This window comes from Ylistrum balloti, unplaced genomic scaffold (genome assembly GCF_031769215.1).
Source record: "Ylistrum balloti isolate Yb309-2 unplaced genomic scaffold, AGI_CSIRO_Ybal_v1 Utg370104, whole genome shotgun sequence".
NCBI classification, from domain to species: Eukaryota; Metazoa; Mollusca; class Bivalvia; order Pectinida; family Pectinidae; genus Ylistrum; species Ylistrum balloti.
This window is the reverse complement of record NW_026782129.1, coordinates 2,093,760-2,237,938: the sequence shown is the minus strand read 5'-3', so window position 1 is coordinate 2,237,938 and position 144,179 is coordinate 2,093,760. Positions and strand designations below refer to the sequence as shown.

Sequence of the window (144,179 nt, the reverse complement as noted above, 5' to 3'; positions counted from 1 at the left end):
TGGGCATGTTAACAGACACTTGGCATGTTAACAGGCAATGGTCATGTTACAGACACTAGGCATGTTAACAGACATTAGGCATGTTAACAAACAATGGGCATGTTAACAGACAATGGGCATGTTAACAAACAATGGGCATGTTAACAGACACTGGGCATGTTCCGGACACTGGGTATGTTAACAGACACTAGGCATGTTAACAGACACTAGTTATGTTAATAGACACTGGACATGTTAACAGACACTAGGCATGTAAACAGACACTAGTTATGTTAACAGACACTGGACATGTTAACAAATAATGGGCATGTTAACAGACAATGGGCATGTTAACAAACAATGGGCATGTTAACAGACACTTGGCATGTTAACAAACAATGGGCATGTTAACAGACACTGGGCATGTTAACAAATAATGGGCATGTTAACAGACAATGGGCATGTTAACAAACAATGGGCATGTTAACAGACACTTGGCATGTTAACAAACAATGGGCATGTTAACAGACACTGGGCATGTTAACAAACAATGGGCATGTTAACAGACAATGGGCATGTTAAAAAACAATGGGCATGTTAACAGACACTGGGCATGTTAACAGACAATAGGCATGTTACCAGACACTGGGCATGTTAACAGACACTAGGCATGTTAACAGACACTAGGCATGTTAACAGACAATAGGCATGTTAATAGACAATGGGCATATTAATAAACACTAGGCATGTAAACAGACACTAGGCATGTCAACAGACACTACCTATATTACAGACACTAGGCATGTTAACAGACAATAGGCATGTTACCAGACACTGGGCATGTTAACAGACACTAGGCATGTTAACAGACACTAGGCATGTTAACAGACAATAGGCATGTTAATAGACAATGGACATATTAACAGACACTAGGCATGTTACAGACACTAGGCATGTAAACAGACACTACCTATATTACAGACACTAGGCATGTTAACAGACAATAGGCATGTTACCAGACACTGGGCATGTTAACAGACACTAGGCATGTTAACAGACACTAGGCATGTTAACAGACAATAGGCATGTTAATAGACAATGGACATATTAACAGACACTAGGCATGTTACAGACACTAGGCATGTAAACAGACACTACCTATATTACAGACACCAGGCATGTTAACAGACACTTGGCATGTTAACAGACAATGGGCATGTTAACAGACAATGTGCATCTTACAGACGCATGACAAATTAATAAACGAACGGCAGGTAAGAGACTCCGGACATGTTACAGACACAGGGCATATTAACAGAAACATGAAATGTTGACATACACTGGACATGTTACACTGGTCATGTTACACTGGTCATATTACAGACACTGAACATGTTACACTTGACATGTTACAGACACTAGACATGTTACACTGGACATGTTACACTGGACATGTTACACTGGACATGTTACAGATTTGACATGTTACAGACACTGGACGTGTTACAGACACTGGACATGTTACACTGGACATGTTACTGACACTGAACATGTTATATACACTGGACATGTTACACTGGACATATAACACTGGACATGTTACAGACACTGGACATGTTACACTGGACATGTTACAGACACTGGACCTGTTACACTAGACATGTTACAGACTTGACATGTTACAGACACTGGACGTGTTACAGACACTGGACATGTTACACTGGACATGTTACAGACACTGGACATGTTACACTGGACATGTTACAGACACTGGACATGTTACACTGGACATGTTACAGACACTGGACATGTTACACTGGACATTACATTGGACATGTTACAGACACTGGACATGTTACAGACACTGGACATGTTACAGACACTGGACATGTTACACTGGAAATGTTACACTGGACATGTTACAGACACTGGACATGTTACAGACACTGGACCTGTTACACTAGTGCTTGACATGTTACAGACACTGGACGTGTTACAGACACTGGACATGTTACACTGGACATGTTACAGACACTGAACATGTTACACTGGACATGTTACACTGGACATATAACACTGGACATGTTACAGACTTGACATGTTACAGACACTGGACATGTTACAGACACTGGACATGTTACACTGGACATGTTACAGACACTGGACATGTTACACTGGACATGTTACACTGGACATGTTACAGACACTGGACATGTTACACTGGACATGTTACAGATTTGACATGTTACAGACACTGGACGTGTTACAGACACTGGACATGTTACACTGGACATGTTACACTGGACATGTTACAGACACTGGACATGTTACAGACACTGGACATGTTACACTGGACATGTTACAGACACTGAACATGTTACATACACTGGACATGTTACACTGGACATGTTACAGACACTGGACATGTTACACTAGACATGTTACAGACACTGGACATGTTACACTGGACTTGTTACAGACACTGGACATGTTACACTAGACATGTTACAGACACAGACACTGGATAAGACACTGGACCTGTTACACTAGACATGTTACAGACTTGACATGTTACAGACACTGGACGTGTTACAGACACTGGATATGTTACACTGGACATGTTACAGACACTGAACATGTTACATACACTGGACATGTTACACTGGACATGTTACAGACACTGGACATGTTACACTGGACATGTCACAGACACTGGACATGTTACACTGGTCCTGTTACAACTGTCATTTTATTGACCCTGTTCTTTTTACAGTTGTCATGTTACAGACACTGGACATGTTACAGACTGGACAGACACTGGACATGTTACACTGGACATGTTACAGACACTGGACATGTTACACTGGACATGTTACAGACACTGGACATGTTACACTGGACATGTTACAGACTTGACATGTTACAGACACTGGACATGTTACACTGGACATGTTACAGACACTGGACATGTTACACTGGACATGTTACAGACTTGAAATGTTACAGACACTGGACATGTTATGCTGGACCTGTTACAGACACTGGACATGTTACACTGGACATGTTACAGACACTGAACATGTTACACTGGACATGTTACACTGGATATGTTACGCTGGACATGTTACAGACACTGGACCTGTTACACTAGATATGTTACAGACTTGACATGTTACAGACACTGGACGTGTTACAGACACTGGACATGTTACACTGGACATGTTACAGACATTGGACATGTTACAGACACTGGACATGTTACACTGGACATGTCGCAGACACTGGACATGTTACACTAGACATGTTACAGATTTGACATGTTACAGACACTGGACGTGTTACAGACACTGGACATGTTACACTGGACATGTTACACTGGACATGTTACAGACACTGGACATGTTACACTGGACATGTTCCATTGGACATGTTACAGACGCTGGACATGTTACAGACACTTGACATGTTACACTGGACATGTTACACTGGACATGTTACAGACACTGGACATGTTACACTGGACATGTTACAGACACTGAACATGTTATATACACTGGACATGTTACACTGGACATATAACACTGGACATGTTACAGACTTGACATGTTACAGACACTGGACATGTTACACTCTGGACATGTTACAGACACTGGACATGTTACACTCTGGACATGTTACAGACACTGGACCTGTTACACTGGACATGTTACACTGGACATGTTACACTGGACATGTTACAGACTGGACATGTTACAGACACTGGACATGTTACACTGGACATGTTACACTGGACATGTTACAGACACTGGACATGTTACACTGGACATGTTACAGACACTGGACATGTTACACTGGACATGTTACAGCCACTGAACATGTTATATACACTGGATATGTTACACTGGACATGTTACAGACACTGAACATGTTATATACATGTTACAGACTGGACATGGACATGTTACACTGTGTTACACACTGGACATGTTACAGACTGGTTACATGTTACAGACGCTGGACATGTTACAGACACTGGACCTGTTACACTAGACATGTTACAGACTGGACATGTTACAGACACTGGACATGTTACACTGGACATGTCACAGACACTGGACCTGTTACACTAGACATGTTACGCTGGACATGTTACAGACACTGGACATGTTACACTGGACATTACATTGGACATGTTACAGACACTGGACATGTTACACTCTGGACATGTTACAGACACTGGACATGTTACACTGGATATGTTACGCTGGACATGTTACAGACACTGGACCTGTTACAGACTTGACACTGGACATGTTACAGACACTGGACATGTTACAGACACTGGACATGTTACACTGGACATGTTACACTGGACATGTTACAGACACTGGACATGTTACACTGGACATGTCACAGACACTGGACCTGTTACACTAGACATGTTACGCTGGACATGTTACAGACACTGGACCTGTTACACTGGACATGTTACAGACTTGACATGTTACAGACACTGGACGTGTTACAGACACTGGACATGTTACACTGGATATGTTACACTGGACATGTTACAGACACTGGACATGTTACACTAGGACATGTTACACTAGACATGTTACACTGGACATGTTACAGACACTGGACATGTTACACTGGACATGTTACAGACACTGGACATGTTACAGACACTGGACATGTTACAGACACTGGACATGTTACACTGGACATGTTACACTGGACATGTTACAGACACTGGACATGTTACACTGGACATGTTACACTGGATATACACAGACTGGACATGTTACAGTTACACTGGACATGTTACACTGGACTTGTTACAGACACTGGACATGTTACACTAGACATGTTACAGACACTGGATATGTTACACTGGACATGTTACACTGGACATGTTACAGACACTGGACATGTTACACTAGACATGTTACAGACACTGGATATGTTACACTGGACATGTTACACTGGACATATAACACTGGACATGTTACAGACATGTTACACTGGACATGTTACAGACACTGGACCTGTTACACTGGACATGTTACATTGGACATGTTACAGACACTGGACATGTTACAGACACTGGACGTGTTACAGACACTGGACATGTTACACTGGACATGTTACACTGGACATGTTACAGTGGACACAGACACTGGACATGTTACAGACACTGTTACAGACATGTTACATGTGTTACAGACACTGAACATGTTACATACACTGGACATGTTACACTGGATATGTTACACTGGACATGTTACAGACACTGAACATGTTACATACACTGGACATGTTACACTGGACATATAACACTGGACATGTTACACTGGATATGTTACAGACACTGGACATGTTACACTGGACATGTTCCATTGGACATGTTACAGACACTGGACATGTTACACTGGACATGTTACACTGGACATGTTACAGACACTGGACATGTTACAGACACTGGACCTGTTACACTAGACATGTTATGCTGGACATGTTACAGACACTGGACCTGTTGCACTAGACATGTTACAGACTTGACATGTTACAGACACTGGATATGTTACACTGGACATGTTACAGACACTGAACATGTTACATACATGTTAATTGGACATATAACACTGGACATGTTACAGACTGGACATGTTACACTGGACATGGACATGTTACAGACACTGGACATGTTACACTGGACATGTTACACTGGACATGTTACAGACACAGGACTTGTTACACAGGAGATGTTACACTGGACATGTTACACTGACATGGACATGTTACACTGACAGACACTGGACATGTTACACTGGACATGTTACAGACACTGGACATGTTACACTGGACATGTTACACTGGACATGTTACAGACACTGGACATGTTACACTGGACATGTTACAGACACTGGACATGTTACACTTGACATGTTACAGTCACTGGACATGTTACACTGGACATGTTACAGACACTGGACATGTTACACTAGACATGTTACAGACACTGGACATGTTACAGACATTGGACATGTTACACTAGACATGTTACACTAGACATGTTACACTGGACATGTTACACTGGACATGTTACACTGGACATGTTACACTGGACATGTTACAGACACTGGACATGTTACACTGGACATGTTACACTGGACATGTTACACTGGACATGTTACACTGGACATGTTACAGACACTGGACATGTTACACTGGACATTACATTGGACATGTTACAGACACTGGACATGTTACAGACACTGGACATGTTACAGACACTGGACATGTTACACTGGACATGTTACAGACACTGGACATGTTACAGACACTGGACGTGTTACAGACACTGGACATGTTACACTGGACATGTTACACTGGACATGTTACAGACACTGGACATGTTACAGACACTGGACATGTTACACTGGACATGTTACATTGGACATGTTACAGACACTGGACATGTTACACTGGACCTGTTACTGGACATGTTACCTGTTACACTGGACATGTTACACTGGACATGTTACAGACACTGGACATGTTACAGACACTGGACATGTTACACTGGACATGTCACAGACACTGGACCTGTTACACTAGACATGTCACGCTGGACATGTTACAGACACTGGACCTGTTACACTGGACATGTTACATTGGACATGTTACAGACACTGGACATGTTACAGACACTGGACGTGTTACAGACACTGGACATGTTACAGACACTGGACATGTTACAGACACTGGACCTGTTACACTGACATGTTACAGACTGGACATGTTACACTGGTTACATGGTTACAGTCACTGGACATGTTACACTTGACATGTTACAGACACTGGACATGTTACACTGGACATGTTACAGACACTGGACATGTTACGCTGGACATGTCACAGACACTGGACATGTTACACTTGACATGTTACATTGGACATGTTACAGACACTGGACATGTTACAGACACTGGACATGTTACACTGGACATGTTACACTGGACATGTTACACTGGACATGTTACACTGGACATGTTACACTGGACATGTTACGCTGGACATGTTACAGACACTGGACATGTTACAGACACTGGACATGTTACACTGGACATGTTACACTGGACATGTTACAGACACTGGACATGTTACACTGGACATGTTACAGACACTGGACATGTTACACTGGACATGTTACACTGGACATGTTACAGACACTGGACATGTTACACTGGACATGTTACACTGGACATGTTACAGACACTGGACATGTTACACTGGACATGTTCCATTGGACATGTTACAGACACTGGACCTGTTACACTAGACATGTTACAGACTGGATATGTTACACTCTGGACATGTTACACTGGACATGTTACGCTGGACAAGTTACGCTGGACATGTTACAGACACTGGACCTGTTACACTGGACATGTTACAGACACTGGATGTGTTACAGACACTGGACATGTTACACTGGACATGTTACAGACACTGGACATGTTACACTGGACATGTTACAGACACTGGACATGTTACACTGGACATGTCACAGACACTGGACATGTTACACTGGACATGTTACACTGGACATGTTACAGACACTGGACATGTTACACTAGACATGTTACACTGGACATGTTACGCTGGACATGTTACAGACACTGGACATGTTACACTGGACATGTTACACTCGACATGTTACAGCCACTGGACATGTTACACTGGATATGTTACACTGGACATGTTACAGACACTGAACATGTTATATACACTGGACATGTTACACTGGACATGTTACAGACACTGAACATGTTATATACACTGGACATGTTACATTGGACATATAACACTGGACATGTTACACTAGACATGTTACAGACACTGGACATGTTACACTGGACATGTTCCATTGGACATGTTACAGACACTGGACATGTTACAGACACTGGACGTGTTACAGACACTGGACATGTTACACTGGACATGTTACACACTGGACATGTTACACTGGACATGTTACAGACACTGAACATGTTATATACACTGGATATGTTACACTGGACATGTTACAGACACTGAACATGTTATATACACTGGACATGTTACACTGGACATGTTACACTGGACATGTTACGCTGGACATGTTACAGACACTGGACATGTTACGCTGGACATGTTACAGACACTGGACATGTTACACTGGACATGTTACAGACACTGGACATGTTACACTGGACATGTTACACTGGACATGTTACAGACATTGAACATGTTATATGCACTGGACATGTTACACTGGACATATAACACTGGACATGTTACAGACTTGACATGTTACAGACACTGGACATGTTACACTGGACATGTTACAGACACTGGACATGTTACACTGGACATGTTACAGACACTGGACATGTTACACTGGACATGTTACACTGGATATGTTACAGACACTGGACATGTTACACTGGACATGTTCCATTGGACATGTTACAGACGCTGGACATGTTACAGACACTTGACATGTTACAGACACTGGACATGTTACACTGGACATGTTACAGACACTGGACATGTTACGCTGGACATGTCACAGACACTGGACATGTTACACTGGACATGTTACACTGGACATGTTATAGACACTGGACATGTTACAGACTTGACATGTTACAGACACTGGACATGTTACACTGGCATGTTACATATAATGACATGACATACCAGACATACACAATATTTCCTTCTACGACATGGAACGCTAAAGAACTACTGACAAATTATGAATCACAACGTCATACATAGAACAATGCATCATTAGGAAGAACGATGTAGTTAGAAAGTATAAAGGACATCGGACATGATACGTTTATATAAAATGACATTTTTGTTCACACCGTAGTATAAATCATTGAGTCATATTTTGCTGTGTGATTTCAGTGTCCGGAAAAGTGTATGACGCCTGTTTACCAACTCATACGGCTTTAACTAAACGTAAGCTCTTCGAAGTTGAGGGCTTGTCATAAATGATTTCTCTGTAAGTTTATTACAGCCTATTTTTTCTGGGAAATTGTCTATTTTGAAAATCGTAAAAAGATTTTGGCATAATAACTATGCGTAAAAGGTTGTCTATGTGGATCTTAACCTTTTTTTATAACATGTGTTTGTTCTTTTCATTTTTTTTTTTTTTTTTTCAAAATACGAATATTTTTTTGCGAATAAAGAACAACAATTTGTCTTACGTCATCATGACGTCACTTCACTTAATATATCTAAAATATTTATCAAGTAAACACAAATAGAGTTTATATACTTAAATGATACTATGCTATATTAAAAAAACAGGAGGTTCTAAAATGTTTATTAAGCACTTAAAATGTTCTTATTTTTGTTTTAGAAAACTACGGCCCAAATCTTATCAAGGCAGTGCATGGTATTGTTCTATTTACCATTTTGTTGACGCCTAACATCATATTTGTCACCACATTTCGACTGAGTTGAAACTTTATCGATAGCAACATCTAACTGTTTATTATAAAACTGTTGTCACGCGACCACACATCATGATAAAACATTCGTCGAGAGATGTTTACAAATCAGATGGTTCGAGGCATTTAGAACAGGTGGTCTGGTAACACGACTGATAAATATTACACGTTTCACCAAGTCTGTCACAGATTGATCAGATGTGAAGTTTGATTTCCCTATTTTTAGCGTCTTCAGTTTTCTGTCGCATGGAGACCTCAATGTATTACCATTCATGGAAACATGAACGGTTATGTATGCTTATTGATTTACAAATGAAGTTAATTGAAATATGAATAATGCTGTGTTTTCAACGTCATGTTGCCTTGTGAAACAGGAAATGTATGTTTGTTGGAAAAGTTAATTGCGCGTGAACTGTATACTATGAAAGCAAATAGTATGGCGTAAAAATGAGATCATTTTTACCTGAAATATCAGAACAAACTTTTTAAAATTTTTATCATTACTCTATGTTGTAACACTCAGAAATGAATTCGAATGATAGAGAATTGGAAATTCGGAATTCAAATGATTTCTTTGTTTTAGTGAAATGTATACATATATAACTAATACCGATAGTATATGTAGATAACCGTCCAAAGGTTTTCCAGAGTTTTTTGCTTTCGAAGTTTTTCTCTCTGGTTTTTAATCCTGGTCGAGTTATGATGTGTGTAAATCATTACAAAATACAAGTACATGTCCGCTGAGGTGGTGCGTGAGGGAAAACACATTTTTATGAATTAATATGTAATATATATATAAGATAATTTATCAATTAAATACTGGTCCGTCATGTCTATCCGTCGGATCGATAAAAGCATCTGTGTGTTGAATTTCTATATTGGATTAAGGGACTTGTTTTCTGTTTATGGTATAGACTAGACGCTACCTTAATTTTTACGTCCAATATTTCCATACTATTGAGCAGAATCTAATTGCCGTACGTCTTTAGAATTTGAAAAGGATATGTCACCCACTAATCTAAACTCATTGAATTAAAGAGATATTACATCAACGATACAAAATTTCTTACTGTTCTGTACCTTTTAAGAATACATTCTCATGACTTTTAAAACTTTGGTCAGATTGGACCGGCGAAATAGGTGGGAATAACCCCAGCCAAACCGTCTAAATATAGCGCACCGGGAAATCCGGCAGTGAAGGGTCGCTGGTGTTTAGATTTTATGCAGAGTATTGGGTAAATACACAAGTCTGCATGCTGTTCACTAACATTTCTACCATTATTTATTTATTAGGCTCATTTTCTGTTAATTTTAAAATCTACACAGTTATTTCATTCTGTTTGTCTTATAACAACGGAAACATGTGATGACGCCATCAGGGCCGCGCGAACGTTTGTTAATTGATGTAGCTAGGTCTGTAATGATTTCTGCAAATAAAATATTATGTGTTTATCTAAATGGTAAATTGAGGTGTACGATTTCCGTAAAAACATAAGTTGATTTTATTGTACATTTTCTTCAAAAATCCTAATTATGCGGAATTTCCGTTTAAATAACTGATTCTATCGTCCTTTACCCCTAGCATACCTATGTACTCTCCTGCTACACCCGTCAAAGACACTTGGTTGTATACGAAGTGATAAAATCCATGATATGTTTAGATTTGTTTCGGTTCTTTTAGTCGGGCCTTCCAAGCAAAGACTAGCAATGCATAGATGTTACTTCACTATACTTTCTTTCTCCAGTCAAGACAATGTATACACGTTACAGAGTTTTTACTGACTAAACAATCACACCGAAAGTGGGGATTATTTGAAGTTATGATTCTAGATAGTGTGAACAAGGAAACTTATGGTTAATATGTCTTCAACGTACAACAACCATCAGCAAAAACTCAAATTCGTCAAACATTTTAGATTTAACAGCATGGAACAAGAATATGTTTGTGGTCAATAACAAGGGCGAGGAGATGTGGTAACAGTAAAACAGAATTTCATCATCTTTATTATCGATACATTTGAACATCTTCATATATCAGGTGTTTCACTTCAATTTTCTATCCGATGGGTGGTGGCGCTAGTGTGGTTCCTCGTGTTGATGGTGGTGAAGGTCCTTTAGTACTTTTGGGATCTGGTGGCGCCCTGGTAGTGAAAGGGGGTGGGGACTTGGTGCTGTGCTTTACAGTGGTGGAGGGGGGAGCGGGAGTCGGAAATCCCTGGCGGCGAGACCTGTTACCAAATGCACAACTACCTAAGTGTATTTCACCGGTAGATGGCGTCAGGAGACAGACGCACGTGACACGTGAGGAGATGTGCACTTCATCCCCAACCAAATATTCACGTCCATTGTTTGTACATTTACGTGTATCTGAAAAATAAAAAAATATTAAATGTTATAAAGCTACAGTTTCATAAATGACAAATATGTTTACTGATGAGGACTACAATATTGAAGCTGTACTGTTAAAGCAGTTTTTAATCACTTTATTGATCATCACAAAGTAAAATGTAGTGTCAGAATTACATATCTATATATAATCAATTACGCCAGAGACTAAAATATCATCATTATAATCATAATTTTGAGCCCCAAACGAAGCTGCAATGCAAATGTCTTTTGTTCTTATTTTCTCTTTCAGTTGTGACCTATCAAATTAGATGAAAGATACAAAATTCATAAAATTATATGAATAATTAAAGCTGTGTTCATCATGTGGAATCTGTATTTGAGAGACGTCATGACAATTTGTAAGAAAACGACATTATTTTCTCATTTAAACTACTGGTGTAATAATCGATACTTGCTAATAAGATCAGATAAATGTACGTAACGAAAAGACGAGATACATGATGTGATATTAATTTGCCCCTAAATGACATAAAGCGGAAGGAAAGATACGTAAATACAATGAACTCATCACACGAAGACAAATAAGCAAAAATCTCGAATAAGCAAGGGATACCTGGTCGGGATAATATATTGAAATTAAAATTGTTTTCAAAAGAACCCAATCACGACTAGTATTGATCTAAGTTAAATTTTAAATACGGGTCTATCTATTTGACGAGTTGACCATAGAAATTTTAATGATGTATTCTTAGGACGCTTGACCGGCAACGACATTCAAAATAAGATGAATTCTAACATAATATCTTCGACTTTTGTTATCTTAAACACTTTATCTGAAGTTGTATTTATCGTTATCAAAGTGAACTTTTGGGGCTATTTATTGGGAGGGAGGGTAATACTTTAATTAACTTTGTGAAAGAGGGTCATTCTTTATTTAATGTTGTGAAGGAATGTAATTCTTTATTTAATGTTGTGAAGGAAGGTAATTCTTTATCTAATGTTGTGAAGGAATGTAATTCTTTATCTAACTTTGTGAAGGAATGTAATTCTTTATTTAATGTTGTGAAGGAAGGTAATTCTTTATCTAATGTTGTGAAGGAAGGTAATTCTTTATCTAGCTTTTTGAAGGAATGTAATTCTTTATCTAACTTTGTGAAGGAATGTAATTCTTTATCTAACTTTGTGAAGGAAGGTAATTCTTTATCTAATATTGTGAAGGAATGTAATTCTTTATCTAGCTTTTTGAAGGAATGTAATTCTTTATCTAACTTTGTGGAGGAATGTAATTCTTTATCTAATATTGTGAAGGAATGTAATTCTTTATCTAACTTTGTGAAGGAATGTAATTCTTTATCTAACTTTGGAAGAATGTAATACTTAATCTAACTTTGAAGGAAGGTAATTCTTTATCTAACTTTGGGAATGAAGGAAATTCTGTATCGAACTTTGTGAAGGAAGGTAATTCTTTATCTAATATTGTGAAGGAATGTAATTCTTTATCTAGCTTTGTGAAGGAATGTTATTCTTTATCTAACTTTGTGGAGGAATGTAATTCTTTATCTAATATTGTGAAGGAATGTAATTCTTTATCTAATGTTGTGAAGGAATGTAATTCTTTATCTAACTTTGTGAAGGAATGTAATTCTTTATCTAACTTTGTGAAGGAATGTAATTCTTTATCTAACTTTGTGAAGGAAGGTAATTCTTTATCTAATGTTGTGAAGGAAGGTAAATCTTTATCTAATGTTGTGAATGAAGGTAATTCTTTATCTAGCTTTTTGAAGGAATGTAATTCTTTATCTAACTTTGTGAAGAAATGTAATTCTTTATCTAGCTTTTTGAAGGAATGTAATTCTTTATCTAACTTTGGGAAGGAAGGTAATTCTTTATCGAACTTTGTGAGAGAAGGCTATTCTTTATCTAACTTTGTGAAGGAATGTTATTCTTTATCTAACTTTGTGGAGGAATGTAATTCTTTATCTAATATTGTGAAGGAATGTAATTCTTTATCTAACTTTGTGAAGGAATGTAATTCTTTATCTAACTTTGTGAAGGAATGTAATTCTTTATCTAGCTTTTTGAAGGAATGTAATTCTTTATCTAATATTGTGAAGGAATGTAATTCTTTATCTAACTTTGTGAAGGAATGTAATTCTTTATCTAACTTTGTGAAGGAATGTAATTCTTTATCTAATGTTGTGAAGGAAGGTAATTCTTTATCTAACTTTGTGAAGAAATGTAATTGTATATCACACTTATAAAATCAAGTAAAATATTTATCTCACGTTTGGAAGGAAGGTAATTCTTTATCTAATATTGTGAAGGAATGTAATTCTTTATCTAGCTTTTTGAAGGAATGTAATTCTTTATCTAACTTTGTGGAGGAATGTAATTCTTTATCTAATATTGTGAAGGAATGTAATTCTTTATCTAATGTTGTGAAGGAATGTAATTCTTTATCTAACTTTGTGAAGGAATGTAATTCTTTATCTAACTTTGTGAAGGAATGTAATTCTTTATCTAAATTTGTGAAGGAAGGTAATTCTTTATCTAACTTTGTGAAGAAATGTAATTCTTTATCTAGCTTTTTGAAGGAATGTAATTCTTTATCTAACTTCGTGAAGAAATGTAATTCTTTATCTAGCTTTTTGAAGGAATGTAATTCTTTATCTAACTTTGGGAAGGAAGGTAATTCTTTATCGAACTTTGTGAGAGAAGGCTATTCTTTATCTAACTTTGTGAAGGAATGTAATTCTTTATCTAACTTTGTGAAGGAATGTTATTCTTTATCTAACTTTGGGAGGGAAGGTAATTCTTTATCTAATGTTGTGAAGGAATGTAATTCTTTATCGAACTTTGTGAGAGAAGGCTATTCTTTATCTAACTTTGTGAAGGAATGTTATTCTTTATCTAACTTTGTGAAGGAATGTTATTCTTTATCTAACTTTGTGGAGGAATGTAATTCTTTATCTAATGTTGTGAAGGAATGTAATTCTTTATCTAACTTTGTGAAGGAATGTAATTCTTTATCTAACTTTGTGAAGGAATGTAATTCTTTATCTCTTTATCTAACTTTGTGAAGGAATGTAATTCTTTATCTAACTTTGTGAAGGAATGTAATTCTTTATCTAATGTTGTGAGGGAAGATTACGGAGGGTAATGATTTTAAGCATTTAATAACTTGTGTGAGGGAAGGGAAGACTTAACGAAATCTAACCATTCCGTCCCTTTCAAAACATTCAATACTAAAAGATGGTCGAACAAAGGAATTAAGTCATTTTTGTACATTATCGTTTTTGGTTGCTATGTAGCTTAAAACCTCTTAGATAAAATTCAAACTTAAAATTTTTCACATTATCTTATCTTAATATCAAAGTACCATACCCGTTACCTGTTAATCAAAGACGAAAAAAATATCTCAAATAGGGTTCTTGGAAATAACAAAAAAAAATGTTTTTCAGAAAAAATAATAAGATCGATATGTGAAAATGATATTTCATCTTATATATATCCTGACGCCTGTACTGGAAAAAAATAGTACGGAAACATTGAAATTTTGCTTTTAAAAACTTTCTAAAATCAACCAGTCATTATCACCAAACAAAAGTTCAATTCTCCTTGAATTTTGCATTTTGATGTGAAACAGAATCACTGTCCTTTGTGTTTACTTCTATAAATACAACTTTTTACAGAAAATAAAAATAGTCATGATTCATACAACGGATGGCAACTCAGCGTTGTATATATGTATATATTACAGTTAGTATACAGCTCAAAGACATTTTGAAAACAACAAATCAAATGCCGACATTATTGAATTTTCTTATCTCAAAAAGCAACTGTATATACGCTTAGTTTTCACAAAAACAAAACAAAAACAAGAAAATACCAATATGTTGACAAAATCTCAATGCAAATGCAATTTCGACGAAACAAAGTTCAAATATTTACTAAAGAAAGTTTTACACAGAATTTCCTGAGAAAGTACTAGAAGAAAAAGACCAGGTGTTTCAGGTAAGCGTCTTCGAGTTCACCGAGGACATCCAACGTGTTTACCTTGATCACTCCGGGTAAGTGATCTCACTATGACAACAAGGTAAACAACAACAGAGGTATCAGGTATGAAGCTGGTCTCGTTAATAAGCTATCTGTGACTTTGTTTCTAGATTTATTGTTCCTTCTACCTAATTGTCATCAAAGATTACTAAAACACCTAACAACATTTACACCTTTCCAGACAAATATGTCGTCGTCCCAATACGCTAGAATTATGTATATCATGATTTTGTTATTTGGGATAGAATAGTGAAATATTGTCAATAGAACAAAGGAACAGTACATGAGACATAGATAAAGTATAAGGTCGATGTAATGGACAAAATATGTTGTACCTAATTTAAACCTTGGAGGCGATAGAGGACAACCCAAAGTGGTTGAAAGAAATGTAAAAAAAATACATATGAATGCGTACTAGAATATGTATATTTTTGTATTATGGTTGATAAAGGGGTCACGTTCAGATAGTAACAAAATATATCGTTCTGAAAGTAGAAGAGCGTTTTGAATACTGTAACATTATCATACTGGCGGTAAAAACATACTTAATGATATTCAAATATGTTCGGTCGCCTCCTACATCTCAACAATTTCAGTTCTGACGAGTCCCACAACAATAAAACCGTTGTATGATACAGTTTAAATCATCATTTGCTTCTAACGTATCTTTTTTCTAACTATGTTTTGACAATTACTTATTACACCACTAGCGACTTAAGGTACAAACTATTGAAGCCTTTACCTGGTAATATGTATGCGAACCCGACCAAGATCAGCTCCAAACACACCAGCGTCGTCAAAAACTCTCGCATTTTGTTCTGGCTGTGGTGTCGTGACAACAGTCTTAAGGCTTGCCACAATCCCATCAGAGGGAGCGGAGAATTGGTCACATACTTCCTTATCAGAATACTGTTTGGCCACACGGGGACCAAAGAAGGATATCTAAAAGTATCTGTCCGGTGGGGCCTCGCCAAAGGTTGTTCCAAATAAGAATTCGCTCATGACAAAATAGGTCATAGGAAAAATACCTTGGCTAACCCCACATCTAAATTTTCGATTTTTGCCTGGTTGAATGAAAAATATTTAACATTTAAAATCTAGTGCTTAATTAGAACGTTAAAATGCTGTATAAATTGCATATGGTATTTTAAACTAAGTAGCAGATCCATACAATACGGATTTTCTCCTTAGAGGGCAAAATATTCGATAGAATTTATCTAAACACCACAAAACTTAAACAGCATCATAATGCTGGTTCTAATCACAAGAGGACAGCAATTTATAAATAAAGGAAAGTAGCACACCGAGATCCTAGAAAACGTACCGGAAGGAACAGAATAGATAAACAATGAAAACTGGTCTTCGTGAACAAACTGTGGGGCGATGTTCGATTCGTTCTCAAACGGGTACTAGATGCGAGGGAGTTCGCGTACACTGTAGAATACCGACAACAAATAAATAAATGAAAGATAAGGGCTCATTGAGCATCTCAAATTTTTTAATATATTATTTGCCTACCGTCTGTCTCTCCTGTGTATTCGAGTTATCTTTCTTAGTGCTGATGCTGTCGTCACATTGATTGAAAACTTGATTTCTATATTAATTATTTACTTTAAATGAACTTTGTTTTTCTTCTTTTTCTTTACAAAATAAAGCTTTGTTCCGCGTTCTTAACGTTGTCATTATCATACACTTAGAACGAATAATTAGATCAAGTCAGGAAAATGTTGACCTCAATGACACCAGATTCAAGTTGCTGAAAGTCTGGTTAGAGTTAAACAATATAAAGTAAAATAAAATTATTTCCATTGAAAAAACAACGACTTCTCAATCAAAAATAGTATTCTGATCTGTTTCAACAAATCTACAGCTGTTAGAAGAGAAAGATTGTTTCCAGTTTTGTTCAAATATTTTTTGTATGTTTTTACTTTTATCTCTTACCAAGCTTTAAACAACTGAGGTCAGTTGTCTAACAGTTGCCGATAAGTCATTGACCATGAACCCAATTGAAAACCACACAAGAGGATATTATGGGATTTTCACTTATCGTTATATTAACTTCCTGGTGTCCTATAATTAAAAAATTCCCGGTGGGGAGAGGGGGTGGTTGAGGGGAGGAGGGAGGAGGTATCGCACGTTATATTACCAAGGACACAGAATACATGTACATTACAATCAACAAACTAGTATCATGTTGTAACTATCTGGTAGAATACAGAATCCTTTACAGTCAAACAATAAACCGGGGAGGATATGTTTCGCGGTACATTAACGTGGTCGCGAAATTATAATCCGTGACACGTGCGTCTAAGATGTCCTCCAGATTGCGAAATCATTATTCGTTAAAATATTATCCGATTGTTTGCAAAAACAAAACAAAAAAACAAAACAAAAATCGCGAAAATTTTGACTCGTACAGGTTAGCAGCTATATGGTATATCATTAGGACTACTCGCAAATTAATAAACACATATAAATATTTACTGTCAACATATTGATACTACGTAAAGAGCAAATTGATATAGGTTCAATGATTTTTTCTGAATCTTTTTATCAGTATATATTCTGATCAGTACATTGTATATTGAAACAATATGAAATAATATACAGATAAACTATTTTTAGTATCATTATACAAACTAAAAGAGAACGACATTAATTAATTAAATCTCAATAAAAGTTCAAAATCAATAAAACGTTGGTATAGCATGAAACAATGAGACCCTTCCAATTGTCAAATGAGCTTTATCAACGAAACCCACCATGTAAATCCAGAATGTTTGCTTTCGCTATGTTTAATTCGCATTAAAAGCTGAAATTAGCGATTGTTAAATTGAGTCGAAAGTTTCCTGGTGTACAATATCTAAAATTATATACCACAAGGAAATATTTTACCCAAGTGAGGCAATTTTTACATATTCACAGCCTTCATCACCATCCATTTCTAGAGTCGCTGTGTTGTAGGTCTATCTGTCAAACTACTGGCAAACAGCAAAACTGCATAAAACGTGTAGTTTATATTGAATTAATAAATGTCAAACAAGGTATAAATTGCATTATCTACTGCTCTTAATTAAAGTAAAGTATTATCACGTGGTTTAATAACGCAGAAAACCATGAATACGATTCACCTAAAAAAGGACATTTTTACGACGCCTACAGAAGCGAAAGGTGGCGCTATTTTCCACAGTGCTGGTGTTGTGTCTCTGAAACAGACAGTACCTTATGTCCGTTCTCACACCGGCACAATAGTGACAGATCATTTCGTGGGCTTAATCTCCGTGAATATAGGAAATCAGTTTTTAAAAGCTGCAATTATGAACTTTATACATTTAGTCACCAAGTACAGAAAGGTCAGGCGTGCGATAAGGTGACTGTGAAATATAAACAGCAGATGCTCAATACTGTCATTCGTATGCTACAATACACTTAAAAGTGTTGTTAGTCGCAATCTGTTGCCACACATGCAGATACAAATGCTCTGAATATGTATTTGTACTTTAAGGAATTAATTTTCACATATTTGTCAGGATACGATCTTGGAGCTCTGCTCTGTAATAAACATTTAAGATTTTAGATTAACTTTACAATTACATCAATCAGTCATAAATGCGTTTTTTTCGATTTTTGTTCATTTTTCTCATATAGACAGTATAATTATGTTTCTTATATAAATCCTCAGATAAAGAAATAAGATGCAACTAAGAAAAAACTCGTTATTTAATTTGCATGTAAATTCTTATCGTCCGATTTATTAGCACGTGTGTATATAGATTACCATTTTTTGAACGGACTATTTTTTGTCGCGTACTACAAATTTATGATGAGTGAGTAGTGTCCGCGAAAAGCATAGTCATCTTCGTCCTTTTATTTCTGTTCAATACAAGCCAATATTTGACTAGTTTGTCCATGAAAATGTAATAAAAAGAATATTTAACAATGTCCTCAGTAATAAAAATCATCAAGAAGATACCAAATGGAAACATAATCATAAACTCAAATTCCTTTAAAGTTTGGCAAAATATGAACAAACCAAAAAGATTTACTCGGAAACACCTGAAAAGCACAAGGAGACTAAGGTCTGACTGCGCAGTCGTGAAACATTAGACACGCTTGTGAAATATGTTTGTTATTACTGAAGATACTATTAAGTATAATTTATTTCAAAACTTTATACAATGTTACATTCATTATTATAGCCTATCATTTCAATTGTACCTGGTTGTTTGTATCTATTTAGGTATACTATAGGAATTATCTATTTATATCTATTTTCATCTAGTTTATGCAAGAAGTGTGTCTGCCATATGTTAAAATACTTAAGTAACTTGTAATGAAGTTATTTCGCACCAGCTATAGACAAGATTTTCTATATCTCTGTCACTAAGACTATTCCTGCTGTGAAAAGCCCCGAGAACCAGTACAACTGAATTCTAGTACATATGTATATACACAGTTTTAATATTTACCGTACATTCTATAAACGACCTCAGGTGGCACACCCTATTTCTGATTAGAGAGATTTACTGAAAAATATTTTGTAAACGAAACTTGACATGAGTGTAACCTTCTATCGAGTTTAGAAAGTTGTTTGTCTCATTAACATTTTTATAGGGGGTGGCGGTAGGCAGGAGGAGGAGGAGGAGGAGGAGGAGGTCGGGGAATTTCTAGTTGTTAATGTGTAAATGCTCCTTACATTAAAATATATTAATTCGCGTAAAGAAGATTTCAGATTTCAATAAAAAAATGTTTAAAATTTCAGATGTATGATTTGTAAAGCATTTGTTTGTTCATTGTAGACAAATGTTTTCATTACTGGGAGTTCACACGGTGCGTAATATGTTAGTACAAAAAAAAAGTAAAAAGATATTTTATTTAGTAGGGGATATGTATATGTAAACATAAAAGGCCAACAAGGCAAATAAACTTGATTATCGCTAACGTTTTCAAGCCGTGTATTGGCTATCTTCAGGCGATTACTTCAATGTCTTGGTAACAACATTTTGACGTAACACAATCAATAATATATAAGGGGAGATAATAACGTTATTATCTCCCCTTATATATTATTGATTGCGACACGGCTTGAAAATTTAGCGATAATCAAGTTTATTTGCCTTGTTTGCCTTGCATGTTTACATGTTTAAACGATACACAATGTTCTCATCTTATTGAACTATATATCATGGTATATCTAACTATTTCCTACACCGAAGAGGATGTGTTAGAAATGATACAAGGTGAACGATATATAGCTGTATTAATAATGCATGGTCAGTTCCTTAAAACAGAGCGACAAATGTGACTAGCCTTCGATTCTATCTATCTTCTGATTAGTAGTTCAGTCGTTGATAGTTTGTATGAAAATTGTGTTAACCTGACGTTAACGTTACGCTAGTTCAGATCAAATGACGAACACCTAGCAAATTGCTCCGCAAGGAAATGTAATTCCAAATTTATGGTATAAATTAGCAGTTTGTATGACCTTTCCTAAGTCATCTTATTCAGAACAGAATTCAAACTTCAACAGTTATTCATATCTTAAGTATGATAAAAGATAGTTACTTAATTAAGAAAGTAATTGCTGTGAAGTAAGGCACTTACTAAAATACAGCTGTATTCCATCACTACCATATGCGGCAAAATTTATATGGTAAGTATGTAATTATGGCTGCGCCAGTGGCAGGATATAATTTGGTATAAAGAGTTCCACCAAGATTGTGAAAACGACACATTAAGAAAGGACGCTTTTCAATTAAAATTTAGACTTACACTTAAAAGAGCCAGGAGGTACACTAGCCAACTAGTTCAATATATTTTTAAATATTTATACATCCTATTGTTTCAAAAGGACGTTAAATACAGAAATACATTCTGAACCGTGTCACTATTCCGTTGAATTAAAACGTAATATGCATTTTGCGGCAAACCTCGGGGACTATTAGTCCACCAGGAGTGTCTTTCACCAGCAATCTCGAAGATTGTACACAAGACAGACAACAAGGCATGGAAAATAACATTTCGGAATATTTTCTTCGGTTTGGTAATGTCCGTAGAATAGAAGTCCTTTTAACACAACTAGTAGAAGATTAGAGTGTGACGTTTCGATGGCTTCACGGTCACCTTCATCAGACAAATGACCAGTGTGGAACGTACTAGTACCGTAGTACGTAACATACGAGATGGTAAGGTATCGACTTACTTTTTCAGCTGTATTATAATCCTATGTACACTAAGGTCGAAAATAGTGTGACGAGATGGTAGGGAATCGACCAACTTTTTCGGCTGTTTTATAATCCTAAGTACACTAAGGTCGAAAATAGTGTGACGAGAGAGCAGGGACTCGACCAACTTTTTCGGCTGTGTTATAATCCTACGTACACTAAGGTCGAAAATAGTGTGACGAGATGGTAGGGAATCGACCAACTTTTTCGGCTGTGTTATAATCCTACGTACACTAAGGTCGAAAAAGTGTGACGAGATGGTTAACAGATTAAAAATATGCAAGATGTAAACGTCATTATTAAAGGCAGGGGAACTGTCAACGTCAAAATGGCTGTTCTACTTGACGAGTTACATTGTCAATGATGTACTGTTTATCTTAGTTAATCCAGGTTATTAGAGAGTTACAGGACAACAACATGCGTGGATATAAATAAACATTGAGATGACTCGTGATGGCATTTATGGTCGTTATATATGCCACATCTCTAAATGCTTATAAAATACAGCGAGTGGTATACTTTAGAATAGAACGTTTACTAAAGGGGGAATACATAGTATGACAGGATAGATAGAATAGACCGAAGGTTAGCATGTCGTATTCTGAAGCGTATAAAAATATAGCGATTTGATAATGGGTTTTCACAAAAAGCTGCAGGATATGACTTGATAAACCAAACTGCTATCAAGGTTACCAGTAAAGGTTAAAATGCAACAATCCGAACTCAATCTTACCGGGCACTAATTGCTATTTTATCATTTTAGCACGTTATTAAGGCGATTTAATAGATTGTGCGAGGACAACCGTTATCCATTCATTTGGTACAATTCTGTCAGGAATACACAACACAGTTAATGATAAGACCATTTTTATATTGTATCCCATAAGTCATCATAAAATGTCATTTCGTCCCCTTATCTCTGTCACGTGGTTACTGGAAGTGCGACAACTAATGGTCTCCACAGACAGGAAGTGATAAAAACCTCTACACTGTAACAGAGAATGTGTTAATGTAACATAGCGCGATAAGTAGTAACACGCACTTCTCCAATTCCGTTGACACATACGTGGCATTAATTAATAATTCAACAAAAAAACTCGTGGTGATTTCATTTTTTTTATGTTACAAATAAAATGAAACAAGCGAATTCGTTAATAAAATGAACACGAATCCCAAAATTAACACTTTATTTTTATAAGTATATCCAAAATTGCGCGGATGGCGCAGTGGTAACGCGTCAAGGCCAAGGTGTCCGTGATTCGATTCCCAGAACGGAAGTGAAAATGCATAGGTGATCGACCACGTTGGTTTTCTCTGGGAACTTCCGTTTCCTCCAGCAGTAAGACCTCCGTCCGGGTCAACAAGAGTGACTAGTATAAGTTGGAAAAACTTGTGTCGCAATTCAATTATCAAAAAACATGTATATACAATGTATATAAATTTCATATTTTCAAAAAAAATAAACACGTCTTTGACTTTTGTACAAGAAGTACTCTTTGATCAACAAAGTACAAACCAGATATAAGTCTGCAGAAGTACATGCCCATCGCAATACACTGAATACGTTTGCTTTCTAGTTCTCAGCCCGATTCCTCCATTTCAAGTATTGACGATTTCGCTTGTCCCATGGCATGACGAATCGGATGGCTGATTCTGGCATCGAAATAAACTTCTCTTCTTTGAAATATTTCTTCCTGACGTCTCCTTTGTCCCTGCCTTATTTTTGTCATCAGTTACTCACATGTTTAGTACATCCGTTATCTGTGACGTCATTACTAAAATGAATATAAATAGAACGGAAATGATAACTGATCATGACCGGACACTTCCGGTTTCAGTTAAACGAGTCGGAAGAGATATAATGCTAAATTTTCTGTGATATATAATTATCCTTATATATTCACATGACATTAGCAAGTTAGCTAGATGTAGTGGTTGTAATCAACGTTACTTCTTCAAATAAAAAATAACACATAGACAGTATTTATATTGTTGGTGGATCATGATATCAAGTTTCATTGATATAACGTTACACTTAGTTAAAAATATATATATACACAATATGAACACGTAATGTATCTAGGTATACAATTACTTATGTATTCAAATAACGTTGTATGCATTAAAATCAAGGTCACCTTGACTGTTAGTATGTAACATAGAAATTAAGTAGGTAAATATATACATATATGGAAAAGTCTATGTAATCTATGGAAATGACGAGGGGTAACATGTCCTTCTGTTTTACTGTATCGTAGTATACCAAAGCTATCCTACTACAGCGACACACGGCGCTGTGCTTAATTAGGAACATATTTCGGCTTAAATTACAAACTTCAAAATTGTTTGATTGTATCGTCCTTAGAATCAGTTGTAAGGTCCCTGGTGATTTAAATTAATAGCATCCAAGCATCCCTTATCCAAGCGCTAAGGGTATATGTAGTCGGCCATGTTTGTTTGAGTCACGGCCTTTCGCGGAATGCACATAGAAACAGGAAACTTGTCTAGTGTTAGGCTCAGGCCTGTCCGGTGCAGACGTTTGTTCCTGCCTCCCGTGTGCTTGGTTAGAGTGTGTATCATTCAACCTAGAGCACTCTTGATAAAATTATAACGAAATTCGGTCGTAATCGTTTTGAAGAAATGTGTTATTTGCATATTTAAATCTGCTTTAATTAGGAATTTTACCAACGGAACGACGTATCAAAACAAAGAGATAATTACAACGTGAAACATCTAAGTGTGTGTTACGTTAATGGAATGCTTATCACATTAAACGCTACAGGCCTGAGCTGGAATATAATTGAAATTCCAGAATCTGTGAACAAGATTATCCTCACATAACAGACAAAATGGATATTTTACCAATTTTCCGGAATGACTGGGAACGTGGACGAAAAATACACGGAGAGAATTATACTGGAGAGGATATTTTCTACTGGAAACCGTTGAAGGAAGAGCCGATAATAACTATAGTGTTTTTAGTGTTTATAGTTTTGTCTCTACTGGTGGGTTTCGTCGGAAATATACTGGTAAGTACAATAAGAGATTCTACTTCCTTCTGTGTGGCTGATATATAACAATAATATTAGATGATAATTTCCATTTGAATGAATGTTCAGGATCTATTTTGCCAGAATACGTGAAATTAATCAACCAATGTCTTCCTTTACATTTTCTCTGTTTTGACTTTATCACAGCTATGGATAACGTTATACACAAAAATGTTTTAACTTCGTGTGTACTTTCACCATCAAACCTTCACATCTTTGCTCACGAACGTGTCGATATTTGAGTAGAGATTGGTGAGTATTTCGTTCGAGGACCCAGATGTAAGGTTACTGTGATGTACATAATGCACAATAATTAGGTAAGCTTCTGTAAAATCATTTAATTAAGATCTTCCAAAACGTTACCGTCATACACATGTGAACTAAATTGGGCTGACATGTTTTGTTTTGTTTCTTGAATTTTTTTGGGGGGTGAGGGTGGGAGGGGGGTGGTTTTTGTTTTTGTTTTTTTTTCATATATACGAGGCTGAATTTATTGAAGAGCTTGTCAAAACAGGTCACAAAGATCGTGTTAAGTCGTTTAATTTCATCTTCATATATATTGATGACGTCTTTAAATACAGAAATTTATTGACCACGTACATGTATCCACTAGAAATGGAAATCGGAAGGACTCTTTTTACCTCAGCTTTCCAATATGCTGTATGATAAGCGTTATGAGTTCAATTTCCCTTTTTGAAATTTCTATTTCTGGGTAGCAACAATCCTGAAACTCCAACCTCATGTATTTGCATGTCGCATTTGATTCGATATTCAAAGACCTGTTCCCATTATCACGATTTCCGAACGTGAATTAGTCAACTGATGGACAAACTCGTAACACGGGATTCCAAAAGATGCAGGTTGATAAAAATTAGGAAGAAGATTTACGGTCGTCATAGTGATCTCATTTAGTACAATTATATTTCTTCTTGCGAATTGGACGTTAGTTTGCCTGTTTGTTTCATTGTTTTTTATATGTTGTGCTCATTTGAGAACGTAATTACTTATTTGACATGTGTCGTCGATGAAGAAGAAGACGCTTACTCTTCCTGAACACATGGTCTTATTCTCCTTGTACTTTACAGGATTCTCTGTTGAAGTCTTTCTTTTATTCATTTATTTTGCTCTGATTTTATTGAATTTTTGTTTGGGTTATGATTATTTTCATAAAAAATTATTTATTTTTAAACCTAGGAATACTTAAAACGTATTGGTGTGACTAGGTATAGATTTGGATGAATGAAAGTGGCCCAGATGACAGTGATAATTACGTGAATGATTCTGTTTCCGAAATATCTCTAATGACAAAGGTCTTCTTATATATATCGGAGTCACGTTATGAATCTGCGACTGTAAAACACATCAAATTAAGACACGCACTCGTTGACCTATGACACATCAATCGTAAGTTGTTAGTGACTAGTCAGCAACTACAGCTAAGTACTCCTCCACAGCATTGAACACACTAGGATGTCCGTGATGGCAAAGTAGTTTTCAGAAATCTTACGTTTACACTGAAATAATCTTGAGATAGCAGACATTTCGAACAATGGTTCTTTTTTTCTTTTTTTTTTAACCACAATCATCAAAATCAATCATTTAAAGTCATTGAGCAAGACATTTTCCTAAAAATTGTTTTATCAAAGTTATCGGATTGTTGTGGTTTTAATCACTCACGTGATACGATATTCAAGGTATTGTTGCCAGTATCATGAATATAGTGCAGGAAGTCGTCAACTGACGGACTAACTCGTTACACAGGGTTTCAAACGATACAGGTTCGTGAAAAATTATAGTAATTTTTTACGGTCGGCATAGTGATCTCATTGAGAGATATTCTATGTGAAGCTGGACGTGTTTGTGATTGTCATTTTGCCTGCTGGTCCCGTTGTTGCATACACTGTTCTCATTTGAGAACATGACATTGCTAATTTATTTTGACTAAAATTTCCATGTCTGAGGTCGTCAATGAAGTAGAAGCCGCTTAGTCTTTCGGAACACCTTATTCTCCTTGTAATCTTTCATGAGACTCTGTTTAGATCTTTGTTTTGTTGATAGTTTGCCCTGGTTTTGCTAAATTTGAGTTTGGATTCTGTTGACATGCTGGTATTTTTGTTGTTCATAGTAAAAATTATTGATTCTTAAACCTAGGAATACCTCTGTATTAAAATGACTCGGTAGGAAGAGGCACTGATTTGGGTGGATAAAAGAGGTCGAGATGACAGTGTTAATTGTGTGCATGATTTTTAATACTGTTTTCAAACCGACCCTTTTCTTTGCATATTAATGGTGTTCAAGATAATTTGAACAACTTTTTTCTCGAGATATGATAAACCGAATCTGGAGTTACAATAAACCATATGTGATACATGCAATAATAAAACAATTAGATACAGCGATTTGATATGAAATCTCACTTGCTGAATCACCTACAATTACATCCTTCTAGAGTTGCCCTTGGCACCTTCTCATTCGTAGTGCTAACGAAGTCCGGTAGGTGTGTCCGCATTGACGTTATTTTCTAGTGTTTGTACGGAAGTGTCGGAAGTATATGCTAAGTAGCATTATTTATCTTTCGGCTACTGGGATAATAGAAAACATCAGCTTTGTTATATATTACACTCACATAACTGACATTCTTAATTTAATATACAACATACCAAAGGTACCACAATATCGATATAGATTTAGTGTTCTAGCACCCCTGAAACAAAAAATAACATTAATAAACAAAAACAAGGCATAACTGGTATTGTCATATTCACTGCGTTGCTTATTTGGGGGTTTATATACAGGCAGTAGCCAGAATCACATGAAATCCGTATCCACGAATGATTCGGCCACTGACGGTCAGTTTTATAGTGCCGTCACATTGAAATATCACAGCACTGGATTTTTTTTTTTTTTTTTTACATTTATTTTGACAGCGTTGTATGTAATCAGTACCACAATTGGCCATAAGGTCTAAGTTTAGATATGTTTTTAAAATTACTTGCCACTTCGAAGTTGATTGAAAAGGTCTTCTAACCCACCCCAGCTTCAGAGAATCTATAAAGACTCTAACATTAACCATTTTTAAACCACCATCAATGTAATCCTGGGTAACAACATCTCTTCTTACTTTATCTGTTTTACTGTTCCAAAGAAATTCATATAGCAATGAGTTTAATTTAGAGAGAAACTTGTCATCGGGGTTTGGCAGTGAGATAAATAGATGGTTAAATTGTGAAACTAAAAGTGATTTAATTACATTTATTTTACCAATTGGGGTTAATAATCGTCTTTTCCAGGAATTAATTAGTGATTTAAGTTTTATAAGTTTTTTGTCAATGTTAAGTTTAGGTATCCGATGTAAGTTAGCATGAAATTCAATTCCAAGAAGAGTGAAGTGATCCCTACCCCATTGTAAATTAAGTTCAGGAAGGATTTGGTTTGTGCCGAATTTTTTGCTGCCAACCCACACCACTTGAGTTTTCGAGATATTAATTTTCAATCCTGATATATTTGCATAAAAGTTAAGCTCTGTAATTGATTCCCTCAGTGACCTTTCTGACCCAACAAGTGCCAGTGAAGTGTCATCTGCATACTGTGACAGAAGTATAGGACAACCATCAACATCAATACCCTTAATTTTCTCATTATTTCTTAGTTTAATTGCCAATATTTCGGCACACAAAATAAAGATATAAGGGGCGATTGGGTCCCCTTGTCGACACCCCTTTTTATTTAAAAATAAAAGAAGACAGATTCCTTTTTACCCTGATTAATTGTAGCACTAGCTTTGTTATGTAATGTTTTGACCCAAGAGATTAAACCATTTACAAAACCAAAAAAATTGAAACCTTTTCAATAAATTTCCATGACAAAGAATCGAATGCTTTTTTCAAAATCAATCATTAAAAACATACCTGGGATATCATATAAACAAGTCTGGTGTTTTCCCCTATATAACGTCCTGCTAAGAAGCCTGTTTGATCATTGTCAATTATTTCGTTTAAAACATTTTTTATTCTGTGTGCAACGGTGCCAGAAGCAATTTTATATACAACGTTAAGTAATGAAATGGGTCTACATTTTTTTATAAAATGTCTGGGTTTGTCTCCCTTTTGTATACATGAAATAATGCCACGCCTTTGAGAAATAGATAGACAACCATTTTTATATCCTAGATTAATACACCTGAGAACGAAGCATGGGATATGTTAGATTTATACCCGTCCCGATCATGTCATATTGACGACGTGTGAACTAGCACGTGTTCGTTACATTCAATACATACAGGGAGCACGACGAACACTTCAATGATTTCAGTATGTCACGAGGGACAGAACACATATTCTACCTCACCGGACAGAAATATTCTCATTCCAGGAAAGATCCTATTAACCTTCTTCGCCTGGGCGAACACTTAGCGCAAGGGCTAAAAAGGATACAACAAAGGTGGCATACAAATAGAGCATCTTTTTGAACCTTTACATCTACTGTTATAAACTTTACAGCAGAAATAATTGTATAGCACATCATTTATAATTCATCTATTTTTATTTTTTTTCCCTATTGTTTTGCTTAGTTCCTTCACAACAATGCAAATATCGAACAAAAACCATCATTGTTCCCATCCAACATATATCCTTAACGTCCACCAACGTAACAGTGATAAAGTATAACAATCTTTTCTCAGTATCGTAGGATATTTCATCACTTCCCGTTAGATGCCACAAACAATTCCACAGAGCAGAATAGCACAACAGTCGTCAAAACAACAAATACTTTGATAAAAAGAAACAGCAAGTTTTTAGTGACGATGAAATACATAATTAAACAAATGTCTTTATGAACATGGTTTGGTCTCGGTTTTTATAAAATATCATAAACAAATGTTTATTGTGTTGTTTCTTTCGAGTGGGTGGCGCATGCATTGGTTTAAATAAAATATCAAAGACAAACATTTATTTGCGTTTGTGTCTTTCGAGTGGATACCGGATTTTGTAACCTACAGAGATGGCACAAGCCCAAGGAAACTTGTTAGGGCAAGATAGTTATAACTGGTTGTTATCAGGAAACTATCGGGGCGACAAATTGATAACATTACATTACCGAAACTTTAAAGAGTACAAATTACCTATAAAGTGTTTCATTTATCCCGTATGATCCTAATACCCTTCATAATATCCTAATGTTAATGAGAGGTTGAGACATTTGGGAAAACCAATTCTCACTTCCAATTATATAGAAATTGAAAACCAACGAAATTGACAAATGATGCAAAATGACCTTTAAACGCGTGAAATCCGTGTGTGCCGAGGTTACATTTTTGTTGTAGTGTATATTACGATATCATTTACATCTTTTGACACTGAAATCGCTCGTTTATAAGATTTAAAATGTGTGGTTATTCTCTCCCAACAATAACAGATGATATCATTGACAATAATAGATAAAAGTATCTTTCATTATATTCATTTTTATATAAAACACTCTGATATCCAGAGTACAACTTGTATTCCAATCCCACGAGTACAACTTGTATTCCAATCCCATGAGTACAACTTGTATTACAATCCCACGAGTACAACTTGTATTACAATACCACGAGTACAACTTGTATTCCAATCCCACGAGTACAACTTGTATTACAATCCCACGAGTACAACTTGTATTACAATCCCACGAGTACAACTTGTATTACAATACCACGAGTTTGTATTACAATACCACGAGTACAACTTGTATTCCAATCCCACGAGTACAACTTGTATTCCAATCCCACCAGTACAACTTGTATTACAATCCCACGAGTACAACTTGTATTACAATACCACGGGTACAACTTGTATTCCAATCCCACGAGTACAACTTGTATTACAATACCACGAGTACAACTTGTATTCCAATCCCACGAGTACAACTTGTATTCCAATCCCACGAGTACAACTTGTATTACAATACCACGAGTACAACTTGTATTCCAATCCCACGAGTACAACTTGTATTCCAATCCCACGAGTACAACTTGTATTACAATACCACGAGTACAACTTGTATTCCAATCCCACGAGTACAACTTATATTTCAATCCCACGAGTACAACTTATATTCCAATCCGTTGCGTGCATTTTGTATTCCAATCCTACGAGTACAAATACTTTAATATAAGTGTCACGATGACAAAATACACGCTGATACAGTAAACCTCTTTATCACGTGTGTTGTTATGTAAAGGATTTTGTCAATGGATGGGAAAACGCTTTATCTGTTGGATAGTTTCAGGTTACTACATGCTATGAACATAGGCTTAAATCTAGCGCTCTCTACACTACTTCTGGCAAGTATTTCAGCAATCAGATCTACTTTGTGCAGTTTATTTATCAGGCGAAAGATAGTGCCTTCAAAATTTATCAGTTTTGATATCATGGAGTGTTTTCTTGCATTCCAATGATAGAAATTGAAGTGTGTATGTTGTTTTACTGAAAACTTGTTTTCAAAGTTTTGGATCGTAATTTAAAAGGAATTACCACAATAATTTTTTTTTAATACTTTCATTTTTTTTATTTTTCTCTATCGCCTCCTAGGTTTCAAAATTTAGGCCCTTAGTATCACTGACGAGTCCTAGAAGGACAAAACCACTGTATGATGTAGCATCACTGACAAAAACAGCCGCTGTATCACTGATGCAAAACCGCATCACAAAACCGCCGTGACGAGTCCTAGAAGGACAAAACCGCCGTATGATGTAGCATCACTGACGAGTCCTAGAAGGACAAAACCGCCGTATGATGTAGCATCATTGACGAGTCCTAAAAGGACAAAACCGCCGTATGATGCAGCATCACTGACGAGTCCTAGAAGGACAAAACCGCCGTATGATGTAGCATCACTGACGAGTCCTAGAAGGACAAAATCGCCATATGATGCAGCATCACTAACGAGTCCTAGAAGGACAAAACCGCCGTATGATGCAGCATCACTGACGAGTCCTAGAAGGAGAAAACCGCTGTATGATGCAGCTTACCTCATTGTTCGGTTATACTGTAGTATACATTAGTATTGAAAGGTGCTTACATGCAAAAAAGAAAAAAAACACTATCATAAAAGACTGAATACAAATATTGCATCATGTTTTTTTAAATTCTGGATACAATCGATTTTATTTGCATTAGTTTTATTCCATAAAGAATTGTTTTCTTTGAAATGAAATTCAATGGTTCCTCTGTATCTGTGGTGTTATCAATACTTTCGTCTCATACTTCGCGTGCGTGCACATCATGTGTATTTATAGAGTTAAACATTAATTAACTTGAGAACAGATATTTACTCAGCATAGATGTGACCTGACCGGACACTAGAGTGACCATAAAAGAGGGATACATCTAACGGTCACTCAATTATCTGGCCTTCCCGCGTGATACCTTACCGCCTTGTTTCCGGTTTTAGTTTCAGTACGTTTAACATCTCGTGTGTACTTAGTATCTATAAGTCTTTCTAAAGATAGAAATAATGACAGTATAAATTGCAGTACATGAGGTTAACATTTTTACTCATTCTGACACATGGAAATTTTCTTGATTCAGTTAAATATCAAGACGGATGCGTTAACCGTGTGTACGTCCGCTTGTATCATATCTCAATGAATTACAAAACACGTCTGTGTTTTTCGGGGAATTTAGAATTAAGGACTGGTAATGAACGGATGACTTACAAGGAGACATTTGAGAGTATACAAGGACCATAAGATGAAGGAAAGATGAAACCACTTAACATATCAACATCACCTTTCAGGCTCTGTCGGTATATTTGATATGGAAAAGAAAACATTTTAGTATTTCATTATTTTGGTGAGTTCCTTGAGAGAAAATTGAGGAAGGTTGATCACTAGAAGGGAGGTCGCTTAATTCTATACGAAGGCTATTACTCAAACATCAGACGAAGTGTCTGTTACAAGATAGGGAAAACACTCGCTTCATGCACCACGTAGAAGATGATATCACCGCACGAGCGAGGGAAACATTTTATGGGGTAAACAAAAAAGACTGAAATGATAGCCCACCATGTAGCATATCGTATTTGATTAAAGAAAGGAGGTGAATAAAGAAAAGACCAGATTCCGGCCTCTCTTGTTTTTCTTGTTATTTTTTCTATAACACATGGTGCACTGCTTATACTGAAAGCTGTACAAGTGGCATGTAAATAATTTCCTATAAACAACATCACATGACGTCTGGAACGAGTAAGGGTGGATGTGAAGTAAGCTGATTATTTCATGGTATACCTCATTAACATGCCCATGTGTTAGGGTTAAGGTTGTATGCTATCTTATTAATCGTAAATAGCATCTAATGTAAAGTCTTGTGTCATATGTTATTTGTGTATGTATATATATGTGTGTGTGTATGTTATCGTAACCTTACTTATAATGTGATTGTGTTATAACTAAGATTACGTGCTACTATATGCGATAGAATTAAGATTATATGCTATCTTACTTACTATTTATGGCACTGTTAGAGTTAGGGTTGTATGTTACTTACTACAGTATTTGACTGTTAGAGTTAGGGCTGTATTAGGGTTGTATGCTATCTTACCTACACTATTTGACTGTTAGAGTTAGGGTTGTATGTTACCTACACTATTTGACTGTTAGAGTTAGGGTTGTATGCTATCTTACCAACACTATTTGACTGTTAGAGTTAGGGTTGTATGTTACCTACACTATTTGACTGTTAGAGTTAGGGCTGTAGAGTTAGGGCTGTACCACCTACACTATTTGACTGTTAGAGTTAGGGTTGTATGTTACCTACACTATTTGACTGTTAGAGTTAGGGCTGTATGCTATCTTACCAACACTATTTGACTGTTAGAGTTAGGGTTGTATGCTATCTTACCAACACTATTTGACTGTTAGAGTAAGGGTTGTATGCTATCTTACCAACACTATTTGACTGTTAGAGTTAGGGTTGTATGTTACCTACACTATTTGACTGTTAGAGTTAGGGCTGTATGCTATCTTACCAACACTATTTGACTGTTAGAGTTAGGGCTGTATGCTATCTTACCTACACTATTTGACTGTTAGAGTTAGGGTTGTATGTTACCTACACTATTTGACTGTTAGAGTTAGGGTTGTATGCTATCTTACCTACACTATTTGACTGTTAGAGTTAAGGTTGTATGTTACCTACAGTATTTGACTGTTAGAGTTAGGGCTGTATGCTATCTTACCTACACTATTTGACTGTTAGAGTTAGGGTTGTATGTTACCTACAGTATTTGACTGTTAGAGTTAGGGCTGTATGCTATCTTACCTACACTATTTGACTGTTAGAGTTAGGGTTGTATGTTACCTACAGTATTTGACTGTTAGAGTTAGGGCTGTATGCTATCTTACCTACACTATTTGACTGTTAGAGTTAGGGTTGTATGTTACCTACACTATTTGACTGTTAGAGTTAGGGTTGTATGCTATTTTACCTACACTATTTGACTGTTAGAGTTAGGGTTGTATGTTACCTACACTATTTGACTGTTAGAGTTAGGGCTGTATGCTATCTTACCTACACTATTTGACTGTGAGAGTTAGGGCTGTATGCTATCTTACCTACACTATTTGACTGTTAGAGTTAGGGTTGTATGTTACCTACACTATTTGACTGTTAGAGTTAGGGCTGTATGCTATCTTACCTACACTATTTGACTGTGAGAGTTAGGGCTCTATGCTATCTTACCTACACTATTTGACTGTTAGAGTTAGGGTTGTATGTTACCTACACTATTTGACTGTTAGAGTTAGGGTTGTATGCTATCTTACCAACACTATTTGACTGTTAGAGTTAGGGTTGTATGCTACCTTACAAATCATTAACGTTATTCGTGTTGAAATTAAGTTGTTTGTTACGATAACTGTTGTTTACATCAAAACCTAGTTTACATGATATTTGTTTACATATCATATGTTCGTTTTGTGAATCAATCATAATTCATTATTTACAATCGTACGGAAATGGCTGTATCTGAACTAAACAGGAATATGTGTATTTCAAGATTAAATAAATTCGTTATAATTGAGAACATACAAAAGATACCGGACTTTCCCATTGATTCATAACACAATAAGCTTACATAACCACCATGGATACTACACGATCGCTCCAACGCTGAATACAGAACGTTTGTCTATATATTGTGTCGCCGTTACTCACATTCATGTAAAGAATTATGTCAGGTCTGACAGGTTTCTTGTGCACGTAATTTCATCAGAATAATATCTTAGTGTGTAGTAATGTTTATTTTCTTCACGACGTGCACATACATCACTGCGCCAAATATCAAACGATTGTTAGCCTTCATCACGAATCCTTTTGTTGTCTTTCCATTCGTGTATATATCACGTTATTATAACATCTGTGTTGCAGTCTTGTGTACTGATAACTGTCTTGTAGGCCATTATCCAAGTGTTACATGCTCTCGTCATTTCCATTTCTAAGATGTATGCGTTAATTCCTGGATGGTTAGTAGCTTTTGAGTTAATATGATTCATTCATTTTATTTTTCCGTGAGCCATCCAACTCATAGGTTAAATAACAAACACACAATTACATAATGTGGTACAAATATGAAAGAATGTTATACAAATTAGGTTAAATGGAGAGTAAGCTTGCAATGATACTGTAGTGTACAATTAGTTCTATCAATCACTAAATTCTATGCGTTTCCTTGAGGCACAATATAAATATTTCCCTAAATTACATAATTCTTCTACATTATTGGTGCCCAGTAATATCGTTAAATTAAAAACATTTGGATTTCTGTGATAGAATTGTTTGATATATTTACGTCTCAGACTTTGGTAAAAAGGACATTTTAGGATAAAATGAAATTCGTCCTCTATATCACCAGAGGTACAACAAGTACATTATCTATTTTGACGACAAACATTCCGTCTACCGACTTCAATATTTAAATTATGTGACGACAATCTGAAACAAATAATAAGACGTTTGTACTTTGTTTCTATAGATTTACATAAATAAAATTGGAAACAAAATTATCAAAAAGGATGCTGCAGTACATTTCCATATCACCTGTCCTAACACCGAGACTGTCGTGTTTTTTCATCGATTTGTCACTAGTTTGCCTCCGTCGCACCATTTTCAATATGGGATATGTTTCTATTGCATGAAGGCTCTTTGTCTGAGGACGTGATTTTTAAGTCAAAGTAATATTTTGATGTATACTTCAATATGACTAAAAGCTGACTTAATTCAACAACAGTGCAATAGGACTCCTTGCTATTATGTGCATTATTTTTTTTATTAATATTCATTTTTATATAAATTCTACAGGAAAGTTCGCCTAGGTTGAGATTTTCCTTTACAAAGCCGAAATGAATTTAAATTTTGAATTTCAGTCTAAAGGGTTTAGATGTTTCCATCTTTTTAAGTATAGTCTATGAACAACCAAACTATATCGTAAGATTAAACAAATCTTGGTAAATTTCCATCTTGATAAAAAAAGGTATCGCTTTCCTCATCCTTTAAAAAACTTGAGTCCACACCCAACTCGAAATACTCACATGACATCATGCGATCTTTCCGGTCACCTGAAATGAGGTCAATGATCCGAAAATAGACTTGATTCTAAACGTCATTAGATGTTTTTCTTAAGGGAGGGTTATATAGGATAGGATATGTTTTCCAGTTCCTGGTAACTAATATCCCGCAGTTAGGGTCTTGGTGCTATCGTTTGCATGCCAAAGTTAAGAGGTATGTCAAGTAGCCTGTGTATGTAGAGTGAACGGGCACCTGTTCGTTATCTCACAGCCGAATTGTGCCATAAGGTGTTTTGAGATGAGTTTTGGAGATCACTGATGATGATGTGTTTAAAATTCTGAAGCAGGCGTATAACGTCTCGACTTTGGTGCCGTAATTATACTGGTCAATGGTCTGTTAGAATGTTCGCCGGGTACTTACCACACTCAAAGAACACACTCTGGTAACCCATGTCCTGACTTTATTACATAGGTCAGAAGTAATTAAAACCATGAAAGTCTTCCACAAAACGAATCTATTTCCAGGAGTGATTGTGAACGTATTTGACATTTTTTTAATGATTTCGTGTTCATTGGATGTTACAATAAGATATACAGGTGTTAGTAATAGTGATTGGCCGTTGGTTAAAACTACATTCATATCCTTTATAGTACTGATAAGTGCTGCTTTAACTATCAGAAACTTAAGACGTTAGTAAAAAATGTTTAACAGACAAGATGGTCACATTGACGACTAGAGTATCTAACTTTCCGACTGATATATGATGTCCTAACACGTACGTTCTTGGCAGTAAATGATAACAACACTTGATCGTTATTGGCAACATGTTCTAAAATGATGTCAAGCTCGACTGCTACAACTGAACCTTGGATTTATAAATAGAACGAGTATCACTCTACAGTCAGTCGCCTTTAGAGAAATCAGTAGCATTTTTGATGGGTGTTGATAGCCGTCAACGATTAACAGCTCATACGCTAATTAGAGTCTTTCGTCTATGAGTTTATTATCTTGTTAACTTAGTTCCGTATCAGTAAGTATTTGGCTTCATTAATAGGGTAAATACCTGTGTCATTGAACGCCATTTATAACTAATTTCAGATACTTTTACAGATTGTTCTGTTACGTTTACATTTTCAGTATCACTGAATAGACACACAAGGTAAAACTGCTGAATAATGTTGCTTAATTCACTTTTTTTGGAAATACTGTCTCATGTTCAAGTATTGTATCAATAGATACTATTATCTTGTTATGCTGTCAGCTATTTAAGGCGTAATACATGATGCCACACAGTAAGAACAAGACAGCAAAGCATTACACATATTACAGTTCTCTTCCAAATGGTTCATCATCTCACCTCAATATTTCAGTTACAAAGTTCTGTGGTAAACATCTGAAAATCATTACAGACAACAAACAAGACACCGATCATTAAATAAGACACAAAATCGCTGAAACAATAAAATAACATATAACTAACGTATCTGTCAACAGTTTTATTATTGTTGTACGTTTTCAATTTTTTTCTAGAGTTATAGTTCCTTACTGTCAATATACACGTACACATGTGTTAAACATATTCCATATTCACTTATGTTTTAAGTTTGCCATGCATTAAACATAATTGTTTTCATCATAATATTTCACCTCACTTTGAGATTTTGATTTGAATCTATCTAACAGGTTATAGAAAACTGATATAATACCACCAGAAAGTAGAAAATGGACGTTTTATGTTTGTAAAGTAGCAGTGAGGATTTGTTCATTGTCCCTAATTTGTTTGTTATTTTCTTATTCATATCAATGTAGCTAAAAATTGCGAATATCTCTTCTACGTTGACAAATCGATAACGCCATGCTAATGCTGTGTTTTAACTTCAAAATAACCTCCCAAAATGATGACGAACACGCTAAATAGGATTTATATAAAACATGAAATTTTACTTAGGAATATGACCATTTAAATGGAATTGGTATCAATTTTCCTAATGAAAGTTATTACTGTGAGTTAATGTGGATTATTAATGCTTAACATGGGGAATCCCACAGATCGATCAAATGACTTTCATGGCCCTTTGCCATTCATCATTCGGGCCAGCTTCACTAGTTTTAGTGAGTTTGGCGGTTATAAGATATTTGCCACGTGATTCTGTAAAATTATGACCATATTTTTACAAACAATATGCAAAAACGTAGAAGTTTGTGATTCTAAACTAGAGGTATAGAAAGACATACATACACATCAACACAGAAAACTTGTAACTGGCAGCGGTTAGTTGGAGTCACATTTCGAACTCTACATTCTTAATGATCTGATATTAATTTTAAAAAAGCAATAATTTCGTTTACAGTTCTCAGAGCATTTTCCTTAACACAATATCTAGGACAATGAAAATTCTGTAGCTGCAATAAAATGTTCCTAAACACTCAATGAAAACCAATATAGTAAACACGAAAATAGTTTTCATGGTAGGAACTTCCATTAAAAATATCAGAGACGAAATGGTAGCCTATGGTGTAAGTGGAAGATATGGTCATTGTTTGCTACCCTCTGTTTGGTTTAACAAACCATCGTCAAAACATGCCAAATTTTAACATCTGTACCAGTTGGTGTAGTCTCAAATGGATGGCAAGGTCACACTACCTTAACAACACAGCAGTCTAGTAGCTTACTTAAAGTGTAGACATAAAACGACTATTAACATACTTTACAATACTACTAACCGTTTACTGAAATGCCTCTCTCTCTTCAGCAGACCTAGAACTTCTATCTCTGACGTCATAACCTCTCCTACACAAACAGTCTACAACAGGATACACAATCTCACTCATTATTCAAACACAAATACATTCTGTTACATCGTTTTGTTGGGCGATGAGGGGATTTGGGTAGAATGGTTATATGTACTTTTCAAATTCTGTTAAAAACTATTGTATTGTTTTAACGTGTAAAAAACTGACAATTATGCGTACGCTTAACGCTGTACTCATTATAACTATCTTTCCTTTCTCATAAAATAGATGTTGTTCCTACACGCTTTTAAAGGAGGACGTTAAAGCGATTCTTTATCTTTTATTGATAAACAAAAGGATACGTTGAGACTATCATCACTCAAGAATTTACAGAATTACATCCGCAGGTTTGAGATTCATTTATATTTCTGTAACGTTTAGACCAAACGTCGTATACATTACAAATTCAGGAACCTCCTGGTTTTTATCAAGAACGGTAATCTACACAATACCAAGAGGAGGTTGTTTCTATCTTAAACCAAACGTCATGAGGACTTGTCTGTAATACCCAAAGTGATATATTGAACCAGATGAAAACAATTTATCAAAAGTTCATAATAAAAGTAAGGACTGTACAAAATACACACAAATGGATAGTGTGAGGGTCGGCGTTTCGATAATTCATATTCTTTATTTGAAGCAAAAATGAATTTTCAGACATGTCATGAAAATAAATTGGTTTTGTGTATTAGTTCAATTTTCGATATATCTATATCAACATCCCTGCATTCCCAACTTATGGCGTTTACATGTCGATGTGGATTCGACTTTCAAGGGATGTGCCCAATATTATGGTTTCTATGTTGGCCACTGAGAGACAAACACACAACACAGAATTTTGATAGATGCATGCTGATGAGGATTATTTGGAAGTTTTGAGGTTGTTAAAGTAATCTCATTGGGAAATATCTTCTTTCGATATGAAGTTGGGCGGGTTTAATGCGCGTCATTGTACCAGATGGTTCCGTTGTTATTTACCGTCTTATCCACTGGAGATGTAACATTCTCAAGGCAGGTGTCGTCGATTAAACTTCCCTCGCGGAAAACCTGGTCTTATTATCCTTTAAATTGGTCTGATTCTGTGGACATGTCGGCATTTTAATTTCGCACCCAAAGAAAGCAAAAATGAATCACCAGCACCTTCCAGTAAAGGAAATAGAACTGAAAGAAATAGTTATTTTATAAAAACCAAAAAGAAAATGTGTGACTATAACAAACGTTTTAGCATTGACGTATACATTGTCCGAGATGGTATTGTCGACAAGACGTTTCAGTTGCACTATAATCCTATGTAAACTGAAATGGAAAATATAGCGATCACATGTCGAATTTGTGATCCACAATAGGCATTCCAGAGTTATAACAATGTACAATACCAGGATAAGTAGCTTCGGCTACTCTTTGTTCAAAACCTTGTGAGAGTTGTTCAAGAGTCTATTTCCTCTCACACAATGCTGTAAATGTTAATACGCGGTATAATTAGAAACATACTTAATTATAATATTTATAGAAATAAAACGGCAGGAAAAAGAAAGAGCACTGCCTTCATTGATAATGTCTGTTCTTATGCAATAGCAATGAGAGTGAACTTGCCGAACTTGGCGCCAGGTCGGTTCCCAAGTATGATGGCGTTAAGTATGATGGCGTTAAGTAAAGTATATATTTAGAAGATTTAGGAGCAAAATTTTAACCTGTGCTACTTATGACTTTTAGATACAAATATTACTTATATTTTTGAAGATGGTATGCAGTTCGGCATCAGGAGAAAAGTCTGATAGGTGCAAAATGATAGTGATAAGTGTGATAAAAGAGGCAGAGTTATTTCCTGTCTGTGCGTGTATGATTCAATCCGATAGCATCTGTATGATATTCAAAACTGAATATAGTATGATGATGTCAAGATGTTATAATCGTGTATCTGCTCAGTCGTCCATGTTCCATATCTACATGCGTGCTTTAAGTTCGTTTAAGGGCCGCGATCTAAGCTCTAAGGTAGTTCTGCATCGTCTAGTTTACGAAGTCAGCAGATTTCATAACATGTGCATGAACTTACGAGGAGACTAAAGTGGGTACACCTTATTTATATGATCATGGTAATACCGATATCGTGTACGGTCCTTGTTCTTAAAGCAACTTATGTGTCCATGTAATGGGTTTCACGGGACAACTAGGATACTGCACAATATTCATTTTTGAGTTCTAATATTTGCGTTTTTAGGGAACGGAGATTAAAATCGCAAAAATGAAAACTAAATCAATAAAGAGAGGCTGAGTCCGACTCATGACTTCAATGGTATATACATCTTTTAGGTACAAAAGTTTGGTTTAATCGTAAAACGAAAAATTCCACGAATACGGACACTGTGCTGAATAATTGAATGTAAATGTTTCGTTTGAGGATTTTGAGGACAAATACAAAGGTGTAGGATATGATCTAATTTGACTTTCTTTGAACTAGTGCAAGAAAAACCAAAACGTTTCCAGACTTTCTGACATAGTAGTTTTGTCTGTATGTCTGTCTGTCTGTCTGTCACGACTTTAGAAGAGGAATTGGTTCCACATATCAAAGAAATAAAAAATTTAATGTGAAACTGATACAAGTTCTATCGAATCGTACAAAAGACACATGACAATAGTTCATTTAATACAAGTTTAGAATTAGGTACAGTATAGCCAAAGAAGGAACAAAACTGCAGCACATAGATTTTTCGTCTGTCTAGGACTTGCCAGTGATAATAAAGGGCCATGAAAAAAGCTAATATAGATGAAACAAACATCTAACGTATATGTATTGGTACGAGATTGTTTACCTGGTCATATTCTATCATATCAGGGGTCCCAGTGTAAATCTTCATTTTGTTGAATTTTTACTAATTCAGATTGTTTAACATGTTGGTTTTTTAACACAAGCTCCTAACCTCAGCATCATTATTTCCGTATATGTGAACAGAAAAGATAAAGGCTTGTATCTTTGACAGGTCAATCTATCTTATAGTATTTATAGACGCTGACCCTAAACATAACTGATAACATAACAAGAAAATCATCCAATGACAAAGCATGTATACATATATCTAATAATACTTAAAGTATATCGAGGCTGATCATGAAAATATAGGTTACAACGACACAAATCTTCCTTCAAATAAAAAGTCTCAGTTATTTATAGAGTTTTCACTCTGTAAGATGATTTTGACTCACAAGTAAGTCTCTATATCTATCATGTGTCATGCTCTGATTGGCACCACCCCTATTTATCACTCCTGTCGCGAATTCTTGAAGTTTTGTCAATGTCAGGGTACCGATGACATATTTAAGAGTGCAATGATTGTTATCAAGTCAATCGGTATACCTACGGGTATACATATTACAATATATCTCTGGTCTCGACGATTTATGGCCGAAAACAAATCTAGAAGACACTTTAATATCACAAGTTCTATGAGATGCCTATTAGGATCAATGTGAAGTTTATAAATATATAAATGTGTTAAAGAGACACCATGGTATAAACATTCAGTTTGTTATTGATTGTATGTGTTGTATGTCCAGCTTGACCATTTCTTTTGTTCGGGAAACCTCTCTAAAACTTACCACTGTTAACGTCACGCGAGAGTTTTGAAAACGCGGCAGTTAATTTTGTAAACACGAACACATGAGTAGCATTAATCGCCTACCGATTCAGGCGGGCAGCCATTTTTGTTTACAAGCGACGGTGTTTTATGCATGCATTATCATATATGACGCAAAGAATAACATATCCAGACTGTTGCTCAACAGATAAGGGTTCCCTTTTTATAAAGTATCAATTAATGTCTTTATGTGCATATTTCAGCAAAAACCAGACGTCTTTGTTGATATATATATATATATGTCATAATAAGACAATTGTTTTACCGTGATATATATATATATGTCACTTTAACTATTCTTAACATATAACTTATATCAAAACAATGTTAATGTTGTGATGAGCGACAAGAATTTGTATACTGAATCGGGTATAATTTTCATTTTTACAGGTCATAGGAGCCGTCTGTGTGCATCGGAGACTCCGAACTACCGGAAATGTCTTCATTGTCAACCTAGCAATCGCAGATCTTATTGTCGTGTCAATTGTGCTGCCCTATAATATAGTTGGTGAGTATCACGGGATCGAATAATGGAAAAAAAGCCCACAAATTAATTATATTTCAATTTACTTTCTAAAGTTCTAAGGAAACCTTACGATTCCGTCCGTCTTTTGTCCACGTCGAGAGGGGGGAGGCTTTATTATATGTTACTAAAAATACAGTGGCTGCATCAGCATTGGCTCTGGTTTGCCGACCAATTCAACCTTTGACAAAATACTTTTAACCAACAGTGCGAACTTTGATTTCCATTTCAATTGGCGATTTTAGACACACCCTTCCCTCCCATCCAATTTATCTCTGATAACGTTTTCCAAATGTACTCGCTGCGTGACCCTGTTCTAATTTAATAATCTAATATAAGTACCCCTGTTGCTATTTGACCTTAATCTATCATATCATAACAAGTTATTTATCTTCGTTAGATGATGTGCTATTCCTAAAAAATAATTTAGAACACATCACATCACGGAGGAAAATAGATTTCATCATTGCCTGTATATTACAAACATTTCCTTTCTTATTGAAATTTTTCTCTTTCCTTTATTTTTACGAGGCATTTTTAGAAAAGGTATTTTGACGTATGAATTGGTTTTCCTTTCCTCCTAAAGGCAATAAACATGACACATGAGAGAGGGTGTGTTTACATCATTAAATCGTTACGCTCTTATTTCTCAGTAAACATAGGACCAGACAAAGAATCGCATCGTTTGTTCTGAACAAAGAATGTCACTGATAACTTCAATATGTAGTCTGCAATTCCTTGTATCCAGTATAACCGACAAATTATCGAAATATCGAATATTAAAAATCATATTTTCTTTCAATCATTATTGAAGTTAAAATGAAATTTCAAAATGTCGTTGACTTCTAGTTCACTCTTATGATTTCACTGTACCTTCTCAGCAAACAATTTTGGAGTTGAAAAAAAAGAATTAAAAAATATATTAATAAAACGATAAAGAATCTTTATGAAAAAGCAGCTGGATTCGAAAAAAACAGTATGAAATTACACGCATTGTATATTTATTTCTTGTAATGTGAGTTTCCACCCGATTTACTTCGAAAGGGTTTCCGGCATCTCATTCTGAGAATACTTGCACAGCCATTAGATTCATGATTTAAATCTTTTACATGAATGTTAGAGATCAGAATAATTGCATATAACAGTTGTGTTATTAAGTAGGCGACTGGAACACTGTGTTAAATCTCCATTATATCCTACATTGATATGGGTTTTAATTAATTATATTAACATGAACCATATTGTGATTGGGACTCGTGGCGTATAATTTGATACCCAGTTAATATTGGTTTCCCAGAAGTTCACGAATAAAACAGAGCACAGAAGAGCGGGTTTTCAGTAACAGCAATACTAAATACACACACATTCACAAGTACAGCACTCAAACTAGACCGTATTATCACGTTGTTAACAAATAAAGAATTATATTGGCTAAACACAATATATTGTTGTAATCACACTGTCAGCATGATCTAGTAAAATTACGATATTCATGAGTTCATCGTTAAATAACCTCTACCTCGTTTCTACATGTTTTTGTTCTCGTTTCAAAAAATGGTTCATATTACTTCGGTTACAGCAGGTCACATCAACATTTTATCTTATAGGTGAAATTTAAAAGTCACACTGAACATTTGAAGTTTCTCAAAAGTTGTCATATTGTCAAGAGAGCTGTAGCTTTTGTGAAGAATTTTTGCATGAGTACTATTGAAGCTCATGTTTCGACCGCATTGAAACATCTTCACTTGGTACCTAGTGAAAAAGAAACATTCTTCCATGGTTGTAAACAAATAGTTTTCCGTTATCATTGAATCTAGATCTTAAGTTCTCATATCAAACGACGTCTTTTTAATGTTACCCTGACGTTGTAATTTCGATTGTGCAGAGCGTCATTGTGTATAATTGAGATATACAAATATCACATCTTATCAAAACTATTGAAATAGACAAATGTAATCTCAAAATGGGAATTTACAGTAACAAACACTGACGCATATTGGAGGAGAGAGGTTTGATATTGAAACTGCACCATTATGAAAACTCGGTTGAAAACGTTTGACTGGAAAACACGTTTCATCTTTCAAGTTAGAAAACATTACTGTACTGCGGAACTGAGCCAAGTAGCGGTAATTTGTCAGAGCCTTGATCATGTTGTTTAACAGACTGGAAGTTGGTGGAGTATATTTTCAACTTCGAACAAAGTAAAAAAAAATTGGCAGCTAACGGGACGTACCTGGTAAATAGGCGCCTGTAGAAATATGAACAGTTTTAATGTAACGATGATATGAACATGTACATACCGTTAGCATGTATTGAATTCTTACACGATTTCACAACAGCACATATCACCTATATAAAGGTTATTTCATCTATACAAGCAGTCATCTTACAACCTTAACTACCTTGATGTGGGTGTGATGGAGAATATTCTCAGCATAGCATAAAGAGGTTAATACTCTCTAACGAGTTCCTGACGCAGCAGCTGTTAATTTCATTAATTTTAAAAGGCACATGAATCTTTTATTGCACCTGTTGACATTTTATTCAACTGCGCGAGAAATTTATCAGTCGTTAAAAGGCGAACAAACATATTAACATATTCTAAATTTTAAAAACTTATTAACTTGAAAGTTTTCCCGAAATTGTTTAAATGAATATTGAAGATTTTAAAGTCTTATGTTATAAAATAGTTTTAACATAATAGGTGACGTTAAAAAAGGCCAAGCAAGTGTAAATTGATAAAAATAACGTTATACACAGCCAGAGAGAACTATGTTCACGATAAAAATATCATACTCTAGAAATACGATAGACAACATATGTTATATCTCTGTGTAAAACATAAATTATCTCTGTCAACATTCTCTCACAACATATATCATTGTAGTCGAAGCCGAAACTCAAATAAATCGATATCGAAGATACATGAGCAATGAATTTTCATTCTCGGACATTTTTTTAAACAAAGCATTTTCATAACTAGTTTTATTTTAAAGTAATTCTAATCAATCGGATTATCTCCTTTCTGGATTATTCATCTTGCTTCCACAATATAATATTGCTGGTATTGTTTCTTTTTTTCTCTCTCTCTTTCTCTAACGAAATAATTATGAAGACATAAAACATGTTTATACTTGTATAATCGGACTTAATAGTGCTGGACACGAACATGTCTGATTTGTTCATGCCTTGTGGGAGTACGGTATCGCAATGCAGTAATTTGGATCAAAATCAAAGCTCAGTAGTCAATAAAAGATAAGACACACTTAGTAATAACATCTCGTGTCTACTGTGTGTCCACTATAGTGCACATCATTACAAGGATCGCCTCGTGAGTTTATCAGAGCACAATCAATCCACAATAATCAAAAAGCCATTAATACGAGATATACCTAGTATTGTTAACAGTACCACAGGAACATATTTACAATATCAACTTAAATAAACTCAACGTAATAATCTCGTACATTAGAAAATTACAACACGTTGCGATATTTGGTGTGTCAACGTTTCGACTCAACAAAATAGGTTTTGTATCAAGCTGTTAGGCAGGTGCTGTGAATACAATGAATAGAGACACAAAGGTGTAAAGTTCAGAAAGAGGATTGATAAAACCAATAATCCATACAGCGTCACCTTGGTACTCTTTATTAATAGATTAGCATTAAAAGTGAAATGAAGGAAATCTATATAGACCCATTTTTTAAAATGAATCACTGCACTGTAATTGTATGAAAATTATACACAATCTGAAAATTTAAATGACATGTTTAGTAAACAAAACTTCTACGACTACAGAACATTCTCAAAAACCATTTCAAAAATACACAAAACTCTTAAACATTATAGATACAGTTTGTGGCTAACATGGATGGCACCTTCTCGTACAGTTCTGTGTTCTGTTAAGGATTACCATTGTAAATAAAATGCCATCTTATCTGTATCAAGAGTATGTGGTCGATTCAATGTTGTTAGCATTATATCCAATCATTACGTCATCATGATCATGTGATGAAGCTAAGGTTTATAATGACATGTTGTTGTAAGTCAAAGACACGAAGATAAGTGGATTTAACCATTTAGTGAATCGATAGCGTTTAACTTCATCTATATTGACTGGAATTTATTCCGAGCAAAAAACACTGAAATATGTAAAACCATAATATACATATTTTTGCTTTGTACCTTTGCAAAAACTAAATAAGTATGCTGCTTTCTTGTCTTAGTTGGTACTAACTTAGTTTACAGTTGCTTGTTTGCTTGGATTTGTTTTTGGCGGGGAGGGGGAAGTATGTGGGTGTGTGGGTGTGTGTGTGTGGGGGGGGGGGGGTTGTCGGTTGATAATAAACATAGCTGTTGTTTTCTCGTTAGTGACATCATTCTAGATATTATACATAAAATAGGAATCTCGTTATAAAATAAATGAACTGGCATTGTTAATTAATTACCATGCACTGTCGGGAATTGACAGAAATGCCGGGTATCCCTTGGAGAGATAAGTTTTGCAGCTGTGATGAAATGACGCTTGCGCACTTTAACGATTTAGTACAGTGTAATATCATTATTACTCTGCGGGACCACACATCATTTCCGACATAACTACTTTTTTGCACATCCGTCATTCTCGATAACGGATTAATATCCGACCGATGTCGCCCCCTAGAGAGAAGAACACATTTTAGATGTGTCTGTGTGTGTAGATGAGACAGGAAACAGCCTGGATGGATGTGATAGAGGCTTGGTTTGGAATAACAGTGTCTAGTAACTAAATCGCCAGTTTACAGAAAATTTCGATAGAAACGAGACATAGAAGACAAACCTGTGTTTAATTACTTGAAGCGTAGGTGTGGGTCTCACTTAAGCTTGGTATAGGAATTTGCAACGTGTTGTCATAGAGACATGTATCTATTTAAGCCTTGTATATTTTTTATTTTGTTCATTCTCTCTGTATCGTCTTCACACTGTGTTTTCATTTAATTAATAATATTGCTTAAAATATTTTTTAGAACATTTTGGTTCAAGACATTAAAAAGCACGAAAGGCATGGTAGTTTTCTACACACAACATAAACGGATGCGTTTGTTGTTGCAGATAACCTTTTTTGTGGAAACTTTTCATTCTGATGTGAAATATTTGTGTCGTTTCTTCTTGGCATACAATGATGATATTTAAAACCAAATTGATGATTTTTGTACAGAAATAAAGAAAATTATAAGTCTTACCTATTTTCCATGTATTTCTCTTTAATTCTATCTTTCCTTCTTTTGTTTTCTTTCTTTTGTCGTTTTCTTTTCTCTTAATCTGTTGTGTTTATCTTTTATATGTATTTATTCATATATAATGTTTGGAAAGATTTTAGCAACGGTGATTAAACAGAAAATTTCGGTTAAATTACGATATCACATATTAAACAATGCAAGATCAATGTTATGGTATATTTTTGTCCTGCTAAAGTATAAAAGAAATGATCCATACCTCGAGCTCTGTTTGCTCTTAATGTCATGAAAAGAATACCGAACAATCAAATTGGCTGTAAAATCTTGGCATACTCTTTGTTAGAATAGAGAAGCCGTTTATTTTCAACCTAGTTTAATAAACATGTACATATACAAATTTCATAATAACATATTTAGAGCAAAGGTGAGCGAAACTACACCTACACAAAAATGTGTGCACAATCCTGGTAAAGCATTTGTGTGAAGTACTGCTGAACTAAATTAAATAGCACAAGCATAGAAAATATAATACCCTAAGTAACACTTTAACAGCAAGACCCACATGCAACTCTCCCTTAAGAGACCCCCGCATTTAAAAGGAGAGGTACATGTACCGGTGTCCTGGACACCAGCCTGTTTAGTGGAACCTAACAACCCTATCACCAGATAACTCCATGCAACTCTCCATGATGTGACCTCCGCTACAAAACAGAGAGGTACAAGTAGTAGGAGGTGTTCTAATTCTAATTAATGCTTAGTCTTCAGTTAGATAAGCAGGTGTACGAATGTACATTTTAAAGGCATTAGAATGCCACCTGCATAACATACGAATTGGTGAATCTGACATTCCCCTATATGCAGCTAAGGTCGCCCCTCCTATCCTGAAGCTATGCCCCTTGTAGCGTGAACTATCAAGCCCAGCCACATGCAGACTGTTCTTAGTGACATCATCAAAATATTTCCGTTGTAACGGTATACCAAGGCTATTCATGAATAAGACCCCTGATTTGGGACCTCGTAATTTGAGGTAGCCTAACATAGCCTCGACGGGACACAAATCTTTATTGCTGCTGATCGCAACAAGGACTGTATGAGGCTTTCCACTTTTAATATGCTTGAAAGTATGGATACATACACATAGTTGGAGGTGGTTTTCCTTTGTGTGAATTCTATATCACCGATTTGTAACACATATTAAACAATGCCAGATCAATGTTATGGTATATTTTTGAATGGTTGCCCAATACATCCAGTTTTATTGAATGGCAAGCGATATGCTTTTAAAAACATGTTTTAACTTTCTAAATAAAATATTTACCAAAACTTTTCATAGTCAAACGTTTGGGTTTGTCCGAAATAACTTAGTTTTCCGAGTTCAGTTCAAGGACGCAAAATATTGTACCTTCATGTCGGTAATAGATTTGTAATATCTTAAATTCAAATGCTCCACTCTCGGGTTCTGGTGCTTAATGAACTTAAAATGATAAGTAGGTGAAGAGAAATTGAAGTTTGAATTAATCGATTGATAAACTTACATTACTTAATAATGTTCCCTTCGGGATTCCAGAGATGTTATTGTCCAACGGCGTTGAACTAGAAGAAATACTGAAGATATTTATTTTTATGTTTTTGAAAATTCCATCATGATCATTCAATCATTTCACGTTCTAATGTTAATTAAACTAGTTTCATGCCTACTGTAAAACGTTTCTGGCATAGATCGAAGCAGCGTCAAGATATCTTAGTTTTCCTTTTTAATTTTCAGGAATTGTAATTGGTCCGGAACATTTCCTAAACTTTGAATCAATGTGTCACGCGGTCGCAACAATCTGTGTCTCTAGTTGCGCGTGCTCCATGATGACCCTAGCGGCCATTGCACTGAACAGGTGAGTGGAATTATTATGAATTATTGTTTAATTACACAGATATTTACTGTTTGTTTCCTTGCAATTGTAAATGATACATTGTATATAAAGCATTTTAATTTAAATAAAAACAAGTTTTTGTAAAATATAGAATTTTAATAACTTAGCGACATTACCGTCATCGGATTTGACCGTTCTGATGACACGCCAGTCATCTTCCTAAAACTATGATAGTATTGAACTTGGTGTGATGATAGAACTCAAATGATAAACACATATCGAAGAATTCAGACAAGCAAATATCTTCAAGTCAACTTTGTTTGGCTTTATTATGATGATCAGTGACCTCGGCAGTATCACCTTGATACAATGTAATTAGGTGTTTCTACAAACTGTACTTATTCTGTTTATGTATGAATCCAGGTACATCTTCGTGTGTCGTAACAAGTACTATCACCGGATATACAACAAATGGACCACGCCCATTATGTGTCTGTTTCTATGGATCCTGGTCCTTTTGATTGATATGCCAAGTTATCTGGGCTGGGGCGGACACGCCTACGACTTTCAAACTATGGGATGTTCATTCGACCGAAAAGGTCACTTATCATACGTTCTATTTCTCAGTGGCGCCATCTACTGGGTTCCTTTCATACAAGTCTTCGTCTGCTATTTACTCATCTACAAATACGTTCAGAAAAACCGCAAACAGCTCCGAAAGGCATTTTCTCGGATTTCATGTAACAATGAAGCAGTGCTTAATACGAGGAGGGAAGAGGATATGCGAATGGTGCGGACATTTTTTATTGTTGTTGTAGTGTTTTTAATTTGCTGGACACCGTATGATCTTCTGGTGTTATTTGACAGGTTGGATGAGGCGCCTCGTCTTCTTTACGTCATTTTGCTTGTAATTGGTCATTCTAATAGTGCCCTGAACAGTGTTTTGTACGCCAGCACGAACCGTCGATTCCGACGCGGATACATAGAGTTTATCTGCTGTATATTTAATACACGGTGTTTCAAAAAGAGTGGCATTAGCTCGCATGTTTTTAATTCAACAAAGAGTGGCTTGCCTGCATACCTTAAAAACAGTTCGGACGACAATAGTGGTGTCTCCCTAGGGACTCAACAGTCCAAGTATCAATCGTCACCAAGACTCGTCAAACGCTGAACATTGCTATACTGACCTACTCATCATGGAAGGGAGCATTTACACAAGCTGTAATGGCACATAGGGACGTATAACCATGATTATCCATGTTCTGTGTGATAAGGTTCATTTCGATGTGAAAAGCTTCCATATTAGTTATTTCTTTACAATGTGTAGAAATACCCCGTGTGTGTATTCACACAGGAACCTATACGATGGCTCCCAGCTCCCAGCCAACAAATGGTACAGTGATACTACTCACATCTGGTAAACTGTGCAGTTCGATGATCAAGATTCAAGAGAGAGCTGTCGGATGAATTCGCGCCAAACTGTCGCAGAAGCTCCACGAGATCTCCATGTGGCAACGTCACCTTGCGTCAGTGGTGATAACCAGGGGAGATAATTCCCCCCGGTTTTCACTACAAATGTGATAACTCTGTGATACCTCTGATTTTTACTAAATGTTGTTTCATCCTTCATTATACAACTCGATGCTATTATGAAACATGTATTTCAACATAACGGGTTTACCAAATGATGTTATATAAGGATTACACGTGTTAAATTGTAAGTACTATATATAACCTCAATGATGAGCTCCGGTGATCCTAGAACAAAATTACGGTAACAAATGCCTCAAACTCTACGAACTTCTTCAGCATTTTTCTATGTTTCATACTGAAAGCACCCTGTATTGTCACAAATTTTCAGAAGTTTTGCGTTCTGGGCGATTTCTAAGAAAAACAATTTTAGTTTTACAATTATAACATGTTGTCTTACCCAGTAGAGAAGACCAGTACTATAACATGACATTCAACACCACAATTCTGACTAAATGTTAAACAAAAGTACGTCGTCATGTAAGTCCGTCCTAGGCAAAGTGTAGTCCCGCAGAAACTCGTATATTATAAATATAAAGTCAGAAAATAGATACAGAATATAAAAAGTCACTCAGAAACTAAATATCGATTATAAATGGTCAGTCGGAAACTGAATAAAAATAAAACACAGGAAATAAGAAAATAGATAAATGCTATAAAACTAAATATGCACAATAAAGTATGAGTTAGAAACGGACTAAAAACTGTCAACTAGAAAATAACAACAGTGAGAAACTATATACAGACTAGAAACAGTGAGAAAGTAAATACAGACTATAAACAGTGAGTAACTAAATACAGGCTATAAACAGTGGGAAACTAAATACAGGCTATAAACAATGGGAAACTAAATACAGACTATAAACAGTGGGAAACTAAATACAGACTATAAACAGTGGGAAACTAAATACAGACTATAAACAGTGGGAAACTAAATACAGGCTATAAACAGTGGGAAACTAAATACAGGCTATAAACAGTGGGAAACTAAATACAGACTATAAACAGTGGGAAACTAAATACAGACTATAAACAGTGGGAAACTAAATACAGACTATAAACAGTGAGAAACTAAATACAGACTATAAACAGTGAGAAACTAAATACAGACTATAAACAGTGGGAAACTATATACAGGCTATAAACAGTGACAAACTAAATACAGACTATAAACAGTGGGAAAGTAAATACAGACTATAAACAGTGAGAAACTAAATACAGACTATAAACAGTGGGAAACTAAATACAGACTATAAACAGTGGGAAACTAAATACAGACTCTAAACAGTGAGAAAGTAAATACAGACTATAAACAGTGAGAAACTAAATACAGGCTATAAACAGTGAGAAACTAAAAATACAGGCTATAAACAGTGAGAAACTAAATACAGGCTATAAACAGTGAGAAACTAAATACAGGCTATAAACAGTGAGAAACTAAATACAGACTATAAACAGTGAGAAACTAAATACAGACTATAAACAGTGGGAAAGTAAATACAGACTATAAACAGTGAGAAACTAAATACAGACCATAAACAGTGAGAAACTAAATACAGACTATAAACAGTGGCAACTAAATACAGACTATAAACAGTGAGAAACTAAATACAGACTATAAACAGTGAGAAACTAAATACAGACTATAAACAGTGAGAAACTAAATACAGACTATAAACAGTGAGAAACTAAATACAGACCATAAACAGTGAGAAACTAAATACAGACTATAAACAGTGAGAAACTAAATACAGACTGTAAACAGTGGGAAACTAAATACAGACTATAAACAGTGAGAAACTAAATATAGGCTATAAACAGTGAGAAACTAGATACAGACAATAAACAGTGAGAAACTAAATACAGGCTATAAACAGTGAGAAACTATAAATACAGTCTATAAACAGTGAGAAACTAAATACAGGCTATAAACAGTGAGAAACTAAATACAGGCTATAAACAGTGAGAAACTAAATACAGACTATAAACAGTGAGAAACTAAATACAGACTATAAACAGTGAGAAACTAAATACAGACTATAAACAGTGAGAAACTAAATACAGACTATAAACAGTGAGAAACTAAATACAGACCATAAACAGTGAGAAACTAAATACAGACCATAAACAGTGAGAAACTAAATACAGACCATAAACAGTAAGAAACTAAATACAGACTATAAACAGTGAGAAACTAAATACAGACCATAAACAGTAAGAAACTAAATACAGACTATAAACAGTGAGAAAGTAAATACAGACTATAAACAGTGAGAAACTAAATACAGACTATAAACCGTGAGAAACTAAATACAGACTATAAACAGTGGGAAACTAAATACAGACTATAAACAGTGAGAAACTAAATACAGACTATAAACAGTGAGAAATTAAATACAGACTATAAACAGTGAGAAACTTTAGACAGACTTTTAACAGTGAGAAACTTTAAACAGGCTTTAAACAGCGATAAACTTAAAACAGACTTTGAACAGTGAGAAGCTTAAAACAGACTATAAACAGCGAGAAACTTAAAACATACTATAAACAGTGGGAAACTAAATACAAATTGTAAACAGTGAGAATTTAAATACAAATGATGAATATAAAACAGAAATTAGAGGCATATGAAACAGAGGTCGATAAGAATCATCTACAGGAGTATCGTATAAGACTTTACAAATACTGTATGTGGTTGCCTTTCACAAATCATCAATAGTAATTACAAACAGAAGAAGAAGCGTGAACATTATGTCACGTCATACAGATATATGAAACCTGTCTTTACGATAATCAATTCCACCAATCAAAATGATTCCAGCTAGCTTTCCGTCCTGTATCCTTATGGGATTCCTGTAGTTTCAGTTTTGATAAAGCCGTTGTACTAATGTCATATTCAAAGTATATACATGCATGTTACAGCATTTAGATAGTTTCAATTACAATATAAATATCACACATCGGTTCGCAATGCCATTGTCATATTTCGATTTTCATATATTGACATTTACCATTTGTCCATGAATAATAACCGAACTTAAATCAAATACAATCTGGAAATGAATTAGTCCCTAAACATATTTTTTTAATTATTGTGATATCTTAAGCCATAGATACTTAACCAACTTCCCATTAAACGCTTACACGTCAGTTCACTGACATATCTGCCACAGTTCTGTGATTAACAGTGAATCGTTTATTTACGTAATCAATGAGTTGTCATTATATAAACAGTAGAACACTTGCATCATAAATCTGCTGTTATCATTTTGTGATAATGTAGGTATGAATCTGACAGACTTTTTTATCATCTTATTTATATTTGGTTGTTGGGAAACATTTAGCATAATACGAACTCGATCAGTGTTATGTGACAATTTTTGATATCATTTAAAACTTTTAAGTTAAGAATTCGCTGTCACAGTAATACATGTATAAAACGAGATGTTTAGGGTCATGCGATACACATTTGTCACGAGTACGAGTCTGGAGTGAAAAGCCGAGGCATTGCACAAAATGATTAAGTAAATCGATATGTTGTTTACCAGTTAGATATGTAAACCAATACAGTATGTTGTTAACGAGTTGGAGACGTAAACCAACGCAATATGTTGTTAACGAGTTGGAGACGTAAACCAACGCAATATGTTGTTTACGAGTTAGATACGTAAACCAAGACAGTATGTTGTTTACTAGTTGGGGACGCAAACCAATACAGTATGTTGTTTACGAGTTAGATACGTAAACCAATGCAGTATGTTGTTTACGAGTTGGAGACCAAAAACAACACAGTATATTGTTTACGAGATAGGTACGTAAAAACCAAAACAGTATGTTGTTTACGAGTTAGATACGTGAAAACCAATACAGTATGTTGTTTACGAGTTAGATACGTAAAAACCAATACAGTATGTTGTTTACGAGTTGGAGACGTAAACCAATACAGTAATTTGTTTACGGGTCAGATACGCAAACCAGGAGAGGAGTAAACGAAGCATATTGTTTTGGTGATGAAAGTATTTTTTCTGATGAAAAGTTACGTCTATATAGAATTATCACTAGAGAAGTTATGTTTCTTATCTATTATGCTACCATTTTTCAAGTTGAAGCATTTCTAATATTTTAATAGCACCGGTTGTAACACGTCTGTTGTTTAGGTGGTGAATACTTTGATCGTAAGACCAGTAATGAAGAAGGATCAAATGCCTGTTCTGTTTATGTTTATCACCCACTCCTTACTAGTATTGCTATGTGTGTACAATCCATCATATGTTATTTCTAATCTTGTGATAATTTATTATCTGTCTTTTGTTTAGTATGTCTCATTCGTTATAATTATACAATAAAGTATTGACTTTACAGATGAAATGTTCCGGTGTTTTATGTAAACAATAGTCATTTTATCACTTATAACGTTTATATCGTATATACTGTCCTCTATTTGTCATGGCAACAAAATGGTTGCAGTGTCAAGTAAGGAAAAAACAAAATAAAAAAACAAAAAAGGCAAAACATGAAAGGGGGTGGTTCAGAAAAGAGGTTCTTTCACAAGTATGCATATACATATTAGCGGAGCAATGGTAAGCTGAACTGCTATACTACATAGAAATGTTTATATCCACTCTCTCAAAAACCGTTACTTGCTAACAAACCAGTTATTGCATTGCTTCTGCCTGGTCTTTGATTTTACGGAAACTTGCACCAACACAACGTATCGTGTAAAATAAACAATACTGTGAGAAGTATTTAAATAACAGTACTCAAGGAAATAGGTTCCAATAACATGGTATATATAAACATGGATATAAAAGACGGCGTCTCATTGGCTAGTTAACATCACAACTAATGGATATAAAAGACGGCGTCTCATTGGCTAGTTAACATCACAACTAATGGATATAAAAGACAGCATCTCATTAGCTAGTTTACATCACAATTAATGGATTTGAAAGACGGCGTCTCATTGGCTAGTTAACATTACAACTAATGGATATAAAAGAAGGCGTCCAATAGGCTAGTCAACATCACAATAAATGGATATAAAATACAGCATCCGATAGGCTAGTCAACATCACAATTTATGGATATAAAAGACAGCGTCCAATAGGTTAGTTAACATTACAATCACCTATTATATTATCCTATAATAGACATGTCTATCTGCCACTGTTACTGTTATAATGCTATATAAAGAACAGTGATATATTTATATAGACTAGACGAGAAATTCCTGTGGTAACGCAACACAAAAGCTGGTTTGATTTGTAGAGGGTTGGATGCTCGGTACATTGTCACGAGGGAGGACGTTTTCAGCTAAGAAACCACTTATCTTAATGTTTTTCATTATACAAGTATTTTACGATAACATACGGTAGTACTAATATCATGTACCAGACATCCTCAATTGCACATTCACACTTTTGACCTCAAATTGTAGATGTGGTGTGAAAGCTTCAAATGAAAGCTTTGTTTTTGATATAGTTTATTTGTCAGTATTTTACCGACTTCTTTGTATTTCTTATCAAAAAGGCGTTTAAGTTTACAACTGGTGACAAGAATGATACATCAATCCACATGTCATGCTATTGTTAATGACTTAGGGTCGCGTTGGTCTAGTGGTTAAGGCGTATGACCGTCTGACATCTGGCCGTCACTTGCTCTTAAACTCTGGGCAGTCGCCAGGTACTGGCCGCAGATCGTTGTTCCTTTATAGAGAACACGGGCTTCCATCCACCACCCAAGCCTAATATGTCTTTAAATGACCCTGGCTGTTGATAGGAAGTAAAACAATAATAAACCAATGTCAATTGCCTAAAGTAAGTGATTCAATCCCCAAAATTACGTGATCTTATATTATTTTATCATAAGTGTTTCACTGTTTAATCAACTTTATGTCAGATCAGATCCAAGACGTGCAAAAAGACTGTTATATACAGAAAACAGAGCTTTGGCAGTTTATCTTTTTTATTAGGTTTACATATGAAGATAGGTGATATGAAGCTGGGCGTGTTTTATGCACGTTAGTTTGCCTGTTGGTTCCGTTGTTGTATACCTTGGTCTCATTTGAGAACGTGACATTACATACTGGCACTGACTAAAATTTACAAAGCGGGTGTCGTCGAAGAAGTAAAGACGCTTACTCTTCCTGAACACTTATTCTCCTTGTACTTTTTCAGGATCTCCATATTTTAATATTTCTTTTGTTCGTTTGATGAATATTTGGTGTGCATAGAATAACTATTCGGAATCTGGATAACGAATGTGTTTTATTTCTCAGGAAAGATAGATAAGTTATCGATATATACCATCTATACTGAGATTATGTATCGGCTGTGTTCGTCTTATATTTACATTAACAAATAACATCTTGAATTACAGGTAATAAAAAATAAGGTATAGAAAGCTGTAGAAATGACACACAAATGAATGTAGAATAAGACACAGTAGAGCTAGATAATGAATTAAACTTCAACCTGCAACTATAATTTTAAATGTATTCGATTTAACAATGTTAGAATCATCCATGTTTTATTAACTAAGATAAAGAAGAGAAAAATTCGGGACCGAACAAAACATTCGACTTATTTGATGTATTCGATTCAAGCGTGTTCGACACAACATAATTTTACTGTATCTGGTCAGGGTCTAATTTTGGAAACATTTAATGCGTTTGAGCCAAATCAAAAATGTTCGAAAGCGATGTGTAATAACCCACAAATTTAATATTGTTTTCAATGTTCATACATATGATAATATCAGACGTACACAGCCTTAAACCAGTTGAACCTACATTTCAAAGACTGACAAACGTGGATTTACAATTTGTTTATTTCCGATGTTTCCTGATTGTCGTATTCAGTGTCTGGATATTGTAATAAGCGTTTTGATATGAAGCTATTTCGATACAAAATTCACAAACAACAATTGAACTCTCAATACATTTTCTATCAACTTCGTACATCTATCATACTTGTAAAATGAAAATAAAAATTCAGAATCCAACTATTGTATTCAATGATTCAATCACATTTGTAAATTAGAAAATAGATTTATGCTTAGCCATCTGGTACAGCTCAATAACATTGGGTTGAGACGGGCAAATCTCTCCTACGGCCACGATCTTACCTACCGGGTTGAAAAAATATGACAAGGCAAGTTTAATCATTTCTACCACTAAAACAGCAAAATTTTTTATTCATTTAAAACAAATGTTTGCTTGTTTGGTTATCTAATTATTTATTTATCTATTAATTCATTTGTTTAATTCTATTATTTGTTTTTGACGTGCATTTGTATACTCGTTTAAACACACAATTTAAATTAAGTTCACGCCAAAAACAATCAATACAAGCTGATGAACCGATATTTTATCATCAGAAACTCAGTTAATTTAGGAAAAACTATCAAATAATTGCTGGTGTGAAAACATTATTTACCGCTCTACAGATACAATTGATATACACTGATCACTAAGTCTGTGGTACAAGGAAATGATCTGACGATCTCGCTCTTAAATTATCTAAACAGATCCAATAATAATTACGATAATAATAAAAGACTTTCTTTTAGGTCAATGACACTTTGATTTTACAATTCTCTTCTTACAAGTGGTCGACATCAGAAATGTACTATATTTACAATCATTAAAATTGAAACATCACAGACAAATATAAATGTTACAGTTAGATACATTAACGAAAACGTTTAAATGAAATAAGTTATAATAAAAGATGTGTTATGAATGTATATAAAATATGACACATATAGTAGGGATTGAAAGTAACATAAGACACAATAATGAGATACAGTCACGAAGGTAAGATCTTCTAAAACTTCCATACAGTGGAATTTTAGGTTTAAAAGTTGGACATATATTTTTACATTTAAATTTAAAACTTTTCATGTTTTATCACTGCCCAACCTTGTCTAGTAAACCATTCCAAAGTGTTGGTCCATTAAATAAAAATGAATTTCTAAACTGTTCTGTTTTGTGTTTAGGGATGACATATTTCCCTGACCTGGTCTGTCTATCGTGAACAATAAATATTAATACTTCACAGTCCAGATAATTTGTACATAATTTGTTAATAACTTTGTACATCAAAATACATTCATTATATTTAACTCTCTTACTAAATGGTAACCACTTGCGTTTAGTAAAAAAATCTTCACTTGATAAAAATAATCTGCATCTAATATAATGGTAGAACTCTCATTTGCAACCTTTCTTACTTTTTAATGTTTGTTAGAGAACAGTGTCCCAAAATAATGGAACAATAATCAAGGTAAGGTAAGATAAAACAGTGGAAGTAGGTTATTCTTGATAAAATAGACAAGAACTATTTGATTATACATAATTGATAGATTTTGAAATTTTCTTTTTTAATAACATGTTGGACATGTTCGTTCTGTGTACGGGTATCATCAATGCACGAGTAGTTTTTCATATCTCATATGTTCTAATCTTCGTTTGTCAGATTCATTCAATACTTAATTCAACTTTCTGTTTGTTTCCTAACAACATCACTTTAGTTTTCTCTGTGTTAATAACTATTTTGTTGCTTTTACACGATTTCTGTACATTTATAAAGTCAGACTGCAGATACTATTCAATAACATCAATACATCTAGCAGATTTCTACATAGTTGCGTCGTCTGAATGTATGTACAATTTATACTGCTTAAAGTGCAGAGGCATGTCATTTATGTACAGTTTAAACATCAAAGTCCAAATTATTTAGATCTGTGGCACAGTAGTTGTTATTTCACAAGAACTGTTTAAACAATTTTTAAAAGAGACACTTTGTAATCGACTTTTTCGATAGGCCGTAAAAAATCTCATTGCATTGTTTGAACAACCACACATTTTCATTTTTTGTGGAAGAATTAATATGTTCTTCCCCTACCCTGAGGGTGTGACAGAGAAATCTCCAACCCGAGGGTATGATTTTTTTTGTCTATCCAGAGGCTCTGCCGAGGGTTCGACTACCAAAAAAATCATCCCGACGGGTGACAGAGAAATCTCCAACCCTCGAGGCTCTGTCTAGACAACAACAAAGTGTCTGAATGACGCATGATTATCACCATTCACGTTTCATGACGTCACTGTTTGCATGTAAATCATTACGTAACATAATATAAATTGTAAAAAATCAATCATATTTATTAATCAATTATTTACGATATAGTATTTGATATATTATATATCAATAAAATGGATCAACATATGCGATATATACAATTTCATATATAAACAGAAGTTTTTCTCGTTGTCACTTCAAAGGGTACACTTGCCGACATGACATGAAATATGTTCCTATGGGGCGAAAAGCGTCAACTATTTTCCCTATCTTACCATTTGCACATACTCTCACCACATTTCCTACTTTGAAGTCCATGATTGATACCAATTCTGTTATGTTAAGTTTGGATTTGCTAGCTAGCAGACGATGTTTGTTTACGATCCAAAAGCAGTTCCGATCGAACTTCCGGTTTATCACGTGCTATTTGGCACGAGGCTATCTCCCCATAGGGAATGACAAGCTGGTCTCTCAAGGCTAAAACTTGAGACAAGGCTGTGAATGGTGGGAGAAATTGTGGTCAACAAGGTTAAAATCCTTGCTAAAATCAAAATGCATTATTCCACAGAGCGAAGATTATAGAAAACAAAGTTCAACAAGACTGAATGAACCTTTTACACCCAAACAGCGCTGAATATTATTTATATATAATTTGTTCAAGACTATATTTAACCTTCACCTTCATTCCTTTCTACCGAACCAAAGTTTCGTTACTCCTCGCTGATTTATTTCTACCGTTTCTAATTAACTTCCGCTCCAGTCTTTCCCAAGCACACCATCCTTTACATCTGACCTTCGACTCTTGACTGCATGGTTATAATAATAAGCTGTATTGTATTGCCATTTTTATATCCTTTTATATTGTTAGATCTCCGCCTATGTCCGATGAATTAAAAAAAAAACTATATTTGATAGCAAGTTATCACAAAGCTTGCAGACTTTAACATAAAGCATACGTGTGCCTCGTTTTTACGATATAATCGCCAAAATCTTAGGAGAAAACATCCGTGATATTTTAGATATCAGTACCAGATGTTGGTTAGCTTTATATATCAACCTTTGTTTGATAAACAAGACATCAAAGGATTCGTTCTTATGTGGTTTCGGATCGAAATACTACACGAGCTGACGATTTGTATCAACAATATAGCTGCCACATAAACGTCATATATTGATATATAGCTGGATCGGGCACGTTTAGATCTGAGAAGTTTACATAATATTGATCACTAAATATAGCCAACATACCAGATATATCCCGATCTCTTTATTGAAACAGTTAACGTGAAAAACTGTTTGAAATTAAGACCAAACAAAGACAACTTTCTGTTTTTTCTGTTTAAAATAATCTGACGAGTTATTTTCCTTACTTTTGTTTTCAGTTTTCATTGTTATAAGAAAAAGAATGAAAATTGTTATTTTACATGTTTTCATTTCATGTGAGATGTATGAAACTTCGTCACCATTTTTAAAAGAGAAAAATCTTAAACAAACTTCATGATAACAATATTAAGTCATAAACAGTTCATAAACACTTTCAAAAAGGGTTCAATGACAAATATCCCTTTCTATTAACCCTAATAAATGACATTTCATTAGCTATTTAAGACTGTAACATGCCTTTACGCTCGTGCTGAAGGGTCTTAACAAGACATCAAACCTGTTAACAATAAACATGAAATGAACGGCTTTAATGATTGTGCCATAAACACTTCTGTATTATACCAAGCTGAGTGTCCAGTGTAGACATATTAGTTTGAGTAAACGAACCAATATGAGATAGGAATCTTCCGCATGGTATCAAACATTCGTTTAATGGGCCAATTACTGGGTATCACATGAAAGATAGCAGGAACTGCACATCGATGTTGCTTAAAAGTGGTAGGCACCGGAACCAAGTGTAATACTATCCATATGAACCCTCCTATAGTCCAATGAACAGCACTGCCTTCTCAAAATGAACGCAAGTCATTTATCCGTTTTATTTACTTAAACACTTGGTGCGTAAAACAACTACTCGTGGGCTGTCAGCGGCTAGTTATAGTTGCATACAACAATCCAAAACCATTGTACTTAACAGGTGTTTCGTTTGTATTGTGTAAATAATCACAAACCAGCTTATATTTCTTATGTTTTTACATTCTCTTCTCGTTAATAGTGTTATATATGTAATTATAACTTTTTTAATGACATATTGGAAATATTCGGCATATGCAGATATTTTTCAGCTTGTTCCAGTTATAACTGCGCCTAGGACACTCTCATCATCAACTTTTTCTCTTTTGGAGACCCGTGCAGTCATGGTTATATAGGTATTTGTTGTAGCCTTCATATATGTTTCACATCTGCTAGTCCGTAATAGTACGGTACATATCAGACTCACTTTGAATTTAAATCCCTGATAGAATAAATTCATATCAACAATATTTTATTAAACTCTTTCATGGGCTAATTTCTCGTCGTCTGACTCTGTGTCCTATATGATTTCACACATTACGAAAGTCAATACACGAAGAAATCATCTGACACTCCTGACTTTGGTTAAAATAAATAAAACTGCGAGAAGATCTAAAATTTGAAAATACATTTTAACAAAACAATTGATTATTACTGTAGCAATTAAAATTTGAAGATTAACAACTGAAAACTCTTGGTCAAGGATTCGGATCGGAAGTGATCTACAACATCTGTCGTTAACTATGTCTTACAGTAACCCATTACACTAGAGAAAGAAGAACCAAGATTAGAAATTGATTAACCACAGCATTTTTAAAAAAACATTTTTCTCTACTGTGACAATGCTCTTTGATCAATACAAATAAATAGTACAGAGCAAATCTCGAATTCATTGAACTCGTACATTTTCTTTCTCACCAAGATTCCTGGCTTACATTTATAAATCATTTATTGAGTCAATAGGTTCATTTATGTCATCCATTTACTTGGTTGTTGCAACAATCATGAGCAATCAATCCGTGTTCTAAATTTTTAAGCAACCTGGAGTTTTCCAGTAGCCTGTTTCAGAATCCATGGGGAGATAACAAGGCTTTACTTCCGGTACATCTGACTTCCTGTTGTAAATATCCTGCCACATTCCTATTTCGAACTTAAAGTGATCAAGTATATATATTTTAATTTTACAAATGTCTTGCACGTCTAACATGACTTTTAAACACTTGGCTATTTGTTGTAGTCTACATAGAGGTTACACATATGATATTGACGAGTGAAATAAGGGCGAAACTGTTGTAAGGAGTAGGTTAATTCATTATTTGGCTCTGCTGTATAGGTACGAAGGCTTCCTTTTGGAGCAAAAACACGCCTACCATCCACGTGTTTGTGTATTTCTTATATATGTTCCATAAAGTCGTGTGTGTGGGTCTACAATCATTTGCATACATGGTACACTTAAAATGCAATGCAACTAATAACAAGGCTTTACTTCCGGTGCAGCTGACTTCCTGTGTTGTAAATATCAAGCCATAATCCTATTTCAAACTTTAATTGATCAAGTATATAAAGGGTCGGCTTCCAAAACGGCCCCTTCTCTGATTCAAATTTCCTGTTGGTGGTGCATTGCCCATGCCGTTGTGGTCACAAATATATAAAGTATAAAGATTTAGGTCACTTGGTTGGTTTTTTATGGCTCCTCAAAGTTGAACCTTTCAGAAGCTGTCTAAGTGTTGATAAAATGTGCATGTTATGTAAAATATTAATGAAAATCTAATCAAATGATAGTCACCGTAAAGAATACATTCATGGCATGATTGTGACAAAAAATCGTGTTTCCATCGCGCCATTTGACTGTTTTATGGAAGAAACAATCTCAAAAATGCCATTTTCGATGATAACATTTTAGACACAAAAACTGTGTTTTTTAGAGAATACACCTTTTATGGGCGTTGGATGCAAACCAATTTTTATCCTATTAAATAGTACATAATATGCTATTGATGAGAGGAAAAATCATCAAAATGTAAATGGTGGAACATTTTCAAATGTTGGGTTGAATTAGCCTATGGTTGAATTGCCGATTTTCGACTTTCTTTAGATAATTAACAAAAAAACGAGAGTATTTGCTCGGTATGTAGAGAATATGTACACAGATATGAAAAAAAGTGAGAGAAACACTTTTTCATAAAAAATCCAAGATGGCTACTTCACAAGTCCCCGTGGTTGAAGACATTGGCTGACAAATAGACAGAACAGCAAACAAAACGTGTTCCTTATGATTTTGGTTGGTTTTCGCATTTACGGGAGTGTTCATAGCTACGGGCGATTGAATAATACCTATATTTATAAGTTTGGTTAGTCACATGATAACGGGGATCTTTTATATCGAGCCCCAAACATACTTTCGACATATGCACTCCGTTGCCGCATGGAAAACTATTTCAAGTTTTGTCGGAATTTCTTTACCTGTGGTTGTAATGGTCGAGGGTTTTCCAGCGTCCTGTAATACCCAAGGTAGTACAAGATACTGGAGATGTGCGCACACATTCCCATCGTTCTCTCTCCAACTGGGCACTGGCAGTTTTACCCAGAACAGTAATAGAGCATCGTGTGTAGTCTTGGTATATATACCAGATGAAAGATATGGGGAACAGTGCGAGTGGATTTCAAGGAACTGATCTTTGGACCAACCTGTCCAGGCCATGCATGCCGAGTCATCAAGAGAAGCTTATTGTAAATGCAGACTGGTTCTGTGAAAGGACGTGCGACACCTCTAGGAGGTCATTAATGATTTCGGACGATTTTGATGGTAACTGAGATTCCAAGGAACCTCTACCATCAAAGACAACCTCTGTAGATTGATCTAAGTCGTTACCAATAAGGTGAATGGAGCAGACGCGGGATGAGGTGGGACACCACAGTTTGTGTGAATAGATCAGGTGATGTCTTGCACGTTTTGGTAAGACTGATGATTTTGTTCCATTTTTTGGAAAGGTAACAAGACAGAGACAGCATTTTTTGTGTGAAGATGATCCATTCAAAAGATCATGAAGGGTCAGCAACGGCAGGATATGGGACGGGGAGCCGTCTTCTTCCTCTATTTCCTGGTTCTGCTCGGGTTCAGGTTCAGGCTGATTTTTGCTCCGAAGATACTTCATGTAGCACTTCTGGCAAATAAATGCTTGTTCCTTTGCTGACATCAATCCTTGTTGCACCAGCGTATCTATGAGCCATTTACATTGTGGACTATTTACATTGCGTGCACTTCTGTTCTTATTGCCACTACGTTTCTTGAAGTATACTTGACACTCTTCTCCAACACATTTACCCTCAATCTTGAAACAATAACGATTGGTTTATGAAGCGTCGATAAAGTAACAAAATAGCAAGCCACCGATGATTGCTGTAAACAGCTAATACTTAGTAGTTTGGTACAATTACGCGAAAATGTGTGATAAATAACGAACAACTAATTACACAAAATAACAAGACAATATAATAAATCACATTCAATACCTCCAAGAAGCGCAGAATTGATTGATTACTTAGAACAAAATAAAGTATTTCATATGGATAATCTATCTATTCGATGTGGCGTGGTCGGCAGGCACAAAGAAAGTGAGACAAGTCAGGGTCCCGACCCTGACAGAGCCACAACGCTTTGGAGATGGGACAATAAAACAAGGAAATTGAGACAAGAATAGCTAGCGTCGAGTGAATGATTTCGTAAACGTATAGACAAAGACAAGAAGATACGGATAAATGTCAAGGCCACACGATCAGAAAATTCAGAAGAGGACAACTTGAGATAGAACATTATTCATGTATCAGGGTGTCCTCAGTGTAAATCTTTATATCGGTACTATTTATTAGTCGTTACACATCATAAAACTGTCATGAAAATATCCGCTCTGATATTCAATATAAAAGTTTGTATATAATAATTTATATAATAGGGTTTCAGACAAGGTTGTTACTTATTTCCCCTTTTCTTTCAATTTACAACCACATTCAGGCGGCGATATGAGAACGTTCCACCACATGGAATTAGCTGATTATTGGTACACATATGAAACAAGTAAAGCTCTATCCGATTTTGTAATGGAAATTTGCATCCAAAAGTATATAACGGGAGAAAATTGCAAATTTATGGCATTTTTCTTCATAATTGTGTCTCTGCAAGTGCATTTTCATCCGAGAATATATTTTTTTTTATGTTTTATGAATAGACACGATGTTTTGGAAATATTTATCAAAAGAAATTTATACTATGTTGCTAATTACAATTTCGAGATAACCTTCTATTATTTACGAACTTATGTCTTTGATGCTGAAATTGACAACTTTATAAAAATACATTTTCACTGAAATTATGAAATCTGGGTGTCGGAAAGGTGTAAAATTATTTTTCGGAAAAGAAAAAAACAGTAGTTGAGCTAGATAAGAAATTATACGGGGGCAGGCTCCTATGGAGAATTAACATTACTGGAAACAGGCCCTTTCAATTTCACAAATGTCTTGTACGACTTACTGTGACTTAAACACTTGGCTATTTGATAACGTAACTATTTTTCATACACTTTCTTTAATTCAAGATTGAACATGCTGTTTACCAGGCACTTTCTTAAATTACTTCGTGCAAGAATAATTTTGCTAAATACATCACATGTATAATCAAACAAGCGTCTTTTCTTTCCTTAATCTTCCGGAATAGAATTGTTAATCAGACTGACTTTTCCACCAATCACTTGACTTGGTGAGATTTATCAGTGCTTGTTAATTCTTGGTAAGTTCTCAATCGTTTTGCGCATAACACTAATTAATACAATTATACAAATAAAATTGTCAGGGGAAAAATTCCCGGTATAACTCAGCGGACGGTTTAAAGGATGTAATTAATCATAAAAAATATTGCATATGATTAATGATTTTTCTGAAAATGAAGAGAACGTGTCTTTAATACTCAATGTTTCGTTCCGCAACATAGCTGGAACGTGACTCTATATTGATACCGAGTACAAAATTCTGTAATATTCGAGATCTTAACTGATTATTTTCAAACTGTTTTGATATTACACAAACATCATAAAACACTGCGTGTGAGCACGTGGAGATTTGTATCTAATCATCAACAATGTTAAGACAGCACCTCAAACTCTAACATAACTCCCATCACGTTTTGGAAATGTTGTGGATGTACAGAATGCATTCGCTGCTTAAGATTAAATGACTTCTGAAATACACACATAAAATGAAGATGCACTGCTTTGTGTAAGAGCCTTAAGTGCATTGATCTACGCGTAATGACGCACGCAATGTTTCCTAGAAGTATACAAAACACGCTCCTCATTTGTCAAGTAACGACAGTCTTGGTTGTAAAGTGATACCACAGGTGGGCGAGATTCTATCCGCGAAACAGTAACCACTTCCTGAATTCGGCAGAATCAAAAAGGCAATACATGTTTTGCTTTGTCTTTACCGTAAGAATTTCCGGATTGCCTCGCTGTGAACAGGTGATGGAAAAAAAAATATTTTGTAGTGCTTACAAGAGATCACAGAGGGATCTTGGCTCCCACCATTGTTTGATTTTTATTAGCTGTTTGAAAGTTGGATCTCTTCCATTCTTTTCTCTTCTCTGTCTTAATGATAAGACATTCGGACATTCTTTTTCAGAAAAAGCGATGAAAATCTTTACCTGCCAAATCAAAAATGGCCGCCTGGAAGCCATTTTTTCTTCTGATCATTCTCAAAATCAAACGAGCACAAGGAGAGATCAAAGGAAACATACCTATGAAATTTGAGACAATTACTCAGTGCTTTTTAAGAAATAGCAATATCAATCTTTATTACGCAAAATCCAAGATGGCTGCCTCTCAGCCATTTTGTTTTTCTGGTCAGTCTATAACTCAAACAGGCACAACTAGTGACCTAAAGGAATCTGTATATGAAATTTGAGAAGATCTATACAGTAGTTCTCAAGAAATAGTAATAACAAACTTTTAAAGTCAAAATCCAAGGTGGCTACCTATCGGCCATGTTGTTTTTCTGATCAGTCACAAAATTCACTGGGCACAACTAGCGACAAAGGGAAACCTACATATGGAATTTGAGAGATATACATTCATTACTTATAAAGAAGTAGCTAAGATAAAGAAAACAAACTTTCAAAGTCAAAATCCAAGATGGCCACTCGTGGGCCAGTTTGTTTTTCTGATCAGTACCACAGTAAGATGGGAACAGTTAGGGACCAAAACAAAAAGAATTCATACAAGAAATCTGAGAAAGATAATAAAGTAATTCTCAAGAAATAGTGATAAAAAAGTTGCAAAGTCAAAATCCAAGATTGCTGTCTGACGACATTCTTTTTTACTGATCAGTACCAAAATTCGATGGACACAACTAGGGACCAAGGGGAACCGATACATACCATTTGAGAAAGATCCATCCAGTGATTCTCAGGAAATAATGATAACAAAAATTGTTTACAGATGGACGGACCACGGATCAGGGATGCCAGGCGATTGAATAGCCCACCATGATGATGGTGAGCTAAATAAAACCGTGGATAAAAGGTTTCCATTTCTCCCTCTATTTGTATTGTTTTTGTAGCTGTATCATTCTTATTGGCTTTACATATCTTATTTTTCATTATTCCTATAATTGCAATTAATTCAAAGTATGTTGGTAAATGTTCACATGTCGGTAAATGTTACCATGTCGGTAAATGTTTACATGTCGGTAAATGTTAACATGTTGGTAAATGTTTACATGTCGGTAAATGTTCACATGTCGGTAAATGTTTACATGTTGGTAAATGTTTACATGTTGGTAAATGTTACCATGTCGGTAAATATTCACATGTCGATAAATATTCACATGTCGGTAAATGTTTACATGTCGGTAAATGTTTACATGTTTACAACCATTTTTTAAATTTCCTTTTCCTTTTTTTTTTTTTTTTCAAATTACTTTAGAAATAATTTTATCTTGCATCACAACATTGCTTTTCTCTTTCATGTTCAGATTCCCACCTCTAGCTAACACACACTATACATTTGCAAAAAACCTAGGAAAGAAACTGTAGAATATTCACAGTAAATAAGACTTGAAGGGTAAATGCAATCTAAAGATAAAATGTCAATGATAGCCAAGGAGATGAACCAGATCTTCCAACTATAAAACAAAATACCAGTGGGGGTCCACAATCCCATATGAAATGGGTTCTAAACAGATTGGCAGACTAGTAGATTATATTCAGCTCTGCACCCCACCCACTCGATCAGCTACTAAATATCTCACTTAAATAAGATTTGAATAAATTCTACAATTCTATTTTGAAATGCAGATGTACCCAACACAATCAGCTGGGAAGTTTGAACATCAAATCTAAAGCAAATGAGCCATCCAACACAATCAGCTGGGAAGTTTGATTATCCAATCTATAGGAAATGAGCCATTATCTGCTATGGAATTATAATGTCAAATTTAAATTTTTATCTTTTATATAAAAAGAATTTGTAAAAAAAAATGTTTTGATAAGCATTATGTTATCAGATCTTGTTTACTAACTGGAAAATAATTTTTTCGCAATACCAAACTCCCAAATTTGTAACTGCAACAAATTTCCTTCATGTTTATAAGAACATACAGAACAAAAATTCCTAGTTGGCTTCATATCTGGTGACAAATAGATACAGGTCCTAAATATGCCATCAACATGCCTGGTAATAATTCATTAATAAATGCTCAAATTATTCTGACACATCAAACAAATGCTGCTAAAAATTTTCTTAATTTTCTCTAGCTTATTTTTCATTTATGAATTTGGAATTCCTTCCCATGGGAAATGATAAACATTCAGTGTTCCCCAGTCACCCAGTGTAGGCAGTAAAACAGGTGGAATCACTTCCTAGAACATTGTGCAGAGTGTGTTGAAATCGTTTTCCTCTCTCTCATCCTCTCCCTTTCTCCCTCTCCTTTGTCTTCTTGTTTTTAGTGTAATATGTTCACTTAACATATTACCCAGCAAGGCCAATATCTATGTATAGTTAAAACATGCATCACAGGAGGGGGCGTTAATAATATTGTACTAATTTGTGTCCAATCCTATTGTCTTTTTTTATTGGCAATAAAATATATTTAAACTTAACTGAAAAGTTTTGATATTTTTGTTGCCTTGTAGTATAGCTACATCATGTACACTACAGAACATTAGATTTATATATACATTCCTACTAATATGTCAAGCTGAAGTCCTGTAGATTTTCATGTAAGTCCAGAAAATTTTGTAACTTTGCATTGATTGAAGTGTTAAAATAAAAGACATTTTCAAATATAGGTGAATTGAGTAGTAATATCTTCAGTTGGTCCTTAATATTATTCCCACAGTGCTCAAATTGTTTATGTTCACACAATAAGATATCACTATTACCAGAAGTATTCATGTAAAACATACAAAACCAGGGTTATCTTCAAATGCACAAATTTAGGTACCAGACAGAAGTGGGACAGAAGTGGGGCAGAAGTGGGACAGAAGTTGGACAGAAGTGGGACAGAAGTGTACATTGTTGAGTTCTGGTGTTCAATATTAAGACAATACTAATGTACAAATATATCTATTGTTCTTTATGTGCATCATCAACAAAACAAGGGTGCAATATGAGTTATGAATATACATCATTGTACGTAATGTATTAACATTGAGACATCTGTAAGGGAAGGGAGGTATAAAATACAACAAGAACAGCAGGTGTTTCAACAGTTAAGCAATATTTATTTCATCATATTTCAATGATGTAACACATGTTTGTTAAAATCTCCACTGATATTTACTTATCACAAGTAAGATAAGAAGTTCTTTAAACTACATAAAACTGAATAACACTCGGTCTTAAAAATAAAATCAAAGATGGAGTTGTCTTTCTTTATTTCATGTATACCCAACTTAGGTAATCCTAACAAAATCTTAACAATATCTTAATCAACTATCTGTTTAAGAAAACTGAACACAATTGAATAAATCTTGTCTGTAGATATAGTTTAATTCATAAGAAACACATAAATATAGCAATGTTTTAGATATACTCCATCCCCAAACCTTTAAATTTCAAATGTAATCAACTGTGACGTTTAACCCGTCAGCCTTGACCTCTGACTACCAAAATCTAATCAGGCGTAAAATTTAATGTTATGAAATTATGGTGTGAATATGAATTTAATCTGTGAACAGGTTCAAGAGATATCTTGTAAACATGCTTTTTATTTCAAATGTTGGAGAGTATGACCTTTGACCTTGACCTATGACTATCAAAATTTAAAAAGTTAATGGTGTGGTACTTGTATGTTGTGAATATGAACTAAATGAATTAAGGGGTCTATCTAAGATATCTTGCACACAATCTTTTATTTCAAAAGAGGTCTGGTGTGACCTTTGACCTTTTAACCTTAGACAATGACCACCAAAATCCAGTCAGATGTAGAATGTGTGGTTTGGTGTTTTGATTGTAATATAAATTATATCTGTCAAGGGATGTATGAAATACCTGGCAAACAAACTTTGTACTACAGACATTTGTACAAACAAAGCAAATATTACCCCTCTTTTACTGAGTGGGGAATATAAAGACAGTGCCTTAACGACAGAAACATCTACATTAATAGCACAAATAAGGCCTTAAATCTACATCTGATGTAAAATTCAAATATATTTCATTTCTTTAACAACAATCATCTTAGAGTCAAATGTTATAATAGTAAAGGTATGACACCTGGGACTCCAATCTCATAGTTCTCATTAATTACCCCAACATAAAATATACTGTAGGACTCCAACACAATGTGCATAATGCATGTATGTACACATGTAGTACACCCCAAAAAAAACTAATCATACCTCAGAAAGTGATCACTTTTCCAATTAAAAAATAATCAATCTAATTTAATCAAAATAATAACAAGCACTTTCAGCGAGAACCACAACAGTATCATAAAAGTTACAAACTTGAATTAACGAGGACCATATTTTTAATCTAACAGCTATCATTATTACAAAGTGACCATGGTCATCTAAGTACAGGTAAGAGTATGACAAAAGAGATTTTATTACTGACAGACACTTATACATTTAATCTTTAAATACTTGCATCTCCAAAATACATTGATGTCCGGATATCAGAGAAATCACATCACACTGCCTTTCTCATTATAAATCAGTCTCCCACTTCAACGACACCCAAAAGTTCCTCTTGCAGTAGCACTACTGATGTAGACATTCAGACGAACACTTATGTACTTTTACAATCATTGATCATGGTGATTTATTTTTTCTGCTATATATCTGTCATTCATTTCACTTCATCAAAACAATCGGATCATCTCACACATCATCAGAACACTGACATTCATTGGTGAAACAACACCTAGAGATAGGAGGAGTCACAGAGATGGAAAACTTCTAACCAACCATCGTCCCACTTCATCTGTACTCTACTACCAGTCACCTCATTTTTTTGCTGTGGTCAATCACTCGTAAAGTAAACTGTTCACTTTGTTTTTACTGAGGTCATCTGTCACACTTACAACAGCCATATCATCTACCCAAATGTCTCTTCATTTTTACTGTGGTCAAACACTGGTAGCCTCTTTTCAGCCTTGTCTCGACTACATATTAATACTTTATTTTAGGTGTCCACTGGTTGACTCATTTTTTCAACAACATACTTCGGAAGTCTGCGTTGCTCATCCCCGTGGTGCTCTGACTATTTGTACTTTCCCCATTACTCTTTGTTCTGCTAGCACTGTCTTGATCGTTTGAAGTTTTCACAGGTCCTCCACTCACTGCAGGTTTTTTCACGGATCTAGGCAACAACATTAGCTGTGTCCTTGCTTTTCCCCGCCTGATAAGATAAACAAGGTTGTACAAAATACAACTAAATATGATTTATCAATTGTTTGTTTTTTCTTGTAAAATTTCATTTTAACAAATATCAACTGTCCTAAACATCTCCATTCAGATTATATACATTCTAATTTGACAAAAATGAAAATATCCTGATAAGTTAAGCTGTGGTCTAAAAGATTCCAGATGATGTAAGATTTATTGACAAAGAAAAGAAGAGAATGAGTTCTAGTTTTATTTAAAGAATTTAGACTATAGTATAGCTAGAAATCAGCCATATTTATACTCCATTTAACTATTTTAAGAAAAGGAAATGGATTGTACAAAACCTACGTCTCTGTCTCTTTTTTGCCGGATCCAAGAGAAGGAGTATAGACTTGGTCATCGCGTTCATTGAGTGGAGTTTTACGACTTGGGGGATTGCTTATGCTGACAGAAATGGTGTGATCACCGATTATCATTCCATCTGTCTTCAGTACCGCCTGTGCTGCATCTTGCTGTCAACAATGAACAATTGGAACTCAATGTGAATTCAGGGATAGATTTGATTCACCATCACCTTTCTATATTTTGTGAATCTTTAAAATTCAAACTTTCAAAATGCATTAATCCTTAAATGTTGGACAAATAAAAAATATTTTTATATTAAGAAAATCTTTGTCCTCAGTGAATATTTGAATTCACCAGACAAATACATGCTCATCTTTACATGATACACCAATAATTTTCTTTTACATTACATAATTAGCGATGGTTTCTCTGTGTGATATAATTATATCTGAAGTTAAATTCTGGAGTTTTAAGTGTAAAGGTGACAGACAGAAACAGTGAAATCAAAAGTTTTAATGCATTTCTTTGTTTATCCTGCAATAAGGGACTCGACATATATAGTTTTTACATACTGGTTAGTGTGTTACCTTTACCTTATTGTACTCAGACTGAACACTATGGCAATGTTATTTAATATCAGATTTTATTTATCCCTGCTATAAAAACAGTTTACTATCAATAAACTGAAATTCAAAATATACAAAATTTACCTGATATCAATGTTATATTGATCATGAAAAAGTAGCCTTCAGTTTAACTCACCTCATCTGTATACTCCACATATGCTAGTCCCTTGGGGGCCCCACTCTTGTATGTCACTATTCTCACATCCTTTATCTGACCATGCTGTAACGGTATACCAAAAAATCTAATCAAGTGTAGAAATAGATAGTGTGACAATATGGTGTGAACACCAACTACATCTGTCCTGGGGTTCATGAAATAACAGGCAAACAAGCATTTAAATGTTTAAAACCCTGGACTGGTAGGATATCACAGTTAAATTATGTGGACATATTGTGCTGTAAACAGGTAGTTTGATGTTTCTGTAAGTGTTCTGTCACTCCTTTTCAGTTTTGAACAGCATGTGACAGCCCTTGCCAATGTTATTCAGTGAGCTAGCTGCAAGTTGCTATAAGGAGAGCATGCCTAAAAATTACCTAAGCTGTTGATGGAGCAAAATGTCAGGAAAAAAAACTAACTAACTATTCACAGGTAAAAAAGTCTCAACAATTTGAGAATTTGAAAAAAAAAATGAAATATGGGAAGAAAAGAGTTAAAAGGAATTATTGGTACGTTAGCAAAATTTCCCCTTTTTGGCTCCCCCTAAAGCCCCAAGGAACTGAGAACCAATCCTAAAATAAACTTTGTTCCGCTTCAATGAAGAATACTTCTGACCAAATTAGGGTGATATCTAATCGTTTCTAGTGGAGAATCATGATATTAAGGAATTTGCTCTATTTCCCCAATTTTGCCCTGCCTTTCCCTCCCTAATGGGCCAGAATCTAGTGTTAACACACAAACTGATTCTGGTTTACCCAACAATGCTTCAGACAAAATTTGGGAATTATCCATTCATTCCAACAGGAAGAGTATGATTTTAAAGAAGTTGCTCTGTTGCCCCTAGTGGGCCTTCCTCTTCTGCCCCAGGGGACAGAGACCCACCATTTACCTGGAATACAAAAACTGATTTCCCTTCATCCAATAACGTTTCATACTAAATTTGGAAAATTCCAAACATTCCTACAGGAGGAGTAGGATTTTAAAGAATTTGCTCTATTGCTCCTCGTGGGCCCCTCCCCTCCTGCCCCAATGTACAGAGACCCATCATTTAAACAAAATTGATTCCCTCTTCACCCAATAACTCTTCAGACTAAATTTTGGCAAAATCCAATCATTCCTACAGGAATAGGATTTTTAAAGAATTTGCTCTACTTCCTCTATTGGGCTCAGCCCCTCCCACCGCAGGAGGCTAAGATCCATCATTTATACACTTCACATTTATATACTTCACCTAACAACACCTCAAACTACATTTGAGCAAAGCCCAATCATCACTATAATTTTCCCTTTTGGACCCCATCCCACAGGCCCCTGCTAACCAGACCCACCATTAATAACAAATTTGTTCCCATTTCCCTTGGGATGCTTCTGACCAAATTTGGTCAAAATCCTGAGAGTCGTTTATGACTAGTAGCAATCTGTATGAAAAAGTTGACGAACAGATGGACAAGACACCGCGTTATATTCATCAGCTTACTTGACCCTTTGGGCCATGTGAGTTAAATACATGAGTCTCTTTATAAAAATAACTGTAGTATATTAAAGTTTTCATGTGTGAAAATAATAGTAACACAAAAAATGTCACTGAATAAAAAAATTGGCAGCACAAGTTTCAGCTGTAAAACAGCTTAGAACCTAGAATCCCATTACTTCCTGTATCATTTCCGTATCATTTCATGTTCCATTTAACAAACAGTTTGTACTACACAGCATGCTGAGTCAGGAAGAGAATTATCAATTGTTTCATCCTGGTGATGTTACATAAATAATTAGATTTTCTGGTTATAGAACATTCAGACAACCCATTACAATCTATGATACACATGATGATACCATAAATAGGCTAGACATACCAATCAATGTCTACTGAATTTCCTTGTTATGATTGAGTTAGTATGTCCTGGTTATATTGCACTTAACCACTGAATGATCATCAGGTTGCATTTATTGTCATTATCAATGTAATCTTGTGGCAGATTTATAAAATGACATCCAATAGATTTTTACGACTTCTTGATTACGTTTCTGTATCTAAAGTTTCATTCATATTAATGCCAACTATATCCTGAAAACCATTTGAGAGTTATGTTTACATTTCCCAAACTATCTAACATTTCTCCATCTATGTCATAAAGGAAGAAGCATCATGTTCTAAAATGTATCAAGAGTTTGAGGTTATCTGTTTGTTTGTTCATGGAGTGATCTGACTAAGTCATCTGAAAGCCAGGGCAATTTTGAGGCCATGTCTCCCTGAAGCTGGTAACGTCCTTGTTGAACAACATGTAAGAGACCTGCCACATACTATACAGATCGATTTGTATAAGGAAAACCAAATTAGAGTCATTTTCAGAGGACAGCAAGGTTTGTGATTGATCAGAAAGTATGGTCAGCTTTAGTAATCAGTCATAATTATGACTGGACAGCAACAAAATAGGACAAGCCATTTGTGATTTGTCAGGAAGTCTAATATCAGCTTAAGAAGTTAGCACACTCCGTTATTGATCATGAGAGGGCCAGCTTTATTAGTCAGCAAGGTCTGGGATTGGTCAGGCAGTCTAGAGTCAGTTTTAGCAGTTAGCAAGGTATGTGATTGATCAGGAAGTCTGGGGTCATCTTAGTAGTTAGCAAGGTCTGTGATTGTCAGGAAGCCATAGATCAGCTTTAGCAGTTAGCAAGGTCTATGATTGATCAGCAAGTCTAGGGTCAGCTTGAGTAGTCAGCATGGTCTGTGATTGGATGGAAGTCTTGGGTCGGCTTAAGTACACAGCATTATTTGTGATTGGTCATCAAGTCTAGGGTCAGCTTTAGTAGTTAGCAAGGTCTGTGATTGGTCAGGAAGTCTAGGGTCAGCATGAGTAGTCAGCAAGGTCTATGATTGGTCAGGAAGTCTAGGGTCAGCTTGAGTAGTCATCATGGTCTGTGATTGGATGGAAGTCTTGGGTTAGCTTAAGAAGTCAACGATATCTGTGACTGGTTAGGACGTCTAGAGTCAGCTTTAGCAGTTAGCAAGGTCTATGATTGGTCAGGAAGTATAGGTTCAGTTGAAGTATTCAGCAAGGTCTGGAATTGGTAGCAATATCTGTGATTCGTCAGGAAGTTGAGGGTCAGCCTTTTTAGTCAGCAAGGTCTGTGAATGATTAAGCAGTCTTTGGTCAGCTTTTGTAGTAGACATGGTCTGTGATTGGTTAGGAAGCCTCTCTCAATCAAGATTTAGAGGATACTCAAATTGAAGTGAGGTTGGTGAAAGAGATTTGTTGTATTTAAACAAACTACTCGAGAACCAAAATAAAATTTGTGATAAAAGCCAAAAGTCTTACATGAAAATGGCAAAAAAAACAGACAAAATCAGTTATCATACTACTTTTTCAAGCTCTTAATCATTAAGTTAAAATATCAGACTCTTCAAGGTGTTTATTTCATTCCTTTTTTTTTAAAAATCTTTTTCTGTCTTTAACATCAAAAGTTGAAATTTTGCCATATCCTTGAATCTTGGACACAACTGAATAAACATGTCTTCACAATACAACTTACATATGTACATATGATAAGTGATACAGGATAGATGTGACAAGAATCACTATGGATAAGTAACACACAGTAGATTACAAGGAAAGGTTAATGATTGCCCTATTTCCTTACCGTTCCAAACATGACGTGTAGAGCGTCCTTAGTACAGGTAAAAGGGAGACCACTCACAAACAGTTTGTTCCTCTCCATACTGGTAGAATACTAAAAAGACCAGATTAAAAAGTGAAGCATTATTTCAGATCTATATCACTGTATGCTTTAAAGATCAAGTCCATATCTGTGCATCTGATTTAATGCTATATTTTTTCTCAAAGATTACCATTATCTTATCTCAATATTTTATGAAACAACCTCTGATACACCTATAGATCTTAGAGAGGGTAATGAGCAAAATCTACATGCAAAAACATTTTCTATCATACTGTTGGCAAGTAAAGTAATAAAATGCATGTTTGATAAAAAAAAATCATTATTTCATAAAGATATTCACTGTTTTTTACAAAATGATTCCTCTTTTTTGTTTTTAATCATTTTTACATTTTTGTCAATTTTCACACTTCTGTCTCTTTAAAGCTTGCATGTGTTGGGATGTAAATTATCATAATATTTCTTTCTAACAGTTAACAGTTATAAGTGAGACTGAAACAGATATTTAAATAAAATATGAACAGAAGATATATATATCATGTACTAACTGTGATTTATTGTAACAGAACTTACTCTAAACTAGTGTAATTTATTTAACAATACTTACTCTGAACTGTGCCTTGTTTTTGCCCTTCTCCTCATACTTTGAGACATACATTGGACGATTCTCCACCAACTTTCGGTCAAGCTTTATGGCATTCATTGCACCGAACTAGAACAGAAGTATCCCATACAGGATGGATTAAGTGGGTGGTCAGAGAGAGAGGTGGGGTGGGGTGGTGGGGGGAAACTAGGGTTTTCCCCCCAAGTACTCTGATTTCTTCCCACAGTAAGACCCCCTCGCGCACTTCCATCCGGGTCATCAAGATACAATTGTTATAATAATAATAGACTGATGAAAACAAATTTGTTCTTAAAAGTTTGGAAATTTTCTCCTCTCTTGCTTTCCTTTTATTTGCTCATAATTATAAGAAATTTGAGAACTCCTTTCAAGAAGTAGCAACAATAATCTCTAACTGTCAAATAAAAGTTCATTACCTGTCAGTATTTTGTTTTTCTTACAGTTCTAAAAATTGAAAAAAGGCCCATCCAGTACTTCTCAAGAAGTAGTGATAATAAGAATCGTTTAAGGACAGACAGATGGACCAGTATCCATAGACCACCTATGCAGGGCAATATGGCATCTCCAGATAACTGAAAATTTATTTACCTCGTCCTTAAACTCTATGTAAGCAAACCCTTTTGATTTGCCTTTGAAATTCTTTGCAATCCTAATGTCTGTAAGTTCACCACACTGAAAATAAAACAATAGTAAGTTGAAAAGAACATCTGTTTCAGGTGTGATTGAAAAGTAACTTTGATCTTTATTTCTTTCCACAGATTGGATGGATTTTACAGATATTACTGGTCATATTTATAGTATCTACCAAGTGACCATATCATTTTTTTCACTCCACACGAAAAGTAAAATTTAAGACAGGAAATAAAACCATATTCTTCCATCACTTTCTGAAAACTGGGTTGCAAAATTTGTTAAATACCATTTCATTATCTTTAAAGTTAGCACCTAAAACATATAAACCCAACTAGTTTTTAATATAATGTGAAGACTCAGTATCTAAACCATAAATCTTCAGAAGATCAATACTCAAAATCTTCTTCTTTAGTAAAGACGATTCACAGTTCATATAATAAAACAAATCAATTATTATCATAAATACATTCTAGTACAGTAACAGTTATGGGACCAAACTATTCACCATTTCAATGGATCAGTCTTATCAATGTTTACTATATCAGCAATATCATCATACCACAGAAATGTATACATCTGTTTTCTCAAAAATCTTACCGAAGAGAACAATTCACCAAGTTTCTCCTCGCCTATAGAAAAGTCAAGGTTACTGACAAAGGCTGTCCTGTTCTGCATGGCTGGGTCTGCAGTGAAGTCACCATCACCGCCATGCTGTCCTGTGGTGTCGGAATCTAAATGCAAAATGCAATATTACAACACCAAACAAAATGTCTTCAACTTATAAATTTTGTGTTTGACTCATGATTAAAGGAGGGATTTCAATTTAATTGATGTCTTCGGCTTTGTTTCTGAAAAATGATTATTTGGTGAATAATTAATTTAAAGTTAGGACAGAATTTTTTGTTTTTGTTTCATGCTGGTATAAAAGCACTAGTTTTTAAATCAGATTTTTTTCAAACCAACATCAAACTTAAAAAATATTCTGATCAAAGCTTAATCAATAATCAATTCCATTTCATTACACAGTTCTTTTCTGTAAATTGTATAAACATACCTAGTTTTGCTTTCTTTGCAGGCGTCTCTGACGTATTGTTTGATTGTTCTTTATAGCCTGGTGGAGGACCCATAGAACCAGGTTTTGGTCCTTTGAAGCCTGGTGGAGGACCCATAGAACTAGATTTTGGTCCTTTAAAGCCTGGCGGTGGACCTTGGGAGGTAGACTTTGGCCCCTTGAAGCCTGGAGGTGGTGGAACCTTAAAATCAACTGATTCTTCTAACTGTGAAACAGACAAGAATGTGACATTTAAACCTTTATCAATTCAAAACCATAGACTAATGTGAAATTTTAATTCTGAAGCGTGGCATCTGAAAAACACACACATATCTCTTTTCCTCCACCATGGGTCTGTTCAAAATAGGTTATGGCAATATATATCTTTGGTATGTTATGAATTTCTCATCAACTTGCATTTTAATGAGCGTTCATCACAACAAGTTTGTCAGGCATCATTTGATATAACACTATAAGAACACAGACTGAGAGGCACAACTTTTTGTAAATGCTGATAAAATTTGAGCAAATATATTGCTTTACCTTTCTTTTTTCTCCTTTCTTTTGTCCAACATTTTCTGAATCTTCCACATTTTTTTCTGGTTGATCTGTTAATCTTGATTTCACTCCTGAACTTTGTTCACCAGTTGACCTTTGACTCTGATCAGCCTCTGACCTTTGCTTGCCATGAAACTGATTGGTTCTTTGTTGATTTGTGCTTTTCTGACCCTTTTTCTGGATTTTTTTATCACTTTTCCCCTGCTTCTTTTGCTCCATAATAGCTGCCTCCTTCTCTGCTGCCTTTGAATACAATCCATCGGTTAGTTCTATCATCAACCATGTATTTCTTATTGTCAACTTCTCAACAGTGTAACGTGAAATAGACAAAGACAGATAATTGGTCATTTCAGTAATACATCTAATTTTCAAGGCAAATCATCTTCGTAATAATTCAAAGATTATGGCAACTTTTACTTGTGAATTTTGAAATTGCATATCTTGTCACCAGTGGATGCAGAAATATATCCAGTTACAAGTGAATGTAGTAGTAGATACCTTGTCACAAATGAAGGTAGAATGATATTTCTAGCCATAAAAAAATATAGAATTGTAGCTACACAAGAAGTTGAAATACATTCTAAAATTGTAACTACACAAGAAGTAGAGTGTAAAGTCACCCGTGAATGTTGAATTATGTATCTAGTCACCCGTGAATGTTGAATTATCTAAGAAAGTGTAAAAAAGTTAAAAAGATACCTGTTGCCGTCTCTCCATGATCCTTGCCATCTGTGCCTCACATTTTGTTACAGCAATGTCATAATCTTCCATGTTACCTGTTCAGTAACAATAATACATCCTCAATTAGACTGATGAACTTATATGTATATATAAACTTTTAATCTAGAGTAAAACAACTACAACACCTTCTGAGTTTGAGTTCTTCAATACATGTAATATATTGAGAACTAAAACTCTGAAGCAGTTTAGTTGTTTTACCCTGGGTTGATTATCACTATGACAAAAACACCCTGCATACCTTCTGGTATCAAGCTGAAGAGTATAGGGCACCTGGATCAGCCCGTAGATAAACCACAGCATTGGTTCTATCATTTATATTTTTGTCAACTTTTAAGATTTACAAACTTTTTTTGCAATGTACTGGTACCTTCTTCCCTTTCAAAATTGGTGTAAGCTTCTACTATGCTCTCCGGCCAGTCTGTAACAGAGTTGAGTGCCTTTGTCAGCACTTTCCTGCAATGTTTGTTGTTTCCATACATTCTGAAATGAGGAAAAATATTTGAAATGGTTGCATCCTATAGCCGATGTCTGGTAGTCTGACTTCTTGCAGGTTGTTACTCACCATAGAGTACTGATGACTGCCAGAAATCAAATTGTTAAAAAATCAAATAAATAAGCAAATTTCATCAGGCTGTTCTTTTGTTCCTCTGAGTGATATATATATCTGACCCGGTACAGAAAACCACACTGATAGTCATTTGATTTGAATGCCTTTGTTTCATAATGACAATAAAAGAAAAATTTTGAAAAATTAATTTTCAAATAATTTCAGAATGGTCAGGTAGTTTCATCAAAGCAAACAGTCACAGCACAATGAGGAAATTCTGTATACTAACGTCATAATTAAAATATTATAAAAATACCTCTCCATTTTGTAAAATTCAAGCCACATTGTAGCCTCGTTGCCGTGTCCTTCAGTCATGATCTCGTTCCATATCTCTCTAGCTTTTACCACATTCTTACAGAATTTTGCCTGCAGTGATAAACATAACCAGGTTAAGACTTTGTCAGCAATGATAAACATAACCAGTTTAAGACTTTGCCAACAGTAATAAACATAACCAGGTCAAGTCTTTGTCAGCAGTGATAAACATAACCAGTTTAAGACTTTGCCAACAGTAATAAACATAACCAGGTCAAGTCTGTGTCAGCAGTGATAAACATAACCAGTTTAAGACTTTGCCAGCAGTAATAAACATAACCAGGTCAAGTCTTTGCCAGCAGTGATATACAGTATGAGGAACAAGAAACAAACTCCTTATCAACATTGTTCTTGTCCTTAATTAAAAATATATATATATAGTTGATAACTATAGTGCTCATCATAGGAAAATTATTTTTACAAGCTTTAGAAAGGGCAGCATTGCAGAAACAATTTCTCCGTCTCTAAATAAACATATAAACTTTAAGTTACATGTGAAATTTGAAAAAAAATCATCCAGTACTTGTCCACTGGATAAATAAAGTTAATGTAACAGATGCAGGGCAATATGGAGGGTAAACCATATGATGTTGGTGATCTGAAAATATATTTGTCCAGTATTGCAATGTTCCAAAGTAAAGTTACCTCAATATTTGCTCAGCATTACCGTAATATTCCAATATAAAGTTACCTCAATATTTGCCCAGTATTGCCTTAATGTTCCAAATGGGTCACCATCTTCATAATCTGTAAGAAAAAACACACAACTATATTAGGAAGAACAGAACTCATTACCAAAGCCAAAGTTAGGTATGAATTTATATTTTCCTTTAACACTGATTTTATATATCAAGGCCTGAAATATCACCTTAATTTTGGAAAAAGGACTGCAAGAGTGACACAGAGCGCACAATATCTAAACACTGTCCTGTAGTCTTTTCTCCATTATCAGTTATGATGAAGATATAATAAAGATCACACCAGACCAATAAAATACATGTTTCCCATAAAATGTTCAAAGAAGCATACTGGCAGGCAGAACAATATACGCCTGTCCCATTCCAAAGAAATATTCAAGATTTGTTGTATAAAAAAGTATACAAGTATGAAAATGGTAATGATAAGTCAAATTGTCTGGAGGGAAAACAATGATAGATGTTTAAACTGAAAGAAATCTCTGGACAAATTCAAAATGCTGAAGAGAGCAAAGGGAAATAAACATTTTTGAAATGTTGAATTAAAACATTATTCAAGAGAACACAATCTCCTGTTGAGGTTTTTAAGTCTACAAAATTTTAATCAAAATGGTTGCAAACTGAAGATGATCAATACAATGGACAATAACTCATTCCAAAATTGTAAATTCACAATGCCAGTAAGTAAAACACAATCTCGGGTAACATCCATAAAGCCTACAAATTCCACAGAGAAGTTGATGAAAGTTTGAGGAAGGAGATCTCCTTGTAAAATTAAAATGCTAAAAATTCAAAGGGCAATAACTCCTTTAAAAAATTCTTGAATCAAAATGTGGTGTAGTAAATCACCACTTCATGTCAGAGTGCTTAAGCCTACCAAACTCATATGAAATTAATTGAAAACTGAGAGAACTGATCTACAGACAATATGAACATTACGAAAACAACAAGGGGCAGTAACTCTTTTCAAATACTGTCAAACCAAACTGACGCTCAGGAAAACACATCATGTCATAGTGATTAAGGCTACCAAATCTGAGAAGAAATTGATTGAAAACTCAGAGAGGTGATCTTTGGACAAGATTAGCTTTTCGAAAACAACAAGGGGCAGTAACTCCTCTGAATACCATTGAAACATGCTGCCTTTCAGGGAAATACAAATTCATGTCATGCTGGTGAAGCCTACCAAGTTTTGGGAAAGACTGATCGAAAACTGAAGGAGGAGATCTCCAGGCAATAAAAGTTTATGACAGATGGATGGACAGATGGATGTACAATACAATGGATGGAAATGCTGTATTGAGGCATTTGTCATGTGCAGGAGTATTTCTTCTGTATTTTTTTTTAAACATCTGCACATAATCTGATTGAATTGCAGTATCCCAAAGTTTGAATTACCAGCTAAGTGTTCAACAGCTCTCTCAAGTGTCAGACGAAACAGCTCCAATTCTTCTTCATGTTCTGAGGGTCAAAATAACAATATTAATAATATCCAGATTTGAATACAACATGTTGGCATAGATTACTAAACTATATCTAGTGGCACTCACAACAAATTGGCATATTTCTTTAACATGTAAGGTATGTAAAAAATAGTAGCTGAACAGCGTTTAAATATCAATGCTTTCTCCATCTCACCAATAAATACACAGCATTTGCAAATACAGATATCATATACAATAAGAAGCTGTTAATTTGATAAAGTGGTCAAGTCAGAAGAAAGGGAGACTCCACTTGCAGAATTGACAAATTGTATGCTAAGATGAGAATGAATTAAGAAAATATATCCTACTCTTTCAACATGAAATTGAGAAATCCTGAAAAGATTTTCCCATGTAGTAGTTCACACTCATTTCTTATAACCTTAAAAAGGAATTGAGATTTTGGACATAAAAAATGGTTTACGTAGCACAAACCTTACCAATGAGGTTTTGTTTATTACACAGCCACAGTCCATGTATTTGTAATAAGTGGGCTTTATTCATTTGAATAAATTTGTTACCTTCATCCCACATCCTACAGGCCCAATATCAGCACTCTGAGCCTTTTGGTTACTGAGAAGAAGTCGTTTACAGATTTACATATTTGACACCAAGTGGGTCAAGGTCATTCACTTGAACACATTTGCACTAAAACCTGACTGAAGTGCTTTATCAGCACTCTTGGACTTTTGCTTATTGAAAAAAGTTGTATATTTTCAATATAAGTTTTAAAGTCAAAATATAAACTTAGTATTTCATCAATAACTATCAATTCTGAGACTTTTGGTTGTTGAATTGTTTAAAAATTTCAAATATTTGACCCCTATGGCCTTGAAAGTGGGTCAGGTTTTTATTTGAACAAACTTGGTAGCCCTTCATCCCAGCATGCTACAGACCCAATATCAGCACTCATGGACTTTTGCTTATTGAGAAGAAGTCATTTGTATATTTTAACATATTTGACCCCTGTGACCTTGAAAGTGGGTCAAGGTCATTAATTTGAAAAAACTTTGTAGGGCTCCATTCCAGCATGCTATGGGCCAAGTGTTAGCCCCCTAGGCCTTCTAGTATTTGAGAAGAAGTTTTTTGAATGAGGACGAAGCACAACGCACGGCGCACTGCAGACGACAATGGCTAAAAAACATCCATTTTTCGTTCTTGTTTAAAATCTCGGAGTGGTAGTACACAACTCATTTCTTTCTGTTAAATGTTGGGAAGTGATCAAATGAAATGGTTTACGTAGCACAAACCTTACCAATGAGGTTTTGTTTATTACACAGCCACAGTCCATGTATTGTAATAAGTCCTATACAGACCTTCATCCCAGCCTGCTGTCATGTTCATCCAATGTTTACAATGATCTGTAAAACAATGCTATAAAAAATCATTCATTATCAAATAACTTCTAAATCAAAAATTATAAATAAGATATTACATCAATAACTGAAATCTGAAACCTAACTAATTCTTTTTAAAAATATTGGCAATATTTGTTCAATTTTTTTGTTTGAATCAGCCCCTATTCTTGTGGATACAAAGAGGTCTTATTCCAATCATTGGATTAAGAGTAATCATCAAATCAATGAAAATAAATCACCTACAGAAATGAATGATTTATTAAAGCAAACTTATTTCTAGGTCAAACAAAGGTAAAAAAAGAAATGTGACCTTTGATTTTATCATGAGGTTCTTGATGTCGTTCCATAGCAAGCATGTATTTGTGCCAGAGTTTTCCACACCAAGGACAGTTCCGAACAGATCGTTCATACACAGGTAGCACCACTGACTTGACCTTCAACTTCTCATCCTACACAACAACAGGTCATAGCTTTATACACAGTTTAAATACATAAGCATATGACATTGGTATTCATATGTTAACAGGTATGATTTTCCTACTCAGTATGCTGCTTTTATTTATTGATTAGAAGAAACCAAACAGTGGATATCTAGAAATATGTTGTAATGTAGCCTTCTACTTTGTTTCAAGTACTTTATACCTGAAAATTTTCACTTCTGTCTAATTTTAACCCTTTTCACCCATGAACAGCGGGACAAATAAAAGATAAGGGTGAAAATGTCTTACCCTTATATAATCCTTTTATATAATCCTAATAGGATGAAATGAGCATGAGGCAAATTTGTGTAATATGGTACATGGGCGAAAATATCCCATATACAGTATTCCTCAACTATCCCACATACAGACAAATTAGAGAGGTATCCTTAGAAGAACTTCTCCACATTATGACCACCTGAACAAGTTTATCTTCAGGTCATATATCTTGTTTTGCAGTCATTCAAAATATTTCAATCTTAGAAATATGATATTACTCTACGCTCAAAATTCTATTTAAGATAGAACCAATCTGTTCAGATGTCATACTCTACAATTAAATCACCATTTTTTTTAGAATTTTCTATTGCTGCTCATAGAAACCTCTGGGTAACAAATCACAAATCATCATACATTCATACACCTGTTTCTTAAACACCCTATGTGTCACAAAACATGTAGTGAAAATTTACACTGCTTAAAACCTCTATGTATTTAATACAAATTTCCCCACTTGTAGATTTCCATGTTTACAGTATACTGTACAAGCATGCTTTGAAGTGTTCATGAAACAGTACAAATGTAAGTTAAGATACCTACGTTTATAATCACTTGTATTTTAATTACTGATAACTCAAAGCAATATCAGAATGATTTATATACACATTTGGCAATTAAAACAAAATATTAGAAACCCTGAATGACTGACAATTCTAAATTTGCTTCATATTTGTCATTTGTATAGCAACTAGATGATGAGATCATGCAGCTCAAGATGCTTTATACCAAGTATTTAGTGTACTGAAGCCACAAGTCTGAGTTGAGACTATTTTCCTGTATGGCACGTTCAAACACACACTGTATGCGGGTTGGATCCCCCTCTTTCAGCTCAAATTCTATATAAGCCCTGTATTCCTCAAGTCTTGGTGATTCGCTGGATTCCTGTAACAACAGACCTGACCTTATCAATCAATCACAACAAACCATAATTCAATGTTTATAAAGTGTAATAACTATCAATAAATAACTTTGATAAGATTGTCATTCACATTCTTACATAGAAAGAGATATCATTCATGAACTCAACTTCTTGTACATCATACAGCATTCTTGTCACCTGAATACCATAACAGTTGTGATGCTAATTATGTAACATGTTTGTTGTAAGTGATCTTAAACCAGAACTCTCCCTCCACCCTGCAAAGTGAGCACATTACTTTCCAAAAAGGTGTGTTAACTCAACCCTCAGTCTGATATAGATTACGCACATCTACAATAAGGATTATAGCAAGCAAATATCGTTGAAATCAATTTAGCAGATTAGGAGTAGCCAGTACATCATTGTGTTTACAGACTGACAGACAACTTTGTTGCCAGGATATAACAAACAAAACAATTTGTACCACCACATTCAGTAATCTCGCCACAACATATCAACTGACCAATGACTCCTCCAGAGGTTTGATCCTGTCCAGTCTAGTACAGGCTTTTTTGTAGGTTTGTTCTGTATAGTTGTCTAACTTCTCCTGTAGCCAGTCGTGGTATTCACTGTAGGTCTCTGTCATATCTACAGCAGACACATTGTCAGCTCTTTATAATGTTACTAAACTATCAACATTTCTGAACAGCAAATCAGCCATTGTCCAGAAGCCATATCACATTAAAACAAATATTCACAAATAATTCTTCCTGTCACTGAATATTGTACACAAAGTGTGAAATAAGTCAATAGTGGATATGATAAACAACAGGTGTCAGGCAATGAAATAACAAAATTATTGTATCAAAAAATCTTTACCAATAAATCAATGTTTGCTTTCCTGAACAATATATAATCATCATGTTTAACAAACATAACTATTGTGTTACTGCTTCTGAACCTTTGAAACATATCAAACAGGGGAAAAGACAGTTGTCACTGAAACAGGGAGTTTATTTTCTGGTGACAGGCCTTTAAAATTTACCAAACAAAAGAATGAAAAGTTCTCAGTTAAAATAGATTAACCAAATTGGCCTTAAATGGATACCTGTTAAGGGTTAGTGTTCTCATTCCAATTAGTGGGGCCTGGAAAGAGTCCCACACTGTTATCGTTCATCACCTCCTCCCCATGCCAGGAGTGGGTAATTTGTGTGCCTTGAAAGTGGTATTCATTCCTCATGCTCCCTCTCTGACATAAACAGATAATTCATATTTTAACGGTGGGCTTTTTAACACTTACCAAACAAAGGAATGGACAGTTGTCGCTTAAAAAGGGAGTTCACTCTCTGGTGTTGGGCCTTGAACAAATCCTCCTGCTCTTGGGTGGCTACCTGACCAGGTTGTGGCTAAAACAATTATTACAGCATTAAACTTAATCTTGTCAAATTTTTTTTAAATTTCAAAATCATACTTGGCATTTTGTCATTTGATATAATAATGTATTTTCATAAATTTAGTCAATATGATAAGGTAAATTACATACCTAAAACTAATTGAATTTAAAAAAGTATTAGAACAATTTCTCACCATCGTAACAGGTCATTTCAAACTAGACATATTTCTCAAGCAATGAATTGCAAAAAAGAAATATGAAAGTTTGAAGTAGTTTTTTCATGGTTTTAACACAAATCTTTTGCAATGACATATATACTTAGAGACAGCAAATATTAACAAAAAATTATTTCATAACAAGCCCAAAATATCACAATAATGTAATTTTAATGTTTTTCCAAAATATGACATGTCACTCTTGATTATTTCAACTATCAAGAAGAAAACCTATTAATGATCACAAAATATGCAGCTTTCTAAAAATTCACCAACACCAGTAGATGGCATACACATAAAGTCAACAAAAGGCATATTAGGCAAAAGGAAGTTAATATGTAATTTTGAGTCAGAGATTGGAGTTACCCAACAGTATTACAGGACAAATAACTTTTGTTTGTTTTTGCATAGCACTAGTTAGGGGTGGGCTTATTGCAAGGCATGGGCTTTTTGTTGGATAAATATGGTTTAGAGACAACTTCTTTTAAAATAATATGCCTTAGACAGGTGCTTGCAAACTATATTATACCAAAATCATAACAATCTATATTTATATATTTACCAGTAAACCTGCCAGAATTGCATTCTCAAACTCACGGTAGGCCTCCCACAGGTAGGCCCCTCTAGTGACATGAAGTCCGGCAGCAGTCAGAGCACGCTCTGCCACAGCACGTATACGATCAATACCGCCCTTCAGGCCCATTCCTCCTATGGAGTACTGTACATACTCCAGCCAAATCTGTACAGCTTTAAACCAAACAAATCTGATAATGACTCTGTATAACACTGATAAATCACATCACATAAAAATCTCCATAACCAAAGGATACAAGATACATCAATAAAAGTTTCATAAACTTTGTTTAAAATAAAATTATAAAGATACAATGTATCATGTGATTGTGATATGCCTGACTACCTTAATGAAGCAACTTTACTTCCAGCATTGAAAATCTGACTGAGAGAAATCATTATGTTCCAGTTTTTAGCCATTCAGATCCAAAATCAAATTACCAGGAAGAACATTTTACATTGATACAATACATTTCACATCAAGGATAGACTTTTACTTTTATTTTTTTATTTTTTTATCCTTACACAGATAATCTTTGACTGCCCTCTCAAACAGCTGTTCAAGTTTACTTCTCTCGGTCTCCTCTGTGGCCAGTGGTATCTCATCTCGTAACCAGTCAAGCCAGAGCTCTGTAACACAAAGTTTTTCCAACTTATATTAATCACTCTTTTTGGTCTGGATGGAAGTGGGAGTAAACCGTAACACCCACGGAAAATCCATATGGTCGGGCATGTCTTTTCACATCCCGTTCCTGGAATCGAACCCGCACATTAAGGTGAAATGAGAGTGCGTTACCACTGCACTATCCGACTATCCAAACTTAGTTACAGAAGTAACTCAGTTACATAAAACAGGAAAGTAAACTTAGTTACATAAAACAGGAGAGGTAGTATAGTTACATAAAACAGGAGAGGTAGTATAGTTACATAAAACAGGAGATGCAATAGAGTTACATTGAAATAGTTGTAATTTCAGTTACAAGGAAGAAGGAGAGGTAACTCACTTGATGCAGTTTATTTACAAGGAAAACAGGTGTGGGTATATTAGTTACACAGAAACTGGACAGACATATTAGTTACATGAAAACAGGAGAGGTACAAGTAGCTTTGTTACATGGAAACATGAGTGGTATAAGTAGCTTTGTTATGTGGAAACTAGGGATGCAGCTTAATGATTGTGTGGTATATATTACCTTCTGTCAAAGGAAAAAGTTCACTCATCTTCTCTCTAGCATCCCTGAGCCGACCAAGCTCACCCATCTGGCGCAGAATCTTTATCAATTCTACGTGGGAGTCATACATATATGGGTTCTCCTCAATCTGTGAAGAAATTCAAATTACAACAGATTTAGAATATATTGCTATCAGCTCCTTACATTTATTTTCATATATTCACAAACAAGCAGCATGACTTAAGAAGCAAACATTCATGAGAGACCCAGCTGATTGACGCTATTGACAGTATTGCCAAGTCACTCATCCATGGGGAACAAGTAGGTGCATTTCTACTTAGCTTCTCCGTGTCTAATAAGATGTCACACCAATGCCTACTACACAAGCTTGACTGCTATGGGGTACAAGGGACCACATGGCTATGGATCAAAGACTTCTTAACAAAGAGGATGCAGTATGTCAATCTAGATGGTACAACCTCCAGCCATCCTTATGCCATTTTCAGAGTGCCATAAGGGACAGTGCTGGGGCCACTGTTGTTCCTAACCTACATCAACGATTTGCCAGATCACACCCAGTCAGATGCACGGCTGTTCTAGGATGACTGCCTGCTGTACAGGAGCATATCAAGAACAGCCAACACAAAACAGTTACAAGAGGACATTATGTCACTCCAATGTTGGGAACACCAGCGGTAAATGTGTACAGTGATTCATGTGACCAACAAGCGGCGCCCACTCTAGACAGGCTATCAATTACATGACCACTCTCTGGAGGAAGTTATGATCACATCTCTAAGACCAAGGCCATCAGAACCCTAGCACTCAGCAAGAGGAACCACCAGGGATATAAACATCATGTCCATAGCTTATCAGACAATGGTCCAGGCACTTTTGGATTAAGCCAGCACAGTGTGGGATCCATACCAACCAGTCCAAATCAAGACTCTCAAGGGGGTCCAAAGGAGGGCAGCCGGTTATGTAACAGGCAATAACAAGGACCGTAGCCCAAGGTGCATTAAAACCATGGTGCAGGATCTTCAATGGAACACTCTTGAACATCACCATAAAACATCCAGGCTTGTCATGATGTTTAAAGTCATCCTTAACTAAGTGGACATAGAAAGAGCAAGATACTTGATACCAGGTGACAGCAAGGAGTGAACTTAAATTCTAACAGCCAACAGAATCACAGGAAATATCCCACAAATCCTTAATAGCTGCTTACGACAATTACAGCAGCATGCTCAAGTCAGCTGTAGATGTTATAGTTTGATCTGTTTTCAAATTGCAAATACTGCCAGAAGAGTTTTAGCCATACTCCTCATGCGCCAGTGCATATTTACACCCCCTCCCCTCAGGAAGAAGAAGCTGCACCGTGCCAAATTCTTTACAATTCATGAAGAAACAACCAATTAACCAAACTCTCTGTGTGTTTTATCTTTCTTGAAACTTTCAACAGAATGTCATTATGGCATTGAAGCTTCATTCTGCATTATTGTCGAACCTTGTAGTCATATCAATACTAGAAATTTGAGTTGTGTATGTTTATCTTTGCTTTGGTTTAGCTTTCATTTTGACTATGGTATCTTGCTTTAGGAAGTCTATGTGCCATGTGTGTGGCTTTGGTTTGAAAATGTCCAGAATTTTATGAGTGTAATAACTCTGATCCTGCAGTACATTATGTACATCCTGTACATCACCCCTATTTTTGGTACTTCCAAAATAAATATTTTGAGTACTTTTAAAAATGTTTGGTGTATTTAATTATGTGCTTTATGGTGTTTTGTCATTAAATAAATATTGAACATTCCGTTGCTGAAAAACTGCTCGCTCAAAAAATGACACTCTAGCTGTGTAAACCATTTTGCAGTTACCGAACCGACTTTTGTAAGTACCGAAACAACTGGGTGCCGAAAAATCTTGGTGCCGAAATGACTAGAACAGGTAGTGTCTCAATCTGTTTAGTATAGTTGGTTAATATTGCGATTTAACATGACCTATCGTATTTTATTATCATACGAATTAAATAGGTGTCAGCGCCCGGGTTACAGTTGTAACAGTTTACCAGGGTTACACAGTCAACGCACAAGGACACGTTATAGTATGCATCTACGTTGTCAATGTTAGTACGCCAGTTGACGATACATGTAGCACGATTACCTTTTGCAAGAGGTCTTGCACTTTCAACTCATTTTGAATGCCTTCGTTGTCCTCGCTGTCACTAACCGAAGAATCAGAGTCTGAACTGTCCTCATTGTCACTTTTCATTTCTTCATCTCGGTTGTCGTCGTCACCCACTTCTCCTTTATTAATTTCGTCTGTTATCATTGTATTTTCACTTTCCTCATGGTCCGCCATTGTGTTTTCAAACGTGCAACTAACGAAACTTCAAATTGAAGAGTTCTGTCGGTCAGTAGACGATATTAATACAGTCCGGGGGAGCCCGGCATAGATTTTACAACAGTCCGTTGAGCAATGTTATAATTAAAACTTCACTTCGTGCACATCTGATAGGAGTATTGAAAATATTTGTCCGTATTTTTGTTCAATTTGAAAAACTGCTTTTGATGTATTATTAGGCTTAATGAAGTATGAAAATAAAATCGTAAAAAGTCGTATTTTTAAAAAAAAAATCACCTGGCATTGACAATGATATTGATTAGCAGTAATGTCGCTCTGTACACAAATTTTATAAAATGACAATATTAGCCAAGGTCGTCAATTTAACATATTTTCAGTGCAATGGATCTTGTTGAACATATGCTAAAAATAAACGTTTTCATGAAGACATGTACCATTAGATTTCTTTTGTAAGGAAACCCGTCACTGATTGCAGATTTAAAACCCAGAGCACGCAAATAAACGAAATTTAATTTACTTTAAATCGTATGAAGCAAACGAAGCCGAGCATAAATGATTTATATATATTGATATGTTACAATCATATATTAGATAGTAAATAAAAGGATAATCCCTTACCTCACAACTTTCCCATATTTTACTATTTCTTTTCATACACATGAGAGAGAGAGAGAGAGAGAGAGAGAGAGAGAGAGAGAGAGAGAGAGAGAGAGAGAGAGAGAGAGAGAGAGAGATACACTGACGTTTTGTGACGATGTAAGAATTATCAGATTGACATTTATACTTCATTTTATATTCGATCCAAGAACTTTGCAGTCGAGAGCAGGGATCTTACCACTGTGTCACCATTACGTTATTGGTTGTAGACCTTTTCACTATATTTGAAATGTCGATGTTTCGTTCAAAAGAGAATTGAATCTTGTTTATCTGTTAAACTTATCAATTTTATTAATAGAAATTACACTGGAAGTTGAACACAAGGGACAATCCTCCAGTGTCTTTCGATCGTTTTGGATTTGCCATAGTCGCGTATTGGGCTTTAAAATTTTAACCATTATTATCGCTGACGAGAGGAATAAGGACGAAGCTGTTGTAAGGCGCTGTTTAATTCATTATTTTGCTCTACTGTACCTAACGTGTATCCTGTGTTAGGACATAGTGACGTTAGTTATCTCGAAATTTCGGGTTAATATCTCAAAATTTCACAAACTCGAAATTTCGACTTACTAACTCAAAATTTCGGATTACTAACTCGAAATTTCGAGTTGCTATCTCTAAATTTCGCGTTGCTATCTCGAAATTTCGCGTTAATATCTCAAAATTTCGGATTACTAACTGGAAATTTCAAGATAAAATAAAACACAACGTGGCCGGAATACGCTTCCGTAGAATTATACGGTGCATAGCATGTCGGACTTATTTCGAATTTGAATCCGTGACAGCATGATTATCCATCCTCAAAATCACAAAAAAATGAATTGTCTTCAATTATTGTTATAAAAAGCAGTGTTACAATTCAGGTCAAAAATATCTTAGGAATAAAAACATAACATTTTATTATATGCGTGCATATGGTAAATTATTTCGAAGGACGCGTGTGTAAAGTCCCAACTGAGACCCCCTGTGGTTTACCTGAACAGGTGTGAACTCTAGCCATCTCTTTTTAATTATCCCCTGCTTTTACCGAAATGGAGGATATTAATTTGGGTTCGTCCAGGCGTACATGCGTCCGTCCGTCTGTCACACTTTCGTTTCCGTGTTCTAACTTCCCCAAATATCATCCAATTTGGGTGAAACTTGGTCAGCAGATGCATCTTGAGGTCATTAAGACTGAGTTTGACTATCAGTGTCATCTGTTAATATATATGCATACTTATTAGGTATCCTTTCCTAAATCTAATCTGATTTAGACATAACTTGAAGTCCCACAAATAATATCAGTTTATCATTAAACTTAGCTTCAGAGTTATGATCCACATGTTTATAAAGAAAACAATATTTTTACTGGTAAATGTCACACTTTATGTCCAACAAAACATCTACTTTCTATAATCCTTTACATCTTTCTTTGGCTTCAAAGCAATACATCATAGCTCAAGAGAACATATCATTCTACATATCACTATGACATGTTTACTACTAACCTCTAAAATATTTATTTACAATATGTTTGGAAAGCGGGGGATATAAATTCCATGAATTTGCTTGTTTTTTTATCGCCTGACTCTATGTCCTATAAAATTTTACTTTAATATATGACGAAATCATCTGATTTGGTCAGGGACGTATGATAAAGACACCCCTGGATTTGGTTTAAAACAAAATAAAACTGCGAGAAGATCTAGAATTTGAAAATGCATTTGAACAGAACAATTGATTATTACTGTAGCAATTAAAATCTGATGATTAACAACTGAAAACTCTTGAGCAAGGAATCGGATCGGAAGGGATCTACAACATCTACCTTTAACTATAACCCATTACACTAAGGAAAGAAGAACAATGATTAGAAATTGATTCACCACAGTATTTTTTAAAACACTCTATTGTGGCAATGCTTCTATCCAATGCAAATGCATAGTAGTACATAGCAAATCTTGAATTCATTGAACTCGTATATTTGATTTCTCACTAAAATTTATGACTTACATCCATATATAGCAATCAATTATCCTAAATATGAATATGAGTCAACAATTTCAAGTTGTTCGTCAGAAAATGTAAATCTAGCTTGATTCCTGTATTTCCTTTTTGTGAATATTATAATTCAAGTTTTTTTGTGTATTGACAACGTCAACATAGTATGTACTTTGTACAATTCTTCAATAATGTTTCCATGATTTGTCATTATTGTTTTATTTACGGTAAATGAATCGGTGAGAATATTCACACCAATGGTTACAAATGTCAGTCGTAAACTGTACATATGCCTTTGAAACTACATCGTATATGTACGAACGGAATGTATAAAGGGGGTATTCTCAGAGTGCCAACAATTTTTAACAACAGGATGGTGTTGTTTTACTTTGAATAGAAAACAATATGATTATTTACTATATATAAACAGCAGTCCGTCTTCATGACTCATCGATACACGTACATCGATGTCGTGTGTACCTGTACAGCGTTGGGACTGTGAACTGAAATAATGTGCCATTTTCACATAAAAAATGACACAATTAATTTTTAATTTAATTTAGTCAAAGTGGTATCAATGTGTTGGAAAGTTACCATACTTGATAGTCAGAGACATACATTTGGATATTTATACATAAAATTGCTTTTATTTCACATTGAAGTTGTCAAAATAATCGTTTTGTTTAAAAAAAATTGGCAAGACCATGAAGGAGATTCATGTCTGAGTTTCAACTAAAAAACGACACAACTTATTTTCATCTATTTTTTTAATTATGTATTTGTAACAAAGAAATATTACATTTACTGACCAGAGGCATACATTTTTGGAATTTTTATCTACAAAACGATACATTAATATTTTTTCTGAAATGCCGCTATATAATTTATAGTTTTAAAAAATCGTTAACCTGAAGCGAGAAATCCGCGAGTGCGCGACTCGGTACGTTCTTAATAGCTGCTTATGATTAATCAATAATGGTTATTAAACTTAATCGATTGTCATAATTCAAAGCAAATTTGTTTACATTTATTTTAGTTCACGGATTTGGATATAGATGGAATCTATATCTTAATCCGTGGTAAGTTCTGTCTATAAAATAGATGAAACCATTGACGAACAATATTCTACGAACTAGTGGAAGATAATAAATCATAATTCTTTCAAGATTACAAAAGCAACTAAACTAGTTTAGTTGTTGGGTTTGTCGTCCTTTGAAAAGCTATGGCTATTTGGGGTGGATTTTCCTGGTATAAACTTGTGATTACATCATTGAACATCATACGGGAGGTCCGTCACATAAAATCACATCAAAAATATAACCACAACAGGAGAGCATGGTATGCTACCGTCTCAGGTTGTGATTAAATCACACTGTGACTTTACTTAGTATCTTCAGTGCAAGTGATTTAATTCAAAGCTCTACTGGGTTATCATGACGGCTCAGAGAATGTACAGACCCTTCTGTTCATAATAGGGAAGATGAAGGAGAAAAGTAAATAACAGCATTCTCAAAATTATTTTAACGTGACCATATAGGATTTTCTGTGAGAAAATAAGTATCAGATAAACAGAATAAATTCTAATAAGTGCTGTATAGGAGTTACAAAAAGTTTGTATATAACAACAGATATAGAAATAATGACATAATATATAGCAATGGTAGGTAGGAGGATACGTACAAAATATACCAATGCTAGGTAGGTGGATACGTACAAAGTAAAACAATGGTAGGTAGGTGGATACGTACAAAATATAACAATGGTAGGTAGGAGGATACGTACAAAATGTACCAATGGTAGGTAGGAGGATACGTACAAAATGTACCAATGGTAGGTAGGAGGATACGTACAAAATATAACAATGGTAGGTAGGTGGATACGTACAAAATATAACAATGGTAACTAGGTGGATAGGTAGGTAGGTGGATACGTACAAAATGTACCAATGGTAGGTAGGTGGATACATACAAAATATAACAATGGTAGGTAGGTGGATACATACAAATATAACAATGGTAACTAGGTGGATACATACAAAATATAACAATGGTAGGAAGGATTACCTACAAAATGTACCAATGGTAGGTAGGTGGATACGTACAAAGTATAACAATGGTAGGTAGGATTACGTACAAAATGTACCAATGGTAGGTAGGTGGATACGTACAAAGTATAACAATGGTAGGTAGGTGGATACATACAAAGTATAACAATGGTAGGTAGGAGATACGTACAAAATATAACAATGGTAGGTAGGTGGATATGTACAAAATATAACAATGGTAGGTAGGTGGAAATGTACAAAATATAACAATGGTAGGTAGGTGGATACATACAAAATATAACAATGGTGGGTAGGTGGATACATACAAAATATAACAATGGTAGGTAGGTGGATACATACAAAATATAACAATGGTAGGTAGGTGGATACGTACAAAATATAACAATGGTAGGTAGGTGGATAAGTACAAGATATAACAATGGTAGGTAGGTGGATACATACAAAATATAACAATGATAGGTAGGTGGATACGTACAAAATATAACAATGGTAGGTAGGAGATACGTACAAAATATAACAATGGTAGGTAGGTGGATATGTACAAAATATAACAATGGTGGGTAGGTGGATATGTACAAAATATAACAATGGTAGGTAGGTGGATACATACAAAATATAACAATGGTGGGTAGGTGGATACGTACAAAATATAACAATGGTGGGTAGGAGATACGTACAAAATATAACAATGGTAACTAGGTGGATATGTACAAAATATAACAATGGTGGGTAGGTGGAAATGTACAAAATATAACAATGGTAGGTAGGTGGATACGTACAAAAGATAACAATGGTGGGTAGGTGGATATGTACAAAATATAACAATGGTAGGTAGGTGGATACATACAAAATATAACAATGGTAGGTAGGAGATACGTACAAAATATTACAATGGTAGATAGGTGGATATGTACAAAATATAACAATGGTAGGTAGGTGGATATGTACAAAATATAACAATGGTAGGTAGGTGGATACATACAAAATATAACAATGGTAGGTAGGTGGATACGTACAAAATATAACAATGGTAGGTAGGTGAATAGGTACATAATATAACAAAGGTAGGTAGGGGGATACATACAAAATATAACAATGGTAGGTAAGTGGATACGTACAAAATATAACAATGGTAGGTAGGTGGATATGTACAAAATATAACAATGGTAGGTAGGAGATACGTACAAAATATAACAATGGTAGGTAGGTGGATATGTACAAAATATAACAATGGTGGGTAGGTGGAAATGTACAAAATATAACAATGGTAGGTAGGTGGATACGTACATAATATAACAATGGTAGGTAGGTGGATATGGACAAAATATAACAATGGTAGGTAGGTGGATACGTACAAAATATAACAATGGTAGGTAGGTGGATATGTACAAAATATAACAATGGTGGGTAGGTGGATATGTACAAAATATAACAATGGTAGGTAGGTGGATACATACAAAATATAACAATGGTAGGTAGTGGATACGTACACGATATAACAATGGTAGGTAGGTGGATATGTACAAAATATAACAGTGGTAGGTAGGTGGATACATACAAAATATAACAATGGTAGGTAGGTGGATACGTACAAAAGATAACAATGGTGGGTAGGTGGATATGTACAAAATATAACAATGGTAGGTAGGTGGATATGTACAAAATATAATAATGGTAGGTAGGAGATACGTACAAAATATAACAATGGTAGGTAGGTGGATATGTACAAAATATAACAATGGTAGGTAGGTGGATACATACAAAATATAACAATGGTAGGTAGGTGGATACGTACAAAATATAACAATGGTAGGTAGGTGGATACGTACAAAATATAACAATGGTAGGTAGGATTACGCACAAAATGTACCAATGGTAGGTAGGTATAGGTAGGATTACGTACAAAATGTACCAATGGTAGGTAGGTGGATACGTACAAAATATAACAATGGTGGGTAGGTGGATATGTACAAAATATAACAATGGTAGGTAGGTGGATACATACAAAATATAACAATGGTAGGTAGGTGGATATGTACAAAATATAACAATGGTAGGTAGGTGAATAGGTACATAATATAACAAAGGTAGGTAGGAGGATACATACAAAATATAACAATGGTAGGTAGGTGGATATGTACAAAATATAACAATGGTAGGTAGGAGATACGTACAAAATATAACAATGGTAGGTAGGTGGATATGTACAAAATATAACAATGGTAGGTAGGTGGATATGTACAAAATATAACAATGGTAGGTAGGTGGAAACATACAAAATATAACAATGGTAACTAGGTGGATACATACAAAATATAACAATGGTAGGTAGGTGGATACATACAAAATATAACAATGGTAGGTAGGTGGATACGTATAAATATAACAATGGTAGGTAGGTAGGTGGATAACAAAATATAACAATGGGTAGGTAGGTGGATACGTACAAAATATAACAATGGTAGGTAGGTGGATACGTACAAGATATAACAATGGTAGGTAGGTGGATACGTACAAAATATAACAATGGTAGGTAGGTGGATACGTACAAAATATAACAATGGTAGGTAGGTGGATATGTACAAAATATAACAATGGTAGGTAGGTGGATACATACAAAATATAACAATGGTAGGTAGGTTGATATGTACAAAATATAACAATGGTAGGTAGGTGAATACGTAGATAATATAACAAAGGTAGGTAGGAGGATACATACAAAATATAACAATGGTGGGTAGGTGGATACGTACAAAATATAACAATGGTAGGTAGGTGAATACATAGAAGATATAACAAAGGTAGGTAGGTGGATACATACAAAATATAACAATGGTAGGTAGGTAGATACATACAAGATATAACAAAGGTAGGTAGGATATTGATATTGTGGTATATTTATTCTTTGTATCTTGATACACTTTTTGTGACCGCTCATGATCGCAAACGGTTGGAACGATATATGAATAGGACGTGATATACATGTAGTTTGGGCTAATCACGTCTTTTATGAGAATATCCATTTTATTATTTTATTATTATTATGTTTATTCAGGCAAAGGCATAATAAAATTACACATTACAAATATTACATAAGCAATTCAAAAACAATTAAAATCAGTAATAAATTATTGTGGATTTCTTAAAATTATTAATTATAAAATATAAAATATCATAGAAGAATTTCACATACCTTAAAATACCACAGTTTAAACTAGTATCGCAGAAATTAAATTACACTGTGCTTGCAAATCTTCTAAGTAAAATAGTTGAAAATTTTAGAAATATCAATAAAAAAGAGAGAAATTTGATAAAACCAGATGAAAATGCCTTTGGCCTTGGATTACCCATAAAGCCTATAAAATAGGCTTATTTCCAATGGGGTCCATTTAAGGTGTAATCATTCCGGTTGAGATGTAAAGCCATGGAAAATGAGATTGAATTAATTTTCGCAGCATTAACTATAAATAAAACAGAGCACTACATTTGAAAGAAAATTACATTTACATAGAAGATATGAAAACAAATACTGAAAGTGAATAAAATGTTTTGGCACATTTCAGGGCATTTATGAAAAAGGATGGGATTTGAAGAGATATTACATAATAATATAATATGAACAATAATATAACATAATATGAACAATAATATAACATCACTACCCGTTCAACCAGACGCAAAGAAGTGGAGGTTGAGCTCAATAGTAGACGAAGGGGTTGTCAAATTCGCCTTTTGATTGTAGCATCAGAAATTGTTTTACTTTGTTTTTAAAATGATATTTATTTTTAGAATTTTTAATATTTTCTGGAAGGGAATTCCAATCTTTTGCGGCCGAAGTAGAAAAGGAAGAACTTTCTATGCTTTTAACGTTTTTTATTGAGAAGTTCATCGTTCCAGATCTAGTACCAAAACAGTTTTTGTTTAGAGAGAAAAGTTCATATAAATATTGTGGACATTTACCATTATAGATGTTAAAAGTATGGTTGAGGCGAAGTTGACGGACCCTTCGTTCTACATTAAGCATGCCTAGTTTTTCTAATTCAGTGACAGTGATCCTTGTTCTGTTATCAAGGTTAAGAATAAAGCGGACCATTTTGTTTTGGGTAGTCTGGAGTATACCTTTGAGTTTCTTAGTAATTCCTTCATACCAGGAGGTGCACGCATAATCAAAGTGGCACTGAATCAGAGCAGAACATAAAGTTTTACGAGATTTTAGAGATAGACATTTACTATTTCTGTTCAAAAATTTAAGTCTTTGGTTGATTTTTTGGATAATGTTGGAGACAATTTCCTCTCCAGATAGAAATTTATCTATCGTAACACCGAGATATTTTACTGAAGATTGCGAAACAATGTTTTGACCGTTACATAAAATTTTGAAATCATCCTCGGGTACTTGTCCTAATTTTCTCTTTGGTCCAAATAAAATACTTTCTGTTTTACCTAAATGTAATGATAGTTTGTTGTCAACGAGCCAATCATGACATGATTCCAAAACTAAGGATAATTTTGAAGAGATTGTTTTGGGAAAGTGATGTGAAAAAATAATTGCACTGTCATCAGCATACAGAAGTAGTTTACAGGAAATGTCTATACTTATCCGCATGTCATTTACATAAATCAGAAATAAACATAAACATCTTTTTTTATTGTAAAGTAAAGTATGTTGTCAATTTTTTTTACAAATACCTACTTAAATCATTTTAAATATGATTTCGATCTTTTGTTCACTTTTACCAGAGACGTATATATCACATATATATGATATATACATCTCTGCTTTTACTGTCACCATGCCTACAAAAAAAATCTATGATGATATAACAAGTATAGAACTATCAAGCAATTATAAAACTTTAGGAAAATGTATTGTTTCCTGCATGAATATGCTTAAAGAACTTCATTCTAAAAACATTCATACACTTTTTTCTTTACTTGTATAACTACGGTAGGGTTATAATCACGTGTCAATATTTTGAACACGAGGTTGTCGGTCACGTGACCCCGCACCACGCTTGGGAAGAAAACATGGCGGACGCAAGTCGTAAGTGCAATCCATCTTATTCAGATGCGTTTATTGAGAAACTGATACTTTAAGTCCATTTGAAATAATGTTTTGAAAATGTGTTATTATATCATTTCCATTTATGTTGTAAGGAATTATCTATTAATGCACCAGTAAACACAATTTTCGCCGTTTTAGTTGATGCCGGTAGTTCGGCGATCATATTATCATTCCAAGTAGAAGACGGCATGTTTCGCATCTTCATAGATAAATGAGCTGATATGTATGGCTATGACTAAAGCATATTACCACCAAAATGCAGGTTATTTGGAAAGTGTTTAACATATAAGCTCTTACTTTTTTGAAAGAGACGAAATATTCATGTTTCTGTTATTTTGGTGACAAAGAAGTGTTCGGCCTTGACATTTGAATTAGCAAAGATAGGAAATATGAGGTGAAAATGTTTCTCTGTTTAAACGCGTGGGCAAGTTAATCAGTCAACACACATGTACACATAAGTCCTTTGACTTTGATCATTATCTGAGCGATCGGTTTTCTTTTACTTTATAAGCACTCACGTTTTGATGCGAAATAAGCAAAACAACAATGTATGTTACATTTGCATTGTTTAAGTATTCAGACAAAAAGTGATTTCATTATGATTTTGACTTGATAAAGTTAAGTTAAGTCCATGTTTCCCCCAAAGAATCTGCCATTTGTTTCGAAAAGAATGTTAAACCGTTTTATTAAATTTTTTTTAATTTTTAGGTGAGACCGTTATACATAGTCATTGCTCTAGTTTCTTGAAATTAATTATGTTATTGTTATATACAACAAAAGATTAAGACCTTGCTGTCCATTCTCCTGTTTCAGAATACAGTTACTCAACATCAGCAGGGCAGCCAGCCAGGTAATATAGTTATCTTGCAAGTAACTTGTTAGCTTGTATTTTGTATTATCGTGATCAATTGCTCTTAGTCCATTACAGAGAATTGAAAATAGTAATGAATTTGTGGTTTCTTTTATTTCATATGATGACTCTTAGAGAGTAAAACCTTTTTGAATGCTTGTATAAAATACATGCAACTGACATACTGCTATAGAGTACACTCCGTTTTCCAAAGTTTATTGCACAGTAAAACATGCAAGTTGAATTGGATCAATATTCATTTACATCTCATTAATTTAAAGTCAATTTCTGTTTCAGCTACTCCTACGGGAGTTATGGCACATCAACAGATGCCAGTTCTTACCAACAACAACCACCTGCTGCAGCAACTTATGGACAACAGGTGAGGAATTATTTATAATCAAATTTGCCTATATTGCCATGTTTCAAATTTTATGCCTAAATATTGTTTTGAAAGCTTAAATTTATTTTAGAAAAGGTATAAATGTGTGACCTGTGCTTTCACTATAAAAACTTTCAAATTTTCAGCATTTTAAAATCTTTCTCACTTAAAAATATGTTGATTTTTTTTCCCAGCAACCTGCAGCCTATGGTCAACAAGGATATGCCGGCTATGATCAGAGTGCCTATTCACAGACCCCACAATCTGCAGCCACAACTCAACCTGCTTCATATACTGCACCAGAAAGCTATGGTAAGTAACTATAAAGGTTCAATTTTGTTCCTTAAAAATATGAAAGTACATCAGTTGAATGTTATGGTTATTAGCCAATATTGTAATTGGAGATGAGTTTGTCAATGTTTTATCATGTGACTGTCAAAAAGGAAAATATTATTACAGTATCTACAAATATACCAATACTGTCCAGTTCTGTTAAAAAAAAGGAGACATTTTCTTTTCAACACAATAAAGAAACTGAACTGAAAAGGAGTCTTTTAAAGCTATCAAACATATGTTTGATTTCCTCTGTAACAGGTCAGAGTTCAACAGGACAAGCTCCAGCTTATGGATCATACGGACAACAGAGCTACACACAGCCTGCCAGCACAGACTACAGTCAGTCTCAAACAACACCTTCTTACTCATCAGGTAGAGATTCAACAATCATAGCAATGTAGGAAGTTAATGTTTCACAAGAACATTAACATATATAGCTAGCAGATGATGCATAAATTCATACAAAAGTACCATTTCTCTATCATTTGACAATTATCTTAAACGCAGTGAACTGATAAAATGGAAGATATTTTAATCCAATAACTTTTTGTTGAACAATATTTCACTAAACAACAGAAATTCCCATTCTACTACAGAATGAATCATCTGCTAGACGTAGAAAGCACCTTAACAATATAACAGTATTACTTGTGTTCTTACAAAAAGGATGGTATTCAAGTGTTTTGAATTTGAAAGGAACAAAGTTTTTATCTAAAAGTAATAATAGTATATTTTGTATCAGTTTCATCATATATATCTTGACAAATTTACAATTTACTCTTGTTTTTGTTAAGAACACTTCACTTGCTTTTCTGTGAACAAATGTCTATTGAGTTGAATGATTCATAATAAACCTTCCATATTCCCATCTTTTCTTTTCCCACTTGCTTGGCTGTGTCTTGTAAAAGTTCATTTACGCTAGATCTAAATCTGAAAAAAAAAATCTTAACTTTCTAGTCCTTAATAATTTGCTCTCTAGAAATACGGTGCACCATGATACCCTGGGAAAAGAGGTAACAGAGAAACAAAGATGTCTTGATGATTCAAGCTGAAAATTCTATTTGATATAATCAATATTTTTTTGAAATTATATCAGTGGTAAGAGTATTTTTTGGAAATGATATGATACAGTAGTCATGGTTTTGTTTACGGTAAGGGATGAGTTTGGTGTCAAAAGTAAATGGATATCGATTCTGTGTATTAGGTTCATATGGAGATCAACAGAGTTACGGTTCATCTTCCTACGGTGACAGCTCACAACAGTCTTATGGTCAGCAGTCAGGTAACATTCATTTCTCTGACTTCACACAGACGAAACAAGAGTGCACAAATGTTGTACCACAGGATTGTGTCTGTAGATTGTAGCAGATGTTATGCAGTAAGGGATTTTTCTAAAAAAAATTTTTTTTTTTCTTATGTCTTTAAATTTGTCAAGGAATTGTTCCACTTTTCTTTAATTTCTTCAATTTTAAGAATTGGAATCAGAGCTTAAATAAATAAATCTAGAAGAAAGTACCATGCTATTATGAGGATGAAATATGTTTGTAATGAAAACAAACAAGAGGATACAATGGAATGGAGAAACCAGTCTGTTTTATATGGGCAAAAGAAGTGATTGCTTTTAATTAAGTGACATTTCTAAATTTCCTTTTGCTGATATATTGCTAGAAATTATGGTGTTAAAAGCTTAGAATGGCTATATATGTTGTTGAAACAAGTGAACTTGTCACTAAAGTTAGGAACCATTTGATTTTGAAACATTCTTTGTGTAACATTTATATTCGAATCAAGTGAAGTGCTTGTCTAACTTGTTGGTCAATCATTCACATATGATTGGACCTACTTGAAGATGCCTTGTGTGACAAAAGCTTAATTATGTAAGATATTTCAAATTCTAATAGTACACATAGATGATTTTTGTTGTCTTTTCCATATTTTCATGAGGATCCCAAATGATACAAGATAATGTTTCAGTTTTCAATTGAAAACTTGTTGAAAGCATTTAAGTGAATTTTGAAATGTCACTTTAAGCAATCTCATTAAAATTGTTTTAATTAATAAATACAGTAAAAATCTTAGAAAAATCCCTTTCTTGGCTTACAGATAACCTGGCTTACAGATAAATGAATGCAAAATATAAAAGTTTTCAATTTTCTTGGGTCCTTGAATTCTTTATATTTTCTCATGAGCATGTTTCTTTATTGTCATGTCCAAAGTTATTGCATGGTAACATTTTTGATCGCTTCATATGTTAAATTGACATCACAGCCTCTGATTACAATATGGAAAAAACAATTGGAAAATGTTGATGTCTTCATAAATTTGTGAAATATAATGTCTGTTAATTCTGTCTGGTACAAATAAGAAAATGATAATGTTAATTTGTGTTGTTATAATGTATACTAACTTTGATTCTGCTTTTTTCCTTAAATGTTTGATTTTAGATATTTGAGGATCAGCTTATTAAAAGATCAGTTGGTACACACATACCAAAGCAATCTTGTAATTCAATTCTGCTAAAGAAAAAGATTCCAACATTCCATGTGTAGTAATTGAACAAAAGTAAAGATCTATTTCACGATGATTTCAAACCTTCAAAATAAATGTTGGTATTCTGTCTTGAGCATGTTGGATTATGAAATATATTTCAGCAAACATTGGGGAAGAATGTATAAAGGATACATTCTAATCACAATCTTTTCTCTTTTGAAAGGTTACCAGCAACAGCAGCAGCCACCAGCAACAAGTCCAACTGCTTCCTATGGCCAGCAGGGCTATGGAGGTAGCCAGCAGTCATCGGGGGGTTATAACTCTGGCAGCAGTGGCGGGGCTGGTGGGTCAAGTTATGGTGGGGGATCAAGCTATGGAGGGGGGTCACAGTCAGGCTATGGAGGTGGTGGCGGAGGCAGCGGCGGTGGTTCCTATGGTGGCCACGGAGGCAGCTCATATGGATCAGGCAGGGGCGGTGGCAGCTCATATGATGACAGACGCAGTAAGTTTAATGCTTAGCATTATATCTTAGGGTACTGTATTTGAATATTTGGAAAAGCTTACATTGTGAAGTTACAAAAGATATCTTCAGATTCGGCATGTCAGGCAGTTTTTGTCTCTATATTTACAGCCAAACTTCAGTGTTTTGAAGTTCAAGGGACTACCAAAAAACTTTGATACATCAAAAATTCAAATCATTGGTGTTGTTTTAGATAATTTTCAGGTTCATAACTAAGTTGATGACACAACATTTTTGCCTGAACAAAAAACCAACAAATACTAAAACACAAGTTTAAATGAAAAAAACATCTAAAACATTTTCATTCATGAAGAAAAAAAAACCCATAACATTAAATAGAAATCAGCGAGAAATTGATATTGCATGTCGCAAAGAATATGTATTTTACACATCAATTTAAAATGAAATCATCATACATGTCAGAGGTATTCCTTTGATCGTTTTCAAAATTCTGCAAATTAGACCTAACTTTAGGCTATTGCCGCAACGGTGATGGTGAACATCACACATGTCCCATTAATCAATAATGTCATGGCTTGTAAGAAAGCAATTAAACTTTGTGTCAAGTCATTAATTAATTCACCTTGTAACACAGAGTCAATTACAATTACAGCATGCTATCATAATCCCTTTGTCAGATAGCACTTTTGTTGAAATGTGTGAATTTTGCTGTGGTGCGAAAATGTTTTGTTTGAATCATAAGGTGTCACTGACTGTGTTATCATAGGTAACGATCCCTGAAAAATCTTTGAAACATCAAAAAATTCAATTCATAAAGGAGTAAGTTAATAGTATAAAGAAATAGAATTTGGGATAAACAAAAAAAATTGATGCATTGAGAAATTTGAATCATCGAAGTTTGGTCCATAGAAGTTTGACTGTAGATATAAACATATGAACAGGAAATTGGTGTGTCCTGATAAACTATTCTCCTACTTTGCTCCTGCTACACATTTGTAGTTTGTATGTGAGAAATTATTTTGTCAAGAGAACTTAATCAGCTTGGATTTTACTCGTAATTTTGTGCATAAGAATAACCAGATCTGTGCATATCTTAAATTCAATTTTAAGCAAATTGTAATGCTGAGAATAAGAAACGACATTGTTGTTCATAAAAGTATTTCTCTTTTACAGACAACAGAGGCGGAGGTGGTGGATCAAGCTATGGGTAGGTTTCTTAATTTGCAAAAAATAGTGCAAGAATATTTTTCATGAATATGATTTAAGGATATAAAAATGTGCGATTCAGCGGTGCTATCTATAATGAAGGGAGTATAAAAAACTGAAGTATTGTGTATCAAATATATAACAACAGTATTGGTCTTTGTGGTGATAAGAAACCATGTAATGGGTTGGTTCAGTACATCTACAAATTATTACCACACATAACAGATACTGTGGGGATTTCAAGGTGAAAAACCGATCTCCCAATATAAAGGATGTTGATGTTAATAACGGTGACTTCAAGGAAAGGCTTAAATTACGAAAGGTTGAATTACGTACAAAATTAGACGGAATACATATAGTAAAAATGTTGATATTCAGTGTAGGACAACTGTCCATGAGTTATTGTGTATGACTTTGATATGCATAATCCTTTTTCCATTTCTCTAAGACTTTCTACCAGGTGACCCAATGAGAATTCACAATCAACTAGTGACTTTGTTACAATGAAATCATGAGTCAAAACTGGAGTAAATGGGTATTATGATGCAAGCAATATGGACTCGCTGGATTTGCATGTAGGGATTGGTGTATTGAGGTCTTAACACTAAATAAGACAAGGTTCATAAATCAACAAATCATTATTTTGTCCCAGATGATTATACTGAAGTGTTGGAGGTTGAAATATTTGATTGATAAAGTGTAATTGAATAAGCTTGGTCAGGTTCAGAGCTTTTGACAGAGTTTAAAACCCAAGTTTACAAACATGTGCCAATGACTGTGGCACCCTGGGCAACTTCTGTCTACCTGCTGACCTGAAAATAATGTGTGATACCTTAGAAGTGTTTGAATAGAAAACCATAGGATGTAGATATTCACTTATTTTTACAGAATACAGTCAATAGACATGGTTTCATCTTAGGTTCTGTGTCTGATGTCACGATTAAGAATGATGCCTCTTGTCGATAAAGATGTGTTAATTTTTTCTTATATAACTAAATGATATTCCCGTGTGTAGGTAAATACAGGTAATTGTGTTTACATAAGATATGTAATGAAACAGATGGAAACCTTATAAGATAGAATCATTGTTTTTTCTCCCTTGATACTACTGCAACATATGCCTTTAAAAAAATTTTCCCAAGAAGGGAAGGGGTGGGGTATTATTGGATTTTGTTTTATTTTGAGATGACATGCATTTTTTCTCACTCTAAGAGGGAAAAAAATCATGAGGGTCAGTTTAATGATGTTTTAGAACAAATGTGCAGGATATTTTAAGAAACATTTTTGATATCCGTAATTTACTGAGTATATTGAACTATTTCAGTTAAAATCTGTAGATATGTTGAAATATGAGTATGATTTTTAATATTGCAATACTTCAAGTGTTTTTTTTTCTAGTACTGGTATTATATCAGGGCTCTCGATCTGCCAGATATCGGCCCCATTCCCAATGCAAAATAGTATCTTTTTTCCCAATTTAGACCCTAAGTTTTCCCAATTCCAAGGAAAACGCCGCTATTTTTCCCAATTCTAAGGGCTCCGGGCCCCAGTCCCAAAATGGGGTGTGAGAGCCCTGTATATGCATTATTATCATCACTCTGATCATTTAGATAAGTATTGAATTGATATATCTGGTATACCAGGGTTTGTTTGTTTGTTTGTTTTTTTATATATATCATTTTTAGACAAGGTCCTCAGTATTGGTTTTAAAACATTAAATATCTACAGAAAAATAGACACTTGGCTTTGCAAGAGTATAAGTGTATTAAAGCAAAATGAGCATGAATCATGTGAATTTTGATTGTTGTGCAATACATCTCACTTTAAATTCAAACGAAATAAGTCTGGCATGACTTGTGAACAAGACGAAACTGAATCTGTACACAATCTAAAAGGTCGATAAAGGTTGATGTGTACAGAGAAAATACTGTGTGTGAGTGGTCTTCTAAATAAAGTTGATATAGCAGTCCAGCGAGTCCTATGCTATAATTGGGGAAACAAGCATGTGAAACTATCTTTGGCGTCAGAAGTGGCTCTGGTTATCAAAACTAATAGGATCGGAAATATCTAATGCATGAGTTGGTATAAAACTTAACAAACAAAATCAGCACAAATGGAGAATTGCTTATCAGTTGGAGTAGCATTTAAGTTTTGTCCGGTCAGTGGTTTCAAACATGGTTTTGTTGGTATATAGTAAGAAAAGGTTTTAAATTCTATGTATGTTATCGTAATATCTTGTCTGAAATATTTGCTTGGTGAAACCATATGTAGAATTTGTAGGCTTTTGAATATTATTTTAAAATTAAACCATTTTATTCATGGAAGGTCTAATATGGATCTGATGTTCCTGCAATGTTGCATGTTTTGAGTAACAGGCAATTAATGTAGAAATGCACTATAATAATCACTGCCCTACAAGTCTGGCTGTTCATCATAGGTACATAACAGCTAGTAAAATAATACCTATTGGTAGAAGTCTTTGCCTGCTGTGTATGTGTAAGGATTTTCTACTCCCTCCTTACTGAATTTAACCTACAATTAGTCTAAGGGATCAACATATCTGTGACTCCAAGCAAGGAGGAACATATTTCTAGACTAATTCATCATCTTTGGGCAGTTCTACTGAACTTTCATTAGGTGTCTTAAATCATTATACATTATAAAAATCTCCTTTAGTTTTGAAACTACTTGAAACTGGAAGAAGACGGATTAGTAAAGGAGAGAGGTAGATTGCAAATGATCAGCAGGCAAAGAGTTAAACTTGCTTTCTTTAGTTGATCAGTAACTACTGTGTTAACGATCATGCAGCCCCATTCTAGATCTGATTATGCACTTATTTGCCAATCAGTTGTCCACATATATATATAAGATATGCTGTGGCTAAAACTTCAAGACAATGTTTTGTTAACAAGTTAAAATTTCTTGATGATATTGAAATTTGTTGATCATGAAGATTTGATGGTCCATAATAATCTTGCTTCATTGCTGTGGATAATCACTGATCAGGCATTTATTAAGAAATTTTGTACTTTAATTTTCTTCTTTTTTTCAACTAGTTGGAGTGCTTGTACATTTTTGCGGGCATATTTCCTCGTAATGAGGTTGACATTAATCTCCAGGGTATACTGTCTTTAGCCTTTCCATATGTAGACCAAGTGATTTATAATCTGACACATTTAATTCTTGATAAACCAGAGCCACTTGATAAAATAGACCAGAAATGTATTTAATGTTTTATTTTTCTACACATGAAAGGTTGGAAAATGCAAAGAATTGCATTTGGGGTTTATGAAAATCTAAGTTTGGTTGAATCACTCATAATTGGTCCCGATAAAAAGGTGTGAATTGACCATGAAAAATAAGCACAACACCAGGGTGTATGGCTGATTGTTTAAGAAGATGGGCTCCCTCTGCTTATGGAGAAGCCTTCAAATCCAATTGCGAGCAAAAACGAAGATCAATCCAATTGTGAAGGTTTGAACTTTAACAAGCAGTGTGTCCAACCAGCAAAACTGGAGTCTTATAGACTCGAGACCAGATCTCTACATTCAGCAGCCAGGCAGTGAAGAAGCATCCATGAGGATCAGTCCCTGATCACCCAGGCGTACACAGTAGATGGGTACTGTGTGTGTTTGGTGTGATCACTGGGTACTGACCATACTCTTAATATATTGCAGCGGAGGTCGCGGAGGGTACAACAAAAGTTATGGTGGTGGTAAGTCAACAGTCATGGCTAGCATGACTTATTACAGTTTCTCTCATCTTATTACCACTGTCTATTTGCGTTTATTTGTCTCACATCTGCCCAGGTTAAGGAGGCCATTTACCTATGGGTCACTGCGGGAACAAATATAATAAGGAGCATCGTTAACAAGAATTTTTTAAGAAAAAATTTAACAACTCTACAAGAAGCAATTACAAGTTATCACTAAAAACGACCCCAGAGTGTCTATATAGAAACACGGACATACAAGTGTTTAAATGGAAAAAAGTTGTTTAAATCTTAATAACGAAGTTACATTTATAGCATCAGATATATAACATGGTTAAATGAAAACAAAGTGAACATTTTTTTCACTTTTTGACCCATTTTTGTCTCCCCAAGTTGATATTTTGCAAGCAAAACTTTTCCCATTATATTGATATCAGCATTGAGATATTGTGAAGCTCAGTTTCCTAGGAATTTAAAATATTTAGTCACTAAGTAAGGTACATAGTTGTAGGGTTTACAATTTTCACCAGAAGATTTGGATTCAGAAATTAGGTAAGGAGTACGTTAAATATTCTCAAATGAACATCAAATTTTGTAGACACCTTCAGTATTAAACAATTTAGTACTGTAATACACATTTAACAAGTTGTCTGTTCATTCAGCATGAATTCCTGGAAGGGATCATTTTATGGAATTTAGGATTCCATTTGCAAAAGTTTCATTATGTTTTGTGTGACTTATTTCATGGAAAGAACAACGAAATTTGGACATGGACTTGATCATGGAGTTTAAAGATGAAATATTTAAATTTCAAATACTTGAAACCAATTTCATGCATAAATCATATGAAAAAGCATTAACTTCTTTAATGATTTCCAAAATGGCTTATATTTTTGTACAGTGTATAATAACGGGTTTTCCCTTCATTTGTTCAGGAATATCTTTTTAGATTTTTGAAATATTTTTGACCCACAGTTCATCATAGTAGGAATGGCAAATCTTGTACATCTGTAAATAGATTCAAACCACTCCACCCACAATGCCTTGTATTAAATCTATAAATCTATCATACGTAGAATAATAACTTATTTCACTTGGTCCCCATTCATATCTTGTAAACTTTTTTCTTTTCTGAAAACAAATTGAAAAATAAGTTAAGCTTTTTTTAATTCATTGTAAGTATATAACAGCCCAATGATTCAACCAAGCATTTACAGGAAAGAGTGGTGTTTGTTGGATGAAGTAGGTTTACAGCAACTTACTGAATATTTATTTAAAAAAAAAAAAGAGTAAAGATTTTCATTACTTTTCAAATTTCTGATTTAAATTATTACTGGTAAATGCCATTTCAGTATGTGGTAAATATTCTTAATGTTGCTTAAACCTTCCAGGTAGTTGATGATGTGTGCGAGAGATTTTGAAATGTTTATGATTGCATTGCTTTTAAATATTAATATGCTTTGTATTGTCCATGTGCTTATAACTATTCATTATATGAAATGTTGAGCATTCAGTATGTACAACGTTCACCAGCAACTTAAAATAAGGTTTGAAAAAAATTGAGAATGCCTGTGGCAGGAACAAATGCAAATAGCAAACTAAACAGGTAAAACTGCTTTGTTATGGTGCAGTTTGTATTAAAAATGGCTAAAAAATACAAAGAAATCCGAGTCTTGAGGTCCTAAAAAAACTGTTCTCAGATATATCCCAGTTGCCCTGATCAGACATGCGTTAACTTTTCATGTTATAAAATCATCAAAATAAAGGAAGGGTATCTGGTATTATATAAGTTGACTTTAAGAGGAAGTAAACAAAATGAAAGGGAATGTATTGGCTTGTCGTCATAAGTAATTTAAAACATGTGATTACGGATAATTAGGTATGGAATTAGATATTTCATCTGTGAAAAAATGTAAAATTGATATTATTTGACAGGCCAAGGTCAGGAGACATTAAAACATGGGAATAGTGAGATACAGAATTTGTTATTCCCACTTGTTAAAACTGATATTATGGACTGGCCAGAGCTGTTAGGCATTTGGAAGTTGATAGTCCAACTTCTAAAAACTGGTGTTATTGTCTTGATTTATAAAAAAAAAACCTTAGAAGTGTGTGAATTGATGAAAAGGTTAGGATATTCTAACATGCTGAAATTTGTACCGTGGCCTTTTTGTCTTGCTGAAATAACGAGGCATGGAAGCTGATCAATGTTTTCTCAGCTTGATAAAACTAGTACACCAGTAAAATTGACCTGATAAAATCTGGACACCATTAGGTGAGAAAATTGTGGGCTATGTAAACTAGATACTGTGTGACTAAAATCGTCCAACTATATGCAGGCATTTAAACAAAAGGCATGTTGAACACTAGATTTTGAAATGGCGTACACAGAATGTGTGAATAATCAAATGTGTAATGCGTGCTATGAAACAAAGTTTGGTTTACCCATTTATAACAAATGGTTGACTTTGATAGGCTTGAGGATATGGGACATTGATTTCTCTTTTTACTGAGAGTAAATACATGCATATAAATCTACATAGATACAAAGTGACATTTTCTGGAGTATAATGTGTGCGTATTTATGAATACATGGGCAGAATTAAAAAAAGTCAAGAAGTTAGATATGCCCAGTTACCTAAACAAATGTTACTGGTATGTGTTTCAACTTGTTGATTTAGACATTCTGACTATAAGAATGTGCCACAATACATTGAAAGTCATTACAAATATATCGAAAGCTTCAAGCATTCATGTATTTAAGATTGTAACAGCATCATCTGGTGTGTCAAAGCAACTAATACTGATTGTAGCTAGAAAATTCTACAGCAGTTTGAGTAGAATTGTGAAAGGTTGCTGTTGCACAAATTGTCAAAAGATTAGAGGTTATGATTGCAGTTGGCTAACAATCATTGTGTAAAACATTGTATACAGTATGTTTACTGATGAGGAAAGTACAGGTGCTGCCCCATTGCATTATGCCATTATTAAAAAGTAAACCAATCCTACTTGCACAGCTTGATCTATAGTATTTCATTATGCAGGTATGTGTTCATACAAGATTTTATATTTCAAAATATCATCAATCTGTTATCACATAACCATGAAATTCTGGTGTGTAAGAATGCCTGTAGGTGCAACATGGCATTGTCTGAAGTCATTTTGTACTTAAACAGGGATCATGTGAAAGCTTAGTATGGGAAGTATTGTTGTAGCAAACAGGACCAGTGACATTGTAATTTATCATTACAATGTCCGAATATAATCGACCTGACAGTGTTTTGCGGCTAGGTAGAACTGATAGCCATTGAAATTGAGTAATATAAGACTTGTGTAAAACTACTGTCATGGAGACAGTTTAATACAAATGAGTTGCTGAAAAATGTAACAATATGATCTCTTGAGTGTACAGATTGTGTGCCCTATAAAACATGGTGATGTGTATCAATTGTCAAACCACTGAGGTAAAAGGTGGATTGTAAACCATTGAAGTATGAAATGAATGATTAATTCAATTTCAGAAACAAAAAATATCAACCCACATGCCCCCATATGTTGTTCAAGGCTAGTGTGATGTGTTTAAAAGGGGGACTTGAAATGTGATATATTTAGTAAAAGTCTACTAAATATACATTGTATAACATCAATGGTATGGTTTTAACAACTTGGAATGATTAATCAGCTGGAACTAGAGCCAATCTAGAAATATGTATGGAAAGTTTAAAAGGGACATGCACAAAAAAAAGTGGGGGAATCAAAATTTCCCACAAATGGCAAATAATTAGAGGTGTTATTTAAAATAATAATATAGGAAAATGGAAGAAACAAATGCTTCCAATAACTTAAAACAGTATGAAAGTCTTATGGATATTTCAGTAAAATATCCAAAAACTCTAGCATTAAACCAATAGCTGGAAGGTTGTTCATATGATAATGCGTTACTGATTTTTATTTATTTTTCAGTGGTCAATTCAATACTTTCATTTCATGTTTTTCTTATTTAAATTCCATAAGACATTTGTTTTGTTAAAATATATTTTCAAATATTGAATTGGCCACAATGTACTGTGAACCAGAGCTCTTGATGAATGATTCCCCATTTATCGTCAAATCGAACTGTACACCTGAAAGTTGTATGTGTACAATGTGATTTGATCCCAAACAGTAAAGAGCTTGGGTTCTATTGTATGCAGTTTCCTATGAAGAAAATTCTTATCACTTGGTGTGCTAGTTCATCGGTGGATTGAAATTACATTCAAAACTATTGTTTTGCATATTTTTTTTTATTTATTTATTTATTATTATTTGTCAGGTCATTCATATGTGATAAGAATTCTCAAAAATTGGAACCTGAATTTCTAATTCTAACTAAAGTGTTGCGAGTAAGGACGGTGGGGGAATTGGACAAATCTATTCAGAGTATTGTGGTTTTATGTCAAATTTATTTGAAAAAGAAAAAGTAACTGTAAATTTCTTTTTGGCAACTTTTATACACCTGAGCAACACTTTGGTTTTAAACTATGTAACTGTAATGTTTGGGAAATCATTGTGATATAACCGTTACAGGAAGGGATGATGACAGTGGCAGTGGACGTCCAGAGATGGAGCAAATGATGGACACCATCTTTGTGTCAGGATTTGGAGAGGAGGCAGATGAAGAGGCTCTTGTTAATCACTTTGGAAGCATTGGTGTCATCAAGGTGAGTAGATTTTCCTGGCTAAATGAAGTTGGCCAAGGATGTTAAAATGGGCTCATTCTGTGTATCTGGTTCAGAAAAAGTACACAATCCATATATTGGATACTACAGGTATTATTGATACAATTAGGGATAGTCTTGTAGCAGAGTGTGGAATATTGATCATGATAGTGTTGTTTTGGTATAAAATGTAAAAGACATAGAAAAATGTTGGCAACTTCTTTTTATATTGTTTTACATTCATCTCTGCATCATCCATATTCTTTTATCATATCCCTTTTTCAACAGACTGATCGTAGGACTGGCAAGCCTAAGGTATGGATCTACAAGGACAAAATTTCAGGGAGACCTAAGGGTGAGGCAACCATTACCTACGATGATGCAGAGTCTGCCAAGGCAGCCATCAACTGGTTCAATGGTAAGTTGCATTGCATTGCTAGAAATTATAAATGTGTAAAGCAGAGACTTTACTATAAAATGCCTTGGATAATCAAGCTAAGAATGTGTGCTGTTAAAAATAAAAGGATAATGTTGGGGATTAATTTATATGTATTTCATTGTATTGCAAAATTTCTTGAAATGTTATTCATGATACTACTTTTCATCATTCGTAACTTGATTTTAAGGAAAAACATTAATCCGAGACGGACATTAGAAATTGATAACTTGGGTTTGAGATCTCTGTCAAGGCATGCTGCAAATCTGATTTGATAAGCTCCAAAGATGAAACTGTTGTGAATGTAATAAGAAGTGTCCTTTGTTTTCTCCGGTAGTATATAGCCTGTATAACATTGTTGCTCTTGACCAACAGAAAAAGACTTCAACGGAAAGACAATCAAGGTTGAGATTGCGGAGAGGAAAATCAACCCCATGGGGATGAGAGGAGGCCGTGGAGGTCGAGGTGGTTTCCGTGGCGACCGCGGTGGTGGTGACCGTGGTAGAGGAGGATATGGCGGTGGCCGTGGAGGCGGTGGTGGAGGTGGTTCAGAGAGGTCTGGAGACTGGGTATGTGAGGAAGACGGTTGCAGCAACAAGAACTTTGCTTGGAGAAACTCGTGTAATCTGTGTAGTAGTCCTCGACCAGATGGTGGAGATGACGATGGAGGTAAAGAAATTTATTGGTTTTGTTAGAATAGTATTTTTTTCTTTCTTTTTTTTTTAGATATTTTTTACTTACTTTTTCAGTTTAATTGATCATTGACTATTGATTCAAGGAGGAATTTATACAGAGGAAATCTTTGAGCTTCAAATAATACTATATATACTGTTACAGTTCACATTTGTTGCAACGGACTTTAGACTGGTTGGTGTTTGGTGTGGTGGTTAAAAAATGTTTTGGTTTAATTTTATTTTATTAATGAACTATTTTGAAATGCAGGATTCCGTGGACGTGGGCGTGGAGGTTTTGACAGAGGAGGTCGTGGAGGATTTGACAGAGGACGAGGTGGCCCCAGAGGTGGTGGCCGTGGGGGATTTGGGGGTGATAGAGGTGGTCGTGGAGGATTTGGAGACCGCGGAGGAAGAGGTGGATTTGGTGACAGAGGCCGAGGTGGGCCAAGGGGTGGACGTGGTGGATTTGGTGACAGAGGACGTGGAGGATTTGGTGACCGAGGGGGAAAAGACAGGTCAGGACAATGAATTGATATTGTCATGACACCATTAGAATTGTGTGAATTAATTTTGTTCAGAGGAAAATGAAATATTTTCAATAGTTGTCATTGTTGGGTAATTTTGAATTTGATTCCCAAGCAAATAAGATAATTAACAACAAGTAATATAAACCAATATAATTATATCACAATTGAACAGTTTCAGAGTGATTGATATATTGTGTACTCGATAAATGATTATTCTGATGTTTAAAATTTGCACAGAAATTGTTTGTGATATCCAATTAAAATTTTAGCTACTCTTTGTACAAAATTATTTAGTTGCAATTTCATAGTTTTGTGTTTCTTTGCGTGTTTCCAGAATGGACCGTGGAGACAGAAGACCAAAACCATACTAGAGGGAGGAAATATGGAGAGATGTGACTATGTTTGTTACTGTGACAGGAGCTGTGTAACCCAAGCTATAGACATTGTACAAATCACACAACATTACAGCATTGTCAGTAAAGTTTGCCCTAGTAACTGTTTCATGTCTGTTTTGAAATAGAGGCTGTTGTCTGTAAAATAAAGACTGTTGTCCAAAGACAGTAATGGAACTTAGGAAGGTATCAACATTCACAGAAAATATCACTCAGTACAAGATTGTTGTCCTTTTTAAAAGTTTTATTGCAATTTGTATTGTTTGTTTACCTAATATTCATCTTGAGAGATCAGTGATATCATGTGTCATGATTTTAGAAAATAAACATCATTGTCAACCCATAGTTATTAATCCTTATGTTTTATCTTCTTATTTCACTATTTTGATATTTTAATCAGATGCAGGGCTGTTCAAATTGCCATTTGTTGGTCATATGTCATCAAACAATTATTTGTTATAACCTGGACATCAACAAAATTTCTGATTACAGAGTATAGTTCTCAGTATAAGCCACGGTTACATTATTATTGAGTATCATTATCGACATCTGGAAGCGTTTTCATGAAAATGACTCGTGCTCAAGCATGAATGTTGTGCTCGTCATATCTTATTTTAGGTAAAAATGAATAAAAAAAAATGGATCTTGTCAAAGATTTGAAAATATTTTGAAAGGACTGAAAGCCAAATGCTTTATTCAATGTTTATATTTGACATTTGTATTATTGGATATGATTTAGGTGAATTATGAAAAAGTTATCTTGAGTACAAAATCTATGCTTGAGCATGAGAACGGTTTCATGAATACGGGCCCTGGTTATCTTATTATTGCGTATCAACGGAGATACCACTGACAAGTTATCCAATTACTGACCTGGACATCAGCCACAAGTTATCCAATCAATGTGCATCAACCTAGATACCGCTGACAAGTTATCCAATTACTGACCTGGACATCAGCCACAAGTTATCCAATCAATGTGCATCAACCTAGATACCGCTGACAAGTTATCCAATTACTTACCTGGACATCAGCCACAATTACCTTACATCAGGTATGGACATGAACATAGCTACTAGTTATCAGATTTGCAACAACTTAAGACAACAAGAACAAGTTTAACAATTACCAAGAACTGACCTGCACATCAGCCACAGTTACCTTATATCAGGTATCGACCTGAACATAAGGTACAAGTTATCTGATCAATGTGTGCCTATCTACTATAGCCAATAAGTTCTGTGATCTGATTATTTTGGGTCAGTTGACATTGCTTCCTCATTTCGTAACAAAATGTTCAACTGTGAAAAGATACAAAATTTGATATTGAACTTTGGAGCCACTGACCTTTACTTTTGGTCAGATCCCTTGTTTTGTAATATAAAAAAATCAGTAGTTAAAAAAATACAAAAATTGACCTTGACCTTTGAGTCTATCTCTATGTATTTTTGTGAAATGAACAACTGTACAAAAGATTCATGTAAATTTGTATAACTAGAGTTATCAGCAAGGAACTAAATCTGTGGACAGTGATTACCATAGGGCACCTGTATTTTTAGTAATGTTGTAAAAAGCAACATCCTAGTCTAAAATCATGATGATGTAGCAAGTGTAACTTTACTTATAGGAAACTAGAATGTCAAGAATTCTTAAGATTCCACATGTAAAATGCAGGTTACCTGTAGTAATTACAGTATCCATCAGCACATAGGTTTCCAAGATTATCCCAGATACAAATGGCAAACTTTGTGATATGAAGATATACAACAGGGGTTTAATAAGTTCCCAAGGTCAAGGATGTGGTAACTAAAACAGAACTGCTACTATATTGTCAAAAACACATCATATAAGGTCCTTACAGAAGGCTCATGTTTTTGTTAAATTTTGAATAATGATACACTGGTATGCAGATGTGCAATAGGGGTTGAAGCAGATCCTTAGGTCAAAGTTTCTGTTACTAAAATGATAATTTGGAAGTTACTGGTTAATATGAAATCAAATAGAAAGTTGTCTCACTGCAGGTCAAGGTCAGATTTATATGTACTTTACTGCCCAGTCTGTTACAGTTTGGTAGTTAGAGATATTGAACTGAAATTTCATATTTAGTCATATAATGGAAAGGTCCTAGTGAAATTCAGAAAGTTTGTTATTATCTTGTCTTGGTCAACATATTTTTTTCTAAGTTGTTGCCCTTGAAGTGAGAAAAATTATAGCGAATAGGTTTCCACTCATTTTTTCATAACTGGATGGTAACATTGAACAGAAATTTCATTGTAAGTTGTATTGGATCTCAAATTGGGGAGGATTTTAATAGTAACGTCTGCATAAAACAAAACAGAAAAAATAGCCTTTGTTTCAATTTATTTTTAAGTAATTCAACAATGAATGACACATATCTCACACACAACTTACACATTCAAATACCTAACAATATCTTTCGAACCAAGTTTCTACTAACTTGTATTGTTTGAAACCTGTTATTAAATTTATTACATCAAAATTCAGAAAAAAAAGTGTTTCTGGTCCATTTCAGACTATCCAGGATGGTTTAGAGAGTAAATTTCCTTGACAATTAAACCATGTGTTTTTGTGGCAGTGTAAGATGACATATCTCCTTAAAAGTAATTCAATATGTAAATAAATTCGATTTTGTTATGGAACTGATTTCACCTCTTACAGCTACTATTTATCAATAACAAATTAATACATTATATGGATCTACGTCTTTAAAGTGAGCTGTATAAATAAATGTTTTAAAACATTTAAATCATCTTTTAGCAAGTAGTCGGAGCTGTTTTTTCTTCATTCTCTTAATTTTTGCTGTACTCTTAATCTGAAATAAAGCAAAAGTATATCTTGTATTCTTTTTCTGATTTTAAAGTACAATAATAATGAGAGAATTCTGTTAATCATTTAAATACATGACAACTGAAATATTCAAAATTGAATGTTAAAAAAATGCATTTTCCCAAAGATAAACATAAGGTATGTTCATCACTATATCTGCTTTTACTTGTAAAAGGACAGTAGGATATAAAAATAAATTAGTGTATGTGTGCGTACAATACACAAAATATGAGATATTCCTGTGAACAACAAGCGTGTGGAGGTTTTTATAAGTTTTTATCCTGATCTTTTTCTAGTCAATAAAGAAATAATCACTCATCTTTTTTTTAAATGATAAACTGAAGCTGTTAACAGATTTAAATATAACATATCATTTTACTTACTGCCTGGACAACTTCTGATTTTTTCTCATTCTCCAATTTTCTCTTCTTATGCTCCTCTTGCCTCTTTCTTTGTAACTAAAACAAAAATCAACAATCTTTTATCAATATCAGTAGTGAGTCTGCTAGTCAGTATAAATCAACTAAGTGACTGGTTCAACCAACTTTGAGATGATTGTGACCATGTAAATGGAAAATAACTGCGAACATACAGGAAATACAAGAAAGATTTTAAACTAGAACACTATATTAAACAATATACACCTGGATCTTACTGCAGTGCTTTAACCTAGCTTGGATGTGGTAGTGCTCCTTTATGTATAAAGACTGGTCAATATAGTAGAACCTTTTACATGAACAATTTTGCTTTTTCTATACAAACTCAGTGGAGACTGAAATTATTTTTTTATGCAACCAAAGACTGGATCTATTTCTTCTTTCTAGAGAACTTTAGTGATATTTTTCAAGATTGTGAGAGTAATGAAAAAATGTATTTATTGACAATCCAGATATCTAATTTTTATTAGGAAAGACTACATTTTATGTTACACAGAAGGAGGATGTTGTTAAATTCCATTTTAGGATTTTTCTATTCATAATTACTTAAGTTTGTTTTACTTATATATATAAGATATATCTTGTAATTTAGGTAATTTTTAAGTATGGACTATTGAAGATATTTGAAAGATTGAAAGAGTCTCACAAGCTACTAATGACTGTATGTTGATATAGATTTATGTTTTAATTTCTCTGGTACCTGTTTTAATGTTGTATTAACATGTGACACTTAAATAAAATAAATACACCTAAAAAACCTAAACCAAGGATCGAAAGATGATGCGTTAACTTTTAACATACAGTACTCATACTATGGTGCACATACATAAATAGATGTATAAATGTACAACCAAATGAATACCTTCCATTTCCACAGGAAATGTAAATTTTAGAAATACCTGGTGCTAGAAATGTTTATTTCTAAAACGTCACTAAGACCAGTGTTTATACTTACCTCTAATTTAGCAGCCCTTTCTTCTTTCAGTTGTTTTTCAAAATTTTTGATAGATTGTTCTTCTGCCTTTTTCTTCATTTTTTTGTCCCATGATGACTTCAGTGATTTCACTTTCTTGATTTCTGAGTATCTGGAAAGTAGGAACCAATCTGACATTCAGGCTATGTAATGTCTAATCAAACATTATGTATATTGATTTCCTTACATTTGGACACTTTTGTAGGAAATTGATGAACAAATGTAATATATAAGTGTGTTACATATGATATGCAATCTTAATAACTTTTAGAAGACGGTTGTTATATACTTGACTTACTGTGCTGTACTGGTAACGCTCGTTTCACCAGCACAAAACAGAATGATGTCTACAATGGCTCATTTTTTCAACATGGTGATCACAGTACATAATTAGTTTAATTGAAAGAGGGTTAGTTGTCATAAACAACTCCGGCATTGTTTGAGTAGATTCCGTCCCTGTTGGGGACTCGACAATTGCACTTTCCCTATTTTGTTGTAACACATATACATATAACTATCACACGGATATGAATTAAACACAATGTGTCACAGGTCATTAAAACTACTTTCGTGTTATTTTGTGTGTCCGTGAAGCAGACAAATTAAAACGCATAATCAGCTAGCTATAGTAAATACCCACTGTCACTGATATTAGCAAATGAAAATATACCTAGCTGTTCTGTTAGATTTCCATGGTCTCCCCGATTTTGCTCTTCCTTTTGGTATACTATTTAGTTGGTCATTTACTTCTTTCTTTCGTTTGCAAACGACATCTAGTTCCTTTTTATCCATTCTAACGACAGAAAGAGGAAATCTGTTTTGATTAACCGGAAGCACGTGTTGGTCTAAACAGCAGTCGGACATCCTTTGGTCTTTCCCACCGGCACCTCTAAAATTTCCAAGGTGTTCCGACTGTCTACACAGACCTTTTTAAAATAAAAACCATTGCTGGAGAAAAAACTCATGTAGAGAGTTAAAATCAGTTTCATTAATATTGGCTATATATGTACCAATTCCAACAACATGAAATTATTTTAAGTTGGTTATTTTAAAACAATTATGTATTATATTGCGGTGATTAATGCCGCTGTAATATATAATTATACATGGTCAGTGGGTTGGGAATTCGTGCCAAGTCCCCGTGGGTGATTTTAAATTTGTAAACTGAAATGCTGAGTGGTCATGATCAATAGCCTGAAACGAATGACCAAAGCTGACACGTCGAATTTATTTTGATTTCCGCTTTATCTTTGGTGTTACAATGAACATTATCAAGGGTGGTAACAGTCATTCTAATGGTAGATTACACCTTATTGAGCGTTTGGTCTCTCGAATTTTCTTTTATAATATAAACTCACGTCGTTCATGCAATTCATGATAATGAAAGATGACCACGACAGGGGACTGTATGGTTAACGATAATGTTTAATTCAAAATTTATTACATAGAAAGCTCTGACAAGAGCCTCTCTGAGTAATGTTTCTAGCAGCTTCGGCTGAGACCAAGATCCCTGACAACTCGGATTAACAAGTGTCAGTTTTCATATATAATACCCTGCTGAGATACAAGTACTTGCATGTGTGTCGTTTTACGTCAAATGATAAATATATGCCAGTTTAACGTAAGAAAAAATATCGACAATAAATAAATAAATAAAACTAGACTACCAAACAGAGGTTCAGCATGTTTCTCGATTATCTAACACAAAGACGCGAAGATGTGTTTATCATGGGTATAAAATGTATTAATTTCACACGAAAGTTACATCGCAATGCAATATTTATGACCGACGGTGTGTAACGTTATTAACCCAGGAAAAAGACAAACTACAGTACAAAGCATTTTCGACGGTAGAGAAATTTAGCAAACTCGCGAAGTATGCTTCTTTACATTCTGCTCAAAAATGTTTTCTAGTAGCCTAAAATGTTAGGGGACACCCGGGTTCGAACCAGGGACCTCTCGATCTGCAGTCGAATGCTCTACCACTGAGCTATATCCCCGCCATATGTTTACTTTTCAGGTCTTCTCACTAGCAGGCTGTGAACAGCGCTACACATAGGACACGTTGGAATCGATTACTTATCTATAATTCAGTGTCAGGAATGGGTTTCAAACCACCTGCAAAGTCTCTCGTTAGTAATTTTACGCCTAGCACTGGCTCACGCGTGTTATGTTGAAATATCGGGTTTTTTTTTAAAATGTAGTTTACAGATAACAACAAATAAAAAAAAAAAAAAAAAAACACATGTGATTAGAATAGGACGAGTTCACAATGAGAATAGCTTTTTCTTTTACAGTGGAAACAGGTCAAACTAACGCGTGGTAGTCTTATAAGTTACACGTATTTCTTTCATTCGAGTTAAAAGTGAATAAAAACGCGATGATGAAAAAAACCCATATACAAAGTAACTAGTCGTTTTGAAAAAAACCATACATATACAATGATTGTTGATTTCTCTATTTTGTCTTTCGTTTTGTATAACATTAATTTGACCTCTATATCATTTCGCAGACAAAAGTCGTCATAACTCAACGCAGAATAACGGAAAACGTGAAGTCGCTAATTATGGTCTTTTCGCCACGACATAACGTCAATTGCTTTTTGGTTTAGATAAACGGGGAGGTTGTTTGACGTAACGCCTGATTGAACAGTAAATAACATTATCGGAAAATTCTTCACCGAGTGAACATTTATCATATCAAAGCTATTTTGATTGGTCTTGTGACGGACTTTTATATGAAAGTCCATAGTTTCATCAAATATTTGGAGACGAACTATATATTGATAAATGCAGGCTAAGTGATGAAGTTACTAATAATAACAATAATACTAATCTTGTACAATTTGGCGGGGATAAAATAGGATTCTCTCCGATTGACTAGAGTGTCTAATTACAAAGGTGTTGCAACGTTTTAATTCACACGCTGGCTATGCATGTCATTATTTTATAGTTACTCTCTCTACAACCCTTGGTGTTAATTTTTTCTTCATTAATTGTCCTCATTTAAATCATTTGCTCAAAACATGAGAGACGCCGGCACCTGTAGCGCCTATGGTCAAGATTCCTGTACAATATATGTGACCTATTTCCTATTCGTGATGTCCTTATGTTCTGTACCATATCACTTTTCTTGTACTTAATACTAAAAGAAACCAAATCCGTAGAAAGTAAAAAAATTGAAATACAAAAATGCAAAAGACGAAACAATGCAGGGTATTGTATATCGATTAAGCAAGATGGGTAAAAGCTACTGATCAGTTCTCTTATTGAAATCTAAAAAAGTACCCCTAACATTTGTCCATCCGTAATTTTACGCCTAAATAATATTCTGTAGTTTTTCAGACCAGGAAAATTCACAACAAAAAAAAAGCAACTTTTTACCCTCATTTTAATTGTTTCCTACAGAACATAGCTGCCCCAGTTGCCGAGTCACAACTGTTACCAAATTCCACTTTCAAGCTCTCATAATGCTCCGTCACTTCCTCTCGGATGATGGCGTTTTTGTCGACCACTGACCCAGTTGCTATGATTTTCGTTATTCCGTGTTTCCTGATAACAGATTCTGGCATCATTTCAAATAAGTTGGCTATAAGACCTTTGCACAGAGACCGGAAGATGGATCCAAGATCAAGATTTTTTGATGTTAGACCGGAAATAGTAACATGTTGTTCCGGAAGATGTCGCTCCCCAAAAAGTGTTGGTACTATAATGGGACCTTGAGAAGCGTCTGAACTCAGCTCCAGCAGCTTGTTCCATAAGTCATCATCATCAACACGGAAGCCTGAAAGGAGAAGAACATGAATGAACACAGTACAAGATCTACTAAAAATGAATCACTATTCATTAAGTTTCTCTCGCACACTTTTCAGTATGTGCATTCAATAGGACCATCACACACCACACTCACTGGTGCATGACAAGCTCGTAAAAATAGGTGTAGATTGATGAAAATTATGGGGAAGTTTTATGGTCGCCATAATAATCTCAGAAATATTCTATTTCTTTGTGCGACATGAAGCTGGACGTAATTGATGCTCGTTAGTTTGTTGGTTCCGTTGTTACATAATTGTTCTGATTTGAGAACGTGACATTACTTACTTGGATCGACCAAGGTTTACATGGTGGATGTCGTGGATGAAGAAGAAGACGCTTACTCTTCCTGAACACATTATTCTCCTTGTACTTTTCAGGAGTCTCTGTGTAAATCTTTCTTTTGTTCAATTTTGCCCTAGTTTTTTCTATGGAATTTTAGTTTAAATTATAATTATGTTGCAGCATAATTCGCAATAGAAATAGTCTAAGATTTCTGGCTGCAATCTCAAGTTATCGGCATCATCCGCTTTAAAACCTCAATTCGGACAGACGAAGCTCGACTTACCGAACGTCGCGAACCACTGCTGCAGCATAGAGACCAGGCATGAAAGGACATTGCCTCCATTTAGACTGGCGGCCATAGCAAGGTAGCTTCCACCAAAGTACGGGAAGTACTGGACAGGTGACGTCACATTCGGTTTATCAGGTATTCCACTTTCCTGTTTGATCGGAAACATCATTTGGCAGGACGTACTCATATTCAACACTGAAACACAATTATTCGATATATTGACTTACAAAGGTAAGAGTCACGTTCACACAGAAAAGTTGTATAGTGCATTAAGTACTATAAACCAATTAAGATTTTGTGAATACTTTATTTCGCGAATTAACTTGTTCAGACATTTTTGCGAATGCATGATTTCGCGAACGGTGATCTAGAAATGATTTTAAATTCGCAAATGATGGGCTATTAGAAATATATCGATAACCGAATCAGCATGGATATCATTTATTTCCGTACAAGCAATCGCGAGAGATTCGAATTCGCGACTGACCCTTCTGGCGTATTAACGCGTAAATAAATGCCACACGAAATATAAGTGATCAAATCAGGAGACAGAATCTCCTCAATGTAACGATAAACTGACCTGCTTCTGATGCACTGGTCACGACAGAGAAGACAGCACATTGCACATCCCCTAACGCAGCCAGAACGGGCGTGCCTTTACGAATACCCATCCAACCATATTGCATGTTGCCAGCCACGTGACCTGACTCCGTAACAGTCGGTAACATTTTGTCAGGAAATCCAATTTTTTGGAGACTGTAAAGGGAATCACTTGTCATATGTATATTATGTGAGGGAGAGAGAAAAAAAGTTGGTTTTAAAAATGTTTAAAAAATCTGGTTTCAAAATGAAACTTAAAAAATAACGATTTTCACAGCATAGTTTGAAAAAAAAAGTTTTCAATTTACTTACATGTCTTTGTTCCATGACCTGTTTTTTGTATTGTAGAACCCGAAGCTGGCCGCCAGTTGCACCGTAGTAACTGGTGTACGAAGACCACATAGGAGTGCCACCAACAGATCCATTATGGTTCCGGAACACGTGTATTTCGCTATCAATTCCGGTCGATACCGTTGAAGCCAACATAAAGTAGCACATCCGTGACCAGTAGAAATCGGAAGGTGTGAATCGGGTCTTGGTAGTGACTTGAGGAATTCATTAGTGCATCGTTGGTCCTGCCATGTATATAAATTACTAGTGGAGGGAACATACCAATCGTCACTTTTCAGTTCGTTCCACATGACAACTCCATGCATTTGACCTGTGAACCCAATACAAGTCACTTTACTACGTTTGTCCTCCGGAAGTTCGGACAAGCACTGTTGAAGAGTTGAGAAAATTTTTAATGGCGACTGTTCAGAACCCAATTCTACATCACTGTGTACATCAGCTTTAGTGGGTTTGGCTACAGTTGACACCTCAGATCCACTCTCTCGGCAAAGCAGACTGACCTTGACTGAAGTCGTACCAAGGTCGATTCCAAGGACATATTGACCGTCGTAACTAACGGCCATTTTTATTCCCAAATGATTATTCCTTTTATTTAAACCTGCAAAATATACTTTACATATTGTACCATTGGTGTTGTATGTTGTTCGAGCCATTTATTAATATCTATTAGTCACATAATTGGTGGAATTATCTCGGACAGAAAAGAAATATTCTTGGGAATGATAATTGTCCCAACACTGAAATATTTCTTAACATGAAAACCACGGGATTCGACACTTTAATATACACCTGACACACTTTTCTTCCTTCTATAAATAGATTACTAAACATCGGAAAGTAATACACTTCATTCCGTGTAACATCGCTACTGAGAAACGCCCGCAACTTGTTTAACTTGAACACCAAGATTTCTTTATAAGCTTTCATTTGTTATACACTAATGATAATGACAGATGGTCGAAGTATGGGCTTACCATGTGTGCCGGTTGCAGGCTCAACTCCTTAGACCTACAGAAGGAACGATAACTCGTTAAGTTTAAGGGCAGTGTGCACAATATTAAGGAAGATTGCACGTATATTTTAAAATAAATTTTTAGTTATACTCCTCGAAATTTAAAAGAAAAATTACATTGTGTATAACCAATTAAGTTTGATTGGACACTCTTACAACCGTGAATTGGAAATCTTTAAGTCTATGCGTTGCTGATATGAAAAAAGAAAACTCGTGACATAATTGTGTCTTCATGGTCCTTTGCTTTTTATTATAATCAACTTAACTGAAAGTTGTGACGGAGATTAATTGTTTATATCACTACTCGCATAGTAGTGCCTACACTGCATGTATACCGATCCGTGGACTTTCTATAGTAACGGTAATTTTCATTACTGAAGGAGTCAAGAACATTATGACCTGAAGACCCTTAACAGGCTGAAAGCATGCTTTCGGAAAATGAAATTTGAAACAAAAAGCTGCATAAATTCTTTCAGGAGAAGTGCAAATAACCTGTATAACCTTGAAAGTTGCCAAGATATTTTTGGATTAGGGATCTTCGTGGATTCCCTATATTTGTCTCGGTCCGAAGCACATTTGTGTTAGCTTCACAACGTTTTAACCAGTCATAGTAGAAAGATGACACTACTGATATGCTTGTTAACCACTTTTAGAAGATGTGCCACATAAAAAAAATGTATTCTTGTTTGGGAGGGTTTGCATAATTGTTAAATACTTTGATAAGATGAGATAAACTTTTTGTCCTTAAAAGGCTTAAGTCTGAAACTTAGACATCTGACCGTATTCTGTATTCTGTGAATTGCAGACATTTGTGTCCGCTCCATAACTTCACATCATTTCAGTTTTACCGTAACGACGGGACCCTTTGAGATGACATCTAGTTACATGTATAAAAGAATTTAAGTTATACTTGCAATAAAATCTACCTCAGTATATGGAGCGACTATAGGCTAATTTTTGACCGGTTGCAGAATCTATCCTCCTTGATGAATAATATGGTCCCCACAGCAATGGTCCGAGAGTCTAAAGCATCGAAGAAATCATCGCGAAGATGATCGAATTTCTGGTTAACAATACCTTAGTCGAGTTTGGTGACAAGATCTTCCTACAGATCACTGACAAAAAATCCAACGGGAACAAAACTGCATCTCTCATTTGGCCGACTTTTTTCGTTTTCATTCGAGGCTGAATTAATCAAAGATCCTATCAAAATATGCCACAAAGATCTTGCAAATTCCTTCCATTCCACTTTTAGATATATCGACCATGTCTTGTTTATTAACACTGTCCATGGTGAATACCAATCACATTAAAAGATAATGGCCATGACAGATTCTTCTACCAAGATTTCTTTCTACAAAGCAATCGGTAGTATCAGCTTTCCATCAAGTTGTTTGATAAGTATGACGATTCTGACTTCCCTATTGCAAATTTTTCATATCTAGAGAGCATCACTTGCTTTCCTAACTACGGTGTCTACACGTGGAAGTTGATTCAAGGCATTGTACTATAAAATCGGGATTTTGACAGTTGAAAAGAGAACTCACAAGACTTATATGTGATCAAGTTTTATGACAATTATGGTGTACTTTTAAGGTCGTCATAATGATCTCTTTGGGAAATAGAAAATTTCCCTGTGCGATTTGAAGTTGTTTGATGCTCGTTAGTATACCTGTCGATTCTGTTTTGTTTACCTTGTTCTCACTTTGGAACGTGACATTACTAAGGATTGACCCGATTTACAAGGCGGATGCTGCAGATTCCTTGTACATTTCGCTGGTATCAGAATTCTATTATTTTGTTCAGCTGATATCAAGTCCATTTTACAAGTATTTCACATTGTTTCATACCAGTCAAGATATCGACAAATATTTTTGTTGTATAAAACATGATGTAAACTGTACTTCTCTCCTTTTTTCTCTGGGTCATCTCTTTCTCTCTCAAAGGTTTCAGCCTGACAGATTTCTCATGCTTATCTAGATGCTGCTTTACGTAACATTTTTGGGACTAGGGATGTGTGAAAGTGAGTGAACAAGGGGAAAACTCAGTTCATTTCGATGTGCAAGATATTTGAGGTGATAGTAATCTTTTCATTAGCTTCATTGTAAATAATCAATTTAACATAAAATCAGTGAGTTTAAGAGGATGTCCTTTTTGGTAAGTTTCATGCACAGATGGAAGTGTTCTCACCTCCAGCAAAAATTGTAAAAAGAATAAGCAGCATTTCTGAGGACAAACTTCTGTCTGAAAACACCAACGTTTTCAGCACATGTATTATACCCAGTTCCTGTTGGGAGCATTTTGATTTATATAAAACATTCAATCCTGCTGTTATAATATGTATAAAAAACTAATAACTGACATAACTTTCATTTCACTTTATATAGCAGATCTCTTAACAATACTGTTACAATACTTCTGTACACAATTATCAAACACAAGTTTTCCTTTCAGACTTAAAATAACAATGCCCTGAAAATAAGATGATCATTTGTACTGAAAAAGTGTCAGCTTCACTAGAGAACAGTGCACTCTCAGGATATTCAATAAAGAAAATTCTGTGTTAATATTTGAATCGCATACTCACATTTTCATTTTAACAAGGCTCAAAGTGAATACTCACATGAAATTCTAACTAATATCATTTTTTTATCATGTTCAAAAGATTCTTGAGAAATATGAAGATATAGTTTTCTGACATCGCCTTGCATTCAAATGTTTTACAACATCAAGTGTTTTGTAGTAGCTGTAGCATATTGATCTTATACACTTGAGACACCACAAACAAATGTCCAAACATAATATCATTTAACAAATGACAGACATTAAGTATGTGTATAACATATGATACCAGATAGGATATACAGCACTAGAGTCATGATTTAAATTGAACAAAACACTTTCTTGTTGAAAATCATGATTATGAACAGAGAAGAATCAACGAGTCCAATGAAAAAATCAATGATATATCTTTTAAAAACAATAAATTATCGTTACACATTTAAGTGTGGACATTTATTAGAGTAAAATCATAAATTATGTTGTTATAATGATCAATAGGGTGTTTTTTTAATGTAAATTTTACATCTAAGATCTCATGATGATGATGAAACAGTTTCTGGTAATTTCCAGTCTTCTCCCATTCCATTAGGTGTTGCTAGAAATGTCTTATTTATCATGTCTTCCATTCGGTTTGGTAATTCTGCCACAGCTTTGAATTAGATGCTTGACACCTCATCTAGACACTCTATTGACTGACATATTGACTTAGTCCGAGCCTGACTCTGAATCTGTTTCATCTGATCCTGATCCTTTCCCTGATGACGGCGGTGAAGGAAGGATTTCTTCGTCAGAGGGTAGCTAAAATGAAACAATACAACAATCACTCTCTCGCGTATAATGAATATCAACTGGCCACCAACTAAAAAATTTAAGACTCAAAACACAATGAAGTTTTTTCTTCTTTTAATAATGTATGACCCTTGTTTTCTTTCCATCCATCAGTAATTAAAACAAGACTCAAAATCTATGAAAGCTAAAACAGGTCTTTTAAGAATTAGATTGCTAGAACACATCTACATTAAGTACTGATCACCTACACCAAGCTTGTTCCAGACAAAGCAATGACTATAGAAAGGAAGAACACATCAATTCAAGTATACCCATAGACTTATTAGTGCAGATTATAAAAGGGTGGCTTGTAATAGTGTAACATATCACTGAGCATTTTTCAATTTTGTGGTGATATTTATTAGGTCAGGTGAATGAAAAACACATTTGCTGCAATAAATCGGAAATATTTCTCACGAGTTTTGACTCATCATACATTATCTTGTACATTTACAAACAATGCTACAGATCATCCACCTGGGCAAATTTACTTTCTTAGTGTGACTACTACAAAAGTTTTTATCAAATGTCAGAATAATAAAAAAAACAAAACTTTTCTGGTTAGATATGGTTGTATACTGTAAATGTGGTTATATTTATACTTATACTAATCACTCTTGTTGGCCCCGACGTAAGCGTGTGAGGGGTCTTATTGTGGGAGGAAACCAGAGTACCCGAGAAAAACCCATGTGGTCGGGCAGGTGACCCCTTACCTTTTCACGTCCCTTCCGGGAATCAAACCCCGGTCGGCTAGGTGAAGGTGAGTGTATTACCACTGCGCCACCCGACCACTCTGATGTTTATTTTAATATCTATGTAATATATCACAAAAATTGATAGGTGTGGGTGAAATTTACATGGCTAATTTAGTGTAAATATCCCCACACACAAATTTCCACAATTCCACGAAGGAATGACAACACCACCAATCAAATAATTACCTCTCCAACGCTACTTTCTTTATCTTCTTCACTTTCTTCCTTCTTCACTTCTTTCTTTACTTCTTCCTTCTTTTTGGCTTTCTTCTTCAGGGGTTTGTCTTCATCAGAAGAACTAGAACTTGAGATAAACTCCTTGCTCTTGTAAGATTCCCCAGCTCCTGCTCTGCTCTCTGTGACCTTTTTAGATGGACTCTTAGAGGAGCCTGAAGGTTTCTTGGCTCTAAAACACAAATTTGTTGGTATGGAAGTGTAAACAATAACCTTTTTTAAAGATTATTTTTATTCCCCTTGAAATGTTTGTTTTTACTAATAGTTCTCCAAATTTTCCTGAACAAGTCACTAAATCACGTATTCAACCACCAAATGTCAAGTAGAATACTTTCTGCTTTAAAAGGCATTCAATCTCCTGACTGGGTAAAACCGAAAGAATTAAACGGTAAAGGCAAGAAATTTCAACTAGTACACTGCGGGGTGAAATGACATCGCATCTAAGACTTGGGAATCATTACTGGCTTATAGTATCAGAAGGGATACCAGTAATGAAATAGTTTTATCAAGTCAAAATGTCGTAAGGAAAATAGTCTTATATGTTTTGATGATACATTGATGCATTCCAAGTTCAAATAGATTGGTTGGAAACTAAAAGAAGACATTTCTGGACAAAATGATAATGCTCAAAAGAACAAAATGCAAAAATTCATTCAAATATTAATCAATCAAAAAAGTCAATCCTGCGAGCATAATCTCGCCATCTCATGTTTCAAGGAAATGGAATAAAATTGAGGAAGGAGATACCCGTAGAAGATAAATATGCAATAAAAAAAAAAGAAGAAAAAAAAAAAGGACCTAAAATCATTTGAATCAAACTGCTGTACTGGAAAACACAAATTCATGCCATATTACCTTTCAAACAGGCATATAGAAACAGAAAAATCTATGAGATCACCTTTTCTTTGGCTTTTTCTCATCTTCACTATCACTTTCATCTTCATCACTTCCTCCACCTTTCTTTGGCTTTTTGTTGTATTCTTCCATTGCAACAAGGTATTCTTCCTTTGCCTTGGCATGCTTTTCTTCCCACTCCTACAGAACCAAACAATACACAATTTGCCAAAGAATTCAGCTGATTTAAATATACAATTTTATTGGAGACTCTCATGACACGTTCATACAGAATCAGCAAATTACTGCAACAAGGGGCAAACAGAAATCTTGACAAAAAGTAGGAGGTGAGGTATTACTTAATTCCAGAAAATTTTAGGACAACAGATTAGTATTTTCTTTTCTGAATATTCTATTGCAAAGTTCTTGCATGAAAAAGAAATTGGGCCAACAAAAACCAATCTCCTTGAGTAATATACACTTATAATTATTGCAATAGCGATGGATATTGGAAGGCTTATTACCAGGCATGGGCTTACTGATAGATAAGTATACACTAAGAATGAGTATTCCTAAGGTTTTGAACTAGGTCTTTTCTAAATTGGATCACTTTCAAATTAAATGGTGACCTCCTGTATAGGTTTTCATATCTATGCTTCCAATGTAGGTGTGGCTTCAATGTAGACCTCGATTAATTTCCCATGTTTACAGATTGATACCTACTGTTTTGTCTTTCATTTCCTTCCACAGTTCACCAGCCTTTTTGGAAAGTTCTGTGATTGACAGACTGGGGTTGTCTGCCTTAATGCTTTCCCTATTAGTGTTGAACCAGATCATATAACCAGACATTGGGCGCTTCGGCTTGTCAGGATCACGATTTTTGTTCTTCTTCCGCTTAACCTTCTTCTGACCAGGCTCTCGCTACAAATAGTGATATGAAAACAGTTAAAATTCATAACTGATTATTAGTTGAAAAAGGATAGGCTTTTTCATGTAGTTATTCTTAGCAATGAAATGCATTCTCCACTGCAGGTATATTAAAATTTTTATCCTTTAATGCCTCGTTTATGTAAAGTTTGCATAAGAATGAAAAGTATTGACAGTTAACATCATTAAGGTGAATAATGATACTTGTTTCATCTAAATCACATAAAAACATCAAGATTGATCTTCTTTTTACTTCCGTTTTGTGTTGGATTATATATAGATATATATGTAATTTTTTACAAAAAACTTTTTCTGTCCTAATGTTGTCCAGTTGTTTATGCACGTTTGTGGTATAAAAGACACACCATCTTAAAGCTCAGCAAATCTTTCCTATGCAAAGGCTTTATTTTGCCCCTTTTAAAATCGAAAGCAGTTCCTTCTCCGGAGATAATGTATCATATTTTACCCTTTTACACACCACAAAAATATATGATTTCATAGTTAACTAAAATAGCAGTTCTTTTCTTCCCAAGTTTCTTTATATTTTCAATTCAAAAATAGTATTGGCTAACAATGACAATAGATTTCTAATAAATTGTTAATTAATGCAGAAAAAAACTTTGTCAGAAAATGTATTTTAGAAGTTATTCTTAAATTGATGTTGCCCATCATTACAGCTGGTTTTAAGTATAAAGTAGTGTGAGATTAATGATACACTATAATACACTAATAATACATATAAAACACTATATAGAATGTAAGACACTTGTAGTGCTATTAGGCTGCATGAGGGAGACTTTACATAATTTTGTACTTACAACAGTTTTAGCAGTACGGGCCTTCTTCTTTTCCTTCTCCTTTCGTTTGGCCTCTCGTTTAGCTTCAGCCTCTGGACCACTACCCAGATCATCCTCATCTGACTCTGATGTTGTTGGAGGGTTACTATCATATCTGTAATGGTGGTTGTTCTAATTATTGGCCAGTAACTATCTATTGTAGGCCTAGGTTATATGTGTTGGATTCTTTGTAGTGAGAAGGAACATTTTTACACAGATTATCAAGTTATATATCAGAATCTATATTACAATGGTTCTGTTACTAAATGAAATATAAAGAAAAGAAAAGTCTTTGCGTTCTTAATGGAAAGCAGCCAGATATAAAGAAATATCTTACTCTTCAGCTACTTCACTACCGCTGTCACCAGGGTTGAAAGATTCATCTGGAAAACAAATAAACATAAATTAACTGGTTTAATTTGGGTTCTGTACCTCTGATATTGTAACATCTTGCATCAGTCAAGCAATTGCTGTGATGTTTTCTGTCCAAAACTAATCAAGAGATTGTCTTTTGATTTAATCGCAAAGCAAGGCTCAATACAAGATGTGTATCCTTGAGATAACTTATTTCACATTGGATTTATTTTCGAATTAATATGCCAGGAGATTCAATGGTGAATTCAAATCCCTCACGATTATTTGTATGAAAATAACTCTTTATCCATGCTGATTCGGTAATCATCATCAGAGTCTGTATATCTAATAGCCCATAATTTTCAACTTAAAAGTCAAAAGTCATTTATAAAACACCGGTTGTGAAATCATGTATGAGAAAAATCATTCTTCCTGATAAACGGGACATAACATTCTGATTGTCTATAAGTTTTTTAATCTACAAGATTCTTGAATCAATTTTAAGTGGACCAGACTTTCAAGTGCCAACATCTTTCTTTCCATTAAGGAAGTTTCATGTTGGAGGATTGTTTTCATTTGTGTTGAAATGATTCCATGATCTTAAGAGATAGCAAAGTTGATATTCACCTGAGCTGTCTGTTTCATCATCCTCGTCATCGCTGTACCTATCCTTTCCTTCTGCCTTCATCCTCTCCAAGTATGCGTCATGATCACCGTCATCATCATCACTGTCGTTCATGTCATCAGCATAGTTGGCACTCTGCTTCTGGTCCTGACAACCAAACCACATTTACTAAATTACCAGCAATTTTTGATGTTTTATTTCAATGACCAGAAACATCACAAATACGATTTATTCTGAAGTCCATCATTCATAAATGTGAACACAAAATTAACACTGTCATGGACACCACTATCAAATGTATCTCTACCTACCAGTTTTCCGCCAATGTTCTTGACTCGGAGTTTCTTGTTACTGACAAAATCATACAACTTGCCATATTCATCCCTGAAATTAAACATACAGAAAATTTCATTTTAAGGCAAGTATGATGCAAGACTAAAAAATCAGATATATACATTTACAGGACTCATCAGCTGTTTAAGGTAACTATTTGAAGTATTTTCAGACTCTAACAAGAATTATGAAGACTATCAACTTACTTTTCTATTCCAACAAACGTATGCATATTGCCTGACTTTGTCTCCACATCAAAGTCAAATGACCTGGTACTGCCTGCACTCCTGGCAAAATTAACACTAGACACCTCGTCAAAGCGGATATGCATTGGAGGTTTATGTATGAAAATGAACCCTCTTTCCAGTGGGTACAGGAATCCAGTGGCTGCTTTGTAAGAACAACTAATAGCATTGGTTCCTGAACTCCTGAAATAAAAAAATAATTTTGAATCAAATTAGTTTTACAACCAGACAACATCTCGTTACGAGTTGTATATATATTTCAATTCTTTAAATACCTAAACTTGACATAATTTTGATGCCAACACTGTAGATATCTAACTCAAGAGATTTATTTATCAGCACTATTGTCAGTGCCCAGATCTTTTCTACATATAGTAAACCCAGCATATGGAAACATTCTTTTTGTATTGTCCAATTCTCTTAAATACTTGTACAGGAACAATATTTAGGAGACTGATTTTGTAACTATGAATTTACCCGATGAATGTTCCTGGGACTGTAATCTTTCTGTTGGTGACAGCCTTGAAAACACGACTGATGACCTCATATTCTAGACCAGACATCTCACGCTGTAGTTTACCCTCATACTTTGTCTCAAAGTCTTCACTGCAAGAGAATCACATATTTCATACATCAAGAAAAGAACACGAACCCATCAACTGTCAATGTCTGGTTTTGTATTGGACAAGAACATATTTCCTTCTTTATTAGCATTTACTTGCTTTCTGGGTTTATCACCCTGTCAGCAGTCAGGGTCATTTTGAGGCAGGGGCTATCTTGTGGAAACAAGTGGCAACCTCTTTACCAACATACCAGAGGTCAGTCATATGTTGTTCAAAGCAATTTTGGTAAACATTTAGCCAAAGAACACAACCACACCAGTCTGGTCATCAGATTGGTTTCTCGTTTCAGACAGTCTGTTCCTCAACTTCCAGAAAAACACTAACTGCTACGCGTAGGAGGTGTCAAGTCTGATACCTTGGGTCTTCACCTGAGGTTATGTTGCCAACATTCTAACCGACTGAACTATAACTGCCTGTAGTATTACTGTACTATATCTAATTCATAATAAGCCAAGGTCTCAAGACAATTTTATTCATAGAAGGGTATGGCATTATTTTACAGGACGATGGCATGCATGTCTTAGCATATAATGGACTTGTAATAGACAAAGGTGGGTTTATTACTAGACACAGATTTAAAGTACTACTGGGTAAACAAAGTATTGTAAATCACGAAATTTGGGGGAAGGTGATTTTTTCCATACTAAGCTTAACTGTCCTTTCGAAAAATGTATTGATGACATTAGCAATCATCTTTAGGTCCGAACATAATTCTAACCAACAATCACATAGCAAGTGCTATAGGCTTACCAACATCATTTACCATAAAATGAGTTATGAAAGCAAGGAATACTTCAATGTGTATGTATGTAAGCTGCCAATTAAACGCTTAATATAACAGTAATTCAACCTCTAGTTTTAATGTTAACTAAATATCCAAGAACTATTTATTGAATGAGTTTTTGATTAAACATGTAACTCATTGAGGCATCTTCTTAAACATACACTTCAAATTTAACCATGACTGATGAAAAAAGAGTAGCCAGTGATTACGATAGACTTACTCTGACTGGCCCAGTTCTAATGTCATCTCATCATCCTTTTGGAACAGAAGAATGATAAAAGGATATCTTGTCTGGCCCTGTTTGATTGGTGGATCCAAGCTCACCTGTTTGGAAAAATGTGCAGATTAAGGCAAAAACAATTATTTGTGTTTCCACTAAACCCATCAACAATATATTCCTACAGTGAAAGTTTCTCTTAAAGCAATCTATATAAAATGTGAAGAAAAAATTGACAAACCTGGCACATTTTTTTCTGGTATGTTTAATTGTTAATAGAAGCCTGTGTTATTTTCTTAGGCCCATTAGTTAATTAGTTCATGCAAGTTCACAAGAATGGCATAGTTTCATGTCAGAAAATCTTACTGGTCAAGAGTCTGTAGAGAAATTTAAGTCTCTCAATCTTCCTTTAATATTTCAAACATAATATTAATTTAAGAAATATTTGGATTTCAAGTAAAAACTGTCTATTATTTAAATTTAAAAGATTTGAGTTCACAAAAATTTTGACTTCATTTCAGGCAAAATTAATTTTTTATGAATAAACAAGAAGACACATTATGCTGATGATTATAAACTTATAAAAGAAAATTTGGGCATTTGGAAGTAGCATTTGATGAAAGTATTGCACAGGACAACTCACCACAAAAAACATTTGTCTGCCATCTTTGTGTGGTAACAGGAATAAGCGTAAAACTGTTGTGTAGGGGATTTTGTAGTCAAATGTTTTACCATGGAGTTGTAAGAAAGTTGGATAAATCTTAAAATCATATCGACCTCTGAAAAAATAAAGATTATACATTAATTCAGGTCTTGCTGATTCAGTGATTAATCTACATAGAAATTTTTGCGATAAACAATGTATACTTTTCTCAATTGTCCCATTAAAAATGGGAAATAAAACATGCTATACATAGAGAGGATTTTGCTTCACTTCTTTGTTTTTTGGTACAAAATGTCCAGACATTTTTAAATGTAGATAAATCATTGACAGTCATCGAAAGTTCTTTAATATCCTTAATTCTGATATTAACTTTTTTGATTTTAGGGCTTGTAATCAAAATGTTAATTATATATTTACTACTTCTTTCATTAAAATGATACAAATATCTGAAATCAAAGACCTGTATTCAAATCATAAATGTTAAAATCAGGTGTACCCACCTTGGTGTGAGACAATGTATTTCTGTGAAAACTGCAATAGTTTCTCCAGTTGCCTGAATGATATCTGCTTTGTCAAGAACATTCTCATAAAATTCCTGCCAAAGAAACCAACATTCATGAGAGTTACATAAAGAGATGTTTTAACATGTTATGAATCATTTATCACTTCACATGATAATACTCATAGTCAGCATTTAATAGTTTTGGGTCAAAAACAACCAATGATAGAATACTGATATCAAGATTAGTGCAGGTCTTCCTGACCAGTGTACATCCTTACCATGGCCTACTGTTAATAAAATCCTAAAAACCAGAAACAATTTTACTGTCAAATAATTATGTTTTTAATATTTTCCAAGAAATGTCTTATTTGTAGCAGTCAACTACAAATGAAATTATGATGGAAGGAAAGACACAGACAAAGCCTTGAGCTTTTGGACATCTCAAAACAAGGACCAAACAATTTCTCTTTATCACAATAATCCAGTGAGAGCTGAGAGCATTCAGTGTACATACCTCAACTGGATCTTTGTTTTCTGTGTTTTCACCCTTTTCAGCATTTGTTGCAGCTGGCTGCCCAGGAATATGGAAACGTAATTCCATGAGTGAAACTGCAGCATCATCATTTTGATGAAACTCCAGAGTAACTTCACTTTTAGATGTTGTTGAATGTGAAACGTTGTTGAGAGGTACTTCAAAAGCAAGCTTGTTATCCACCTCAAAGTTTAAGGAGTTTCCTGATTAAGACAAGATGGCAACAACTTTTTACTGATTTATATTGTTTTCAATAGATAACTGCAAATGAAGTTTGATAAAATCATTCTATTGACTTTGTATATCGGTCTGGAGTCACTGTCAAAACTATGGTTCTATAAATGTAAGGGAAGAAGTAACCCATGTCTGGGAGAAAATGTCATTTTCACATGCATACCACAGACTACAAATTTGACACTTGAAAAGTTCTTAACATAAATCTGGATCTCCCAACCAGTTGAAACTAAATAAGGATTGAAGACATTATAGTTAGGTATATGAAATTAGAAATGGTTTCAACAAAAATGCAGTGATAAATTAGAGCGAGCAAAGTGTTAGTTTATGAGATATAAATACCTGTGAAGTTTGCAAGTCCCCAGTTCCATCCCTTGACAGACAAGTCTTGTTTTTCTAAAGTTGTTTGATAATATTTCGAAACGAAGTTGGCCAGCTTGTCAAAATCCTGTCAACAATATTTTACATGAAATATTAATAATAAGAATTAAATTCAACATGGATATATTTCAAAACAGCAGATTTTAATAAATGAAACCAGAAAACAAACAAAATGAAGAGTTAATCTGAAGTTTATGTATTTAGATAAAATATTATGCCTTTGTTATTGTGCTTTTTGATAGAAACTCTTCAATTGTATACTTGCAGGAAAACTTAAAACTATATATATAGTATAGGTACACACATGATAGAAAAGTGGAAAACCGAAAAGAAATGTTAATACTTAGATATATTAAATGGAAACTTACCGAGCATTAATTTGTTTTAAAAACATTAAGGGTTAAAATGCTTACTGCTTCTTTGAATCCGTCATATCTGTGAATGACACCAGTATCCAACATGAATTTTAAACAGTATCCTCTTGCTCGTTTTAACCAGTAAACTTTGTCAACATCTGTGCTCTGGTATTGGTCAACCTTACCAGTTTTAATGTTTTTAAAACTAACACTGGTGCTCTGTAGCTTTAGCTTGCCTGCATTCTGAAATCAAAAACACAATATCATCAAAATATTACAAAAAAATGGGCAAAGGTTATCACTAACGGCAAACAACTGAATTACAATAAATCAATAAAAAATATACTGAAGTTGACTTATCTTCTACACTGGAGAGTGTGTAGAAAAACTGCAAAATTAATGACTTAAA

At 34.7% G+C, this 144,179-nt stretch overlaps 7 protein-coding genes, 1 long non-coding RNA gene and 1 other non-coding gene across 10 annotated transcripts in view; 3 read left to right on the top strand and 6 right to left on the bottom strand.

The window, feature by feature from the left end:
• The window catches only part of LOC132550109 (uncharacterized), an 11,102-nt gene extending 1,360 nt beyond the window's left edge, over positions 1-9,742 (top strand). Inside the window, exons 2-3 of the long non-coding RNA XR_009554210.1 lie at positions 8,944-9,040; positions 9,401-9,742. This is a non-coding gene — a long non-coding RNA (uncharacterized LOC132550109). The remainder of the gene's footprint in view (positions 1-8,943; positions 9,041-9,400) is intronic.
• Positions 9,743-11,547: 1,805 nt separating this feature from the next.
• LOC132550072 (uncharacterized) lies at positions 11,548-16,708 on the bottom strand. The gene is made up of 2 exons (XM_060214082.1): positions 16,639-16,708; positions 11,548-11,858 (listed from the first exon to the last, which is right to left on the bottom strand). The coding sequence occupies exons 1-2, from the start codon at positions 16,706-16,708 to the stop codon at positions 11,548-11,550; spliced, it is 381 nt and encodes a 126-aa protein (XP_060070065.1).
• Positions 16,709-24,737: 8,029 nt separating this feature from the next.
• LOC132550083 (melatonin receptor type 1B-like) lies at positions 24,738-54,188 on the top strand. Its single transcript, XM_060214094.1, has 4 exons — positions 24,738-25,149; positions 43,532-43,649; positions 50,646-50,766; positions 51,169-54,188. The coding sequence occupies exons 1-4, from the start codon at positions 24,970-24,972 to the stop codon at positions 51,914-51,916; spliced, it is 1,167 nt and encodes a 388-aa protein (XP_060070077.1). The 5' UTR covers positions 24,738-24,969; the 3' UTR covers positions 51,917-54,188.
• Positions 54,189-72,108: 17,920 nt separating this feature from the next.
• On the bottom strand, positions 72,109-94,385 carry LOC132550148 (squamous cell carcinoma antigen recognized by T-cells 3-like). Its single transcript, XM_060214164.1, has 23 exons — positions 94,188-94,385; positions 92,046-92,172; positions 91,378-91,482; positions 90,842-91,026; positions 89,972-90,077; positions 89,195-89,319; positions 88,539-88,694; positions 87,365-87,503; positions 87,013-87,057; positions 85,614-85,676; positions 84,212-84,267; positions 83,462-83,571; positions 82,966-83,078; positions 82,557-82,633; positions 81,843-82,100; positions 81,303-81,525; positions 80,846-80,979; positions 80,204-80,287; positions 79,601-79,705; positions 78,958-79,047; positions 75,298-75,381; positions 74,539-74,702; positions 72,109-74,203 (listed from the first exon to the last, which is right to left on the bottom strand). Exons 1-23 carry the CDS (start codon positions 94,383-94,385, stop codon positions 74,008-74,010), a joined length of 2,943 nt encoding a protein of 980 aa, XP_060070147.1. The 3' UTR covers positions 72,109-74,007.
• Positions 94,386-104,116: 9,731 nt separating this feature from the next.
• On the top strand, positions 104,117-120,691 carry LOC132550106 (RNA-binding protein FUS-like). 2 transcript variants are annotated; one of them, XM_060214121.1, is made up of 14 exons: positions 104,117-104,134; positions 104,969-105,005; positions 105,303-105,387; positions 105,582-105,699; positions 105,982-106,095; positions 106,928-107,005; positions 108,437-108,715; positions 109,868-109,901; positions 113,578-113,615; positions 118,179-118,312; positions 118,598-118,727; positions 119,121-119,414; positions 119,688-119,934; positions 120,281-120,691. In XM_060214121.1, the coding sequence occupies exons 1-14, from the start codon at positions 104,119-104,121 to the stop codon at positions 120,315-120,317; spliced, it is 1,641 nt and encodes a 546-aa protein (XP_060070104.1). In that variant the 5' UTR covers positions 104,117-104,118; the 3' UTR covers positions 120,318-120,691. The 2 variants fall into 2 exon arrangements, with proteins under 2 accessions (XP_060070104.1, XP_060070105.1); XM_060214122.1 differs by lacking the exon at positions 106,928-107,005.
• A 1,955-nt stretch (positions 120,692-122,646) lies between these two features.
• LOC132550102 (coiled-coil domain-containing protein 86-like) lies at positions 122,647-125,437 on the bottom strand. The gene is made up of 4 exons (XM_060214116.1): positions 125,266-125,437; positions 124,578-124,707; positions 123,569-123,643; positions 122,647-123,171 (listed from the first exon to the last, which is right to left on the bottom strand). The coding sequence occupies exons 1-4, from the start codon at positions 125,385-125,387 to the stop codon at positions 123,106-123,108; spliced, it is 393 nt and encodes a 130-aa protein (XP_060070099.1). The 5' UTR covers positions 125,388-125,437; the 3' UTR covers positions 122,647-123,105.
• Positions 125,438-126,523: 1,086 nt separating this feature from the next.
• Positions 126,524-126,595, bottom strand: Trnac-gca (transfer RNA cysteine (anticodon GCA)). Its single transcript has one exon. It is a non-coding gene; the product is annotated as a tRNA-Cys (tRNA).
• A 1,373-nt stretch (positions 126,596-127,968) lies between these two features.
• LOC132550084 (sedoheptulokinase-like) lies at positions 127,969-130,949 on the bottom strand. Its single transcript, XM_060214095.1, has 5 exons — positions 130,907-130,949; positions 129,894-130,530; positions 129,562-129,737; positions 128,976-129,176; positions 127,969-128,378 (listed from the first exon to the last, which is right to left on the bottom strand). Exons 2-5 carry the CDS (start codon positions 130,493-130,495, stop codon positions 127,981-127,983), a joined length of 1,377 nt encoding a protein of 458 aa, XP_060070078.1. The 5' UTR covers positions 130,496-130,530; positions 130,907-130,949; the 3' UTR covers positions 127,969-127,980.
• A 2,358-nt stretch (positions 130,950-133,307) lies between these two features.
• Positions 133,308-144,179, bottom strand: part of LOC132550062 (FACT complex subunit SSRP1-like) — an 11,647-nt gene continuing 775 nt past the window's right edge. The window contains exons 2-17 of the mRNA XM_060214072.1: positions 143,828-144,013; positions 143,376-143,481; positions 142,782-143,002; positions 142,266-142,360; positions 141,745-141,880; positions 141,105-141,208; positions 139,955-140,083; positions 139,439-139,660; positions 139,211-139,283; positions 138,902-139,046; positions 138,258-138,303; positions 137,903-138,035; positions 136,881-137,078; positions 136,222-136,358; positions 135,276-135,495; positions 133,308-134,304 (exon numbers count right to left, since the gene is read on the bottom strand). Coding sequence (XP_060070055.1) covers positions 134,212-134,304; positions 135,276-135,495; positions 136,222-136,358; positions 136,881-137,078; positions 137,903-138,035; positions 138,258-138,303; positions 138,902-139,046; positions 139,211-139,283; positions 139,439-139,660; positions 139,955-140,083; positions 141,105-141,208; positions 141,745-141,880; positions 142,266-142,360; positions 142,782-143,002; positions 143,376-143,481; positions 143,828-144,013 — 2,244 coding nt within the window. The 3' untranslated portion in view covers positions 133,308-134,211. The remainder of the gene's footprint in view (positions 134,305-135,275; positions 135,496-136,221; positions 136,359-136,880; positions 137,079-137,902; positions 138,036-138,257; positions 138,304-138,901; positions 139,047-139,210; positions 139,284-139,438; positions 139,661-139,954; positions 140,084-141,104; positions 141,209-141,744; positions 141,881-142,265; positions 142,361-142,781; positions 143,003-143,375; positions 143,482-143,827; positions 144,014-144,179) is intronic.

Bases quoted from the DNA above. Each gene is read 5' to 3' on its own strand.
- LOC132550072 (XM_060214082.1), bottom strand. From the start codon at position 16,708: ATGCGAGAGTTTTTGACGACGCTGGTGTGTTTGGAGCTGATCTTGGTC. The intron at 11,859-16,638 runs GTAAAGGCTTCA...TTTATTTTTCAG, and splicing joins GTTCGCATACATATTACCAG to ATACACGTAAATGTACAAAC.
- LOC132550083 (XM_060214094.1), top strand. From the start codon at position 24,970: ATGGATATTTTACCAATTTTCCGGAATGACTGGGAACGTGGACGAAAA. The intron at 25,150-43,531 runs GTAAGTACAATA...TCATTTTTACAG, and splicing joins GTTTCGTCGGAAATATACTG to GTCATAGGAGCCGTCTGTGT. The intron at 50,767-51,168 runs GTGAGTGGAATT...GTATGAATCCAG, and splicing joins GCGGCCATTGCACTGAACAG to GTACATCTTCGTGTGTCGTA.
- LOC132550148 (XM_060214164.1), bottom strand. From the start codon at position 94,385: ATGGCGGACCATGAGGAAAGTGAAAATACAATGATAACAGACGAAATT. The intron at 88,695-89,194 runs GTCAGTTGATAT...CTGTTGTTACAG, and splicing joins AACCTCTGGAGGAGTCATTG to GAATCCAGCGAATCACCAAG. The intron at 74,204-74,538 runs GTAGGTTTTGTA...TTATCTTATCAG, and splicing joins GGCAAAAAAGAGACAGAGAC to GCGGGGAAAAGCAAGGACAC.
- LOC132550106 (XM_060214121.1), top strand. The intron at 107,006-108,436 runs GTAACATTCATT...CTCTTTTGAAAG, and splicing joins GTCTTATGGTCAGCAGTCAG to GTTACCAGCAACAGCAGCAG. The intron at 119,415-119,687 runs GTAAAGAAATTT...TTTGAAATGCAG, and splicing joins TGGTGGAGATGACGATGGAG to GATTCCGTGGACGTGGGCGT.
- LOC132550102 (XM_060214116.1), bottom strand. From the start codon at position 125,387: ATGGATAAAAAGGAACTAGATGTCGTTTGCAAACGAAAGAAAGAAGTA. The intron at 124,708-125,265 runs GTATATTTTCAT...CCTACTTTCCAG, and splicing joins AAATCTAACAGAACAGCTAG to ATACTCAGAAATCAAGAAAG. The intron at 123,172-123,568 runs GTAAGTAAAATG...GCTTTATTTCAG, and splicing joins AATCAGAAGTTGTCCAGGCA to ATTAAGAGTACAGCAAAAAT.
- LOC132550084 (XM_060214095.1), bottom strand. From the start codon at position 130,495: ATGGCCGTTAGTTACGACGGTCAATATGTCCTTGGAATCGACCTTGGT. The intron at 129,738-129,893 runs GTAAGTAAATTG...TTCCCTTTACAG, and splicing joins AGGTCATGGAACAAAGACAT to TCTCCAAAAAATTGGATTTC. The intron at 129,177-129,561 runs GTCAGTTTATCG...ATTGTGTTTCAG, and splicing joins GACCAGTGCATCAGAAGCAG to TGTTGAATATGAGTACGTCC.